A 144,179-nucleotide genomic window follows, 5' to 3' on the forward strand; every position below is an offset into this window, starting at 1 on the left:
GGTGTGCCACTTCCCTGTCCTTTGACAACCTGTTAGGGAAGGGGTTTCTCTTGTGCTGGCCAGTTTGCTGAGAACACAAAGATTACTTCTGTGATTACTGTACTGTTTGTGGCTTTCAATTTGGAAGCCCGTTGTGTACCTAAACAAAGTGAGGATTTCAGTCCTCGGTAGTTTCTTTTTTTCTTTTTCTGTGCTGTCACTAATAATTCCATCTGCCAAGAGTTTTACAGCAATCAACTTGCAAAAACTGGTCCTCTTGCGGCACGTAATTGCCAGTTCACAATACATACTGATTCAGTTATGGTATGCCAAAGTATGGAGAGTTGCATAACTTTTTTTTCTTGGCATGGAATATGAGCAGCTCCATGTGTGACTGCTGAAAAAGAGTTTTCAGAAGCTTGAGGAGGTTAGCAACATTTCACTTCATTTTGAAGTCTGGCACTTCAAATATCATGGGTTCAAGAGGTGAAATTGGAGATGCTTCATTTTAATAACATCCGTACTGTGTGAAACAGGAATATTTCTGTGTTTTCTCATATCTATCATCTATCTGTTTTTCGAATCTATCCCTTACCTAACCCTATTAATGTATCAGATTTTATACTGCCCTTCCTCCAAGGAGCTCAGGGTGGTGTACATTTTTTTGTCTCCACAACAACCTTGTGAAGTAGGTGAGAGAGATAGTGACTAGCTCAAGGTCACCCAGGATGCCTCATGACTGAGCAGGGATTTGAACATGGATCTTCCAGTTCTAAGTTCAATACCGCAAGCATTATACTGCATCTTGCTTGGTGAAGCAATTCCCTGGTCACTTGCTTGGCGTCTGGAAAACAGTGGGGATTGCATTGTACAGTATGGGCTATGTAGCCCCAATGATGTAGCTGGGGAATTACTCAGGCACAAGTCCCCTTACTCTGACTTGTGCTCTCTCCACCTTCAAACCTGCGCTGAATACAGTGCAAACTGGCTGGCCTGCCGGCTTATTTCAGTGCAGGTTAGAATTGGGATGCCCGACTGTTCAGTTTTACTTTCAGTCACATTGATTTCACTGAGACTTACTTCCAAGCAGGTGTGCATTATATCATAGCCCAAATGACACTTTTAACAGTCTTTTAAGATCAGATTCCTTATGAATATAAATGTACACTACTCACCTTGCAAAATTACACTTAACCTCGTCTTTAGACCAAAGTGTGAAGCTGGGACAGTAAAATGTAGCTGGTTTTCTTCATACCATTTGCTGTTACTAAATGCAGCAGCATATGAATAATGAACATGTTTACTAAAATATCCGGGGTTTTAATCTGACTATTTAAAGTATGTTATGTCATAAATACGTCAAATGGCTCATCCATTTGTGAGTACGGTTACAAAATAGCATTATGGGCTTGCGGATAAATATTAACATTTTGACCTTGCATTGTACTCTGTGTCATTGATTGGAAGATGAAGACTACTCTGTCTCACACTTCAAGCCACACCATACATTATAACGCCATTTAAGTTTTTAAAAATAAACTTTTAACTTCAATACTTTGAGTTGGGAGAATTTAATAGATAATTCATATAACCAAGTTATATTTCTATGATTATGCTGAAATATGGGAATTTCTCCTGAGATATTGATAGTCAGTTTCAGAAATCTCCTACTAGCATGTCTTTAGATCAGGGGTGCTCAATAGGTGGATCGTGATCTACTGGTAGATCGCGAGGCAAAATGAGTAGATCGCGGAATGCCAACCTCCCCCTTCAGGTGCCTCTGGGAGGAAACGCCGGGAGTAAGGCCCATTGTACTCAATGGGGCTTACTCCCAGGTAAGTGTGGCTAGGATTGCAGCCTCACAGCCTAATCCTAGGCATGTCTACTCAGGAGTAAGTCCTGTTATACTCAGTGGGGCTCAAGGTACACCAACATACATTGTACACATAAATGTTATATGTTATGATGGCGCGAACATTGTAAAAAAAAACTCTGGTAGATCTCCGGGCCTTGCTGGGTTTCAGAGTAGCTCTCGAGCCAAAAAAGTGTGAGCACCCCTGCTTTAGATTTTTAGTAGGGCTTCCTGAAGCCTAAGGAAGTATCTGTGGTTGTTACCTGTTTTGAAGTACAGTACTTGTACTCTTCCCCCCTCCCCAAAAATAAAAGCCTTGTGTTGCAGCATCTTGAAAATTAGCATTTTAAATACAGTAGCCCCCATGTATCTACAGACTTGGCTTCCACGGTTTCAGTTATCCATGGTTCTTCCCCCCTCCCCTCTAAGTAACCCAGGGTCCAATCCTATCCAGTTTTACAGTGCCAGTGTAGCTGTGCCAAAGGGGCATGCACTGCATCCTGTGGTAGGGAGGCAGTCATAGAGGCCTCCTTAAGGTATGGGTGCACTTGTTCCTTTACCTTGGGGCTGCACTGTGGCTGCACCAGTGCTGGAATTGGATAGGATTGGGCCCCCAGTTGCTGAGATGGACATTGTGACCGGATAGATTCTGGCAGCCAGCAAGAAAGGAGAGGGGCTGCCCGTGTCACTTGTCTGATGGTCCTTCCTTGTTGTAAAATATATAGATACAATGAAGAAAGAACCATTAGGCAAGTGATGTGGGCAGTCCTTCTCCCTTCTTCCTGGCTGCCAGGATCTATCTGTATAAGGTTCGCTGCTATCCAGAATTTCGGGTATCCACATTTCGGGTATTTACGGAGGCAGCAGGAACCTATTCCCAACAGTAACAGGGACAGGCTATAGTTCATCCAGCATGTTGTAGGCATCCCCAGATCACTTCACCTATGACCAAATCAAATCTAAAGTGATAACACAGGCTAATACACATTTTGCTCCCTTAAACGTTACACCAATTCCTGGGTATATTTGGGGTGCTGATTCCCAAAATGGCATCTGTTTTACCCTCTCACGTCTAGTTTTGGAGATACGGCATAGCCTCTTTAGTGAATGGTTCAAGCAGCTTCCTCATGAGGAAGCCTACACCATGGCTTCCTTATGAGGAAGCTGCTTGAACCATTCACTAATGAGGCTATACTATATCGCCAAAACTAGACGTGATAGGGCAAAGTGGATGCCATTTTGGGAATCAGCACCCCAAATTCATATCCAACCACCTTAAAGTTTCAGAAAAACCTTTCTGACCCTCAGTTTTGTAGGCCTGTGTAATTAGTGCTTAGCTCCTTCTTGTGAAACACTCAATTTTTCTAGCTCTGTTTTCTAAAATTGCCCCCAGTGCTTCCTGTCCTGCTTGGTAGCTGTTTCTGGGTGACAGCTTGTCCCTCTTATGCTATAATCCCATCTCATGAAACACTTGGATAGAGTAGAGAGCTTTCTTGTCAATGCTGGATATTCTTGGGTGTGTCCATCACTGATGTGGGAATTCTCCAAACTTTTCACATGATAAACGATACAACTGGGAAATAGGTGGTGATTGAAATAGCATATAGGTCTGGGAAGTGGGAGAGGATAGGACAGAAAGAGCTTAAAGTGCATGTTCTCATTTTTTTTTTAAAGGAAATTGGTAAGGGCAAGAACTTGGCTATTTGGAGTGGCTGAAAAGGAGACAGATGTGCAGGCTGATAATTGTGAGCTGGCAAGTATTTTTCTTTACTATAGTGACATCCAGTGGCCAGTTAACTTACCTAGGAACTAACCTTTTACGAATTCACAGCTCTGTTGTGTCTGTGCTTTGAAGACATTTAATGGATAATTTCCACTGACTAGGTTCAATAAGTACTTGATGCATGATAAGACTAGTAGTTAGTGCATTCTTTGTGTTCTGAAACTAGGCAGATTAAAGAGATGGACATGTTTGGAGTACTATTAAATACAGTGTCCTGCCTGACCCAGGATCTTTTACAGCAGCAGTTCCCAAACTAGTTGGTCATGACCCACCAACCAGGGAAGCACTTGTCCCTTCCCCTTTAAGGGGCAGGTAGGGTGGGAAGTCAGCAGCCTGATTCCCAGGGTCATGCTACTGCGGAAGAGGAGGGGCTTTTTAAAACTTACCTGAGGGAGTGCAGCCTCCTTGAGGGGTGTGTGGGGAGTCCTGCAGAGGCTTCTCCCCAAGCCTCTAGAACAATATAAAAAAACCTATCAAAAATTACTTCTGGTTCCAGGAAGTGGTTTTTGATTGTTTTTTTAAACTGTTTTGGATGCTTGGATGCTGCACCCCCTAGAGGCCAGCACTCCTTCAGGTAAGTTGAAACCCCCTCTCCCAGGCAGCTGTACAATCCTGGGGATCACATTGTTGCCATAGCCCTTCCCCTTGTAGGAGTTTGGGAAGCACTGTTCTCCACAGATTAAAATACTTTCCAGACTATAATGAGACAAAAACACAAAGCAGAACATGTCATTCCAGGTGATTGTAGCCCATATGCTAAGTCCTTTTAGAAAGAAAGAACTGGAAGAGATTGTAAGATTCTATGGGAGACATCCAGGGGATTTTCCCCTTCTGAATTTTTCTCCAGCACAAAAACTCTTTACTCTGGCAAAAGGGCCCATTCCTAACCTAGGCTTTGCAACATCATAAAGGCAAGTACAATAGCATGTGCCATTGCAAAGGAGGCATATAATGGAAAACTGAGAATTAGATTTCCTCAAGTTTACGTAAAACAGGGGTGGTCAACCTTTCAACTTTAGGGCTCCTGAACTTTTAACACTTGTGTAGAAAAAGGAATTTCAGCAGGTGCTGCTTGTCACCTGAAATTCCCTCCTCTACACAAGTGTTAAAAGTTCAGGAGCCCTAAAGTTTGAAAGGTTGGCCACCCCTGTCCTAGAAGTACAGTTATTGACTAAAATCTCTAAGAAGGTTTGAGAGAAAATGGATTTAAAAAATTGCATATTTTGATCACTTAGAAATTATTCATTACACAATGAATGATTCATAATAATATAAAAACGAAGCTGAAATTAGATCAGTTTTGTTACCCACTTTTCACCAGTTAAGAAACCAAATTGGATTTTAAATACCACAAATGAATTTGTAGCGGGGGGGGGGGGGGAGAAAACCACCTTTACTACATTTAGACTTTACTTCCATAAAATATAAATTACAGGTAATGTATTCATCTCTTAGATTAATAAACCATTTATCTAAAATCTAATATCTTGAAGTAGCTGAAGTAATTCAGAGGCATCCGTGAAGAACTGATCCCCTGAGTCAGAGGACTCTGTTGCTATAGCGTTTCAAAAACTCAAGTTGTTTTTCTTGAAACAAATGAGACTTTTATGAGATCAAGGACTTGTATGCAGTTCTAGGATTACATTAGATCATTGCTGTGCTAAAGTGGGTTTAGTTGGCATTTGTCTGGAAAACAGCATGTTGCCAATGTCCTTGGAGGATAACGGAGGCCAATTTATACCCGAGGTGGAAATCTTTCAGTACTTTGACAACTGAAGATTTGGGTGAACAACTTTTGTGGACATGGTATACAGCTGTTCTTCTATAAAGAGAAGAACATAAATGAATGCAGACACAAATCTACCATTTAATACTTTGTGATGTGCCGGTTGATCCACCTGTCCATATATTCTCAGAGTCCCTGTTTCCTGCTGCCATTGCCAATTCTGTTTGCCACAAAACGTGCACATATCCAGGCACGACTTGGTAGTAGAATGTTGACTTTGCATGCAGAAGGATCCAGGTTCAGTCTCTAGTCTGGCCACCCAAAGGTAAATAGCATCCCTGAGAAGAACATCTGTCTGGAGCACTTAGATAGAGCTGCTTTAAGAGCTGACAGTATTAGGCTGGGTGACTGGTAATATGACTTCAAATAGGGCAGCTACTTATTCACAGCCAGCCCAAGACATCCTGACACCTGAATCATTTTGAAATGAAATTAAGGAAGTGAAATGCAATTTTAAAAGAATTCAAGGAATAAATATGAAATCTCTTCAAGTCTTTTAATGCATGTATTCATAAATTGTGGCCGTGAAGTGTTACAGATCACTGTCCTTTTAATGCACTGGATTGGCTATTTCGAGACAGAATTTTAAAATATTTTTCATTTTATACTGCTGTGTGGTACTGAAATACTGTTAATCTCCAGACTGATTTGCCTGTCACTTTGGCATTCATACACATTTAAGCTAGTTTTAATTTTCTTGCAGTTGGAAGAAGTCGTAAAGAACTTCTTTACATGTGTTGTAAAGAAGTTATTCATTCAAGAATGCAACTTAACACTGTGTGGGTTCAGTCCTATCCTTCTCCCCCCCGCCCCCAATGCAGCCACACCAAAAAGGTGTGTTCTGTATCCAGCAGGAGAGGAGGCAGAGTGGGAGGATTTAAAAGGGTTTAAATTCCCTTTCCCCCCTGTAAGTTTCCAGTCCCACAATGGTCCTCTTTGGACCCTAGTGATTTCACTGGCGCAAGTCTGATGAGAGAAAGGGAATAGGGAGGCTGCAGATTAAGGAAGATAGGATCTGGTGCTTGCCATTGCCACCAGGTTCATCCCCTCATGTTCCCTGTTCTACTGGCGCAAGCTTTACAGCTGCCTTACAGTAGCCAGCACTGGTGAAACACTGTTCTGCTAGCATTGCAGCCCAATACCTTCTTAGCATTATTGCCTACCCAGCTGCTCCCATAAAATAAATAACTCTGAATCCCAAGCAAAGAAAATAGAAATTCTGGACCATTTTTCATAGTTCTTAAGAGTATGCCCCAAATGTTGCATTTGTTAGTGACAACATTACTATGAAGAAACTGGATGAAACTGTTTGCAAGGAATTGTTATAAGTTAGAGAAGTTCGTACATTTTTCTTCAAGGAGATGTAGTGAGTGAATGTTCTGCTTGACTGAGAGTTAATGACACATCTTGGAGGTAGCCATATCTTGGAGATTTTCTTCAGTGCCAGGGTGGTTGTGTTTTACTATTGAAGACACGACTTTGCTATCCCTTTGAACCAGTGATATCGTGACCTTAATTACACCGGCCTACAAAATTGAGGGTCAGAAAAGTTTTTCCCAAACCTTATGGTGGTTTGATATGAATTTGGGGTGCTGATTCCAAAAATGGCATCCGTTTTGCCCTATCACGTCTAGTTTTGGAGATACAGTATAGCCTCATTAGTGAATGGTTCAAGCAGCTTTCTCATGAGGAAGCCATGGTGTAGGTGTTATTCAGATCTTCTGCTTATTTAGACTTGAGTAAAATAATAATAATTCAAGAATTAAACAATTTTCAAATCTCTTTATTCTTATTTTGGCCTGTAGTTCCTTGTATAAAGATGCCCCTGCACTTCCAGTGTTTCATCAGGTGGTATTTGTTTTGATTTGTTTTACTGCTATTTTTAGTTGTTTTTTTAAAAAATGTGATATATATTTTACCGTGTTTTATTGTCTGAAACAATTGATGAAGACTTGTTCTTTAAGTACAGCCAACAAATATTCAGTTTTAAAATAATGAAAACACATTTCCTAGAATGTTAAAAGATGTTTTTAGACTGGGACTGAAAACCAATAAATACTGGTTTTTGTGAGGGAAAACTGACTTTTTTTCACTGATAAAGAAACATAGAATGTAAAATTTGTAAGGCAAAACCTTTAGAGGAGAAGGAAGTGAAAGTGTGTGTCTTTGCGTTGCTGCTACTTACTGTAAGTGGGACAAACTGTCTTGGCATGGTGATGGCTTTGGAAGTGAGCGGTCCCTGGATGCTTTCATGATACAGGAAGTTTGCCACTTGCAGAAAAGAAACAACAATGCTTGGATGACTGTCCTGGTGCTCTGAAATTGGCTTGACAAGTGGAACTTGGAAGCAAACCATAACCAGTCCTTTGCTGGGCATTTTTTTTCCTCTCCTGAGCACAGCATAGAGCACATCTTCTAACATTTTCCTCCAGCAAACTCATTCTGGTTTACGCATTCCTTCATTTAGGCTGCAATCCTAACCTCACTTTCCTGGGAATAAGTCCCACTGAACACTATAGGACTTTCTTCTGAGTAGACCTGCTTAGGATTGTGCCCTTATTCTGGTTGAATATATGAGTTTACAGGAAATGCTGTTTGCTTTTATGGATGGTGGGGTAGAGAAAGAAGTAGAACTGGCATCACCCTCCTATTTACTTTGCATTTATTACTTTTAATCGTCGGTTTCATAGGTTGGTATTGAAGTATCACTATGAAGTCCTTGTTAGAAAGTTGTTGTTGGCATCCTTCAGTCTTGGAAGACTATGGTATCGCGCTCTGAATAGTGTTCTGGAACAGAGTGTCCTCTCCAGTGCGTGAAGCCTGGGTAAGGTAGATATGGAGGATAGACTGTTTCCCATGCTGCAAATCCCCCCTCTCCACATCGCTGAAATGGTCCAATGGAAAGGCAGAGGCCAATACGGTTGGTTCCAGCAGCGTTGCAGGAGTTGCCAGAACGTGACTGTGTTCGGCCATGAACTGCCTCAGGGACTCTGGCTCCGGATTTCGCCTCGAGGTTGACTTCTGAAGCCTTTTCCATAACTGGATGTAGCCACAAGGCAGTGGAGGTTTGGGATCAGAGTTTTCCTTCTCTCAGATGAGCTGCCTTCCCAGGCTGAGGAGTCCCATCTACCCGGTGGCTGTTTAGTCGCCTCTTACGACAAGTACAGCCAAACCGAGGGCCTATTCTTATCCCCAGCCCCCAGGGGATATTAGAAAGTACAGGACAGTTAAAGTGCTCCTTTAGCAAAAATAACTGTGTGGAAGTATCTTAGATGGAGCAGTTATTATAATGTGGTCCTCCTGATGGAAAAGGTTTAATAAATTTGGATTTATCATGAGGCCTGGTAGCTTGATGAGGGTATCTTGTCATAATAAGTCTGTTGTCAGTGAATAGGTGCTTCATATTCAGAGATTATCTAAGTCATTGATCAGGACCTATGGCTGAGTCAGGATAATATGAGCTGATTTAAGAAATGGTATTAAAAACACTTGCAGCAAATGGAGATAAAGTACTCAGGGGGTTCATATTAAAAATAACTTCATATGAAGGTATCCATGGCAGTATTATTTTGCATCAAATAATGAGATCAGTTGAGTTCAGAATGTTTCTCTGAAGAGGAGGTTCCACACATTTTCTGAGTTTTCTCTGTAATTGTGAGAGCTAGAATCCATCCCAAATGTTTCTAATCTAAATTACAGGTCGATCCTCTGCATCCCTGAGGTTCCATTCCTGGAATCCCCGTGGATGCCAAAAACCACAGGTAAGGAACTCCACAGTCCCACCTGTGTTTTCTGAGTTGCAGGGAGGCTGCACATAACCTTCCCGCTCCTCAGAATGCCTGCCAGAGCCTTCTGATAGGCACTTTAGGTTTTTGCGAAAAGCGGAAGTGTCTGCTAGAAAGCTCCGGCAGGCATACCAAGTCACAAGGAGGCCTCCCTGTAACTCAGAAGACCCCTTGGATGCAACCCCTGGTTGTGTCTGGGAGGTGCTCTGTTTGTCCTCCAGACACAGGTTCAGAATCCACAGTGGGTCAAATCTGTGGTTTCGGAATCCATGGATAAAGAGGACCCACTGTACTCTATGAATAACAGAAGTTCTGTCCAAACACCTTCTCTTTAGACTCCCCACCATGGCATTTCATGATCTGAGAGATGCTAAAAGATCTGCACTGAGGACCTTACTGTTTACAATACAGTATCAGCCTCTAAACATGCAAACCTATACACACTATTCTGGGATAATATCCTATTAAACATAATGGGACTTGGCTCTGAAAAGACATGCATTGCACCATAAGATTCCCATACATACATACATACATACATACATACATACATACATACATACATACATACATATGTTCATTTATTTTATTACAATATTTATATACCACCTTCCAAGCAACCAATTCTGCTTAGCTTTTTCAAGCAAGGTGACAGCTCATCCTCCAGACCACACCTCCTGCCTTGAATTATCAGAATGTCACCAAAGTTTTGAGTAAAGCAAACAGATTAGATGTTGGTTAGAGGGATCCAACATTGTGGCACTATAAGCACTCCCTTCTTGAAGTCTAGCTGGTGTGACAAAGGTGTACAACATCAGTTAAAAAAATTATATGAGCATCATCTTTTCAAGTAGATGATCTTACGTTCTCTGACGATTGTGTGTGTATATAACTGAGCTATTGCCACAAGTTCAGTAGTATTGGCTCCTGAACAGGTGCTGGAAAATAAGCCATTAAATTTAAAGGATAAAAGCTGCAATAGAAACTGTGCTAATGTATAATTTAACATCTATTTTAAATTAATGCTTCTGCCACTATGGAAATCATAAAAGTCCATTTAATTTTTCCTATTAATGAAGGTACTGGATTTAACGCTCTTAGGACCAAATGTAAATGTATTAGTGTCATTTCCTTTTTGAAGTAATAATTTCAATTTATGAAAGATTTTCTTGACTCATTAGGTATCAATGATAGTGTATGAGAGTAAAATAGGTTGCTTTTTTTAAACTGCAGGTTGATAAACAGATAAGTAAGTTTCTGATGAATAAAATATGGTGTTTTGCAGTTACATTTGTCTACATAATAAAAATTAAGTGAATTATATTTGTAAGTAGAAAGTAGCAGTGCCGGGGATTGTTGGCCGGATGTTGGCATGTGGCCCCTCACTGTTTTTGGCAGCGGCCCAGCCATGCTGAGTGCTTTGTTGCTTTTTATGACAGCCATAAAGCACACTGTGCCACCAGAATGCGAGTTCCAGCAGCACAGCGACCCAGTCGGATTGGCCATGAATACTCAACTGTATTTAATTTAGGCTAGATTGAAACCCACTGATTCTAATTAAAGAAACGTTATGATGATGACTTGTAGACGTGGTTGGAGCCCCAGGTTTGAACATGCAAAGCATGTGTTTCAGACAGTATGCTAATGACAGCAAGAAAAAACAAGTTGACAGTATTATCATCAACACTTTCTGTCCTACTAGCAGTAGTACAAATATATGCCAGAGCAGATATTATCTCCATTCTTAGCTAGTTCTAAACCTAAAGTGTTACAGAACTGCTTGTACTGCTATCAATGAACTTCATCCTTCAGGGTTAATTGGCCAGTTAGTATAAAGTCTCATATTTATTTACAAGGGCATACTCTTCATATATGTCGTGTTATAAAGCAGTGGTTCTCAAAGTCTTTAGCAATGGGACCCACTTCTTAGAATGACAGTCCCCACCCACCAGAAGTGGTATCTAACTTGGAAGTGAGTTATCATCAGTTTAGGCTTCCAACCTAAGCTGCAGTCAGCTAAAGGTCCCATTATATTGAACACTCATGCTGTTATTTTGCATGTTTGCATTCAAATATTCCAGCTTCGACGTCAAAGCAGAACACAGGCTTGGATTCTTCTCCAACCATGCAGCCCTCCCCCCTTTCCAGCATCCCATCTTCCCACCTATTCAGGGCAAAGCGTCATGCCTCTCTCCCACCAGGAACTTGCCCTGCCCAGCAGTTCTGTATCCTGTATTTTCAGCTCTGTATCTTCTGTGGCAGCTGAGCTAGGTGCTGTGCAACCCACCTGAAATTGACTCGCGACCCGCCAAATAGGTCCCAACCTACAGTTTGAGAAATGCTGTAATAAAGTAAACACAACTTAATAATCAGAAACTTCCTTAAATATGTGTCTTGAATCTAATCAAGATAGAAATTGATGCTGCAACGTTTACCAACTGTAAAGCTTTGAAGGGCATGTTCCACTTTGTTAAAGTATAATTCATTTCTCAGTTAAATTAATAGAAAACCTCCCACTGTTTTTAATTGATTAAATAGTTTCCAGTGTATGTATGTAAAATTAAAATCCTATCCCCCACCAGTCCATAGCATACAGTGCAATGTCTAGGACACAAGTAGCTTCCTATGGGAAGGTGACTACTAGATGGCTCGGGAGAGGTAAGTGAAATTTTTCCTTACTAACATCCCCGTAGGCCACTTGGCTGTCAATTTGTCTCCTCAAGCCTATGACAGCTATTTTGCTGGTGCGTGTCCAAGGAGACCCAGCATGCATTTTGGAGCAGAGAAAGGGGGCTAGAATCTTGGCATGTGGTGGTGCCACTGAGATCCTTCTCCTCCCATCCCTGAACTGCCCTTTGCTGGGTTAGGGAATTTACACATTGAAAGTTCTGCTGCTGTAAGCCCTGGATAGGATTGGGCTGTTAGCTCACTTCTTTTCCCCTTAGAACTATAGAAGGTGATTTATGTAGTTGGGTTGAATTTAAGATCTATCCATGCCTGCCACATGGGGCAATAAGATAAATAGAAATCTGTTCTTGAAAATTAAAGAGTTATTTTTAGGCTCACATGGACAGCTATGCCATTTTTATTACTGATAGCTCTCATAAGGGAATGACGCATGGCTGTGGAAGCTATTAAATGTATCCCTAAATTTTTTAGAGACAATTATAAGGCCCATAGATTTGAGATGAACAAGAGTTCTTACTCCTATGAAATTAAAAATTGAAGCATGTTACATATTGTATCTATATTGCTACATAGTTCAACCCAAAGTGTGCACATTTAGAGGAGGAATGCATTTTCATTAACTCCTGGTAAAAAGAAAATTCTGTGTGCCAAGTATGTTGTGCATGGTATTTATTAGAAGGGTACAGACATAATGTCAGGTGTCTCCAAAACCTGGATGGTTTCCCTGGACCTCAGAATGCCTTAAAAGGCTTAAAAACATCACTTCCAGTTTCCCAAGGGATACCAGAAGTAGCATTTTTTCCCCCTGCTTTAAGGGCCATTCTGAAGCCTGCGAGTGGCCTCTGCGGGCTTCAGAAAGTCCTCCATAGGCGACCAGAGCACAGCTCATTTAATTATCTGCATTTTTTGTACTGGTGGGGTGGGGTGGGGTGAGGGGAGTCCAAAGAAAAATCCTTCACGAATGCTGAGGCTCCACCTGTATACTCATAATGTACTTATCCACAGGCATTAATTAATTCCAGTTTAGCCCTCTGCCTACACTCATGATATATTTCTTATGTGTTAATAAAACGATAATTTAAAAAACTACAGTATATATAAACAGAAATCCAGTGCGCTATAGTGGTTAGAGTGTTGAACTAGAACTGGGCAATCCTGGGTTCGAATTTCTGCTCAGCCATGAATCTCACTGGGTGACCTTGGGCCAGTTACTGTCTTTTAGCCTGCCTCCCCTTTAGAGTTTCTGTACCTAAAATAAAATATGAATGGGCAAACAACTCATGTCTGCTGCTCCTTCCTCCTTGGAGGAAGGGCAGAAAGAAAATGCAATAAATATTAAATGTCATACTTTCATTTTAAAAAAATCAGATAAGTCTAATATTACTGTACAAAATAAACATAATACATAACTGTATTATAAATGTATTGGGAAGAATACAGAACACTGTAAGAATGAAATATACTGTATGTGAAATAGTTTTTACTAAATTATGACTTGTTTTCTTCTCCAAAGTGGTGCATTTCTGTGGTCCATTTTTTAAAATTATTCTTTACTCTTTTGCCTTAATGTATATGCTGTAGCAAAATACTCAATTACGTGACGGCTTGCGGCTCCCACTTTTTGAATTAAATAAGAGATTCATTCAGCACACTCAAATTTCAACTAGGTACCCCTGAATATTTATGTTTCTCATGCAGTTGTCTGACTGTTTGGAAAGATGCCGATATATCTCGGCTGACCAGCAAACAATGACTGGGCAACAGAAAAGGACTTGTTAAGCCTTAAAACGAAGGCACAGATAACATTATTTCAAATCAAGTGGAGACCTGGATCGATTTTCCTTTTCTTTTTCTAGCTTGCAGCTGCCTCCTAAACTAATTTGTATTGTTTATTCACACGATGAAAGAGATGTTTTTAAGCATTCTCAACACAAGCAAGTGACTGATGTAAAAAAAGCTTCTCCATTTAAAAGAGAGTTGCTAGGAAACATGCAGTTTGAAGATGAAATCTCCTACTGAGTGTGTCCTCTGTGGTACATTCTTTTTTAAGTGCCATATCATGGCCTTGTTTTGGGATTCTGAAAATAATCAGCCAACTTTATAGAAGCAGGATTCAGAATTGCACCTATGTTACTTCATGGAAGGAGTTGCTCACAAAAGTATTCATGAATCCCATCTAAACCATGTCACCTGTCCACCCATCTCTGGTTGCCCAGAGCAATGTGTGTGGAGTTATCTGGTATTTTCCTTGCAATAACCCTGTTTGGTAGATAGAACAAGTGATGGTGATGCCCATGTTTCATTCATGGTTATAAAAGGAATTTAAGTCAAGACTAAGTAGTCCAAGCCTACATTCTAGCACCTTTCAAGCACTGCCCAATCTTGCTTGGCAATCTCCATGTGCGGGGCTGAGGTGGGAAAAGTCAGGCTTCCCATTGGAGACAGAAGTTTGGGGGAAGAGGCTGCTGACCATTAGTTGCCATTCCAAGGATTTCTCTGTCTGGCTCCAGTGTTTGACTCCACCCACTTTTTCCTTTGTGCAGTCCGAAAGTAGCTGGTTGCCTTATGAAGGCGGCTAGGAATTTTTGCTGTCTGCTTGATTGGTCTTAGCAGGCAACTTTTTGCCAACTCCAGACTGTCTGGGAGACAGCAGTAGGGATTTTGGTGTGAACTCTGAAGTATGCAAAAGTCAGTAGGTGAACAACTAGTGTGCTTCAGAGGCTGCTTAGCTCATTGAAGCTGGCTGTGGTGCCCTCTGGCTTGGATTGCAGAGGTTAACTCATACGCTGCCCAGCTTGGGGAGTTCGTGCAGTCCAGCTATCTCGACCCTTTGTGGTTGGCTTTGAAAAGCTCTAGCCACCTGGTGATGGCCTGTAGCTTGGAGTTGGTGTGGGAACATCTATGCCTAGGAATTAGCAGTCTTTTTTGTCTTCCCACAGTTAGTGAACTACACTTTCATGGGGTAGGAGTTCCAGGTTGCCTAGTTCAGGTTCTTATTCCTGATTGACATTCCGTAAAGTGGCTCAGTTGCATCTATGCAGCATTGGGCAGAAATGGCTTAACCCAAGTCTCTGTCTTGCATGATTATGGGGGTGGGGGGAAGTGTGTGCAGGCCATGTTTTGCATTTACCTTTTCATGAAACAATTGCATTGCTCCTCAACAGCAAGTGTAGTAGTGGGGCATGGTAACACTTTTAATGCAATCTTATATGATTAGCCAAATATGTCACAATCGTGTAAAGAATTTATTCTCGATGCTACTATTCTCAGTTGTTAATATTTCAAATCATTTACATTTCCTAAGGCATGAACCAAGAGTCAGACAACAGATATTCTTGGAAGTCTTTATTAAAATGATAGTAAATAATGGGTGTAGTAAAGGTACAATGGAGTGATTCAAACAAATGGGACAATCTACATTTTTTGTCTATCTTTGAATCCTTCAACATTGTATAGCATCGTGAGGGTTGATAGCTCAGTAGCTGAGCACATGGTCTGCGCATTCAATTCTCAGCATCTCTAGTCAGAAGGATCCCTGGTAACGGAACTGAAAAAGGAGACATCTGTCTGAAATCCCTGGAGAATCATTCTGAGTTGAAAATTCTGGGTTAGATGAACCAGTTGTCTGTTTCTATATGAAGCAGTTTCGTGTGATTATATCATATTTCAGTTCTTTTGAAGAGAAAATAAGGTCAAGTATGGGCATGTCTTGTTTCCGCAACTCACCCACATCCCTGCACATCATCACACACATCCCTGTAGAGCAGGGGTGCTCACACTTTTTTGGCTCGAGAGCTACTTTGAAACCCAGCAAGGCCCGGAGATCTACCAGAGTTTTTTTTTACAATGTTCGCGCCATCATAACATATAACATTTATGTGTACAATGTATGTTGGTGTACCTTGAGCCCCACTGAGTATAACAGGACTTACTCCTGAGTAGACATGCCTAGGATTAGGCTGTGAGGCTGCAATCCTAGCCACACTTACCTGGGAGTAAGCCCCATTGAGTACAATGGGCCTTACTCCCGGTGTTTCCTCCCAGAGGCACCTGAAGGGGGGGTCGGCACTCCGCGATCTACTCATTTTGCCTCGCGATCTACCGGTAGATCGCGATCCACCTATTGAGCACCCCTGCTGTAGAGGTAGGGACTTCCCCGTCATTCGTGAACCATTATTCCATGGGTTAAATCAGGGGTGTCCAAACATTTTGGCAAGAGGGCCGGGGAAAAAAAGAATTAATTTACATTTAAAATTTGAATAAATTTACATAAATGAATTTATTAGAGATGGAACTTATATGAATGATTGAAGATCTTGCAGTACCTCAAGGCCTATAAAAGACTTTGCACAAAGCAAGGCCAGCCTTTCCTTCACTGCCACTGCTGCATCACAGACGTGAAACAACAAGTAGTGGAGGGAGCCCTCGTCCCACAGCTCAGGTGAGAGGTCAAACAGTCGTCCGCATGCTGAGAGCAGTTGCATCGGGCCAGCATGGGCTCCAGCAAGTCTCCAGAGGGCCAGAGGCTCAATGGAGACTGGTGGCTCCCCAAGGGCCTGATTGGGAGCCCCTGGGGTTTGGACACCCCTGGCTTAAATGAATTAACAATGCAATCCCATGCATGTCTACTTAGAAATGCCTCATTGATTATACTAACTCCCATTGATTATACTAAGTGTGTATAGGACAGCAACTATAACTTCACTTCTGTTTCATCTGCCTTCTGATTTCTTCTATTTCCTGAACCTTGCTACCTCTGACAACTTCCCTGATACAGCTCTGTCTCCTACATGTGAAGACTTTGTTTTCAGTTTTGATTCTATCCCTTTTTCATTCCCAGATTCTCTTTCCAGTTCAGTGATAATGCTGTATATATTAAGTGCTTCTTAGGACTAAAGTCTCTTCCTTGCAATGTGAAAAGCACTTGTTGGAGATGCTCTAGAGACTAGACTAGATTTTTATATGAAACAAAGAGGTATGCCAAAAAATATTATAGAATAGCTGTGATATATTTTGAATGTAAATCATAATGGGTAATTATTCTCCAGAAACCACATACTGAACTAATGTATTTCTTAGCACAAAATATTTAGGTATTAAAACATATTGCTTTGCAGATCAGTTCAGTTTCAGAATCATATACTAAGAAATGCAACTGTGTGAATACAGCCTTGCATGGCAAGCTGTTTTTATGTAGTTCTATGTGCACTTGCCATGATTCCCAGCATACTTAGGTTTAGTGGCATGATTAAAATCTCCACAGTTGCTAGAGAGCCATTTCACATCTATGGCTAACTGTTGATATGACACTCAGACGGCTGCATATAGAGCACAAGCCCACTTCAAATTGCATAAAAGTTGCAAATGCTTGAAATCAGATACCGAAGTGCTATAGGTTCAGGGATAGAGTCTAACTTATGAATGAATGAAGGTCTTGCAAGAGCTCAAGGCCTATAAAAGGCCTTGAACAAAGCAAAGCCAGCCTTTCCTTCGCTGCTGCTGCTGCATCACAGACATGAAACAGCAAGCAATGGAGGAAGTCCTCATCCCACAGCTCACGCGAGAGGTCGTACAGTCACCCTCATGCTGAGAGCAGTTGTGTCAGGCCAGTACGGGCTCCAGCAATTCTCCAAAGGGCCAGAGGCTCGTTGGAGACTGGGGGCTGTCCACGGGCTGGATTGGGAGTCTTGAGGGCCACAAGTGGCCCCCGGGCCAGGGTTTGGACACCCCTGCTCTAGAAAGTAACATGTATGTGGTGAAATAGATGCACATATCTTACTCTCATGAAGGGATCTTTAACCGTTGACTCATGGGACACCATCACTGTGGTTTGGCACTTGAAAGGTTAATGGAAGACATGGGAGCCAGAAGTTAATGAAACAAACAAATGCCAGTTTATTGGAAGATAATTTACTGTAATAGGAAAAGTCAGGTAGAGAACACATTGGGAACACAGTGGCAAATAAAATTGACCAGCAAAACTGGTGCTACTCTGCAAGCTGCTAAAAGGGGTGTGTGTGAATTTTTACTTTGAAACTGCTGCTGCTTCTATAACCCAGCACATATGTAATGTATATGCAGTTAGCAGTCAAAAAATGGCTATTCAAGCCTATAGAAAGCCTCAGGAGTTGGAGAAAGGTTCCGGTTCTTCAGCATTGATGAGTTTCAGAATGTCCTTTGCAAGGTCTGTTTGATGACACAGGGAGTTAGCATTTGTTTGCTCATGTCCATTCCAACCCAAATGGGTTTCTCTTGTTCCTTGTGAAGCATAGGCAAAGTAAACTATCAAGAGATGTGGAAAGAGCAGGGGGTGTGTGTGCACACGCAGAGAATGTGAGAATATGGAGACCAGTAGAGAAAATGACATGTCTTCCTTGGCAACCAAAATTTCAAACAGTCTGTTCACTGTTGTCTGAAGGACACGCAAAACGTCAACAAAAACTTTGAAATGAAAATCCCCAATCTGATGGAAGCAATTTAGTTTTAAGTTGCTTTTGATTGTAGTTTCCCACTTTAATAGAATTATTCGAGCTATGAATATTCATGCTTTGGAAAAGAAAGTGGAGGTTTCAAGTCTGAATGAGACATGCCAGCGATATTCATAGCGCTTGAATGTGTGTGATTGCAATGATATGACAGCAAATTGCTCTAATAATAAGAGGCTTGATTGTTTAGGGAGAATTTTTGTGCTGTCTTCAGGGTCCATCAGTTTCAGCAAATGAGTTTGGGTTATTCATGGAGAGGCTATCCATGAAGAGAATACCTGTACGGATGCAGACTGCAGATGTGAGGTGCAATGCGGAAACATTAAGTTGTGGTAGTCAGCCTTATGATGAGGCAAGATGAAATGCTTGCTTTGAGTGGCAACATCCCTGAGGCAGTAAAAGCACTGAGGCTGCATCCCTGAGGCAGCAAAAGCTGCCGCTTTGCCATTTCTCTGCCTTCCTGGCCCTGGCTAGCCGCTCCTCTGCAGGGAATGTAATGCCGTGGTGCTGCTCCACATCCACTACTTGTGGCATCGCGTGTGGCAGCAGCAGTGTTGGAGAGGGGCTGATCAGTCATATGCTGTTTTGCCTTTGTTGGCAATGCAGCAGCTTCTTCCTGCCTCTTTTTCAAGAGGATTCCGCAACAACCCTGCCTGGTTTCCACCGCTCCTGAGGAGCCACAGTTCACAGTTTGGAAACCATTCTCCCAGCCTGTTCCGCTCATCCCATTTCTTTCAAACTCATCAGTGTGTGAGGGAAGGAAGTGGAGTTGGATCTGAAGGTGAGGCGGTGAGAACACCACACCCAGCCTCCCCTTTTCTTGCCCATTTGGCTTCTTTTCTTCTTGTTTTGGTGGTGGAGTGTGGCGTTTGTGTACTGCTTCAGTTATCACTTTGGGTTGGCCCTTACGTGTGCATTTGCGCTTCCCTCTGTCTCCCTTCCTCTGATCAGGGATGTGCTTGTTGAATTAATAGGGTTTCCTATTTAGTCTTGTGGGGGAGGCAGTGTGCTTAGATTACTCATTCTTTTGTGTGTGTGTGTTTTTTTAAACCTAGGGTAACCGAGGGTTCTGCTTTTTCATGCAGTTCAGAAGTACAAACACATTTTTTTTCTAGGACGGTTGGCTATAGAAAAGCACTAGTTTAAGGTCTAACCTAGACATTGTAGTCTAGATAAAAATTGCATGATTCATGTTATTACAGATATGATCCTGGTGAGGGTTTTTGTTAGCTTGTTCTGTCTTCAGGGAAACTCTTAAAGAAGGAAAATTGTTTATTTCCCAGGATTTTAAGAATTCTGTGTAGTTCACATATAATCAGCAATTAAAAATATATATATATCTCGTATAATTCGGTGCATTTGTTTCTTATAATGTGTATGGATATTTTCATTTCGATATCAGCCAATACAAATTTATATAACAACACTGGATGCAAAACGGGCAAAGTTTAATGGAGCATTAAAGAAAATTGCCAAACTTGTTCTTTTTGCTGGAAGTTAAGACTAAGCACTTCCAAACATAGGAAGCAAATGGTTTCTTCAAGGTTATCAACTAATCAAAATCATCCATAAGTGCAACAACAACAAAAATCTGGCAGTTATCTCTGCTATATAATTTGTCTGTCTTAACAAAAGATCTGTGTTAAAGTTTCTGCTTTTTAATTTTTTGGAGATCAGGTATAAGGCTGGGCATGTACCACTTCCAGATAATTTGCTTGAGAAGCATAGTCAGTTCTTTGGCATGTTTAACTGTTATATTACGAGTATATTGCAGCAGCATGGCCTAATATATGGGTTCTGACAGCACCATTTACAGAAGTAAATGGTTTGTGCTGTATATTAGTGTTCATGGTATATAGGCCTAGAGCCAAGTGCTTGGTATTTATACTAAGGTGATGCTTTGAAGAACTATAGGCATTCCCCCATATCCTTGAGGGATCCATTCCATGGACCCCACCCCGTGGATATGGAAATAGTGGATATGGGTGATGCTGTTTAAATACTGTAACAGCCCCTCCACATTCATTCAGTTATCTTCATTTTTGTGTGCTTTGAGCACTGGTGTTTGTTCCTTAAACCAAGCGAAACTCTTTCTAAACCAAAGAGCGACATGCAGGCAACAAGCTTATAAACAGGAGACTACCTGAATGTTAACAGACAGCACTTCCTACATGTTGCTCTTCAGTTTAGCAAGAGTACCACTTTGTTTAAGGAACAAATATCAGTGCTTACAGTGCTGTTACACAAATATGAAGGTAATGGAAGGGGAGAGTGGCGGGGGGCATGGGGATAATTGAATTAGCAGATATGGAATCTGTAGGTACAGTGGCCCACCTGTACTCAGTTCAACACATGACTCTGAAGCTTGCAAAATACCATTTTTGCTTCCATAATTCTTCAGTTTTCGGTTAAGACAAAATAAATGCTGGAGTCGTTTTCAAATCTAGTCCAAGAATACCTTGAGTCTAATAGTAATTGAGAATATTACTGATGACTGTTCTCTCTGTTCATTAGTGGCTGCTTGTTAATGACATGGGCAGCTTTTCCTTCTAATGAAATAAAAGCCTTAGATCCCTCACTTAAAAAAATGTGTTGGTAATGTGTTTTCATGCTTCTGAACTGGAAGGGACAGTGGAATATGAATTAATAATGCTTGTGTTTCTTTAAAAGAAACACACACACACACACACACACACACACACACACACAACTGACTGCTATGGTAGTGGCTTTGTGTAACAAGGGAGCAGTATCACCTTGCAATGAGCCTTAGGCACATAATTTCTTGGGTTGGCCCTGGGTAGCCCTACAGGGCAGTGCATTTCAGGTCCCTTACTTCTTCCTGGACTTCTTAGCTGGGAAACAAATCTTAGGCCTGACCAATATGAATGTATTCCACTGCAAAACAAAATATGGCTCTGACTTTGCACTTTAGCTTGTTTGAAGACATGGCTGCATTAGGGCACCAGTTTCACCAGGATCTGTTACAATTATTTCAGTTTTAACAATGCTGTAATTTGCTTTAATTCTTCTCTTGTTCTCACTTGGGAAAGATTTGTGGAAATAGTATGTACGTATATATTTCTAGACAGTTTAGGACAGTCTGTGTGCGCGTTACACACACACACACACACACACACACACACACACACACACACACACACACACAGTGAAAGCCAGTCCTCGGTTGCCTACACATTATGAGAAGAAGAAAAAGCAAGTGAGGAGGACTTTGCTGATGTTGTTTTACCCTCCACCTTCACTTTAGAGTTCTTGTCTGTGACCTGTTTGATCTCCCCATAAGACTGTAGAAGGCCAGGGTAAGAAAAGGTAGGGAAAGCCATTACTAAGGGCTAGGATCTGAGTGAGAACTTGTATTGCCAAGTCCACCACTGAAGGCTTCCACTGTGTGCAAACCAGAGGACCGGGTGCAAAGCCCAGGACTACAAAATCAGTCTGCTCACTCTGAACGTGATCCACTGGGTCCGGCCCTTCGGTCCTTTTTTCTCTTGGTCCTCGCTTCTGCCAGGTCCTCCTGACTTCAAGAGGACCTTGTGAAACCTTGCTGGTCTGGAAAAGATATTCTGTTGCCTGTCTCTAGACAAGAAGCACTGCCAAATAGGAGAGGTGATACTAGCCATTAGAGTGGTTTAATGGGGAGAGAATGGTACTTATCTTTTATACTTATCTTTTGTGAATCCTGTATCTTTTTGATCTTCTGCCTTACCTATCCCTATACTCCTTTTACCCACCCACTCCAGTTGTGTAATAAATGTTCAAGCTAATTATCAACTGCTCACTGGGTCCGTGCGTCATTTTCTTCCCTGGGAATACTGAGGCTGGGACAAAATGGCTCTGGTTTTGCTTGTTGTTGACAGAATCCCTGTTTTTTTTTGGGGGGGGGGGGCATTTTGTTGACACTGAGGTAGAAGAAGAGCAATGTAATAGCACTACTCAAAGTAAGGAACTTATCCCATTCTGATGAATGTTTTCATTTCATTTCAGTCTTGCTCATGCTACATTAAAACTGTCAATTCAAAACCTTGTTTTTGAAATGTGGTAACATCTGATTTGTAAGAAAATTTAGGAAGGGGGGGCAATCGGGCATCTTGCCCCAGGCCCAGTGCCGGCTCTCAGTGGCCCTGTCCTTAGCATATGATATTGTATCTTCCACCAGAAAGAATAGTTTTTATTTAAAATACTTATATCCCACTTTTCATTCACATGTTAGGTACCCAGGGCAGCTTACAGCTTTAAAGCTTAAGGCAAAATGAAATAAGCAGTCAATTAAAGACATAAAAACTGTATTGGCAACCTTCAGTCTCGAAAGACTATGGTATCGCGCTCTGAAAGGTGGTTCTGGCACAGCGTCTAGTGTGGCTGAAAACAATGTAATAAAAGTAGCATAAACTAGTAAGTTTTAAAATGTATATAAACATGACAGAAGATCTAAGATCAACAGAAGTGACCTAAGAGGGAAAGCCCTGATGAAATAAAAAGATATTTAATCCCCTCTGGAAAACTAACCGCAAAAGGGTGTTGAACTTAGACTTAAGAGAAGGCATGAAAAATATAAGGAATCACAACTTGTCTAGCAAACCACTTCCCCTTAGTTGGCAAAATAGGCAAGTGTTTACAGCTTCTTTTAGCTATTCTCCTGGGACTTTTATTAAAAGTGAAGGAGCAGCGCTTAATTGGAGCCAAGATACATCAAGAAGAAAACCTGGCGTGTTTTTCTGGTGCAAGAGCTTGGCTCTGGAACCTGTTAAGAATATGAATTGAGGCACTATTTCTGTAGTGTAGTGTGGTCCCGTCCCGCCCATTCTGTAACAAGAACCAAACCATTGCATATCTGGAATTAGGATGAAGGGCTTCCTGGTCAAAGGCTGCCATGGATGGTCTTGAGTTCTGTCACCTCTCTCTTTAGAAATTCAATGGAACAAGTTTATCATCTGGAGCAGGCAGCTAACAGCCCAATCCTATCCACACTTTCCTGGGAGTAAGCCCCATTGACTCTAAAACAGAAAACAGAAAAGAAATAAATTATAAGAGGCACAGAGTTTCTGTCATTTTGTGCCTTTCCCCCCCTTTATCTTGTTACATTAATATAATTCAGAGTAAGACATATTGTGCTATGCAATTTTGTCAAGGCCCATGTTGCTCTGTATGACGAAGGAGATAGAAAAAGGACCAGAATGGTGAATGTTCCGTGCGTGGTTGTAACAAGGCAGAGCTAAGAGAATCAAGTATAAAATACCCTGTAGTTAATGACTACCTTTCAGAAGGAAAACCTTTTTCAGTAATAGCAAGCTTCTCGACTCCCTCCCTTTCTCTGAAGTCAGGAGAAAAAAATTCAGAGCTGCAAGGCGTAAAGTCTTTAGATCACTAACGAAATGATAGACACAAAGCATGCACAGCACATCCAAATTCTGTCTTTTGAACGTGTGGCTGTCTTAGATCTGCTTGAACTGCTGTTTGGCAACTGGGTTAGAGTATCCTGTTCAGTCACAGTGTTCAGTTTTATGGAAAGTAACTGGTGTGCTGTCTCATTTAATCAGAGGCACGTCCAAGGACGTTTGTCAAAGCAGTATATCAAAACGCCTCCCTATTTTTTGCCTCAGACTAGGTGAACTGACTTAGACATTCTGCATGCCTAGCTTCTACTCTTTTGAAAAGGCTGAAAGGGAACAACCTTCCTTCTCAATCCCTGTAAAGGTTGGCAATCACAAATGAGTATTTATGATCTGGGAGTTCACTGCCTTAGCACCATAATGAGTTCTCAGTAACATTCTGTTTCTAGGAAAGAATCCTGAAGAAAGTCAGCAGGGAAACCTTTGAAAGCTGAAACTGATTAGATTAATCAAAGGTGGAGATCAACTGGTATCACTTTACATCATAGTCATAAACGTAGTGTTAAGTGCATCTCCTTTAAAATGTAAGAAAATGACTATGTGATGGCGTTTGACATGCATAATTATTATGGGTCACCCATGCTCTGTCATCTCAGTGAGATCAAGTGCCTTACCATGGACTCCCCAAATAAATACAGCCGACAACAGGTATGGAATTAAAATGGGCCACTTTTATTAAAATACCAAACATTGCAACAGGGCAACAAAAGGGGTTAAACAAACCCATCCCAAGTGTGGGGTTCTAGGTGGGGGAAACGGCCCTAGCCATCTACGTCCCCCAGTCTCGTAGGGCATCCACCCAACTCCAGACGTAACTCAATTGTTATTAAGCCCATCTCTCAACGTTGCCTGAAGAGGGTAAGTCAGCAGAACTGCTATGGCTTCAGGTCACCCCTGCAAGGCCCCCAAGTTTGGACAAGGGGCTAGCCAGCCTGCCTCCTTGAGCTGGTCAGGCATCCTGGGAGTGGTTCTGGCTCAGCCCACCTTCTTGCTGACACCGAGCAAGTGTCTTGATTGGACACCGAGAAGGTCTTCTGCCTACCTACCCCGCACTTCTACTGCCACAAGGGGAGGTCAGCCTAGTGCTTGGCCTTCCCTGCACTCAAAAAGGTTCTCAAGCCCTGTTGCAAGTCTGTTAAAAAGAGGCCATAACCCATAGGGTTGCACTCCATCGCCATGGTAAAGAGCAGGCTGCCCAAAACAAATTCCAGGATGTTGGATAGCCGCTCCTCCAAGCTCTGTGATGACCCTGCCCAGGTAAGTATTGACTCTTTTGCGGGCAACGTCTATTCTTCTAATGCTGCACACCCACCTCCAAGCCCTCCTAGGCTTCATATCAGACCACAGGATAGTCATCCCAGGGAACTGACTAACGAGCATTAGTCTGACACCTGAAGTCTGTGGGACAGGTGACTAAGCCCAACCATAGCATCACATAGTCGCCTGACAAAAGCCCTACCAGGGGCGATGACCTTACAGGTGAGATTAAGGTGCCCAACCAGCCTTTGCAATTCTTTTAATGTTAACTTACAGGACCCCAGGGCACTAGTTAACATCCCAGTCAATTTGTCCAATTTATCCCTGGGCAGCTGACTGGTCTGTGCCACTGAGTCTAACTCGATACCTAAAAAGGTGAGCTTATTGACCGGGCCCTCTGTCTTGTCATGCGCCAAAGGGACCCCCAGTTGCCCATACAGCTCTGTAAAATCACCCAGAAGCTGAGCACACCAGTCCATGGAGGCCCCATAAAAAGGGAATCATCGTGATAGTGGGCAGTGGATTGTAGCCCTGTCCTAAAGCGTACACTCCATTCCAAAAATGAACTAAACGCCTCAAAAACTGAACAGGAAATTGAACATCCCATCGGTAGCGCCTGGTCCACGTAATAACCCCCTTCAAAATGAAAACCCAACTGCAAAAATCCTTTTTTGGGGGCTTTTTTTGGGCAGGAGGTCTGGTCTAGAGGGTAGAGCCTCCATTTGCCTGAAGATAACATCCACAGGTCACCAGTTCGAGGCCACCGGCACCATGTCACCTTGAAGCGGCTGACAAGCTGAGCTGAGTTATTCCATCTGCTCTGAGCGTGGGAGGATAGAGGCCAGAATGTTGCGACCAGATCAAGAAAGAAACATCTGAATGTTGTGGTTTCTTGAAAGATAGAACCTTCTTTCAAATCGTAAAAATCCCTACGGGGATTTAATTAGCCTGCCTATGTAAACCACCTTCAAATAAAGTCCAAGGAGAAATCTGAGGACCAAAAAAGGCGGTATAGAAATACCTGTATTATTATTATTATTATTATTATTATTATTATTATTATTATTATTATTATTACCAGTCCCAAAGGACTGAAGATTACTTAAAGGAGGTACAGTAAATGGTCCAACTACTCTGCCTGCCTCCACCTCCTTGGCTATTTTACGCCTCACCACATCCTCCATGCCTCTAACTGACTGGAGGTTATGAGCAAACATGTGGCTGGCCGGCGGCGGCGCAGGAATCCTAAATCCAAACTTAAAACCATCCAACAACAATTGAGCTGCAGGTTGATCATTATAAAATTGCAGCCAGTAGCCTAAGGACAAAATCTTAATTGGCGTTGGGCCCGTTATTAACACCTGACAGGGGTCCGTCACCAGACTTTCTCCCACCCTGGGTGAAGGATCGCATACCCTACCGGGGACCACTGAGTCTGGGGCATTTCGCAACTGGGTGCTTAGTGCCACATATTCCGCAGCCATGGGAATAGGGGCAGCCCTGCCTATTACATTTCCCGGTGGCGTTGAATTCGAAGCATGCACGATGGTTTTGAACCCACTGCGCACCGCCTGGTGCTTTATGCTGCTCAATTCTGTTAAGCGCAATTAAATGCCCACTGTCTGCCCTATCACCAAGCATGGCCCTGGCAGGAAGAACCAACTGCACCCAGAGTTCCCAGTGGGGTACAGTCCAATCGAGAGCTGGGTCATGTGAAGCCCTGATGCGGAAATGATGGTCATAGGCCATCCAAGCTGCCCCAGCATGGTCGCAAAAAGAGCGATGAATAATGTCCAGGTATTTAAAGAGTTTCCCTGCCTTCTTATGGTACAACTGGACAGTGACCCCGGAATATATGCTGAAGCCATTGAGCCAATTAGTCCAATTTTTGTCAATTTTTCTTTGCCTAGCAGTCTCAACATCTCGCAGGGGGTCACCCACTTTGGGGGTAGGCTCTGGCTCAATGTGTAAAAGGCTAAACATGTCTATAAAGTCACCTCGCCATATCTTCTCCTTGACTCCCAAGGCGAGGTGCGAACCCAGAGGGATGGCTATAGTGCCATATGAAATCTTAGGCTTTTCCTTCTCCTCTACCAGGCCCAGAGAATCAACCCCCCAATCCACATCCTGCTGTTCAAAATCGGGCTCACGCACAGCTGGGTACTGCCAATAAGGTGGAGGGGCTCTTCCTGCCTTGGGTCTAGGCTTGGTTTATGGATATGCCCAGCATAATGCCCAAGGGTACTGTGGATAGCTAGGACCATGCCAGAAAGTAGGGGGCCCCCATGGGGACCAGGGTTGCTCTGAGACAGCCCAGCCAAAAGGTCGGATTTGGCCCTCCCGCTCATCCCAAACCGGTTCCAAGTTCAGGTCAAAGTCAAACACTTGCTCGCATTACCCCCTGCTGCCTCTGTTGGCCCACGGTCGTGGTTTCTTAAGTGGGCTGACTGCCTCAACCTCAGGGGAGTTGTTATCCTGTGGGTCACCTTCCTTGGCAGTGACCAGCGCACCAGCTGAGGCAGCAACCTGCTTAGGGGGGAGAGAGGCATGCATCAATGTACCTCTATTTTTTCTAGTGGACCTGCGTGGTCCAGGGGCCAGACCGGCATTCGAGCCCCCATCACCGTGACCCGCTTTCCTGAGTGCTTTTTCTTTTTGCCTGGCTTCGTAACTGGCCATAAAGGCACAAAACTCCACCATCTGGTCCGCCTCGTCTGAGGAAGAAGGGGGGATGGGGGTGGCCGCACTGGGATAGGCCTTTTGGCGGCCTTACTGCCTGACTTCTGCGTCTTTTTGCCCATGTTTCTACCCCCCACGATAGTGTATGAGACAGGGGCCCACCACCCCTATGTTTTTGTTTTAACCAGTAGGATACAGCAGGGGCACGATAACCTTGACGACTGGACCGCTCTGTTGTCACTGCTGTTCAGGATTGCCCTGCTGCCACCTTCCTGTGCCAGCGTAAGAGGAGGGTTGCAGCCGAGCAGGGCACCTGGGCACTTCCTGCCCCAATGGAGATGCCCCCCTCTGAAGATGCCAGAGATCCCCCCCAACACAGCGGGGGGAGAGCAAACAAAAACCACTGCCAATGCATGGGGGGGGTGCAACCAGGCCCTCTAAATGCCCCCTTTTGCCACAAGGGACTCCACTGAGGAGTCAGTAAAAACAATGGGGGGGGGATAGAGAGCAGCAGCTAATAGGCACTGGGGGGGTGGAAATCAGCACCCTCCAAAAGCGCCCAAAACGGCCCCCCCAATCCGGGAGCGCCAGCTACTGGGGGCAGCACAGAGCAAAATGGCACCAGGCTTACTTGCCACGCGGCATTCAAAATGGCCGCCGCACCTTAGCATCCAAGGTGGCTGAGAGGAGGCTCTTTCTGCCGCTAATGCAGCCTTGGCTGCGAGAGGCGTCCCCCGCCTGCTCTCTCCGCGGGATAGCCCCGAGCCTGCGCATGGGGCTGAGGGCAGAGGCGGGGCTCAAAGTGCGCCTCGCACCGCTTGAGCCCCGTCCCAAGGGCAGCCTGCAGCCTTGGCTGCGAAAGGCGCCCGCTGCCTGCTCTCCCCACAGGGCAGCCCCAAGCCTGTGCGCGGGGCTGATGGCAGAGGTGGGGCTGGAAGCGTGCTTCACGCTGCTGGAGCCCCATCCCGAAGGCAGCTTCCCACTCACTCCTGGATAAGCGACCGGTCGCGTCGCTTGTTAGAAGCGGACTGAGCAGCCCCTTGCGCACATGCACCTGGGCTGCTCTCCCGTCCCACCCCTTTCAACCAGCCAGCCAATCAGCTGGCAGCAAACCCCTGCTGCCGGCTGATAGGGGGGAAAGCCTGGCAATCACTGCCAGTGTGCCAGGGAGGTGCGCTAACAGCCCTTCTTTTGCCACAATTTAAATTCACATTACTGTTGTGCAAATGTTTTCCAGTAACCGCTGTGTAAACAGCCTTGTGCTAGGTTACAGTAAACTGTTTTACATGAAAATGTTTTGCTAATTACAGCTCATTAACAGTACATTATTGTTTTGCTAGCTAGAAGAGGAAAGATAAAGATACTAGTAGGACACGTTTAAGGATCAAAAACTGATCAGTGCCTCATGTTTTCATGCATCTTGAAATTCTTGTTGGCCACAGATGTGGCGAAAATGTTACCTTATTTATGAATTGTGAATCTTGTTCTGTTGATAACTTTGTTTGACTGCTGGTTCTCTCAAAGATGGTTAGATACTCTGGTGCTATCTGGAGTTTTCTCATTTACTTCTTTTAGTGAATAATATCATAATAAACTTATAGCCTAATCCTATCCTTCCCTCCATGCTGGTGCAGCCATGTTAAAAACAGGTGCACTGTATCCAGCAGAAGGGCAGATAGGGAGGCTTCAGAGGGGGAAAGGGATTTAAATCTTCTTACACTTCTGTAAGCTTCCTGCTCTGGAATGGGTCTCCTCATACCCACACCAGTGGCTTTGCTGGTACAAATCTGAGGAGAGAAAGGTGGCAGGGAGGCTGCTGCCAGATAAAATCCAGCATGTGCCATTGCCACTGGATCCACACCCTCCTGAAACTTCCCCTGCCCCTAATGCACCCCCTCCCTGCCCCCTCCTTGCCCCCTTTCTACCTCCCTTCCCCACCTCTCTTACCTCCCCCGCTTTGTTACCTTCTCTGGCAGGTGTCCAGTGATCCGGGGATACATTTGGGAAGGCTCTGGGCTTCCCACAAACCTTTGGGCAATGAGCTACTCTGTGCACTGTTGGAGCCAATGCAATGCACATTCTGCTGGTGTCTGGGCCTAGGAGGGTTGGGCTGTGAATTGCATTTGCACGTGAATGTCAGACTGACATATTTGACGTTTCAGTGTACCCACTGTACTTGTTTATGGTGTCTTCACAATTGCCACCAACTTTTGAGTTATGGAAGGATACATTTTGATAAGCTGTCTTTTATTACAATGCAATTTCCTTCAGTTGATTTTGCATTTTCTTTTCTTTTCTGATCAGTTATTTTCCATTATCTGAAATTCAGAGTGTGGTAACGTAGACGTTCTTGTGAATAAACACTGCCGAAGATGAAGCCGCACCCCAGAATCAGTCATTTTGTTGCCGTCTGTTCCGTCTTCTGCCTGGCAGGTAAGATAAGTTTAATCAAATAACAGTCGCTGAAGTGATTCAAAAATGGGAATTGTCATATTAGAAGAAAGTATTTTAATTGCTGGCAATCAAATTTTGGTTCTTTTGGTTTTCTTTTTGGCATTCTTTTGGTTTTCACAACTACTATAGCTAAAGCATTCTTCTGGGTTTGAGGAAGATCTGGATGTTGACACTTTGACCTCCTGATAGTAATGGAGGGGGTTGTAATAGCAGGAGTTGTAGCCATCTAATAGCCTGTTTGGACAATAATGCACAATGGCTATCTAAATGTCCAAGAACTAAACAAAAATGCTTGTCTCCATGCACATCTCTGGAAAGATCCTTCCCTAAATTTTGCACACAGTAGGTTGTATCCTAAAAATGGCATGTTTGTTGTATAAGTTTCGTTTGTGCAAGGAGAGGTTTTGCGAAGTCCCATTCCCCACCCTGTTTTTCCTCCGTAGAATACCCTGGTTTTCCCCCATAGGCTCCTGAGGGTCTCCCACCCCCATCCCCGAGTGCTGTTTTTAACATTTTGGTTATATATGCCAAGTAAGCTTAATTTTAAGAGTTTGTTTAAAGCTTTTAATTTTGAAGAAATGTCCTGTCAAATGATTTGATTTTTTACTTTGAGCAGACTGGCATGAGGTATAAGCACTAGTTATAAGTTATACTTATAAAACTAGTTATAAAACTAGTTATAGTTATTCTTGTAAAACCTAGTTATTAAACCCCTAGTGCAAAGCCAGCAGATGTGTGAAACAAACAGACATAACTGTACTCTCCAGTGTTCTACATATTTCAACGCTCTTAGTGGCAGAGCCATGACCCCTGTTGAGAGAAGATGCATATTTTTTTTAAAGAAATGATTTGGATTTCTTCGAATCCCAGCAAGCTATTTTAGTGATTTCGTCTTTTTCTTTTACATTTTCCGTGTGTGTGTGTAACTTAAGAATGTATTTAAATATAGAATTGTTTATTAATTAGAACACAAATACAACAAAAAGCAAAAAATCTGTCAAATAAACAATTGTTGCACAAACAGCGAGGGGGAGGGATAAAACCTAGTGATCAGTAGCTGCATCTGTGGGCCAGTAATTCAAGACTTGAATTATATTGGACTAATTTGTAACTCACCCAATTAAAATGACATTTTAAGTCTGGACACTAAGGATACATAGACCTGACCTAAATTCATAGCTTGAGCAATGATGTTCACTGTAGAACACTTTAATCTCTATTGACTGTTTTGATTGAAGATCTGCTCTTTGAAACTGGGATAGGATGTCACAGTGAGCGATGATGATGATACTACTGATAAGATTAGGTTGGTACAATTTGAAAAGGGTTGATGAGTCTGAAGATGTGAACTTAAAGGAGTCAATAAGTTAGTGTTTGGGGGTATTTTTTGCACTCTAATGTTAGTGGGTTTTTTTTTCCAATTAATGTTTATAATACAATCCAGCGATTTTACTCGGATCCAGAGAAGCCCATGTACATGCACAAAGCTTCTGTTTGCACATGGGGTGCTGATCTTGCCAAGCTTTCCTACTAGTAACAGTCACTTCAGCGTTACAGAGTTCCTCTGGGCGTTTCTATGGAGAAGACTTTTCCACGAGTTGTGGGAAGGAAAGAAATGACTGAAAAGTCTATGCGTGTTGGGAATTGATGCTGATATTTGTGATTAGAGTATAGGCATCAGATTCTCACTAGTACAACACTATGCACTGTAGTCATCACATCTGTTGGGTTATTAGGTCTTCCAGAACACAGCCACTTTTTTTTTCCATAGGTGATGAAATTTTGGGGACTTGGTCTTTTTGGTTGATAACATTAAGTGAAAAGATCTTGTCCACTTTGAAGAAATTATCTGTCATCTCATTCTTTTCTTCTGCTCTGAACTGCCTACTCAAGTATCTGGCAGATTTAAAGGAGGCAGAAGAAGTTCATCCTTTTCCTTTTAAGATGGTACTTCCTTTAAAACCGTTTACTTTTCTTTCATTGCAAATAGGCCTGGGGTGCTGCAGTGCTGCAAGACTTTCTGGTGAGTGATGTATCAATCAGCAATGTCATCATTGCTTCTGCATAGATTGATGCAGAGGCATGCTCAAAAGGCATAGGAGAGGCATGGTCTATGTACATTCTGTGGCAGCAATCTGAATTCCTGTATGCTAAAAGCATCAAGGCAGAGCTAGTAGCTTCCTGTGTACTGTCAGAATTTTGCAAAGAATTTGGCAGTAATCTGGCATAAGCATTTTGAGAACCCAGCCTTCATGTTTTTATTTTTTAAGGGGTAGTTCCTACAGTTGCAGGGAAATTTCTGAAAACACCTGTGCTCTCCTAGATTATAGAGCCTCTGTACTCTTCATGACCACGTGGTCCTCCCTCATAACCTAGAGAAACTTCTCATCAATCGCTATGTCCATATTCTTGGAGTTATATTGTTCTTTACAAAAGACAAAATTCCAAACTTCATAGCAACTCAAGGTGTGGTCCATCCAAAAGTAAGCCCTTTAATTTCTATTGCTTTCAACCCTCCCATATGAATTAACAGAATAAAGTGCTTAACTTTGGTGGCTTGACCCCTTAAATTTTAGAATAAAGCAAAAGATTGAGAACATAAATGGAAAATATGTAAACTTGCACAAATTGATCTAATTCTATGCTGCACAGGAATCTTCACTTTCGGGTTTTCATATCTATTTTAATACCAAACGTGTTAAGCTGTTTTTAAAAGTCTGTATGTTCAAAATGCGCACCGTGTACGCAGGTTGTTTATGGTTTGTATCATTGCATGATCATATTTATACTATGGCTTCCTGAAATTTTATTTTATTTGCCTCATTGGTTTTTCAGACTTTCTTCTGTTGGCCAGGGATTTATGGTTTTTCTGCAGAATAATACCTGCTCAGGCTTGACATACATGTCCATACATGTTGGGAATTGAAACTGCAAACTACAGTTTGGTACATGAAGCTACAACCTAATAACATGCATGGCGCTAAAGAACTTTGGTCCAGTGACCAAAATTCTTCTGCATGAAGCTTTTTGATCCTGATTTCCATGTACATTGACAAAGCAAAGTCTCAGACCTGTACAGATGAATTTTCTCCACTGATATAATTTTCAACTATGATTTCTGAAGTTGCCTTCCTAAATTTAGTGTTCCAGGAGGCAAATGCAAACCAGGTCACATCCCAACTAAAGTTAAGAATTTCTCAGCGGAAGTTGAGTTACATTGAGTCCCTGAGAATGGGTCACATACTGTACAGAACTGACTGCCAATCTGTACAATAAACTTTAGCTTGTGTGACATTCTCGTTCCATGCTACAAGAGAAATTATAGCTGCTCATACAAAACAAAAAAAGGGGGGAAATAATTCTCTCTCTCTCTCTCTCTCTCTCTCTCTCTCTCTCTCTCTCTCTCTCTCTCTCTCTCTCTCTCTCTCTCTTTCAAATTTGCTTGAAGGGGCTGACGTGCTCCATGGAATGCAGAGAGGTAAGTTGATAAGTTCAACTTTTTGAAATTGTAGAATTTCCCTAAATATTCTACTGCCTCAAAAATGTTCCACTTGAGTTGAAAACAAGGATGAAAATGAAAAGTCTATACAGTTAAGGCCCTGTAACTTGATCAAATATCTCTAAGTATTGTTCTCTACCAAGTGCAGAGGGCCCACATAAAATTGTTAGCTGGACTGGCATCACAGTCAGCCAGTGGGGCACTGGACAAGGATCCATGCCTGTCAGAGGACACAGTGTATCACATTTGGATATTTAGTAGGCAGTGACCACCAATATGATTGTTTCTGTAGTGATGCCCAGCCTATGGAATGTTTTCAGCTGAGATCAGGACCCCTCATTTGCTATTGACATTCCAGAGGGGAGTTAAAACTTTTTTTTTCTGTTTTGACAAGCATTTGACTTTCTGCTTTGGCACTTAGGTATTTGGTTTTGGGTCTATGCTGCTGATTTAACAGTTGTTTTGGAATTTTTAAAAATTGTATTTTAAAGTTTTGTATACTATTTTTAATTGTGTTGTAAGCCGCTTTGAGCTTCCTGTTGTGCTTGGAAAAGCAGGTTAAAAATACCTTTAAATAAATAAATAAATAAATAAATAAATAAAAGTCCAAAGTGAGACAGCAGTGAGGACACTCTTTGGGGGGAGGGGTTTGTGGGAGTGTGTGTGTTTGCACAAATGCTAACAAAAGCCATGGTTCACTTAAACCAGAATCTGAAGCTAGTTTGCAAACCCTCATTAAATTTAATCATTACTGGCATTGGTTTTGATGCAGATATAATACTACATCATGGTTAATACTGATAAGAGAGAAGATGGCGAAATCAGATAGTAGAAAGAAGAGGAGGGAGAAACACAGGTGATAGTGTGCTCCCAAGCTTTTATTCATGGTTTAGAGACAGAAAAGCTCTGTATAGGAGGGGGAATTTTGGCAGGTGCAGCTCAACATGTAAGGGTTTAAAAAGCTGCACCTGCCAAAATTCTTCCTCCTACACAATGGTTAAAGGTATAGGCAGAGTCTCCTCCATTGCATCTGGGCACCCTGCATACGAATGTCCTGGCCGATGATATAAAATGCACATTTTTATGACTTTTCCTTTGGTCAGGCAAGAATGCGACAAAATTTAGGTCACGGAGGGTGAAAATTTATGTGGCTGGTAACTCAAAAACCTGACAAATATTGTCAGTGGGAAGTCTTTCGCTGCTGAATGAGCGTAAATAAACGATTCAATGCACTGGATATACAGAAACAGTCTTCAGCAGTTATCTAGAGAAGCAATAGTTCTTTGTGTCTCTGATGAATCATTGCAAAAAATCCACTTGACTTCACCTTCTCTGACATATGACTTATCAGTCTGCACTTTTTGTAGCAAAAGATGAATAAGGCCGACACAGTCTCAGTTGGGAGTAATAGAACACTTGGCTTCCCAGAAAGCACTCATAAAGATTTCGGACCCTCTCTTACCAATGACATTTAACTTTATTTGTTCTGCAGCAAGCCTATCAGATACATTGCAGAATTTTACAGTTAATTGATGAATGTGTGTGCCTGGTCCAGAAAAAAACTATAACTGGCAGTAGTTTTCCCTTGATGAATAGATAGCCCACCTAAGGAACTGAACATGGTCATAAATCCAAATGTGTGTAATGCGTCCTCTTCCTTGCAGTCAAATTAGATATGACGTCTTGTGGTGTCTTTTTATTTGTTTCACAGCTGCTGCAGAGGCAAAGCTATTTGGCTCAGTGCTGGGGCAGGCCTGGGGGTTGAACTAATCTCCCCAACATACAGCACTTGAGTTACTGATATTAGTATTATTGCTTAGTTAATTGCATCCCACCTGGTGGTGGTTGGTGTTTTCTAAATATCAAGGCCTTTCCAAGAACCTAGGATGTCTAGAAGTATTTCCACAGAATATGTGCAGTTCCAAGCAGAGCTGCTTTTTTCAGTTCGTATGCAGTAATCTCATATAGTGAGGTGTCTTTCCAAGTCTTGGGTGTAGCACCTAAAGCACCCACCACTATCAGTTTTTGCCTTTTTTTGCTAGCAATTTTTTTTGCTATTATCAATAATACAAATAATTTTTTCACCCAAAAAATTCACAAAGTTGTTTATAGAAAAAAATTAAATAACTAAATGGCCCCATGTCCCAAAATGGCTCACAATTTAAATAAATTTGAAAGAAACACCAGCAAATGACCACTAGGAAAGACACTGTGCTGGAGTGAAGAGCGACCTTGTCCAGTTAGTAAGGTTATTACCTATATTCATTATATTAACTATATATGGGAGAACAGGCATAATATAGGCCTTTCTCCTCATCTTCATGGCCAACAGCAGGAAAGGAAATTTAAGTATGACTGAAAAGTTTAACCCTTTAACCCTTCCCTCTGTCTATACCCCCAATTCAAATCTCTCTCTCTCTCTCTCTCTCTCTCTCTCTCTCTCTCTCTCTCTCTCTCCAACGAGAGAACTAGTCCCAGATATTCCATATCATGTTTAGTTTGAGCCTTGGTTTTCAAAAATTATAGGAGATACTTTTTTTTTTTACACATTTCACCTTGATTAGAGTTAATGCAGTCATCATTCACGTTATGAGGTGTGCAAGGGACATTTTACTTCCTGTCTAAGTTGAGAGGTACACCTTGAGAACTGTCCATACATAATAATGGGTTTACCTGTATGTTCTCCATAACTGGCCTTTCCAAGAACCTAGAAGTATTTCTGCAGAATATGTGCAGTTCCAAGTAGAGCTTGGAACGTTCTACTCAGGAACAAAAACATAAACTGGTATCTCAAATGATATGTAGTGTGGAATTTTTTTCCCCAAGGCAACAGCTTCAGAAAGACATGTTGTGGAGGCTGGAATTTATATTTAAGGTTTTCTCTGAAGCACAGAGCATGTGGCAATATTCACAGCTCCTGAGAGTGAATACATTCTTCCCTCTAAAGATAAAAGTGTGTTCCTGTGTATACTCATTATTTATACCCTTGACAAAGAATAACAAATCATGGTGTTTGTTGTGAACTGAACCTCTGAAATTTTAGTCCCTGAGCACCCAAGCAATGGCACATCTTTTGAGAATCAAGTTAGTCCTTTTGACCCTCCGTTTTTAATTACTAGTTTTTGCACAAGCTCTGAGTCATTGAAAGGGGCATTCTAGTCTTTTCCCTCCAATAAGAATATATTGGTATTAGTACTTTATTCTTAAAAATGTCTCAAATGTCTTTATGACATTGAAAGATCATTTCTAATCAGCTGTAAATCCAGGTAGTTGTTACCATGGAAACTGAGAATAGTAGATGTCTTAGAGCAGGGGCATCAGACTCATTTCATACAATGAATAGTCTTCATGATGCTTGCTGAGGGTCAGAAGTGATGTCATTATGCAGGTATTGACCAGCACTTTTTTCACTTAGGAACTCATTAGTTGCAAATAACAGAAGAGAAAATACATAAATCCTAATCCTGCTTTTAGTTTTCCCCTGCTTTATTTATGTTATTTGGCAAACACTGATGTTGCTGGGGGTGAGGACATGGTGGGCTGAGCTATATAAATTAGGCTAACTCTCAGGATAGGGATAAAAATAAAATAGACAAGAAGTAAAAAATAAATTATAAAATAGCTTGTGTAAACAAGCATAAGCAATGTAACGTAGAACAAGTAAAATATAGATTGATGGTATAGCAGCAACAGGCCTTGCATTCTAACCCTTTTCCTTTTTTTTTTATCCCATAGAAAATCCTTCTGTGTGATATAAGCCATCACTGTATAAAGTGATATCAAAAAGATGATATAAGACTAGAATGTAGACGTGAGCTATATTCCTGAATAATATTGCAAATAACTGTTAGAATTTGTCACAGCATTTTTCGGAGGCATGTTCGCAAACCCCAACTGCATTGGATATTGGCTAAGAATAGAATTTCTATTTCTATTTAATTAATTGTTTTCCATCCTAAGACCGCCTTAGTTTTCATTTTCTGCATTTGAATTAGTGCATGTAATATGATCACTTTGCTGGCTCCTGGGAATAAAGACCAGATGAAAACAAAGAGCCACCAGAAAAGAAATTCTTCATCAGGACATCGTTTGTATTCATTCAGTTAAGGTGACCTAATTGAAGTGCTGCTTCATTTCAAACGCAAACACCCTCTTAATTACTGGTGGCCAAGGCATGGTGAGAATCATTTCAATGGTCCTCTGTACATAGGCCAAGAAGCACTCTTTGGTTTACAAAATCCAGTTTAAAAAAAAAAATGTCTGTACTTTACATACTCCGATATCATCTTAAATTAAGGGGAGCAAGCCTTAAGAATGGAGATGAATGGGCTAGGCTGCATACTGTGGAGGGTAGGAGAGAGATCAGGAAACTTGGGAGAGGAAAGGGGAATTATTTCCCCTTCTTCTACAAGCCTCCGTCTTACCAGTGGGTCTCCTTGGACCTGCTCCAGCTGTTTACTTGGCGTAAGTCTGAGGAGAGAAAGGGTCATGTTGGAAGATTGCCTTTTATGATAACTGGAAAGCACGTTCTGACGTCGGAACGCTAGCGGTGGAGCCCATCAATAGGACTGGACTGTCTGGAAAGTCTCAAACCTTTGCAGAGACATGAAAAGTGCTCTAAAAACTTTTGGAAGTGATCAAATCCTTCCCCCTCTCCCCCAGCTGTGCAAACTAATAATGGAAGGGCAGAGTGCTTCTAACAAAGTCATTGCTCAAGGCCAGCAATCTTGTGTTTTGTTGAGGTGGATTGCAGTGCTGCAGCTTGGGAACCCCTGTTGTAGCCTTTTTGCTATAGCATAAAGAAAGGGCTTACAAGAGAATAGAGGGGGAAACCACTTTGAATGAAGAGCACCTTAAGTTTATTGCCTTCCTAGTTATGTATTTAAATGAGTTGACAGTTTGAAGAACATCTCATCCTTGTGTTCTAGTTAAAAGCCAGGCTAGATGACAATGCCTGACTTTCAAACACATTTTCCCTCATTTCTGTGACTGTTGCCTTCATTTCTTTGCTACTTGTTAGTAGCGCCAACAGCTTTAAAAAGGGCTCGTTTGATCCCAGTGGATACTACTTAACAAGTAAGCATACTTCTATTTCAAACTTTGGCCTGGGAAGGGGGCGGGTTTAGCTGCAGCACCATCTGCAGATCATAGCCCCCTCCCTAGGCCTGATCCACCATGGATCCACACGGACTCGCACCAGTGATATTGTTGTGCAAAAGTCTCCTTATCCCAAGAAGGTTTCTGGAGGCAGAAACTCCCCTGTAGTTTGTGCCTCTGCATCGTCACACAGGGAGTCAGTTAGGGTCAGGCTGTTTGATTCTTAGCACAGCTGACTCAAACTAAGCAACATAATTTGCTTGACAGATTTATGTTTTCATCACGGAAAATTTATTTTTCCAGAATAGAAAGTTAGGTTTTTATCTTAAATACAGAGAACATTGGTGAGTAAGGATCAAGCTTTTGCTTTATGTCTTCTTCCCCAGTGATTTGAAAATACTTTTTTAAAAAATGACCTCAAATTGCTATGTGGATGTTTCTGGTTGTTGTTTATGGTTTTTCAGTCTATATTTGAAGCTTGTTGGTTATGATAAGAGGAATTTTCTATGACGTGAACATGAAGGTGCATTAATCTAATCCTCAAGGTCAACCGCAGTTTTTAAAAAATGACAGGTTGATGCCAAAGATCCATAATTCTCTGAGCACAAGAACATAATGCTTTCTTCCCTTCTAAAAATCCTTGGAGTTCTATACTTCAGAGAAACCTACAAAGTAGTGCATTCAATACTGGTTGAATGGATTTTTTAGAAGTATATTTACAGTAAATTTTTACAGATATAAGACTGTAGTGTTGAAGTTGGAGCTTCTACAGATTTTTCTGAATGAAACTAAATTATTGGCTCATACTAATTAGTGTTGTCTCATACCAATACAAATAGAAAGGACCTCAATTTATGTTGAAACAAATGAGATGTATAGAACAAATCTGAGACTGGTACCAAAGTGCTACATTCAGGCTAAGGGATGAAAACGGATTAATGATTTCTGTGAGATCCACTTTACAATATAATCTAGATCAGCCATTTTCAACCACTGTGCTGTGGCACACCAGTGTGCCACAAATGGTCCCCAGGTGTGCCGCGGAAATTTGGGAAAGGTCATTTATTAGTAGAGCCATTGGGGGATGTGAGCCCCCCACCAACAGCGTGGTGTGCCTGGTCAGTGGTTAAAACACTGATGGTGTGCCTTGAACCATTTTATTGCCCTTTTGATGTGCCGCAAGGTGAAAAAGGGTGAAAATCGCTGATCTAGAGACTACATTAATAATTATAGGCTCAGTTCACAGAATTGTCAGGCCAGAAGAGAGCAGAAACACAAGTTCCTCTGCCCAACTCTGATGGCAACACCCTTACATCATGCTGTTCCCATAGAATAGACCGTATACTCCCAATCAAAGTGTGTTAACAATAATAAAGGAGCAAATGGAAAAGAAGCAATAAAGAAGCACAAAGCAAATCCTACAGGAGATAGTTCTTGATATAACCCACCTAGGAAAGCTATAATGTAAAAGGTAATACAGTTGGATTGTATTCTGTGAACCCAGCAACTGTTACCCTACACATGCCTGATCTCGTCTGATCTTGGAAGCCAAGCAGGGTCAGGCCTGGTTAGTACTTGGATGGGAGACCACCTGGGAATACCGGATTCTGTAGGCTTATACCATAGTCTTTCAAGACTGAAGGTTGCCAACAACCATTCTGTGATTCATAGAACAGATTTATGATTTTACTTTTAAGAGTCACTGAAACCAATATCTAGTGTGTACACAATGTGCACTCCCAGGGACAGTGGAAAGTGATCTGACATGCCTCTGCTACATGTTCCACCCAACCCCACTTGGAAGGTGGCAGGCCTGCCTCTTACACCCTACATTTCTCCTTTGCAGTCGCTAGCACTAAGCTAGCAATTTTCAACCTTTTTTCCGCAAGATGCTAAAACTGTCAAGGCACAACAGTTTTTTTGACAAGATGCACTGTACTGCCAGTGTGGAGTTCACATGTCCCAGTGGCCTTACAATTAAATGACCCTTCTCCAAACTCTTGCAGCACACCTGCAGACCATCTGCAGTACTAATGTGCCTGCGGCACACAGGTTGAAAGTCACTGTTTTAAACAACCACAGAAGACTGCTCTCATGCATCTAGGGCAGTGTTTTTCAATCTGTGTGTCACAACCTCCCAAGAGTTGCTAGAGGGGTCATGGAGGCTGAGAGGAAGATTTTCTGTCATCCGGCTTATTCCATTCCACTTCATACTTACAAAGAGGCTGGACAAGCTGGCTTCAGTTGTGCTGATAGGCATGCATTGCACCAACCAATTGTTTCCCACTTCTAGAGGTGAGGAAATGGTCTAACCAGACAAAGGTGTCATCACCTCACTGGTTGGCTCCCTCCTGGGAGAATAGCCTTCAAGAAGCACAGGTACTTTTCCTTCCCAGCCCAGCCCCTGCCCACTCCTGGTTGCTCTTTCTGGCACATATATTGGAAACTACACTGTGTGGATCACCAGTCTCACACTTTTTAAATGTCAGAATTGTGGCAGGACAAAGGTTGAAGACCACTAATCTAGGATAACTGGGCTTCCAGGTGAGAAGGTGTAACTTTGAGACCGGGTCCAGTGTTTGGACAGCAACCATCTGTAGACATTCTTGGGCTAGATGAATCAATTGATCTGATTCTGTATGAGACAGCCTCATATTTTCATATGATCAGATGTCAATTTACTTACAGGGTTATGATGACTAAAGAGACCTTTCAACCTCAGTTTACATTATGTGGCTGAAGCCAGAGGGCATCATATGTCATCACCATCTGGTGGCTGTTTTCTGGTCTGCCCAGGACGCTTTAGCCTTAATGTGTCATCAAGAGAGACAAATGTACAAGTCACAAATGCCTCCAGCTGTGACACCAGTTGGCAGGATTGTTGACAATATCATCAGAGAGCTAGTGGCCTTAAGGGAAACATTAACGAGTCTGCAGTCTGTTTTAATGAGAGGCATATTTGGTTAACAAGATACAATGGTGAATGGGAAACAATACAGTTTAAGCTGTTTGTAGTATGCTCACAGAGTTGACTCACCAAGGGCCCAGTCCTATCCAACTTTCCAGAGCCTATGCAACGCAACATTCTCTTACCTTGAGGAAGCCTACTTGTCTGTTCCCCCTCTGCTAGATGCAGCGCACACCCTCTTGAACAGCTGCATCCACGCTGGAAAGTTGGATAGGGTTGGGCCTCTAAGGGTTAACTGCAAAATGTTTTAGCCTGGTATTTTAAAGGGCCATTTTATATATTTCATTTTCTATTTGTTTTCAGAGGAACTGAAAGGTTATGGGCCAATTTTTGAAGAACAGCCTATCGATACAGTCTACCCAGAAGAATCCCCAGATGGAAGAGTTTCAATGAACTGCAGGGCTAGAGGAATCCCAACTCCTACTTACAAGTAATGTATTTTGAGCTTTTTAATTTATTTCCGTTTGTAGAAGTTGCTGTTCATTTGAACAGGGTGGAAGTGGGCAGAACAAGGCAGTTGATGGGGGCCAGGAAAGGGTGGGAACACTGATAGCAACAAACACTGAATCCCGACCCCCTTCCTGGACCTCATCTGCCTTCCTGGGTCAATGTGGACTTGCACCACCGATATCGCTGGTGGAGATCCAAGTTGACCCATAGTGGCTGCTGAGGCTTATCCTAGGGCAAAAGGACAAATGTTCCCTTACCCTCCAATAGCCAAAGCTCCTCCACAGGATGCAGTGGAAGCTGCATTGGCACCACTGCATCGCTGCGTGGGGAGTTAATATGATTGGGCTACCCATCTAACAGCCCAACCCAGCATAACGGTCCACACGGCAATGCCGCCAGTGCCGTCCGCTGCATCCCATGGAAGATTTTTGGCCTCTGGAGGCTTTGTTGGGGTAAACAAACATTTGTTCCCTTGCCTCAGAATAATCCCCTGCTAACCTGGTGGGTCTACTTGGACGTGCACCAGCAATATTGCTGGCACAAGTCCACTGTGGAACCATGAAGGAGAACCAGGCCCAGAAAGGAGGCTTGGATTCAGCAAAATCTGCTGCCACCAAACTTGTCCCCTTCCCAGTCTTTCTCCCTTCCCCTTCTCTCTGTCCCCATCGCAGTGCTGTTCTGCTGACCCTCTGAATGATCCTACCTGGGATGGTGTGTGTCCAGAGTCTGGTGCCACATGGAGCCAGCTGCTTGCGGTGGCATTGACCAGCCCGCGTGCTCCAACATATCGCCTTTTCCAATAGCCAGGAAAGCGCTTAGCGCCGCTGGAATGTTTGTTCTGGCAGCGCTAATCACTGTTAGGATTAGGACCCCTCTTTTATTACAGAAGTTAATAAGATCTTAAAATAAAAAATGAAGGACTAAAGTGTCTACTACTACTACTGAAGTAGTATGGTTAGCCAACAATTTATTCATATATCCACACATTTCCAGCAAGCATGAGAAAAAAACAAAATACTGTTGCTGTTCTCAAGAGAGTATTTTAAGTTCTTATTTCCTGTATTGGTCAATTTGTATATTTTAATTTTTTTCAGTCATATACAACCTCAGTCAGCACATATGTATGCATGTAAAACCTGTTCTTGTTCAGGTTTTGTAGTCTGATTCTTCTCAGAGAGTGGCTATAAAAACGTACTTCGTATTTTCAGGTATTTGTAGGTCTCTATCGGATACAAGGAAGATTATGTGCACCCCCTGGTGGCTGAAATGATACTTTTCAATTTCTTACAACCTGAGGGGGCGGGGAGAGAGAGAGAGAGAGTGAGATTGTATTACCCATAACCAATACAAAACGCTAGGTCGACTCAAGCATGACCCTCTGAGCCTCTGACTGCTGTAATTTTTTGTTCAGACAATGCCAACTCACAGGTTGAACTTCTCCAATACTAGATTGCACATCTAGGAGATTGGGCTATCCACCCGCTGCAAGATCTGCTACTATGTAGGAGAATGCTTTTGGTGCAGGTTCCACACTAGCTCAGATATAGCAGTAACAGAGAAGTGCTGGTATTTTGATTGTCCAGCAAGGTCCTTAGAGTTTTACTTTTTAGTAAGAATTAAACGTCTTTCTTCCTTAACAGGTGGATACGGAATGACTGGGAGATTGATATTACAGTAACCAAGGGACACTACAGTATGGTAGGAGGTAACCTGGAAATCAGTAGCCCTGAAAAATCAATTGATGGAGGAACTTATGTTTGCATAGCAACCAATACTCATGGAGCTATCAGGAGCCGAGAAGCAACTTTAAATTTTGGATGTAAGCAGGATTTGTTTAGTTAAACAGTACATTAGTTTCTTTTGGTCTCTTAACGTTGTACTTTTGTAGGGTTTAGTTGTCATGTTGACTCAAGGAAATGTTATAATTGTCAGTGAAAAACATGCAGTTGTGGACTGGGAAAAAGGAAAGCTTATCCAGTGATCCCATCATTGCTTCCCATCTTTTTATTTGCATGATTAACCCAAGAGGCACCCCTTTGAGTGATTTTTTTTTAGAAAAGGTAAATGCATGTTCCTTTGTTTGTTCTTTTGAATCTGTACTCAGACATATAATACTCTTTGTAAATCTTCCTATGTACACATATGCAAGTTGAGCACAAAGAAGAAGGTTGGCACCTCCTAACCCTACAGTGCTAGTTTTTAAAGCTATAAAACAGCACCAGTCCTTGCCACCCCCTCCCCCATAAAAGCACACAGCATGTCTTTGAAGTTTCCTGACACCATGGCTTCTTCTCATAAGTAAATGGTCACAATCAAACCTCTGGGTCCTGCCGGCTCCATTCCATTACTCCAAGCTGCTTTCCCTTCTGCTGCACACATATGTGCCCGCTGGCAGAATGCCCATATCAGCCTCCATAAGAACATAAGAACAGCCCCACTGGATCAGGCCATAGGCCCATCTAGTCCAGCTTCCTGTATCTCACAGCGGCCCACCAAATGCCCCAGGGAGCATACCAGACAACAAGAGACCTCATCCTGGTGCCCTCCCTTGCATCTGGCATTCTGACATAACCCATTTCTAAAATCAGGAGGTTGCGCATACACATCATGGCTTGTACCCCATAATGGATTTTTCCTCCAGAAACTTGTCCAATCCCTTTTTAAAGGCGTCTAGGCTAGACGCCAGCACCACATCCTGTGGCAAGGAGTTCCACAGACCGACCATCCTTCTTCTAGTCAAGGCTTCTGCTGGCTGCCCTTCTGCTGGCCCACCCTTCTGCTGGCCCAAGACCTCTAGTGCCTGAAGCAGCATGGTAAGTTACTAACCCCCATCCCTGTGGTGTATAGCTCCCATACAGCTGGCACAGGTCTTCTCCCACACATGCCAATTTCCACCATGGAGACTTCCCCCACAATCATCTCCTTCCTCCCACTCATTCTCATGGTAAACCTCCTTCCTCTTGCTCACTCCCTCACTGTCTTTCCCCTTTCTCCCTTCTGTCCCTGTGATCTTTTCTTTCCTCCAAGATCTTCTCTCACCACCTTTACTTGGTGGTGGCGGCGGCAGCACTGCCCATTTCTCCTCTTCCTTCTCCCACTATTTTTTTCTAAAACCTAGAAAGGAAGTGTGGAGAAATTGGGTGGTGGTAGGCTAGAACACCTCTGCTTTGGAAAATGTGGAGGAATAAGAGGACTTAGCAGCACGAGCACTTCCGGTAAGGGAAGGAGATGGCTGGCCAGCCAATGGGATAGCAATGGAAGATCACTCTACTTCTCCCCCCCTTCTTTCCCCCCATCTTGAGGAGGAAACAGAGAAGCAGTGGCATCAACAAAAATAGGGGACAGGAAGAAGAACCTGGGAAAAGATTGCAAGGAGGGAAAAGGCTGCAAGCAGTTGCTTCAGAAGCATCATTAATCACCCCCCCCCCAATGTGGAATCCACATCAAAGTGGATGCGAGTGATTTCATCAGCATCTTGCAAACTAGTTGCAAAGAAGTACGAAAGGTTTCATCCTGAGAACCTGGATGCAACATCTCAGGATTTGCATCTGGATTTCACCTGGATTTCATCTCAGGTATCATCACCTGGATTTCATCTCAGGTATTGAACACCTGGAACACCTGGTATCTCATCTCAGGTATTGAACACCTGGTTCATCTTTCATCTCAGGTATGAACACTTTCATCTCAGGTATTGAGATGAACACATCTCAGGTATTGAGATGGACACATCTCAGATTAACACTTTCATCTCAGGTATTGAACACCTGGATTTCATCTCAGGTATCATCCTGAGAACCTGGATGCAACATCTCAAAACACTCTGCTGAGGCAGTAGCAGAGAAGGCTTCTTTCCCATTGGTAACCACCATGGAATTGACTGTATAGTGGCCTCTACCCTGTCTGTGGTCAAATTTGTTGTGGGGTCTTCCCCACTATTGTTCTAGTCATCTTCCTTCATGCTTCATTGCCCTAAACTCTCCAGATAACTAGGCTGCTGATGAAAAATAAAAGATGCTTAATTGTGTCACCTGCCTAGGTCATTTCCCCATTTCAAAGATCGACCAGGCCTTCAACAGAACCACCCGCCATGATGGATGGAAAATTCCCCGTGAGTGGTCAGAAATCCAACCAGATTCATCATCTCTGGGGGTGGACCATTCATCTAGGTCCACCAATCCTGCAGTGGCTATAGCTGCAGTAATTCAGAGTCTTAACAGGTAATGATCCATCCATGACTAAGGAACTGTATAATATCCCCTCCCCCCCCAGATCACCATCCTTCTAAGCAGCAAATACCAAGTGGGCCATGCACTGTGTGTGGGGCCAGTTATAATCTGAGACAGCCCCATGGTTTTCATGGCAACCATGAAGCCCTGAACCCATAATAGAGGAGGAGGGGGCCTTGGTGTGGATATCGAAATTCCCCGCAATAATAATTCTAGTGAAACTCAACAGCATGTCCAATGCAACCATTACCAGCTCAAGCAAAGAGATTGTTGGGCAACAGGGTAGATGGTAGACCAACAAAATCCTTGACTCAAAAATAGACAACTGTTGAACAGTATATATGGCACTAGGGATTACCATACAAAGGCTGTATAGGTAGGGTCACATACAGTTTTTTTTTTCCCCTATAGAGCAACGCCCCCCAAACCACAGGATTGTTGCACACTGAAAAGCCCTTCCCTGTACCATGTGGTGCTTACCCTTCCACATGGGCAACCTCATATCTTTGCCTGTAATCTCCCCAGAATCTTACACTGGGCAGCTGTGTCTGTCTGGAAATCCAGGCACAGAGCCTGCTGGGCTGACGGGCAGTGGAAGCAGCTGCCCAGAGCGAGGTTCTGGGGAGATCAGAGTCCAAGAGATGAGGCTGCCGCATGGAACAGGGAAGGGCTTTTTGGTGTGCTGGATCCAGCCCATGGGCTGTAATTTGGAGTGTACTAGAGGGCAAAACCTCTTTAGACATACAAAATCCTAATAGTTACTGTTCAGAGATGCCAAAAGGTTTAAATTACAATCAGGCAGTGAAGAAACAAGCATGAGTCATCTTTGTGCTAAACATAACTCTCTAATCCTAACCCCCACTGCATAGGAAATCCTGCTGAGGGCATTCTGGCATCATAAGGGAACCTTATGCAAATGCGTTCTGCACATTCAGTGTCATTCAGCTTGAGTGAGGATGAAGTGTACATATGATTAAACCTTAATTACTGGGCAGAAAGAATTCCCTTTGTTCTGTAAGCATCATCTTACAAGGATGCTGGCAGTTTAAAAAAAAAAAAGTTGATGCTATGACAAGATGCCCCATACTTTCCTCTTTGTATATCAGGTATTCAGTCCTAAATATTGGGCTCAGCATCCTGAGCATTTAACCTCTTCATCCCATGCCTGAGCCCTACCTCTAGGGGTTTCAAGAAACCAAGTGACATAGTCAGGACCTACTAGGGATGCTTGCTAACATGTCCTTTTTGGTCAACCTTGGGACCCTTGACAAATGAAAAGCAGGGATTGTTCCTTCTCTGGTAGAGGAAGAGGGGCATTCCCAACTCTTTGGAGATGGCCATCCCACTACCAGCAGGCAGGGCCATCAAATCACACGGCGGGCATTCTGACCCCAGACCTGCACTGCCTCTGTCAGGAGAAGGTCATCAGCAAGCTGAGCTCCTTACTTCAGCTTTGGCCTTATTGTTTTTTCTTTTGTTTTTTCATCTTCACCCTCCCTCATCATTGCTGATAGTTAGGGTGAGGGCCTCTTCAAGGGGCAGGAGGGGGTAGTAAGCAAGGTTCCCTGGTGCTAGCCACATTGGCAGCTTTGGGGGTCCTATTCCGCACTACAGCCACCTGCTGTATCACCAGGTTTTTTTTCATTGTTAGGGGCTGTGTCTCCAAGGCTCCAAGGGGCTGTGTCAGAAGGCCCCACCTTCTGACTTTCCTTTGGAGGTGTGGCTTCTGGGGAAAGGTATTCCCACGTTGACTTGGGGTACTTTTTCCATGTTCATGTCCTCCTCCCAGGAACAGCCTAATCAGACCTGCTTACTTTTCTTGGTAGGCCCAGCTCCCCACTGATTAACTCTGCCTTCCTCATCTCTCATCCCCTCCTTCAGGGCTCCCTTGTGGCTTCCAACCATCTTCTCTACTTCTTTTGTCTCCCTACTTCTCACCTCAGCCTGCCCTGCTTCCTCTTCTTTTCCTCGCCACCTCTCTTTCCTCCATTTTCCTTCATCCTCCTTCTCTTTCTTCCTGTCCCTCCTCTATCTCTTTTCTCTGTCCCTCAAGGGCTGGGCATAGCCTTGGCCCCGTTTTGCCAGTTGCTGCAGGTTTACTGTCCCCCCCCAGCAAAAGTGTGCTGCAACTATAATATTTGTCATCATTCTTCCCCCCCCCCGGGTGAGGTCACTCTGTTCAGCCACTGCTGGCTGGCAGGGCCATGTGGACTATGAACAGCAACATCACACAGGCTGTCTTCCAGTTGATCAGCAGTGTCAATTGGGCTGCCTCCCACTTTCTCAGCTTCATCACGTGGTACACCACCCAGCTGGCTGCAGATGTTCCCCCAGTCTCTGCCCACACGCCAGGTCTCCCAGAGACTCATAATCAGGTGTCTGTATATTTTGAAGCTTACATTTCAAAAGTCAGAGAGAGAGATTGGGGGGGGGGTGACTCTAAATCTAAAAGGCTCATTATATAAATGTTCAGCAGTGGCAAGTAAGAAAGTAGTACAACAGCTCTTAAAAATCTGTGCCCCCCTTTCTCATGCATTCACTTACCATTGAGACCTCAGTGCTTCACACTGGTGCCAGCACATCTGCACTTGATATGGGAAGTCCCATTCTTACAGTAGCCACATGGTTGTGATGCTGGCGTACTCCCTGCCAAGTGCTTGTTGGTTGTCTCAGCAAATCAACTCTGATGCAACTCTAAAACCAGGCCCACTCTCCCCTCAGTCACCTTCTGCTTTTGCTGCTTGCCAGTTGCTTAATTGCTTATCCCAATTCCCCTGCTGTTAAGCCATCTTCCTGTGCCTTGACTGCTTTCGTAGCACAAGGGTGAGGACTGCTCCAGGATGTTTCTGCAGAAGAAATAGGAACAGCAAAAGTGCTGACCCCTTATAAGGTAGTTAAAGTGGCGGGCAGCCCAATCCTGAGCTGCCTGGCGCTGCGGGACCCGGCAGCCCCACAAAGGGCTCCCGCTGGATCCAGAGCCTCCCGCGCTACCGCGGGAGGCTCCTCGGGAGAAAGGGACATTCGTCCCCTTCCCCCTGAGTAAGGGAAGCAGTCCTGCAATGGGACTACTCACTTTAGCGGCGACTGTTTGGTCGCTGCTAAAGTGAAGGCACTCGGGTAAGGCGAGCAGCCCTACCCAAGTGCCCTCGATCCTGCGAAGCTCAGCTCCGTGGACCCGCCTTTCCCCCGCCCCTGGGATGTCCCTGACCACGCCTCCCCCCTCCCCGGAACGCCTCCCCCACGCCCCCGGGAACACACCCATTCCCCATTCCCAGCTTGGCACCGTCAAGCTGTGGAACGCGGGCGCCCGCTGGGCGGTGGCTCAGCGCTGGCCAGAGCTGAGCCATCTCTGGTGGGAGCCCGGCGGTAAGCCCTGCAAACATGCCTTATGGCACGTTTGCGACTGTGGTCCGCGCCGCGGAGGCGCGGCGCAGGCCACAGGATTGGGCTCTTACTCTGCAATCCTATCCACACTTACCTGGGAATAAGCCCCATTGACTTTAATAGGATTTACTTCTGAGTAGACATGCATAGGTTTAGGCTTTAAATAATAATGACAGCTTTATCATGGAGAGGACCATCCTCACGAATAGTCTATATTTACATTGTTAAAAACTCTCAAGGAATCAACTGTGTACTTAAGATTCCTTTTCAAAAATCCAGATTTTCATCAGAGCCTTTGGTCACCATGCCTTAGTCCTAATTCCTATTACAGCTAAGTTAATAGCTGTAACTAAAACAATAGTGTTTTCCTTTTTGGCCCTGTGGCCTCTCTCCCATCAAAATCTGAAATTGTAAGCACCTTGAGGCATGGACCTGTCTTTTCAGTCTATGCAAAATGCCATGCACTCTGAATGACACTGTATAAATAGGCCGTAAATACTTTCCCTCCAATATGACCACTTTAGGTCCCCTCCCTGTTATCTATGAAAGGAAAGAGATTTAAAAAGTAATCCTTTCTAAATTGATCCTTTTTAAGATATTGGGATGAAAGAAATTGGGAAAAGGCTATTATAGGGGACCGTTTTAAGTTTGTCATGCTACTGTTTTTGAGGAAAGAAGAGTGTTGTGCTTATATAAGGCAATACGCAATGCGATTCAGTAAAAACAGCAAAGGCAAAATATATAGTAATCTGTGAAACTGTACTTCAGAGATCTTCAGCCTCTGGATTGTGACCCCAAGGGGGTTGGGCAGCTTCATTTGGGGGGATACGGCAACCTTTCAAAGCCTGTGCAAGACAGGGCTTGGTTCCAATCTGAGTTATTGATACAATCCAGCAGAGCTTCTTCTCACTGTCTTGCCCCACAGCTCCTCAGCCCTGCGCATGCTGCTATTTCACAGGATTGTTGTAAAGGCACAGGTGGTAGGGGGAAACATATTGGGTGGAGGATGGGTCGATTGGGTCCTGGGAGGGGCGGAAGGGTCAGTGATGGACACCCAGTCTCATACTGTATTTATTTATTGTGATCATGGCATGAAAAAGGCGGAAGGCCACTGCTCTACTGCTTTATATTTTACAAGTGGTTTTATTTTTATACTGATAACTACATATTGCATTATATAATGTACACACATGTTTTCTTGAATAGATTTATATCCATTTACACACGAAAAAATCTATGAGGTAAAAGTGCCCGAAGGCGTTGGAGCCATGATCCTCTGCGATGCTCCACCTCATTATCCAGGTAATTTAGTCCATATTTTTTCAGTTTTTCTTGGAAGAACAGGAGAGAACCTAATATGATTACAAAAATTTAAAGAACTTTGAATATTGCTATATAAGCCGCGTAAGCTGCTTAAACCCTGTTATAACAGAAGTTTGGATCGACCTCTTTGCTTGACATTTTTTTTCGTTCCTTGGAGAGTGGAGGATTCCCTTCATACTGAAGAGTGACTGTGTCTGGCTACTGTTAATAACTTTCCCTCATAATGTTGGGAGAACTTCTATAATTTGATTCCAGCAAATGTCAAGCATGTTTTTTTTTCTACAGGCGGAAATGGTGCAGGCCGTATTGTCTTCAGGCACAAAACCTAGATCTAGCTCAGGGGTGTCAAACTCCATATAGTGGGCAAAACAGCATTTATGGTGCCAGGTGAGGGCCAGAAGTGACATCATTGAGGAGGAACACTATGCAGATGTTGGCCAGAAAGGAGCACTTTGTTCTCACGTAGAAACTCATTTGCTGCAAATGACAGAACAGAAAGTGTTTGAATCTTATTCATAATTTCAAGATATAAGAGAGCCCAATTATCACGCTAGGAGACCCCAATCATAACAGGAGCTGGAGAAATTGCTTCCAGGAAAGGGGGGGGGCATCCACAAGCCTGATCTAGCTCTTGTGGCAATTCTTTCTTTCTTTCTTTCTTTCTTTCTTTCTTTCTTTCTTTCTTTCTTTCTTTCTTTCTTTCTTTCTTTCTTTCTTTCTTTCTTTCTTTCTTTCTTATATGAACTTTCTATATGAACTCATATCGTCATAGGACATGTGGCAATCCACAGGGCCAAGACAGCTGTCATCTTGAAAGTGGTGGAGCTTCCATTGGGGGGTGGGGTGGGGATGCCCAGGGACATTCTGAAAAGTAATAGAGCTGGAAAGAAGTGGAGACAGGCTAATTGGCACCAGTTAATTCCAGTTGATGGACCCAACCCTGCAGCTGGCTATAGATCAGGGCGGGGAAGGGTGTGTGAAGTAATCCATCAAGAAGTATTTCTTAATATAAAAAAAGTATAAAAGCGAGGATTTGCGGATATTTTATTGTAAGACTTAAAGCTTTTAATTCTGTAATTGTTTGTATTTCCAGTGTTATGTTGTAATGTGGGCACCTTGAATGCAAGGGGAAAGGCAGGGTATAATTATGTAAATAGGTAACAGAAACAGCATGGCTAGTTGTCTTACTGAATTTTCAGCCTCCAGAGTGTCTGGGGGGGGGGGAGGTGGCAAAGTTGTTTTTGCCTCCTCAGTTTGCTCGGACCTTGACATAGGTTCTCCTTGCTAGAAAAGGCATCTGCAAGACTCCATTTTCAGCAGCCAGAGATGTCATGTCGTAGCAATAACACAGGCCTCCAAAATTGAGGGTCAGAAAAGTTTTTCCCAAACTTTATGGTGGTTTGATATGAATTTGGGGTGCCAATTCCAAAAATGGCATCCGTTTTGCCCTATCATGTCTAGTTTTGGAGATATAGTATAGCCTCATTAGTGAATGGTTCAAGCAGCTTCCTCATGAGGAAGCCATGGTATAGGCTTCCTCATGAGGAAGCTGCTTGAACCATTCACTAAAGAGGCTATGTCGTGTCTCCAAAACTAGAGGTGATACGGCAAAACAGATGCCATTTTTGGAATCAGCACCCTAAATATACCCAGGAATTGTTGCAACGTTTAAGGAAGCAAAATATGTGTTGGCCTGTGTAATAATACTTAACATTTGAATAGAGTTTTTTGAGTGTGCAAAGTACCTCACAGATATTGCCTTGATATTCTCCTTAAAAAAACCCTGTCAGGTAAATTTGTATTAATATATTAACCCCTGCTAACTGAGTAAGAGGCACTTTTTCAAGTGGGCGCTCCTCTTTTATTTAGCAGGGAGAGAGTAACTGGTCCTCCTCACCCCAGCAGTTTCTTTTCTAGTGGCTGCCTGCTGGTGTTCTTTTGCATCTTTTTAGGTTGTAAGCCCTATTGGGACAGGGAGTCATTAGTTATTTGATTTTTCTCTGTAAACCACTTTGTGAACTTTTTGTTGAAAAGTGGTATATAAATACTGTTAATAACAACAACAACAACAACAACTCAGTATTTATATGCCACCTTTCTGGTCATCGGATTACTCCTCTGACTTTATTCAAGGTGGTTTACATAGGCAGGCATTTCTAAATCCCTCAAGGGAATTTTTACAATCATAGAAGTTCTCTTTTTCAAGAACCAACAACATTTCAGAATGGATCTTCCTGGTTTGGTCTCACTTCTGGCCTCCAGTTCTCCCACGCAGGCTGACAAGCAGCTCCATCTCTCACATGGAGGGCAGCCAAGACGCTTCTTGCTCACACCAAGAGCAGGTGGAATTACTCAGCTCAGCTTGTCAGCTGCTACAAGGTCTCGCCATTCTCAGCCAGCTGTTCAGGGAGCTGCCGGTGTCCTCGAACTGGCGACCTTCTGATGTTATCTTCGGGCTAACGGAGGCTCTACCCTCTAGACCAGACCTCCTCCTATAACAACAACAACAACAACAACAACAACAACAACAACAATAATAATAATAATATCCTCATATCGCCTCTGAGACGAGACTGCGTGGAAGCAGCTTCCTTGAGACCCTGTAGTAAGAATTGATGGCAGAGGTGAGATTTGAACTAGAGAAGTCCTGATTTATAACTCAGTCTCCTAGGTGCCCTGACTCTTTAGGGCAGCAATTTTCAAGCTTTTTCATCTCATGGCACACAGACAAGGCTCTTAAATTGTCAAGGCACACCATCAGGTTTTTTTTGACAATTGACTGCACTGCAGGTGGAGGTCTTGCATTCCCCAGTGGCCCTACTAATAAATGACCCTCTCCCTAACTTCCATGGCACATCTGCATGAATCAGTGTGGACTTGTGCCAACGATATCTCTGGTGCAGTTCTGAGTTGACCCATTGCAGCTGCTGGGGTTTACTCCAGGGCAAGGGAACTAGTGTCTTCTTACCCCGAGGAGACCTCCAGCAACCAAACCCCCTCCCCCCCAGGATGCAGTGGAGGCTGCCCTGGTGCTGCTGCATTGCCCTGCAGGGGTTTCAGTAGGATTGGGTTGTTATTGTCTTATATGTTTCAAAAGGCATCTCATAGGCCATTACGAGATAAGGGAAGCTGGACTAGATGCAAGACTCTTCATATGTTCTTATGAACCGGTAGGAAATATAAATGATGCATCAGTCTAAAGGTCTACCTTTAGAAAAGATACCAGCTTCTGCCAGCTATTTTTCTCTTGCTTTTGATGGAAGACCATTCAATTTATTTTGATAGGTATAGTGCATCTCTTTCATCTCAAATTAATTGCTATGTGCTAAAGCAGAGGAAAAATATAAATGTAAAAATATAAATGTTCAGTCCTGAAGGCTGTTTTATGTCTACCAGTCAGATAGCAATAATTGGACTATCTTTTCCTTTAAATTTGGTTTCACTAATTACCAATTCAGTGCTCGTCTAAAGGGTCTGAAAGCAAGAAGGAAATTAATTCAAAAACCAAATCTTGTCTGCTAGAGCACTCAGGCAGAGATGTGTGAAATTGTGATTCTCCGTAGGAAATATGTTATTACTAAGCCACTTTTAAAGCTGTTTTAGCAGCTGACAGAAGATTTGTCCCTGGAAACAAAGCAGTGATTGCTTCAGTGTCTCCTTTCTTATTTCTAGGGCTCAACCAAACACCTGTAGTACATATATTTGCCTTGAAATCTCCTTCATTTCTACAAGTTTATTGTACGTCCCTTTAGCTCCAGGTTTCTACTCCATACTCTAAGCCAGGGTGTCAAACATTAGACCTGTGGATTGGATTCAGCTCGAGTTATTCAGCCCCCATGTTAATTAGGCTCTCCCAGCAGCTGCTGAGTTACAAAGTGAAGCAGCACTACTGAATGGGTAGCACTAAGGGAGCCCAATTATCATGCAGTTCATCCTTTCAGCAGCATATCTTCTGCTAAGTGTCAGCACTGAAAGGATGGCCCACATAATAATTGTGCTCTCCCGGCACTGTTCTTTCAGCAGCACCACTTCTGTTGAGGTGTTGGGAGGAAGAGATGGAAGGAGGCTTCAGAAGGTGAGGAATAGAATGGAGGAGGAAGCAGACCAAAAGAGGTGAGAAAGAGAGAAGGAAGAAGCTGCTAGAATGATGCTGCAAAGTGACACCTTGACAGAAGCAGCACTGCTGAAAGGGTAGCCCGTGTGATAATTTGGCTCTCCCGTGTCTTGAAAATGTAATCAAGATCTGCAAATTTTCTTTCCTGACATTTGCAGCAAAGGAATTCCTAAGTGTGGAAAAAGTGCTTATTTCTGGTCATCACCTGACAAACGACATCCGTTGCTGTTTACTGGTATCACTTCTAGCCTTCAGTAGGCTCTGTAAATGCTACTCGGCCTGCTGTATGAAAAACATTTTATACTGCTGCTCTAAGCTGCTTCAAGGTGGCAGAGCCCCTGTCAGTTCTACTGACCTGCCTCTTGAACTTTGGCCAGTGCAGCCTTTCTGTCCCTCATCAAAATCCCTGATCATCATTTCTGTCCCTCACTTAAGATGCTATGAACAAAGGAACCATTGTTCATGCTACATGAAATCTCCCTCTTGTTTGCACTGGGTCCTACAAAACCTAAGGTTTCCATTTAAGAGAGTAAACTAGCCTGTCCTTTTAGACACGATAAGCTACCCCAAAGACCCTTTGAGATCTCATAAGGCATGATATCAATGTATTAAATTAAATAAAACATGGCTAAAATTAAATGTGAACTAGGGAGTCTGGCTATCAGCATTGAAGCTAGCCGGCCAGTGAGGATGCATTCAGAAACCTCTCCTATCAATTCTAACAGGAACAGGATTCTAGCCCAAAATATTGTAACATAGAAGAATGAAATATGGGTTAAATAGGGTGCCTCGAAGGAGTCATGTTCTCCACATCCAGGCCATTGGCTTTCCTTCAGGAACAATATCCTTTTTACTCATTTTTACTAAAACATGTTTTTTTTATCTTCAGATGATCTGAGTTACCGCTGGGTTTTGAATGATTTCCCAGAATTCATTACTTTGGATAAACGACGATTTGTGTCGCAAGCAAACGGCAATCTCTACATTGCAAAAGTAGAAGCATCTGATAAAGGCAACTACTCTTGCTTTGTGACCAGCAATTCCATCACTAAGAGTGTATTCAGCAGTTTCATTCCACTTATTCCTCAACCAGACCGTAAGTGTATCTCCAGAGTATTCTGTATATAAGTTATTTGCCTGGTTGTTTACTTCTTCCTTATTTTGTGTAACATTTTTAGCTCCACAAAATGAAAACTCATTCATCAGCAGGCATGCCTAGAATAGGTTTTTCAAAGGCTTTGCTTCTTGTGACTGGTTTCAACAGTAGTTTCCAGTTCTTGAGCCTCATTCACACCAGAGAGAATCTTCCATCTGTAATAGCTGAAGAATGGCATCATCGAATCTTCAGAACTGTGAAAGTTTTGGGTTCTTTTTCTTTAAACTTGATATTGCTTAAACAGTCAAACAGACCACTGCATGCTGAGGTGAGCTGCTTGGTTGTATCATCCTGCAAGTGATGAAGAGGATCTTACCATATAGCAGATGTAGAATGTGTTGTAAAATGGTTCTCTCTATGGTCTTCATATCCATTTTTTTTAAAGCTTATTGTTTCTTTGCTTCTCTCCTCACATTAGGTTCAAAGACTTATCTTCCAGATCTCAAAGTAAAGTTTCCAGATATCTATGCACTTCTAGGGCAAAATGTAACACTGGAATGCTTTGCACTTGGAAAGTAAGTGCGATTTAATGTAGGTACACACTATGAAGAAAGAACATCAGGTGGTCTCAAAATTCTTATTGATATGTATTTTTTTTCTCCCCCAAGTCCTGTTCCAGAGATTAGATGGACTAAGCGTCTTGAACCCATGCCAACCACTGCAGATATAAGCATGTCTGGTGCAGTTCTCAGGATTTTCAATATTCAGTTTGAAGATGAAGGAACGTATGAATGCGAAGCTGAAAATCATAGAGGAAAAGATAAGCATTCAGCAATGGTTTATGTTGAAGGTTGGTGCACCTTTTTGCACATAATTACATTGTTTGGGGTCATATCCCAAGACCTTTCTGATTCACCTTTTTATTGTCATTTGGGAAGCTTGCATTCCCATTTCAGAATTCATAGACTCAAGTGCAGAGTGCATTACTTAATGCTGCAGCTGCTCAAATCTCTTGCACAGAGTTCTTTGTATTTAAAGCTTGACTATGATAAGAGACCATCGGGAGTCACACAAATAATGATTAGTGAATGGAGGGTAAAATTGAGTTCTGCTTGAGCCAAGTAAGCAGTCATGGAGTTGAAAATATGTGTTAGGCTCAACAGCAGTATTGCCAAGAACACAGGTGTATGTCGCTTAACAATGGAGATACATTCTCCAATCCCCATTGTTATACAGTTAGGTCATTAAGTGAACATTCAGCCCAGTCTAGTGCCTTTGCTGTGTAAACAGACACTCCCTGCCAGACACTAGCTGCCTACACAGGCTACTGGAGATAGATTGCCTCTTCCTTGCATTAAGTGTCTCTTTGTTGTGTAAACTGAGACTCTGCTGCAGGATATGGGAGTCCTGACTGTCTCATTAAGAACCTCTTTGTTGTGCTTTGACCACTGTTGTATATGCAGTCCATTGTTAAGTTGAAGGTCGTTAAGCAATGCATGGCTGTACTCCTTTAAAGGCATTTTATTTTTGTTTCTAATTATTGAATCAGGGTATTTGCTTTGCTATGTCACGGGGTTAGCCATTTCAGTACACTAGACCAGGGGTATCCAGAGTTTTTGGCAGGAGGCCCACATCGTCTCTCTGACACTGTGTTGTGGGCCCGGGGGAAAAAAGAATTAATTTACATTTAAAATTTGAATAAATTTACATAAGTTTACATAAATGAATATATTAAAGATGAACTTATATGAATGAATGAAGGTCTTGCAATAGCTCAAGACCTATAAAAGGTTTTGCAAAAAGCAAGGCTGGCCTTTCCTTTGCTGCCTCTACTGCATCACAGATGTGAAACAGCAAGCAGTGGAGGAAGCCCTCATCCCACAGCTCATGCGAGAGGTCAAACAGTTGCCTTCATGCTGAGACCATTTGCGCCAGGCCAGTGCGGGCTCCAACAAATCTCCGGAAGGCCAGAGGCTCATTGGAGACTGGGGGCTCCCTGAGGGCCGCATTGAGGGGCCTCGAGGGCCACATGTGGCCCCAGGGCCAGGGTTTGGGCACCCCTGCACTAGACTTTGGATCAGTTGACTCTTCATGGGAGTGAAAGGGAGAAGGTTTTGCCCCATCCCTACTGGATCTTATTTTCTAAGTATGCATGAAATACCAAAGTTCTGTTTTCTTTGTCTTTCAGCATCTCCAGAATGGGTGGAGCATATCAATGATACGGAGAGAGATATCGGCAGCGAGTTCCATTGGCCTTGTGTTGCTGCAGGCAAGCCTATTCCAACAATCCGGTGGCTGAAAAATGGATTACCGGTAGGGTCTGTTTATACTAAATGTAATGCAGATGCTTTTTCAATTGTGTACAATAGCAATGGAAGGTACGTGAGTAAATGGAGACAGCTCTTTGATAAACAACAAGGGCATGATAAAACATGTTGCTTAACATACATTCTTTGCAGCTTCCTTATATCTCTTTTTGATCTGAAAAATGTTTTAGCCAATTTTAGTGTTAAAATAGCCCAACTTCTGTGTGTGGTACCATCAGTCTTTTTTTGTCACATCTACAGAAATATCACTTTGTACTTACAGTATTTACGTGAAACTTTGTGTATGTTAGAATTTATTTTAAGATACGGGGAAAACGAGAAAAGTGGCAGTAAAAGACTTTGCAAGAATATTGATAAGTAAAATATCACACTGTTGTTCTTATATTGTATCTAAACGTATCACATATTTCTGGTCAGCAAAGAACATAACATTCATATCATTCAGTTAGGAAACACCAAACATGATTTCTGAATAATTCAAAACAGTCCAACCTTGACATCCATGGAGGGTCAATTCCTGGAGCCCCCACAGATGCTGAAAACCATGGATAATGAAATCTGCAATGGGGCCAGTATTCAGTCCCAGGTAGTGGTCTGAGGCCCAGGGAGGGTACACATGGACTCCCCAGCTTCAGAAGGTTTCTCAAGGCACTCAGAAGGCCTCAGAAGGGCACTTCCCATTTTTGGAAATTGGGAACATTTTCCTGGCCCAAACAAAGCAAACCAAAACAACCAAACAAAGCAAACCAAAACAACCATGAGAAGGATTAAAGTTCTTCCACAGTCCTGACCCACATGTTCCGCTAGTTTGACCCTTACTTGGTACTAAAGTGGGACTCATTTCTGAGCAAGTGCCCAGTGCAGAATTTATAGTGAAACAAAAGTCCCATTGTTAGGGATACTTGGTGCTGGGGCCAGATAGGGGAAATGAGTTTGAACACATTTTCTGATGGAGGTTAATTATTATGAGTGAACAACACACAGGAAAACAAACAAAACAACACTTCTCAGTCAAATCTGTAGGAAACCAGAATACCACTGAAATCCTTTACTGTTGTTTCCACACTACAAATTGATTACTAGAATGAAGCAATCATAGAGAATTATATTTATTCAAATTTTCCAAATATATGGATACATTTTAAGGGGTGACAAATGCAGACAAAGTTGGTGTGCTAGCAAAGGGTCATTTTTGTCCTGCGATTAGATTATGAGTGTCAATTATATTACACGCTTGACCTGATTCAGTGAAGAAGATTGGATCCCTGCACAGATCTACTTGCTGAAATAGATGGAGATGGAACCTCACACCGCATTGTAGGGTCTTGCATTCTTACTGGTATCAGCACACCTGGCATTGCATCTGAGAGGTATTAGTTCTGAGCAGGGCTATTATGGTTTCAAGAGGCAATCATGTCCAGGATGGCAGGTTACTTTAAAGCAGCAGTTCCCAAACTGGTGGGTCATGACCCACCATGGTTACCTGAAATGGGTGCCCCCCTCTGGGCTGCAGTGATCACGGCACCACAGAGACCCAGGGACATTCTAATGTACTTGGGGGGCTCCTGAAGACCCCATGAGAGTCCTGGAGGCTCACAGCCCCCTCTGTGAGCCTTAACGTGATCAGAGCTCATTTCCAGTTTGCACAATTGCAAATTGGAAGTGAGCTCCCAACGCGGAGCCTTGCAAAGGGAGCCTTGCAAAGACTCCCTCATGGAGTCTTCAGGAGCCCCCCAGGTACATTAGAATGTCTCTGGGTCTATGTGCGACACCCCCTGCTGTCACCCAGCCCGTGCCACTCCCTTGGAGGAGTTTGAGAACCTCCGCTTTAAAGGGATATGAATGTTCTTCTCCAAAAACAGAAAGGAATTTATGTGGTCTATACTTTTAACACTGCCTGGTGCCTTTGATATTTTTCTTACTGTGTGTTTTGCTTTTAGTATTGGAAAGGAGAACTGAGATTTTCTAGCCTGAAGTTTGACGATTCTGGCATGTATCAGTGTGTGGCAGAAAACACACATGGAATCATTTACTCAAATGCTGAGCTGAACGTTATAGGTTAGTGAAAGCCTATTTAAACTCATTTCTAGCAAACAGTAGAAAATAGGGCTGCTTGATTTATTTTCACATTTTTATACTTCCTTTCCTCCAAGGAACTCAGGGTCGTGAACTATCAATACGTAGTTCCTCCCCTCCGTTTGTGCTCACAACAGCCCTGGTCAGGTAGGTGAAGCTGAGAGAGAGAGTGACTGGTGCAATGTCACTCAGGAAGCTTCATTGCTGAGTGGGAATTTGAACCTGGCTCTTTCAGGCCTAAGTCCAAATCCAGAACCACTACACCATCCTGGCTAATTAGTTACAACCGGGGTCAGTCCATGGATGTTGCCAACCATGTGGCTCTCATTCCGTATCAGGTTGCAGGGACTGGAGCACAGACTTTGGATGCCTTTATAACCCTGAGGCTACTGCTGTTATCTTTCTCCAGCCTGCTGCAGATGGACCTGCTCTAGTCAGTTTCCTACATGCTTTTATCAGGTGGGATCAGAAGGCAGCGATACAGCTCCCTGCCCCCTTATCTCATTCCTTCCTTGTACAGTCCCTTTAAATAAATCAGAAAGTGTGGGATGCACTGGAAGCAATCCCAACAATATATACTCTTCCTGTTTCATTTTAAGGGATTGTGCACGTGGAAGGAGTGAGGTAAGGAGGTAGGGAAGTGGGTTGCTGCTGTGCACATGCCCTTGAAAAATCTACATGGAATGCAGCAATTTGCTTCTTTATCCCTTTGTGTCACTCCTTCTCTCATGGTCCTTTAAATCGGGGGGGGGGGGTCTCCAAACTTTTTGGCTCCAGGGCCACATCATATATCTTAACATGGTGTCGAGAGCCAGTTGTGGACCCACAGGCCAGGGTTTGGAAACCCCTGCTTTAAATAAAACAGGAAGTGTTAATTATTCTGGGATTGCTCCCAGCTCTGTTCAAGTTTTATTCAAAGTAACCACACAACAGAAGTGGTAGGGAGGTGGATTCTGTGTGTTCTTTTTTTAGTGCTGCTGCTGCCGCCACAACCCTCTGCTTGGAAGTGATGAGATGGGTGATAGTACAAGGCGGTGGCAGCAGATTTTCTGTGCATCAGGTGTCACCTGCCTTCAGACCAGCACTGGTTACAATTCATTTCAATTTGTGTGACTGTGAATTATGGGTATGTTTGTTTATTTTCTAAGTCTGTTTTGGTTCTGATGTGCTAGTATATAATACACTGGTTTCCAATCTGTGGTCTGGGGACCGCAAGTGGTCCGCAAGACCTGAGAAGTGGTCTGCGAGAGCTCAGAAAAAGAAAAAGATTGCCTTTGATAAAGTCCTGCATTAGCTGTGGCTGTGGGTGGTTCGTTTTCTGCCTTCTCTGGTAGTCCTTGGAGGAGCACTCGCTCAGAAGACACTTCCCCACAAATTTCTAAAGAGGGTGGAGTACAGACCAGACGCAGCTGGCGGCTAAAGCAGGAACCCACAAATCTTCTCTATAAATAATAAATCATCCCTAATCATTTCAAATTTAATTGTATTTTTGTGTGCAGATGTATGGGGGGGGGGGTTGCATATGTTCCACAACTTCCAGTTTTTGCTTCAGTGGTCCACAGGCTCCTAAAGGTTGAGAACCACTGCTATAATGGAATGGAAAAAATAAACTATTAAAGATGGTTTGGTGATGAGGGCAGAGAGGCTCCTAAAACTGGTTCTATGTCATTGCCAAAATTAGGTTTTATCCTAAGAAAGTTAGTCAAGATTAAGACCCATTGAAGTTAACGAAGCTTAGGTTAGTCATGGCTAACTTGTCTCATTGATTTCAGTGGTGCTTTGTCATGACTCCCTTTCATTGGCATACAGCCCAGCGTCTTGAATGCAAGTGTACATATTGGATGTTATGGTGTTTTATTGGTTTACGGCCCAATCCTATCCCTTGCTGGTGTGCAGGATGCAGGGACACCAGCGCAGTGGCTACTGTATCCTGTGCATAGCAGGGGACCAGGCCAGCTGGTAGAGGTAAGTAAAGAAAAACCTTACCTCCCTGGCTGCAACCTGATCCCCCACGAGACTCTTTAGATCTATGCTAACTGTTTTGCTGACACAGATTTGAGGAGCCTGCCAGGGGTGTAAGGCCTGGGATGGAGGTTTGGATACAGTAGACTCTGATGCTTTTTCTGATGCAATGGATTTACCTCAATCCTTACCCCTTTTTGGCCTCTCTGCTGGCAGAAATCCACTGGCAGCCAGTTTGCTTGCAGCTGAGGACGGCACCTTGCCTTCCAGCCTTTGCACTGGTAGCAGTGCTCAAGAGAGGCTGCCACAATGGTAGACCTTGCAGTACACCAGCATACCCCAAGGATAGGATTGGGGCGAGCACGTATGTGTGTGTGAGAGAGAGATTTATATCATGTAACTGCTTCTTTGGGGGACCATTGCAAAAAGTGACAAAGAGCCCAGTCCTATGCATGTCTACTCAGAAGTAAGTCCCACTGTAGTCAATGGGGTTGCTCCCACGTAAGTGTGAATAGGATGGCAGCCTTATAAACTCGTAAATAAAGATTTAAATTAAATTTCTAACAATTTCTGTGTATGTTTTTCTTTGTAGTCTTACCTCCAACCTTTGAATTCAGTCCCATGAAAAAGGAGGTCTTGGCTGCTAAAGGAGGCCAGGCTATAATTGAGTGCAAGCCTAGAGCGGCTCCGAGGCCAAAGCTGACATGGAGCCGGGGGACAGAAATTCTTAGAAACTCCACCCGGTCAGTATTTCTGGTGATGGAAATAATTCTGGAAATAATTCTGAAAATAATTCTGTTTCCTTAGACTGTTTTACAGGCATCCATAGAGCTAGTTCATGTTTTCCTTTGCGAACACAGAGAGAATTCTCATCAAAAAAATTAATATACTATATAACGGATGGTATTACATGCATCCTTTTACCCTTGGTGCAGTCAAACAGAAATATATCATGTATAGCAAAATACAGGAGTCTGATTTCTGTCTGAAATGGCTGGCAACCTTCAGTCTCGAAAGACTATGGTATAAGCCTACAGTACCTGGTATTCCCAGGCGGTCTCCCATCCAAGTACTAACCAGGCCTGACCCTGCTTAGCTTCTGAGATCAGACAAGATCGGGCGTGTGCAGGGTAACAGTTGCTACTATTCTTGTCTTTAATGATAGAACTACAACATTCACGAAAGTATTACAGCATTATTGCAACATGCAAAAATTTCATCACTAAATATAAATAAAATGGAACGTAGCATTTTTCCAACTGCACTCTTTCATTCCCTGTGTTTATCATGTTTACCCACACAGCTAGAATTATTCTCATACTAAAGCAATGAAACATTTCTGAATTATGTTTGCTCATATTTTGTGAATTGTCCTAAGCATAATGTCCTCAACAATCTTTTTAATAATATCATTGAATTTGGATTATGTCTTCTATTATGTTATTACGTGTATGGCATGAACTTCCTCATGAGTAAGCTACATATAGTAACCAGCATATAAAGTGTCTATGCCATACCCCCAAAACTGGAGATAATTAGGCAAAACTGATGCCATTTTTTAATTCATGGCCCCCAAAATATCCTAAATTTATTTAAACATAAATGGCAACAAAAAAGTTGTTTTGTTTGTTTGTTTGTTTTTAGCCCTGGGTAATCATACATACATACTTTGATCAGTGCAGATTTAGAACTCATTGTCTATGATGAGTTAACACAATTTAAGCATGATTTAGATGAGATAAGCTAATTGAGTGTTGAACAGACATTGCTTCTTGAGATTTGTTCCCTAACTATTTTTCTTTTGATAGGATACATATTTGGTATGATGGAAGTCTGGAAATTATTAATGCTACGGTGGCTGATGCAGGCAACTATACCTGTTTTGTACAAAATAACAAAGGGAAAGCCAATAGTTCTTCTACTCTTATAATCACAGGTAATTTGCTTACGGTACATAGGTTTATCCACAGTATACACCTGAAACAGAACAGACGATAGCATAATGATGATGTACTCCTGAATGCCATGAAGTCCATTTCATCAGCTCAGCATAGACACTTCTGGATCAATATTTCACAGCATTATTTCAGCGTGTACTGTGTTAGACACGTAGCTGATGTTGCACCAAAAGAAAGCATTTAAGCACTTGTCTCTCACCAATCCCCCATTTTTCCTCTATGTCTGTTCACTGCACAGAATGGGAATTTTAGTAAGCTCGCTACCTAAAAATGTGTAGCCACATCATGATTCTACAGTGGAATGAGCATAACCTTCCATTACACTACTAGATTTATCTGCAGCACTTTCTTCCACAGTGCCTACGCATTGTCCATGTAAACTGTTCCTACATGACATTCGTTCTAGAATTTGTTGTTCTTTCCCTTTCTTGTATTTTTAGAAACATTTGCTTTAACCTATTTCTGCCCAACCCACATTTGATCCCTGTTGCATATATGCAATGTTGGGCAGAAATGGCTTAACTATAATAACTTGTATAGGATTTGACTGTCAGTCATTATGGGGCTGATTTGGATGATATTTTGCCTACAAATTTCTCTTTTTGTGTTTATGCCATGGGTGGACCTGGATTTAACGGCAACAATTTGAAATAGCATTGGATCTGCATGTAGATGAACACTCACTGCGCATGATTAAGCTGGCTGGCAAAGCACTGTCTGAACTGGCCCATTAAAAATCTCCAAATTGCATATTTTAATTTTATTCCGTATTGTAAATTGATTGTAAATGTGTGCATAATGATCCAGGTGTTCCTGCTTGGTCAAAAATCATGCTTCTATCTGGAAAACATGAATGACTTATGATGAAGATTTCGTGTTTTTTTGATACTGAAGGAACAACAGGTACAGAATCGTAGTTACTTCTGCATATTTTCCAGTTTGTTGATTTGTGTGTTATACTTTTTTCCCCACTGCGTAGCTCCTACGAGGATTATTTTAGCGCCAACTAATGTTGACGTCACTGTTGGACAGAATGCTACCTTGCAATGTCATGCATCCCACGACCCCTCTTTAGACCTGACTTTTATTTGGACCCTTAACGGATATCCAATAGATGTTGATAAAGAGAGTGATCATTATGAAAGGAGCATCATGGTAAGAGATGGCACATTTTCATTATATGTACAGGTATAACCTAATTATCCTCAGATTTTTCCCTTGCAGTTTTATCTCAACGCGATGAGATGGGCCCTTTAAATCAAAGGAAAAAAGATGTTTAACAAAAGCCTTGTTAATGGGGGAGAGGGCAGCCAGCTGACAATCCATCAATTGTTCTCTCTCCAGCCACCTAGAACAGCCTCACTCCCAGGCAAGCGATCCCTCCCTTCCCCCTAAGCACATGAAAGAATGCAAGTCATTATCACCTCTTCTATTCTTGCCCTGCGCTGGGCTCCCAGGGAAGGGAGGGGTTGCTGCCTGGAGTGAAGCCTTTCTAAGTGCATGGAGAGAGACTGACTGCCTCTGGGTGCATTACAAAAGGTCAGCAAGACTGTTTTTAAATCGCTGAACAAAAGGACATTTTTTTAAAAATGGATTTGCTTTAGTGAGTTCTGGGAACAGAACCCTTGCGAATAATGAGACTCAACTTGTACTTAGATCTGGGTGGCATGATGACCTTGTCTTAATTCTCTTATGTGTCCGTTCTGATGGAAAAGACAGTTGTACTACCAGCTTGTGTAAATAATTGTGCTTTCAATACTGAAGGAAGTGAACTGCTTCTGAAGCAGAAGCACACATCCTTGATAGCTCATCACCAGAGATCAGGCTTAGAGTTCATAGGCAATATCAAAGAACATACTGATCATATTAATGGCTGCATTCATTTTCTCTGGGGCACTTCCAGTTGAGCAAAGCTTCTAAGTATCCACAGAATGCATTTATTTGTTTATTATCCTGCCTCCCCCCCCCCCCCAGTGTGGGCATCCCAGGTGGCTAACAAGAATAATACTTAAATGTGATATATATAATTAATATTACAAAAATTAGTCAATTAAAAATCAGCTAAATACTAATGTCCTAAATAATTCTAATAACACCGCACACCGTAAAACCATCTGGCATGCATGAAATCCATACCACAGCAGTGCTAAATCCCCCATCTAATTAAAAAGATGTAATTTTACATCTGCAGCATAAAATACAACATAAAAGCTGAAGCAGTGTGCCATAGAGCAGTGGTTCCCAAACTCCTACAGGGGATTTGGGAACCAGGTAAGTTTTGCATGGGTGGGGAGGGTGGCAGCAATAGTGCCACAGGGATCACAGTGCTTCTGCTTCCATGGGGCTTTTTAACCTACCTGGGAGGGAAGCACTGGCCTCCTGCAAGGTTCTGGAGGCTCACCGTACTCTCTGATGTCCACTGCAGCTGTTTATAAAGCCCTTATGTCCAATCTAAAGCTACTTCCAATCTTCTGGAGAAAACAGGAAGTAACTTTAGATTGGAGATAAGGGCTGTTTATAAGGGCAGCCACGGAGGAGATCAGAATGGGCTGTGAGCCTGCAGGAGGCCAGTGCTGCCCCCCCCCCGGTAAGTAAAAAAGCCTCTTGGAAGTGGCAGCACCATGATGTGCTGTGTCTGTCATCAGAGCGCCTGAAAGGGGAGTGTCCTGCTTCCAGTTCCGCTGGTGGGTGGCGCCTCACCATTTTGGGAATCACTGCAGTAAACGCAAATAGGGCCTGGGAAGATGGCAAAAATGGCAGCTATAAAGGCGGTATACACAGTGGAGTGGATGGGTGGAATAGGGCGGTGACAGAGGGGAGAAGGGTGTTTCAGACCCAGGAGAGGGTAGATTTGGTGGCGGTGGTGCATATCAAATCTAGAGGCTCCCTTCCCAGGCCTAATCCATCTTCTTGGGTCAATGCAGGCTATAGAGCTGGCACAAGTCCAAGTTGGTCCGCCAGGCCCACAGAGGCTTACCCCAGGAGAAGGGAACAAATGTTCCCTTTTCTCAAGGAGGCCTCCTGAGGCCGAAACATCCCTGTGGGATTCAGTGGAGCCCACATCAGCATCGCTGCATCACCGTGTGAAGAGCTACAGTGGATTTGGCTGTCCAATGTCCCCAAAATAAAGAACTACTGTACTTGCATGAGTTAGGGTGCAGTCCTAACCTGTGCTGGAGCAGGCATGCCAGGAGGCTTGTGCTGCATCCAACACAGGTTTGTTGGCTGCAGCGGCTCAGCCACGGGCAAGGAGAAGCTCTTTCCCTTGCTGCATGCCCCAATGGGTCTCCTCGGACCTGCACCACCTCTGCAGGTAGTGCAAGTCCGAGGAGAACGGAGCAGCTGGAAGCCGCTCCGTTCACCCCGAGACGGGGGTTGTGATCTGGCATAACTGCCGGGTCCTGGCCCCACCCCCGGCTCCCAGGGCGCCCGCCCACAGGCCCTCTCTCCCCCCACCCAGAAACATCCCCTCCCAACCCTCCCCTCCCACGCCTACCTTTGCCGCTTGTGTTGGCGCGCTTGTGCCGAGACAAGCAGCGGTGCAGGAGCCGTGGCGGAGGCTTCTGACTCTGTCTGCGCTTCAGTGTTTTTGAATGCGCTGGTGTGTTTCCCACCTAAGGCAGCGCAAACGTGCTTTACGGAATGTTTGCGACACCTTCAGGGCTCCTATACCGGCATAAGTGCCAGTTAGGATTGCGCCCTTCCTTGTATATTTTCAAGAATTTGGCATGTTTCTCCTTGAATGAAGGTAAGCGGTATGTTCTTTCGAAAGCTACAGGTGGTGAGATATTGTACACTGCTGTCTCTATTCACAAGTGCTTGAAGTGAGGCAAAGTCAATTAGACCCAAATCCTTATAAACTCTCCCGCACTCTCACAGCTGTGCCAGTGGGGCATATGCTACATCCTACAGTTGGGTGGCAGTCATGGAGGCCTTCTCAAGGTAAGGGAATGTTTGTTCCCTTACATCGGAGCTGCATTGCCCTTACCTTGGTGCTGGAAAGTTGGTTACGGTTATGCCTTACGCGTGCATCATGAAAGACAATGCTGTCCCCCTTCAATTCTCAGAACAAGCTGCACATTATGAGGCCTGCACATTATGTTTAGCTCCTTGCAATGTTAATACAGGGCAGAGGGGCATTTCCAAGACAGACTCGGAGGAACAGTCCCTGGCAGATTCCCCCTTACAAATGCCTGTCTGGACATTTTTTAAACTCTACCTCTCCCTAGTTGATGCCAAGACTGAAGGAAGCCCAAGGCAAGAAACCACCTGGGATTCCATGGGCATTGAAGAGTTAAACTTGCACCCACTACTTCTTTCCTACAAGTGACCCCAGCTCTGTTTTATGGGGCAGCTGTAATTGTTCTAAATTGCAGTTGTAGACCTTGGCCACCAGGTGGCAGCTTTGTGTAACATTTACTCTCTCAGTGGGAGAGAATCTATTTCTGATCCATCAGTTTTTTTTATCTATTGCAGATGGATCTATTTCTGATCCATCTGCAATAATCTCTAATGATTCTGATCCATCAAGGCATCAGAGTAATAAATTGCCATGGAGATGAAAATATTAAATATCCCAGTACTTATCATTATAAATATCTCTTGAAAGTTTTGCATCATTGTTTCTTGATTAAATGATAGATACAGTTCACAGCTGTCACTTTTCTTTGCTAGCTAGAGTGATATTAAGAATTCAGTAAAGATTATGGAATGTTAATGAAACGTAATGAGATAATTACATAAATGTATTTTATTGCTGCCATAACACAATCAGTGATGGGACACAAAACTAATCTGTGTCTAATAGAATTCCTTTTAGAAATATGCCAATCCTTGCATGATATGAATACTATATTGTTTTTGTTTTTAAAGGCAGTTCTGTTAACTGACTTACTTTTAGCTGTCAATAACAGTTGAGATTCTGACTCCCTGCTAATATGTGAGTTTCCAAACAAAGTAGAAAAGAAAATAAGTTTTTTTTTAAACTATGAACAAAATATTTAGGTTTTTTTTGAAACAGAACCAAACCCAAACCATTATTGGGAAGTCTGTTGATCCAAAATCCAAAACATACACACCGTTAAATTGCCAATTCAGGAATAATGATTAATAATGTCAATATGTTACTCACCAGTGTCCAGCATTAATTAAGATCAACCCATAAGACCACCATTAGAGAACTCTTTTTATCCAGGCTGCTAAACACAGCCATCTTCATGATTTGGGAAGCAGCACACATGAGAACAAAGGCCTGAGCCTCTTAAAGTTGTAACTGAGAACAGGAACAAGAGGGCCGAATGTAGTGGTTCCCATACTGTGTGCCGTGGCACCTGAGGGTGCCATGATGAACTCACAAAGGTGCTGCAGGATGTCCCCAGTGGCCTCCATGTCCGTCCGTCCCCCGGGCACTGCCATCTTGAATTGCACAAGATTTCCAAGATGCGATCTAAGATGGTAACGACTGGGAGAACCAGGAAGAAGAGGCCACCACCAAAGAAGGGTGCCATGACCCTGGTAAGTTTGGAAACCAATGGCCTAATGGATGAAGGGAAGAAAGGACAGCATTTTGGTGCACTGCAAAGTCCTACCTTACTCCATCCCAGCAAAAAAAAAATACTGAAGTGTTTATCTAATCTCTGTAGCAGTTGAAGATGAAAAGTTTCTTTTTAGCTTTTCATTGAACAACCAGCATACATGTGGCTGTTTACAAAACTGTGAGTTTCTTTATAGACAGGCTTCATTTGTGGTGGTTAGGACAGCAGATATCTAGTCAGTGCAGAATACAGGAGCCTTTAGGTCTTCAAGCTTTGAGGTAGGCAGCTCCAGGCACTGGCAAAGTTGGCCCTCTGGCACCTGGGGATTATGACACCAGATGTCACCCCCCCACACACCCAAATGCCTGACCAAAGTGATGACATCACCACCAATTACTTCCAAGTTATGTCACTCAAGGGCAGTTGCACACCACTCTGAGCAGCCAACCCCTTTTTAACCCCTTTTTCTCAAAAAGGAGGACAATGTATAGTTGGTGTGGGTCCAAGCAGACCCAGTGGGGCAGCTCAGGATTATCCGCAGGAAAAGGAACCAATGTTCCTTTACCTGGAGGAGACCTTCAGGACCGCCCCCCCCCCAGTAGGATAAAGCACATACTCTGGTTGCATTAGTGGGAAGGGGATTGGGGTAGGATGAGACAGTCTGCCATCTAGTGTCAAGGATTCCGAACATCAAAATAATGTCCATTGCTTTACCCGGTATGGAAAACAGTGTTGTAAAATGACCAATACTGATCAATTGAGGTATGCTGTTATATCATTACTGGCATGCAGCAGAATCGGGGTGGCTGCGGTTACAGCAGAACCTAAATAGAACCTGCAAGATTATTTTGTATCTTACTTGCTATACAGTTTCAACAACATGTGAAATTTCCCTGTGTGGAAGGAAGGAACCAGGAATAGTTCCACTAGCTTGCAAAAAAGAAAAAAAAAACTATGAGTTACATCTATTTTTCTTTTCTCCGTTATGCTTTAGTGACTTGGAATTACTTGTACCATAATCCAGGAAATGATTACTAAGATATCTACTGACCAAGATTTATGAAAAAGAAAAGTGGACTTGTCGTGTATCAGTAGCAAAACTTAAAAATAGCTTCACCTTGTGTCAGTGTGGTAGATTGCTCTTAAAACATGGATGTTTTGTTTTAAATTTGGGAACACATCTCAGTGGTAAATCACATGTATGTTTTGGAACATCTATTAAAGCCGCTATCAGAATTTCCAATCCATGATTTAGTTCTTTTGGATAGCTTGTAACGCAGCCAGGAAGAGGTTTTCAAAGAAAACATTAATTGGGCATACATTTCCATGTTGTGGCTTCAGTGTGCTGCTGACCATGCTCACTATTTGCTTGGTAAGCTTTATTTCTACCTCTGAGAACCCACGCTCCTATAGAAGACTGGAACGCTTTATTCCAGCCATTAGACATTTGAGACCACAGGGACTTCATGTGCAAATTGAAACTATCTATTTAGGAAAGTATTGCATGTCCCCCCCCCCTCCCCAGTGTGCTATTGTGTCATTTCAACAAGCACTTCAGCTATACGTATATGTGAAGCTCATTTATCAAGTCAATGTTTTAGGAAAGACTAAGGACGCAATCTTAACCCCTTATGTTAGTGCTTTCCAGCACTGGCATAGTGGTGCCAATGGGCCGTATGCTGCATCCTGCAGTTGGGTGTCACTCACAGAGGCCTCCTCAAAGTAAGGGAATGTTTGTTCCCTTACCTAGGAGCTGCATTGCCTTTATGTCAGTGCTGGAAAGAAGTGACATAAGGGTTTAGGATTGTGCCCTAAATTGTGTATGGAAGAGTGCATAATACAAGGACTGTTTAGTTATGTTGATTGTCAGCCCAAACCTATGGACTCTGAGACAGCTGAAAAGCAGTTGTAAAGCTCCTACCGTCAGCAGGCTGAGTATTAACAATCCTAACAATTTTGTTAAGATTGGGCTGTAAATGGAGTACATGGACATGGATAACATTGCATGTTTTGCCAGTGAATGAATGAATAAACCTTTATTAGGCATAGATAGAGAAATCATAAAAGCAAACATAATTAGTCCTAATCCCGTTTATCAAAAACAGAGTTAAGATACTAAATTACTAATAAAACATTTACAGTTCAACATAAAATATCAACATTTTGACAACTTACATTAAGAAGGCTTAGAAATCGCCAAAAGTAAAAATTTAGAAACTCCCTCTAGCACATCTGGTGAGCAGTCATTTAGGAGACACTTCAGTTTTGCCTTATCCGAAAACTCATTCATTTGCCGAGAAATGGGGTCATGTAAGTGTGGCGGGATCTAGTGTGTCGAGGACAATAAAAAAGAATGTGTATGATTGATTCAACATTTCCCAAATTACAAGGGCAGAGGCGTTCTTTATATGGTATTTGCCTATATCTGCCTTCTGTGACCTTGTATGGAAACACACTGAATCTTGCCAAGGAGATTGCACGACGTTCAGAAGGATTGATCAGAAGTTTTGCCAGTAGCTTGGTGGTACACATGAAATACCAGTTAAAAGAGAATTACTGACTTAAGTAGTCTGTATCTTATAGATAAAGAACAATGGTGAACTTATCGTCAAAGATGCACAGCTGCGGCATGCTGGAAGATACACTTGTGTTGCTCAATCAATTGTTGATAATGCCACGGCTTCAGCTGATCTTGTAGTGAGAGGTAAGAACGTCCAAATATTATATAAAGAGCATTTCAAAAATCATGTTAGTTAACAAATTCTTGCAAAAAGGCAAATACTGTTGCTCGTCCTATTGGGGCCAGCAACAGTGGAAGGTATGTTCTGCTGCTGGCAACTGCCTTACGCAAGTTGGAAAAGGCACTTTTGCAGTGCGCTGAATAGTGTGCTGCAGGAACACCAGCAGGAGGGCTGGAGCCTTCCTGCATGTGTCACCATATTCTAGAGGAATGTGTGACTTCAGGGCAGGTGGAATGGGGTGGAGGAGGGCAAAAAGAGGTAGCAACGGGAGTGAGAGGGCGGAATGGGGCAGGGAAAGAGTGGATTGGATCTGGGAAGGGGGTACATTCGACAGCAGCATTGGCCACCAAATCCTAGCCCCTTCCCTTGCCCCAGTCGTGCTGCACAAGTCCATGCGGACCTGCACCAGTGAATCTGCTAGCACAGGTCCAAGTAGACCCCTCCACGCTGTAGAGGCTCACCCCTGGATAAGGGAACATCCAATTGTACCTTTACCCAGAATAGACCTCCACAATTGTTTCCCCTGCAGGATGTGACAGGTAGCTATTTTGGTGTTGCTGCATGGGCTGGGGGAAGCATAGGATTGGGGTGTTAGTGCATGTTTTTCCAAGTCAAGACAGTCAATTTGTGAATATGGAAGCCAGAGCTTTTGAATTCATGCCATTCTAGCTGAGCACAATACACATTGCAGTATAGTGAACTGGAGCCATTTTCATTAGGAATGGATGAGATCCACTGTAAAAATCATTGTACAGCTATTTTTTTATTCTGATTCTTACCTTGCTTAAAGAGGATGAAATTCGTTGGCTGTAACTTTATTTTCTTGATATCTCTTTGTTCAGCTCTTGATTCAAAAATATTTTTTCAGGTCCTCCAGGTCCCCCAGGAGGACTCAAAATAGAAGACATCAGAAACACATCTGTTGTTATTACTTGGAGCCGTGGGACAGACAATCACAGTCCTATTTCCAATTACACTATCCAGGCAAGAACCTTTCTTTCTGAATACTGGAAAGATTGCAAAACAGGTAAGGATAATGTTAGAGATATGAACTAATTTTCTCCCAGGGCCACTATTTTCTCATATTTCTATAAAAGCAGCCATTTGGCAACTGAAGAAAAAAGGGCAGAAAAAAACACATATGAGAAAAATTACTATGTTCTCTAAAACTATCACCTAATTCTTAATTAGTTATCACCTGACTGAAGTTATCACCAATCCTAAATTATCACCAATCCTAAAGGCCATGCCTATCCATAGAAATGGATCTTCTCCCCATGTAAGGGCCCTAGCCACATGAGAGCTGGTAAGGTGCCAATTGGCCAGTCATGGGCAATTCAGGGGAGTTTTGGGTGGGTTTTGAGTGGGTATTGGAGAAGGCAGACTATTCAGGGGCTGGGGGAAGTGGATCCCAGTAGCAGCAGCATGTACTGGGATGCTATTCCTGTGTTTCCAGCCCAACATTGCCCCTGTCTATCTTTAGACTTCAGCAAAATGTTTCTGCTTACCTCTCCAAGGCTATCTGGTCACATCAGTGCAACTGCATGGTGGAAGATGCCAGAGGATAGGATTGGGCTCTAACTAAAGTCATCTTAGGCTACAATCCTAAAACGAATTTTCTGGGAGTAAATCTCATTGGTTGAAGTGGGACTTACTTCTTAGTAAACATACATAAGATTGTGTACTTAGTCCATTAATCAATGGGAAATGTTCACTGCATTTATTTTCTGGCCATTATTATTATTATTCATATCATGTCATGACTACTACTGAAAATAATTTTATCATATATATGGGGTCAAAAATTTATGGGCCCTGGGTGTCAGTGTCAAATGACTTTGCTATGCCTCTGGTGTTACTGAGAGCTATATTGTCACATTTATCCCTGTCCACTCCCACCACAATCTCCAGGGAACATCTCTTGTTTTGGAATGAATTGAAGAAGATTAAAAAAAATTCTATAGAGCAGACAATCTACAAAGATGGTAGATTTGTGACTGTTGTTAATCTTGTGGAAAATATGACCATGCAAACCTTAAACTTTATGATATGATGACCTTTTACAAAAGTAAATTTTTTATTTTCATTTAGATCCTCCACTTGTTGAAGGAAATGTGGAATCAGCTAAGGTGATTGATTTAATCCCATGGATGGAATATGAATTTCGGATAATGGCTAATAATATTTTAGGGATGGGAGACCCTAGTATACCGTCACCGAAAATTCGAACAGAGGGATCTCGTACGTACACAGTCATGCCACATCTCATTTTATTATTGTTTTGAAGTCCAAAATCGTATTGGTGAAATATTTCATACATGACTGTACTGAATTATATTTGCTGCAGAACATGAAAGATGAACATCCTGCTTGCACCTGAGGTTCCCAATCCAGTGACACCGGTATTTGTACATATCCATCACTGGTTCAGAGAGTGCAGACCTATCTTCCTGGGATGCGGATGACACTCCAGATGCAGTGGGTTGCTGGTAAAAGCACTATTCCCTTGCTGTGGAGTGCATTTCAGAAGCGGTTCCAGCTTCCACAATCTACCCTTGAGTTTTGGCTCTGCATTTTAACTAAAAACTGCATGGAGTGGAACTGAATGGCTTTGCCCATTCCTCCATGGAGCCATAAGTGATAGGCTGTAATCCTGCCTTACTCACTGGGAACAAACACCTCTAAATAAGAAAACATGCCAAAAGGTATTTTGGACTACATGTCTGAATCTCCCCACCCATGAGGCGATAAGGGAGGTGACTGTTCATGTCCTGGTCTCCACTCTGGTTCATCTTTCTGTTTTGCATAATCATATTGGGGGAGACAGTTTAGCTGAATTGCCTCTCATGCAATTTAATGTGGCTTTAAACAGTACTGAACTGCTAATGGCATGTGAGAGTGGTTAGGACCAGCTACCCTCACATGACTGTGTGGCTGCAAGGTAGCACATTAGCAGGGGCAACAGGTATGCACGCTTATGTCCCACATTATGTGATGGTCAAACCAATTGGATGTATTTTCCAAAGCAGCCCAAGGTGCATTTGTCTTGAACTATGAAATGTTGTGCTGGCTTTCTAAAGCCCTATCAAAGACATAACCTTATTCAACGTTAACACATGCTCTGGTTTGTCTAATTGCAACATGTCAGTTCTCAGTACGCTGTTGTGCTTATTGTTGCAAAATGGAAGCAGCAAACATTCACAGGAAGTGAGGCAGAGGGCTGGAAAGTAGGCAGTGCTAAGCCCATTGAACTATAAATGATACACATTGCCTTCTTTTCAGCCCTCTACCTCACTTCCTGTGAATGTTTGCTGCTTCCATTTTGCAGTTAGCAAAGAGCTAGCAAGACCCAGGAAGAAGCCAAAGGAAATCTGCAGTCACAATCATAATCACGAATTTGTGCGTTTGGGGGAATTTTGAACCATGGATAATTGAAACTGCAGATACTGGATCCACAGATACGGGGATGGGGAGAGACCTGTATAAATGGAGGAACTCTTCTAGATTTCTGTCACTTGTCTCATGCAACACCCTTCCATGAAGTCAGGAACCACTTTTCTGTGAATCAAAGAGGCATTCGGCCAGTGCAAAGGCCATTTGGAATCCAAGCATTGGTTTGTAACCCAAGCAGCTTTTGTTGTGGATTAGTTACTCTCCACTTTTAACATTTTATGTATTTTGAACCAGCAACTGAAGAGATACTTTATATTGTAGGCACTGACCCTGTAGGATGTTCATTTTTAAATATTCATTTATATTGGAAGCATTTTTCTGCTTCAATGCTCAGACGGTAGAACCTTTGCTTGCAATCATTTAGCCCCATGTAGATGTTCAGAATGTTTCTGCAATGAGGGATTGGGATCCAGTGCTCCATCTGTAGTTTCCATGTTGGATTTCACATTTGCATCGTGGCCTGTGTGCAGAGAGGCCCAAACCACACCACCTCAGTTATGTGTTGTACAGACCATGCACCTTGGACCTTTGTGCATTTGGCTCTATGTGCACAGTCCTCCATGCAAAATTCAGCACCTGAATGGGAAGCAGCGTTGGGGCAGTCAGTCAGTAGGCACGGGGCATTGAGGCATGATCCCAATATTCTAGACTTCAGCAGAGAGCTTTGTAAAGCACTGTATAAGTTTTGTTGTTTTGCTCAATTCAAGAAATTCTGGACACTATACAGTTAAAATCACAGTTGAGACTCTAAAATTTTAATCTCCTTTCTCCAGCATCCTTAGAAGCTCTGCTGCTGTTATTGATGCAGCAAGATGTTAACTGTGATGTGTTGCTGTTATTTTTATAAGGTATTCAAAGATGTCAAATTTAGGTACATGTGTATGCCTTGGAGCAGAACAGAGTTAATCCTAGAGAATAAACCCTGTAAGTGAGAGCATAAGTCCTCCTACCATGCAATTACCAGAGCATAAAATAAAGTGACTAATGTGTACTCAAGTTTAGAATGGTTCACTGCAGCCAAGCCTAGCTACAAAAACTGGGCATGTTTCCTGTTGTAGCAGCTTAGGCTTTTCATTTGGCAAGCCTACAACTTTCTTGGCTATCGCAGGCAATCATAATTGTGTGGGCCATATGGACTTGTTGGCATTCTTAAAAAAAAGGGGGGGAGGTGAAATAATGTTTTGTTTATTACATGAAAAGAGAGAAAACATTTGTCTTTCTGTATTATTTTAGCTCCTAATGTGGCTCCCTCTGAAGTTAGCGGAGGGGGTGGAAGCAATCGGGAACTGACCATTACATGGGTGGTAGGTATTACGATGAAACCAAAGTTATTGTGCGCCCTGTTAGAAATGATCTGATTCTGTTTACTTCTGAACCACATTAAGACTTTGGGTCACCAAACTCCCCCACGTGGATGCAGTGCTGCCGGAGCAAGCCAAGCTTCATCCTTTGGGGAAAGTTGCAATGCTGGGGGTCCCCTCAGAGTAAGGGGACATTTGTCCCCTTGCCCCAGGGTAAGCCCCAACTGCTGCAATGGGGCAACTTGAACCTGCACCTCCTAAATAGCTGGCACAAGTCCATGTTGCCTTGTTTTGGGATATTAGTCCGAGGAAGGTATAGGATATGGCATGCATCACTGCCGCTGACTCTGCCCTCTTCCTGGGTTGAATCCACCTGCCCCCTTCCCCTATTATCACCTTTCCCGTGTCCCATTAACCCCCCCCTCCCCACCCTCTCCAGCTCCTGCACTTCTTGGAGAGCCCTTACCTGCTTCAGCACACACTCCATCTGGAGCTGGTGGGACACCACAGGCCTTCCTGCTGGCACCAGTAACTTCTGTGTTGTTGCAACTTGCATTCATCCCATGCTGGCGAAGCACTCGCTCCACCAGCACAGAGGTACAATAGGATTGTTCCACTAATATTGCATGCGTGCAGTGTAAATATGTGTGTGAATTTATAAGCGTAGATTTTTTGTTTTCCAAGTAGGTACTCTTCTCTGGAAACTTAATTGAAGATGACACATGAGACACATTAAAATTAACAATGATGCCAAATGACTTACTTGCCTTGTTTTGTATATATATTTCTCCAGTTCATACAGCTTGGCTGAATTACAAAAGAGAGCACCAGAAATGGTCATGAAAGTGAATGAGCCAGAAACACACATTTGTACACACAAAAACAATTTTTACAAACAGTTATCTGAAGGAGTCACTTTTGTGCTTTTTTTGTAGCATTTTATTTTGATATCTTCCTGAAGAGCCTTTAAAATTTTACATGTTTTAAAACAGTTCACTTTTTTTGTGTTTATGAATACTTCTGTTTCCTGTTTTTTTGTTCAATATATAATTATTTTACTGCTCCTTTTTTAAATATTGCATGTAGATGCTTCCTTATTAATAAGATTAATATGATTTCTTTGTTAAATGACAAGTGAAAGCCTACGTAACACTAACAACTCAATCCTATGCACAGTGGCTTCCTGGAGGCTTTATGGCACCCAGAGCCGGGTGACGTGTGAACGTCACACCCTCATCACCCCTGTGCCTGCGTCTGACACCCTTCCCCACTTCCAGAACAGCTCCAAACAGTCCCAGGAAGGTCTAGGTGAGGGCAGGCAGGTGGGCCCAATTTCATGGCACTTGCTACCTTAAGTGGCATGCAGCCCCCCCCCCCCCGTGGAGAGCCCAGGAAACAACCTGGAGCACCACGGAGAAGGGCACCCCCACCCCATGCACCACTGCTGTCTTGGACACCTGTCCCCCCAACTGTCTGCTTCGTATGCCACTGCATGTGTACTCAAAAGTAAGCCCCAGTGTATTCAGTGGGGCTTACTCCCAAGAAAGTGTTTGTAGGATTGCAACCAAAATGCCAAAAACAGAAACATACAAATTATTTTTACATTCGGAAATCCTTTTTCAAGAATTGTGACTACTCTGAAGTAGTCAAGAAATGCTAACTACTTTGAAAAGATTTTTATTTCATCTCTTTTACCTTTTGGAAAAAAGTAGTCTATGAAAAATACGTACAGTATCTGATTTTTTTCAGCATTGCAGTGCCTTAAAAATATTGACTGTTGGCTTCCAAAAGCATGAAAAAAAACTGCAGCGGCACATCTTGTGCTGCATGTAAAGACTCACATGTGTAGCCTGGTACTGAAAGATCTGGAGAGTTTCCAAACGTGACTGAATTTTTAAAATAATAACCTGGGGGATGGTGACTAATACAAGCTCAGAGAGTACCAAAACAAGATTGCATTGTTCTTCCCTGTGAACGCAGATAGATTTACAGCGCAATCCCATGTACGCTTATTCAGAAGTAAATCTCACCAGGTTCAACAGGGCTTGCTCTGAGGTCAGTATATGTAGAATTGCAGCCTTATATGTAAATTACAACAGGGATGTGTGGTGGGTGGGGAGGCAGGTGAGGCAGGTGAGGCAGAGCCTTTCCACCAGAGTCCTTCGAAAAGCGCTACCATCACATGAGGTGTGCAAGCACTTGCAACCCAGACACAGGGGTGCGTGGGTTGTGACTGCTTACATGACTGACATGGCAGCGGTGCTTTTTGAAGGATTCTGGTGGGGAGGCCTGGCCTGGCCTGGCCTGCCCACCCACTGCAGGTCCCTGAATTACAGGGCAATCCTATCCTCCCTACCCCTCACTGCCCCATAGTACAGTAGAGACATAGCTTGCACTGCATGCTATGGAGGGGTGGTGACCAGAAGGCAAACTGGAGTTATGTAAAAAACCTTCTCTCCACGTATGCCTTCTGGGCCACCCATGGATCTCTAAGGAGTCCAAGGAGAGCCAGAGGATGTACTGAGGTGGGACTATGGGGATAGGATCTGAAGTGTATGACTGCTGTTGGATCCAACCCCTTCCTCCCTGAAACAACCCGATCGTCTCTTTTCCTGTTCCTTGGTCTACCCTACCACCAACTTTCCAACACCAGCAGAGCGTGCAGCCAAGTCTGGCATGTACACAGAGCTGCTGCCTGTTTCTCCTATCAGCTCTGTCACATGTGACAGTAGCCCAACAGATCTCTCTGTCTTTGTGGATCTCAGGATCCGCACAAGATCAACCCATTCCCACTGACAACTCACTACACCAGTGGAACCTTTCAAAGCCATGCCATGTGCACCACACCTCTCTCTGTTTGCAGCAGTAGCCCAGCAGGATGCAGTAGTGGCCCAGCTCTTGTGTCACTATAAGTCATCCTGCACTAGTTCCAGGAGCACAGAGAGCCCGTAGAAATTGGGCTGTAGTTGCTTAAAGTTTCAATTTTTCTAATCATTTGGTCAATCATCATCATCATCACTGCTTTCTCTAATCCAATGTCTATGACTACAGAAGTGAAAAAGGGCATGGGCTATTCATATTTAAATTGGAGGGAATGCTGATAATGATTATTGACCAAAATGAGGTTATGGGTTCTGAATACTCAGGAGACTCCTGTGGTATACAAAAGCAAATTAGTTTGTAAATAAAAAATGCCAAACAACCCAGTAAGGGTCAGTGTTCTTTAGTTATAGGAACCTACAGGATATAGATGTTGTTTGGAGCAAAAATAATTGGGAGAGGGGTACTGGACTACTTCAGACCCCAACAATTCCCAGTGTCCTTGAGCTAGTCATTAAAAAGTTCCCTCCCAGCACTGTACAGAGAGATTTCATGGAGAAAGAAATAAAAATGATGCCATCTTCCTTCCCCATTCTCATTCTCATATATAAGCAATAAAGCTTTTAGGTTTGGGACTCACAACCAAGTCAGAATTCTTTTAGCAATATAAATATCATAGCAGGGGAAGGTGTCAGGTGGGTGGATAAGAAAAAGAGAGGTCCTTTTTCCTTTTTTCCCCTTCTAGAATTCCCTCTCTGACAGCCCAATCATGAGCTATGCTGGCAGAGCGGGGCCGCAAGTCCTCAGCTGTAACCAGCTCTCATTAGGAAGAGGCTGGAGATCTCCTTGGGGTAAGGGGATATTTTTTCCCCTTACCCTGAGTAACACCCCAGCCTGCCCAATGGGGCTATTCAGATTTGCACCAGCTGTTTTGCTGCAATACAAGGACATCTGCAAGAGGGATCTGAAGGCCTTAGGAGTGGACCTCAACAGGTGGGAAACCCTGGCCTCTGAGCGGCCCACTTGGAGGCAGGCTGTGCAGCATGGCCTTTCCCAGTTTGAAGAGACACTTGGCCAACAGTCTGAGGCAAAGAGGCAAAGAAGGAAGGCCCATAGCCAGGGAGATAGACCAGGGACAGACTGCACTTGCTCCTGGTGTGGAAGGGATTGTCACTCCCGAATTGGCCTTTTCAGCCACACTAGACGCTGTTCCAGAACCACCTTTCAGAGCGCGATACCAGAGTCTTTCGAGACTGAAGGTTGCCAACAGCTTTGCTGGCACAAGTCCAAGCAGCCCCATGTAAGGCATTCAGGCTCAGGAGGGAAGATAGAATATGGCTGAGGCCTGCTCTTCTGATCCTGCTCCCCTTCTGGGCCCGCCCTGCCCCTGTTCGGCCCCCTACCCAGAAATGCCCCCTCTTCACCTCTGATCCACCTTCCTGTCGCCTCTTCTCTGCCCACCATGATTCTTACCTCTGCTTGCAGCTGTCCTTCTGGATGCAGCATCAACTGGGTAGTGCAGGCATCCCTGTTAGTACTGGCTACTCACACAGTGCCACAAAGGTGCTTTACAGCACATTTGCAACACCTAGCACCAGCCCAGAGACTGCTGTACCTGTGTACAACCACAATAGGATTGTGCTGTAAGATTCCTAAAAGGCTGATTGGAACTCTGAATATCAGTGACCAGTAGTACACTTAGGGCCTAATCTTATCCAGCTTTCCAGCACTGATGCAGCCATAGCAATGGGGTATGTGCTGCATGCTGTGGTAGGGGGGCAGTCACAGAAGCCTCCTTGCGGTAAGAGAACATTTGTTCCCTTACTTAGGGCCTGCCTTGGCACTGGAAAGTTGGATAGGATCGGGCCCTTAAAATTTTGTGTTGTGTCCCCATTTGTAAAGAAATTCATTCTCAACCTTTTGTTGTCTTAGCCTTTGCCAAGAGAATATCACTTTGGAAATAACTTTGGATATGTAGTAGCTTTCAAGCCCTTCGATCAATATGATTGGAAAAGAGTTACAGTTCCGCAAGCTGAAGCTGGTCGGTATGTCCATAAAGATGAATCAATGCCCCCAACCTCACAATACCAAGTAAAAGTGAGAGCATTTAATAACAAAGGAGAAGGACCATTTAGTCTCACGGCTATCATCTACTCAGCAGAAGATGGTGAGTAGAAATTGTGTGATGCATTGAAAGTATGCAATAGAAGTCAATCTGTTGTAAAATAATCTTGATCACATCAGTGGTCCACCCTCATGAGCAGCGTAACATGGAAAACATGAACTCTTGTAAGATTACATTTCCATGACAAGAAAAACCAGGAGTTCGAATAAACCACTTGTTTTAATGCATTAACCACCAACATTATCATAAGAACTGCCTTAGAACTGAAGTTTGTGAATCTTTAAACCATAGTTCCTCCGGGTAAAACATGGTACAGATGAGCTAAAGTCACATTTGTAGTGATTCAAGATGTAGTAAAACAAGCTTAAAGCAACCAGACTAAGGGTGCAATCCTAACCAATTTTCCAGCACTGAGGTAAGGGCAATGCAATTCCAAGGTAAGGGAACTAACATTGCCATACCTTGGGGAGGCCTCCGTGACTGCCCCCCAACTGCAGGAAGCAGCACAAGCCCAACTGGCACAGCTATGCCAGTGCTGGAAAGTTGGTTAGGATTGCGCCCTAATGCACATTACAGTAATTGTAGTCACCATCTGAAAAGTTATTTGCGCAGTGACTAATCCTACTGAAGGCTTCTGGTGGCAGATCTCACAGCCTGCTGCCTTAAGTCCCAGTGTGGCATCACAAAAAGGGCACTGCTGTTGTGTTCTGCAGGACTGCTGGTGCAAATGGCCACAGGTCCCCACACGCATGCCAACAGCTCACCCCAATTGTGCCAGAGAATGTCAGGGGGCGGCAGGAGCTGTTCAGGAGAGAAATGAGGTAAGGAACTTAGTGGGCAAGAAGTGGTTTGAGGGCAGAAGGGGGTGGATGTCAGTGACAGTTGCGCACACAAGAAAACTATCCCCCCCTTTCCCTGCCCGACAACCCTGAGGCTCTTTGGACTTATGCCAGCTAAATAACTGGCCTAGGTCCCATTGGTGTCCAGGTGGCTTACAGGGAAGTAAATAAAAAGCACTTTTATATACCTCTCCTCAGTGGCATAGCTGGAGGGGGGCGAGAGCACTCAGGCTGGCAGCAAGGCAGGCAAGCGGCCCCTCCCTTTTGGAGCCATTCCCGGCGGGGGGGAGCAAAACGGAGCCGCCCTCCTCCAGCTATGCCACCGCCTCTCCTGGGTTGTTTGATTGCCCCATTACCATAGGGGCACCACATGCTCCATTGGCACTGGTACATCTCATAGACTGGCAGGAGATCAGAGTGGGGCATTTATTAGCAGTTATGAAAAACAAATGTTAAAAATAACAATCCTTATCCACACGAGTTGATTTTTCTCATCAGACACAACTGATTTTCTCTGAAGAATGACTTTTTTGATGCATATTTGACTAGATGCCCAGTTAGAAGATTAAGTGTATGAAAGATTTCCTAATCTGAGGCAGCAGCACCCCATCTGTTGCAACTTGTTACTAAAAATCCTCAAAAGAGCATTGATCTTTGCTTGAAAAATTCAATCTTTTCGCACAAGACAACATAAATAAATTTAAAATAAAAGAACTGCGACATTGTACATTTGGGGCAATACATTCAAAACTGTGAATGTATCTGCAGAATACTCGCAGAACCCTATACTGTAATCACTGCACAAGAAGATGTCTGGAAACAAATTCAAAATTTTTGTGTGTCCACAACCAGCAATAAACAACCAACAAAATTCATTGCTTTTAAACACTAACTGCCTCGGCACTGTTAGTTCCACTTCCTTTTTACTGCTACCTACTAAAAATTCCATGGTGTCTTAGGGCACAATCCTAACCAAATTTCCAGCATCGTGGTAAGGACAATGAAGCCCCAAGGTAAGGGAACAAGCATTCCCTTTCCTTGAGGAGGCCTCCATGACTGTCACCCAACTGCAGGATGCAGCACACACCCCGTTGGCACAGGCTGAAAAGTTAATTTGGATTTGGGCCTTAGGTAGCTTACTATGTCAGCCCTTGGTACCCATGGGTGTTCCATTCCCGGAACCTCCACGGATGCCAAAACGTGCGGATAACTGAATCCGTGGGTCTGGCCCCTCACCTGCCCTCTGGACACAACCTTCCAGTTTCATCCAGAGGTGTTCTGAGGCCCAGAGGGGTTGCATGCTGCCTCCCAGGCTTCAGAAAACTTATCGGACACTACCGGATGGTGCTTCTGGTCACATCCGGGAGATCAGGAGAAGCCCTCCACCATGGATTTGGAGCCCACTATGAGTCAAATTCGCGGGTTCTGAACCTGCGAGTAAAAGGGGCCCATCTGTATATTGATATAGAGTGTTTGTAAACTTTTGAATGTACACTTTCTTCCCCATTGCCATTCATGAGTATGTGGTGTCCACTGTCAGTAAGCAGGGCTGTGGAGTCAGTACAAAAAATCTCTGACTCCAACAAAAATGACTTCCAACTCTGACTCCATGACTACTACTCCACAGCCCTATCAGTAACAAACTCATTGTATTGGAGAAACACCATCACTGCAAATAATTTGGGTTGAATCAGCATTATTATTATTACCCAGGCATACACACATTTTACTGTCATAAAATTAAACCTATTCTTGGGCATATATGGGATGCTGAATCCCAAAATTGGATCTGTTTTGCCCGATTGGCTCTAGTTTTAGTGGTACGGCATAGCCAGCTTATATGCTGATTCAAGCAGCCTCTTCATGAGGAAGTCATAGCTTCCTCCCAAGGAAGCTGCCTGAATCAGCCTATAAAATGGCTCTGCTGTACTTTCAAAACAGGCAAAACTGATGCCATTTTTGGATTCAGCACCCCAAAAATAACCTAAATTCATTCAAACAACCTTGACAACTAAAAAAAAAAAATTGGTTTTGGGTAGACCTGTGTTGTTGTTCTTGTTATTGCTGCTATTATTATTATGGCATAAGTTTATACCTACACAAGGTTTTATCACAGCTGAAGTAACCTTCAAAGCCAGAATGTGTTGGTTCTGTTGCTGAAGCTCTGCAGAAGATTTAATGATTTATACCAAATGTATATCTGAGTGTGGGCCTGATCCTCTCCAGCACCGATGCAGCTGTTTCAAAAGGACATGCACTATATCCTGTGGCGGGGGGAGGGAATTCACAGACGCCTCCTCAAGGTAAGGGGAAGTTACCTTACCTTGGAGCTGCATTGCCGGTGCATTGGCACTGGAACATTGGATAGGATTGGACCCTATATATATCTTTGATGTTTCCAAAGTTGCTCTGAAACACAGGGAGAGGGAGACACACACACACACAAAACTATTCCACATGGGAGGGGCTTTTCCAGTCACTTCCATGATAGGTTCTGATCAAACACATGCATATAGTTCCAGTGCCACACAGAGCCTTAGATAGATCCCATATTCTAAATTCAGAAATCACTAGAGGGAATATTTACATACAGCTCCTACACTTGATTAATGCCCTGCTTTTAATAACACTGACTGACCTACATTACAGCCTTTGGGAACAGTGTATTAATGTAGATTTCATCCACAATCTTTTGAATCAGTAGGAGTTTTATGCAACAAGGCAGCAGCATATTGAAGAACTTCAAATCGTAACGTTACTAAGCAGTGTTATCTCAGTCATAGTATTTGAAGTAACTTGTATTATTCATGCTCATTTCCCCAGCGCCTACTGAAAGACCTAGAAATGTGAATGTGAAAGTCCTGTCATCCACTGAAGCCACTGTTTCTTGGCAGCATATTTTCAATCCAGCTGTTACTGGCTATCAGGTGAGCAAAAAATGCCTTCTCATTCATTAGAGGGCGGCAAGTGGGTAGTGCTACCTGGGCAATACTACAAGGTACAATAGCAGTCCTATACTTAGAAACTGGTAAGGCAGCAATAAAACAGCAAAACAGAAGCCAAATGCAGCAGCAGAAAATGACATACAAGCATCAGAAATATATAAAAGTATATTTAGAACATGGAGCATAAAAATCTCCCAGAGTTGGCATCCTTCAGTCTCGGAAGACTATGGTGTCATGCTCTGAATGGTGGTTCTGGAACAGAGTGTCCTCTCCAGTGCGCGAAGCCTGGGTAAAGTAGGTATGGAAGATAGGCTGTTACCCATGAAGCAAATCCCCCCTCTCCACATCACTGAAATGGTCCAATGGAGAGGTAGAGGCCAATACGGTTGGTTCCAGCGGCGTCGCAGGAGTTGCCAGAACGTGACTGTGTTCAGCCATGAACTGCCTCAGGGACTCCGGCTCCGGATTTTGCCTCGAGGTTGACTCCTGAAGCCTTTTCCATAACTGGATGTAGCCACAAGGCAGTGGAGGTTTGGGATCAGAGTTTTCCTTCTCTCAGATGAGCTGCCTTCCCAGGCTATCGAGTCCCATCTACCCGGTGGCTGTTTAGTTGCCTCTTACGACAAGTACAGCCAAACCGAGGGCCTATTCTTATCCCCAGCCCCCAGGGGATATAAAAAAAGCTAGTAGCACAGAAAAATAAAAGCAACCACAAAGCAAGAATAGATGTTTATAAAAACAATAACAGACAGCCATCAAAGATGGCCATAAAAGCAGACATAAACATTAAAAATGAACTCATACAATTGACAAAAATCCTCACCATCACTATCCAACCGCCAACCAAAATGATTTTATCTTCCGTGCTTCAAGGAAGGTGGCAGTTTGTAACTCACAAGGGAAGGTGTTCCATAACTGTGGCGCCACAGTTGAGAAGGCCCTACTCCTTACCACCACTTCCTTTTGGGGTGGCATACACAAGAGAGCCATCTCTGATGATCTTGGGAAGCAGGCTGAAATGTTTGGGGGAAGGAAGTTCCTCAAGTAACTAAACTATAAAGGGCTTTGAAGGGAAAAACCAGCCTTTGGCCCAGTTGAATTTGTCCCAGAAACAAACGAGCAATTAGTATAGTCACAGGAGCAGTGGTCCAACAGAATTAGTGCCCAATCCTGAACTCTGCGCGCCGGCTTACCGCCAACATGCAGTAAGGCACATTTGCAAGGCCTAGTGCCAGCCCAGCACCAGAGCTAACCCAGTGCCAGTCAGTGCTGGGCTAGAGCCGGTGGAAAGCTGTTGCTCCGTCACTCAGCAGTCACCCAAACCACTGGGTGGCAAAGAGCTAGATGGAGTGTGGGGGAAGGCAGGGAGTAGGCATTCAGGGACAGGGGGAGGTGGGAGAAGGGTGGGGTGGAGGCGTTCCAGGGAAAGGGAGTGTTCTGGGAGGAGGGCAGGACCAGTGGAGCTCAGCTCCATGGGATCCTGAGCTCTGTGTCAGGCCATGCAACCCAACATGGAACTCTTTGATTCTGTGGCAGCTCCACAGCTGCCGTAGAATTGAGTAGCCCCATTGCGGGGCTACATTCTTTACTCAACAGAAAGGGACAAATGTCCCCTTCTCCCGAGGCAGTGGTGGCTGCCTGGGGCATGTTGGATGCTGCGGTAGCTATTTTTGGCATTGCGGCAGCCCCGCTCTCCAGGCAGCTGAGGATTGGGCTGCCCAACTACTGACTGTGTAACCACATGGCTGACTGCGTTCTGCACTAACTGAAATTTCCAAACCGTCTTCAAAGGTAGTCCCATGAAGAATGTGTTACAATAATTCAAATGAGAGGTCACTAAGGTGTGGACTACTTTGGTCAGGCCCAACTAACTCAGGTATGGCCACAGCTGGCGCACCTGCCAAAGCTGGGGAGAAGCCCCTCCCCACCTGGCCACGGCCACCACCTGTCAATCCAGAAGCAGCTGTGAATCCAGGAGGACTCCAAAGCTGCACAGCTGCTCCTGCAGAGGGAGCGCGACCCCCTTCAGAACAGATCAATAACCTGGCACCTGCCTTGTGGATTTCCAGACTGAGAGAACATTTGTTTTGTCTGGATTTAATTTCAACTTGTTAGTCCAATTCAGTTACCAACTACCTCCAGGCTGTGCTCCAAAACTTCAACAGCCCACCCCCAGTATTTTTTATTATTATTATTATTATTATTATTATTATTATTATTATTATTATTATTATTATTATTATTATTAATTTATATCCTGTCTATTTGCCCCATGGGCACACAAGGCAGCCTACAACAATTAAAAATACAAAATTAACAATTAAAAACAATAATAAAAACAGTTTTCAAATAATTAAAAAAACTAAAACAAACCCCGTGGATTCTAATATAAAAAGAGAAAGAAAAGCCAGCCAGCCTGTCAACAGTTAAAAGCTTTTTGAAATATAAAGGTCTTCAGTCCACGCCGAAATATTAGCAACGAGGGAGCAGTTCTCAATTCTAAGGGGAGGATATTCCAAAGTTCAGGGGCCACCACCAAGAAGGCCCTCTTCCTGGCCGCCGCCCCTCTCACATCTCTTGGGGCGGCACAGTCAAAAGGGCCCCCCCAGATGACCTCAGAGTACAGGCAGGATTGTAAGGAAGGAGGCGGTCCCTCAAATACCCCGGACCCGAGCCGTAAAGGGCTTTACGGAACAGAACCGGTAGCCAGTGTAGCCGCCAAAGCAACAGCTCGACAGAGTCAAACCAACGTGCCCCAGCAACCACACGAGCAGCTGCATTCTGTACTAGTTGTAATTTCCAGACCATCTTCAAAGGCAGCCCCACGTAGAGCGCATTGCAATAATCTAATCTAGATGTCACTAGGGCATGGGTTACTGTGGCCAGGTCCGTGCAGCTCAGGTACGGTCCCAGCTGGCGAATCAGCTGAAGCTGAGCAAAGGCTCCCCTCGCCACCGCCGCCACCTGGGCCTCCAGGTGCAGCTGTGGATCCAGGAGAACCCCCAAGCTGTGGACCTGCTCCTTCAGAGGGAGTGCAACCCCATTCAGAGCAGGACAATAGTCCAATACCCGAGCTGTGGATTTCCGAATCAAAAGCACCTCTATCTTAACCGGATTTAATTTCAGCTTGTTCGCCCACATCCAGCCCCTAACCGCCTACAGATAGCGATCCAGGACCCCAACTGCCTCCTCAGAATCGGGGAAAGGAGAGATAAAGCTGGGTGTCATCAGCATATTGATGGCACCCCACTCCAAACCTCCGGATGACCTCTCCCAGCGGCTTCATGTAGATGTTAAAGAGCATGGGGGATAAGATGGAACCTTGCAGCACCCCAAACCTAAGAGGTCGGGGTGCCAAACAAGCGTCCCCCAGCACCACCTTCTGGGATCTGTCAGCCAGGAAGGAGCGGAACCACTTCAAAACAGTGCCTCCAAGCCCCAACCCGGCCAGCCGACCCAGAAGGACACCATGGTGGATGGTGTCGAAAGAGAGGTCCAGCAGGACTAACAGGGACACACTCCCCCGTCCATTCCCTGGCGAAGGTCATCCACCAAGGCAACCAAGGCGGTCTCCGTCCCAAACCCTGGCCGAATTTAGTGGATAGAATTGGGTTTTGACATACTGATGGCACCCCACTCCAAATCTTATTTATTTTATTTATTTACCATATTTCTATCCTGCCTTTCAGTCTCCCAAAACGGGAACCAAAGCAACTTAGAAAACCTCTTTAAACATTATTAAAGAGTTGCTTGTAGTATATCACCAACATTCTCTTATGTTTACAGATCCGTTATTGGTCCATTCATGAAAAAGAAATAGCTGCAAATAAGATACAAGCAAGCAGTCAGAATATTTCAGCAAGGTTGGAAAACCTTAAGCCCGACACACAATACCGTGTCGATGTGGCAGCTTTCAACACTGCAGGCATTGGACCTCCCAGTTCTTCTTTGGTTTTCATTACAGAAAAAGCACGTAAGTGAAAAAGTTTAGGTGTTGCTTTCTTGTATGATTCTGCTGTGCATCACTCCATCGAATAAACTCCATCAAATATCTTTTTATTATTCTAAGGCTGTATTTATTAGAGTTGGGCAAGACAACCCCAGTTTTCATCAAAGTGCTTTGGATATAGGCAGGGTTATTTATTCCCCAGTCCAAAACTAGTTTGGCTTATTTCTCAAGCAAATACAAAATTCTCCAGTCAGCAGTAGTAGCACTCCTGCCACTGGAATAGAAAGTTTCTCTCTCTCTCTCTCTCTCTCTCTCTCTCTCTCTCTCTCTCTCTCTCTCTCTCTCTCTCTCTCTCTCATTTTTTGCTCATCTGATAGCCAGTAATAACTGGATTGAAAACATACTGCCAAGAAACAGTGGCTTCAGTGGATGACAGGACTCACTTTCACATTTCTAGGTCTTTCAGTAGGTGCATCAGAATAAAAAAGTGTATACCTGTGTTGTGCTTTGCTTTCAGGAATCAATAAATAGGCAACAGCTTAGCCATTTCATGTGTTTCACCTACCATCTCTCAGCCTAACACTTTCACTCAATTCAGACAATTCTCTTTCAAACTATGAGCTGTTAAGAAGACTCCTGTTAAGATCACTTCATTGATGAAATACAGCATACCTTGCCAGTGACAATTTTGTATTTTTAACAATATTGTGGACTCCATGTATATCCTGCTCTCTCCAATTAAGCTTAAAATTGATGGCTGAGATTAATATAGTAAATCGCTAACAATAAGCATAGCTTCAGAAGGAATATGCAACGGTCACAAAAATGCTGTCTGTGTGCAAGTGCACATATCTGTGTAATGGTACAGTGTTATAGTAATGATGAATTTTTTTTCCTATTTTTTTCAGCTCCTAGACAGCGGCCAAACATTGTCAGTTCTGTAAGGTCAGGCTCCAAGTACATCATCACCTGGGATCACGTCAGGTCACAGTCCAACGAATCCACTGTGAAAGGATATAAAGTGAGATCTGTGTTAAAATACTTTTGACCTCAATATGATGCCTCGTTTGATTTGCCTCTTACTAAATTCTGTGTATTGGAAATTATTGGAAAATGATGCAAGGAAAAGGATTAGCTCTTTCCTTCTGCCAGTGCCCAAATCTAAATTCAAGTATGCATTCAGCATTTTTTCAAAATGCAGGAACTCCTTGAGTTATCATGTCTAGTTCGCCTATCAAAGGCATTTGTAAGTAGTTAGAGATTGTTAAAGTTGGAAATAAGTTTAATTACATTAATGTTTTCATTAGGGGAAAAAAGGTACTTAATTTTGCTGTTGTTGAATTAAGTTGCTTATTTCATTTCTTCAACAATTTTCCTTAATGCTTTCCTAGAATAAGGGCCCAATCCTATCCAATTTTCCAGTGCTGGTGTAGCTATACCAATGGGGCATGCAGTGCATCCTGTGGTGGGGTGGCAGTTATAGAGGCCTCCTCAAGGTATGGGAACGTTTGTTCCTTCACCTTAGGGATGCATTGCAGTTGCGCCGGTGCTGGAAATTTGGATAGGATTGGGTCCTAAAATGTTTATTTCCTGTGAAGTGACATTTTGTTACTTGAAATGGAATGTGGAATGCCCTTTGTAAATGTTTGGTTATGTCTTCCAAAGGTGCTGTATAGACCAGATGGTCAATTTAATGGTACACTGTACAAGACTGGTAAACACTATATAGAAGTTCCTGCCCCTGTTAAAGGCCAGTATGTTGTTGAAGTTCGAGTACACAGTGAAGGGGGAGATGGAGAAGTAGCTCAAGTAAAAATTCCAGGTAGGTACTTTTAAATTTAAAATTCAACTATTTCCTAAAGGTATGATGTATGTACGTTTTGCCCTTACACTCCCTAATAACATGCAAGGCAAACTATTTTGAGTAATACTGGGCCACATTTATTGATATTCCAATCAGGCATCTCAACAAAGTGAGGTAGTTCCTGCCTCGAACTCTGCCCCCTTTTAGTGTGGGCTTCTAACCTAGATTATCTAGGTAATAAATATTACTAGTAATAATTATTACTAATAATTCATTAGATAATAAAAAAGATTATCTAGGTAATCTAGATAAACAATTGCCTCTTCCATTATGAGCATTCCCACCCTGATTCCAAGCTGTGAGATGTCAGTTGACAACCTGAGGTTGTCGACACCAACCCAAACAGGTTGGGAAAGCTGAACTGCACCCCCTCCCCCAGGCCAAAAAGCATTTGAGGTCGACTTTCCACCCCCCATCCGAGGGATTACCAGCCAGCATCCCTGAGCTCAGCATCCCTAAACCTGACAGCACCTAAGGATTGGTGCCGGTTCTCCTGACCCTGATTATCTCAGAGTAACACCAAAATCCCTACTTCTATTCCATGGCCCTCATCATACCTGCCAGATGTGACTACCTTGGCTAACGGGAAACCAAATCCAAAGATAGCAGGTTGGGGGGGGCAAAATCAAAACCGTGAACTAAGGCCAATCAGGTGTGTAGCAAAACATTCCTTCCCAGCTCTAACGGGCAACCAGCTAATCTCAGACTGCCCCTTGGGAGGGTGAGTGGATGCGAGGACATAAGACACACTGATGGTTAAGCTTCACCGTCACACTCAAAGAACCCAATCAGATGCAGAGAACATTCCCCCTTCCTCATCCGGCCAGTTCCTATCATCTCCTCACCCCTTTCTTCTCCTTGGCCCTGCACCAGCTGAAGAGCTGGTGCTCTTCTGAGGATGCCCATTGGCAAAAGAGACGCTTACAGAACCCTTCAGTTACAGCATGCGACTTTTTGGCATAGCTTTTTTTTCCCCTCTCGGCGAGGGGAGAGGGGAGATAGGATTGGGGTCTTAATATTTGTAGCTTTCTTTTGTTACCTGGATCAGACCTGTAGCCCATTGAAGTAAGAAAGTCCAAACAGCCTGTAGTTGCAGTGATCCTCAAATACACAATAAAGGGGGAAATTATGTGGTTAGGTTTACAGTATCCTGTAGTGTTGCTGCGATGATTCTCTGTTTGTTTTGAACTATCTCTGAGTGTTTTGAAATGTCTCATAGGTTCCACAGTGCCTCTGTTTCTGCCAAAAGTTGAATTTATTTAAGGGCTTTAGTCATGTTGGCAGCTCCGGATGGTTCTAATTTTGGCAGGCATCAGATATCAGAAACTGTCAAGTACTAAATACTGTACTAAATTTCAGAACTGTCATGCCACGGTATTTAGTATGGCATGACAGCTCTGAAATTCTGTCAAGTATCAATTATTAAATATAATTAGATGTAAAATGCAAGTATCAAATATTCAGTGAATGTTTGGCTAGTGTTCAGAGACAGAAGAGGACTTTGAGGAGAAATTTTGAGAGCAAACTTGTGTACCTGTAGCCTCTGTCAAAATATAATGTAATTTATTTACGTTATCTTTACAAAGACATAATATATTTAATTTCCCAGGAGCTGCTGCTGGAATATCACCTAGTTGTCTTGGTTTATTGTTGTCTGTCATTGGTATCCTTGCCTATTTGGAATTCTGAATGTAGCTGGACTTACCATGTCCTCAATGTAGTGCAAAGGACCTTCCAATCTGAGAAGATTTCAATTCTTTTTCGATTCTTGGGGCGCCATCCTAAGCCAAATACTGTACACTTTCAAGCAAATGACCTTCCTGACTACAGACTTAAAAGAAGAAAAAGAAAAACAAAAAAACTGAGGCATCCAGGAACTCCTTCATCAAGGAACTCAACTTTTGACAGATTGAGGAATGATTTTTTAACCAGTTCCAATAATGCCTTATAAAAACACTTGTGCTGGTCTGCGACATTTGCATGATTCAGTCCAATGGGGCAAGTTACAGTGTTAAAAACCCAATAACATAGGCTGTACAGTGAAAGTGAAATCACCACACATAGGTGCTTTAACTTTATTAACAAATCGTGAAAAACATAATAGAGATTGAAACGTTGATTGTATGTGGTATATGTAGGAGTAACTACGTCTGTCCGTACTATCCTATCTGTTTTGTGTACTGCATATTTTTGAATTGCCCCTGTCACTTATGAAATTTTCAGGTTTTTAGAGATACAGTCAAAGCAAAAGCATTGCACTAATTTCTAACAGCTTTTCCTCTTTAAGTGACTAGATATGGATGGAAAGCACTGGAAGTCAGGTTCAGTAGGAATGGATCTTATTTTGAGTGGATTTGGAATTGTTAATGCTGAATATTAACAGTCAAGGGTTTTCCAGCACCTTTGTTTCAATACTTCCTTTAATTTAACATATAGTTTTAGAATGATTATGGTCAAGCCAAGTGTGATTTTTCTTGGCCACAGAGAGATTTATTTTGCTATACAGGTGATATAGCTATATAAGCAAATTTACGTCTTAATATTTCATTGTATCCAGATATTATCATCATAATTTAATTCCACTGCTGTTAATTACAGGATTTCAATTCCTACATTACAAGCAGCCAGATTGGTTTTTGCTTGCCAGTGGAGTGGCACAAAGAAAATTAAAAAGAAGAAAAATCCATTACAGAATAATACTAAAACGGATAGAGTATTGAACTGTTCTTTAAAGCTTGAATCAGTTACAATAACAATAAATGGGATATGAATTAAAAAGACTAAGTAGCACATTTATCCCAAGATTTATTTTTTTGTGACACATGTATTTGCCTTACTTTCGTGAAGGCCAACCGTCAGGAGAATGATTTGCATTTTCCAATAAATTAATATTGTTCTACTTCTAGAGCTGTAAATAAGAGTTTTAAAATTCTAAAATGATATTCCCCTATTTAATGTTCCCTGTGGATAGAAGGGTGTTATTAAAATGTAGGCAGATAGAACTAGCCTGCCTATTTTATGTATTAGATATGTTTTCAAAACTGGAATTCCCATAGGAGATACAGAATGTCTTTGTTCTGACTGTGTCTATGCTATATTTAAAGATGTTGAAAAGAAATTTGTATTTCCTCTAGAATTCATGGTGTGCTGAGAATTTGGTGTGAATATTGAAAAAAAAAGCAGCACCAGTGATCTTGAATCAGCTGGCTCAAGTGATAGTGCAATGTCTGATGCTTCAAGAATGATAGCTCTGAATCATATTTTATTAGCACAACCTAGCTAGCTGCTTAGAGATAGATTTTGACTGTTTAGGACGGAACTTGTAGATATCCATGATACTACTATCTACATGAAGCAAGAATAGACCTGTTAATACTTTGTACCCCTGCTTTAATTTGTATAATTTTTGTACTGTATATTTACATTTTAAAAGTCTACACTCTTCATTGAAAAATATCAATAGTACTGTTTTGGTTTAATTTTGACTCTTTGTTACAAGTTAAAACTAGAAAAAATATTGTAATTTCCCTATAGAGGAATGTCAAAAGCTACACAAGCACTATTGAGTGTCATAAATCTATGTAATTCTTTTGAAAGAAACTAAGATGTCCTGCATAAGAGGAACTAATAACTTGGAAGCCTTGTGTGAAATGTTTTATTTTGGTTTGGGTTTTATGCAGTGTGTCTCATTATATATATATATATATATATATATATATATATATATATATATATATATATATATATATATATATATAACCTACGACCACAACTAAAAATTTTGCCAAAATGCATGATTGCCTTTTAATTTTCTAATACATCATATAAGGAATAAAACCAGATTGTTTTTGCATGAAGAGGATTTGAGAAGGACAAAGCACACTTTTATAGTTTAATCTGCAAGACAGATGGCATCGTTTCATGACGCATATTAATTTGCTTATCCCAGATTTACATTGTTTCACACAACTGTACACGTGTGACTGGGATGTTCAGTTCCCAGCAGTTGTCAACACAACTAACTACACTGTATCATCTGCTTTACAATGCAAGGTTCTTAATTAAAGTTTATATAGATAGACACGTTGGTTGTTTCTTTGTATTCCAGGCAATATTGATATTTAGCATTATTTGATACTGGTGATTTTTTGGATTTTTTTAAGTTCCTTTTTATCATTTTCTTTCCTATTGAGTAGACCAGGACCATGCTTTGTCCATTTTATGGTTGAAAAATAAATTATAATTAAATAAATGTGTTAATGGTACTCCGGATCTAACAACTGTTGTTTGACTTTGCCAAGGGTTTAAAAGTTTTTGAAGATTTATTTGTGGGAAAATACTCTCACCTATAGAAAGAATTGTTCTTTTGAATCTTTCCTCATCTAGGACACCCTCTCTTGATTCCCTATCCTGCTCAACCATGCTTGGAAACATCACCACTTTAAATTTGGCTTAGCAAACGCTGTTTTTTAAAATTATATTAATGAGATACAACTTGAGTTTGAAGTGAATCTCTTGCATGCAACTTGGAAATCTGGAAACTGCAACATTTCTACAGCATAGTTCTCTACATGTCTACTCAAAAATAAACCCAGTGACTTCAGTGGAATTTACTCCCAGGAAAGTGTGTATTAGATTGCAGCCATAATTGTTTTGAGTAGATTTGTGAAAAGACAGACAGTGAGGTACAATGATTTGCAGAGTGACCACAGATATTCAAGTTATAGTTCCTATCTTGTTTTTAATGGGGTTTCACTTGGGCTAAGTTGAAAGCACTTGCTGCTTTCCTGATCATTTTTGGCAGCATCAGAAGGCACCCCTTCCCTTTTTGAGTGATTTCTTTTAAGAAATGTTCTCTTCTGGAAGCATTGCTATTACTTGATTTGGCTTTGTTTGTCCTCAGTGAAGTCATCATATGATCAGATCCGATTGACTATGTATTACCCTGGTGTCCTGCTAACTACATGATCCCCGCTTGGCTGGATCACCCATGATGCATGATGCACTCATGATGCACTGATGCATTCCTTTTCAATTTTTTTTTTTGCCCTTAGTGATGTCATCACATTGCCAAATCTAATTTTCTATGTAGCATGTCATGTTTACTACATGGCTGCTATTACATTACCACAAGGAAGAAGATGACATAATAATTACAAACACAGGGCTCTGAGTTACCCTGCACATGCCTGATCTCGTCTGATCTCGGAAGCGAAGCAGGGTCAGGCCTGGTTAGTACTTGGATGGGAGACCGCCTGGGAATACTGGGTGCTGTAGGCTTAGTCTTTCGAGACTGAAGGTTGCCAACCAGGGCTCTGAGTGGCACTGAAGAAGGAAAAAAATGAAGTAGCACCGGAGAAGGCAACAAACCGAATGTTTAAAAAGTGAACATTCTCGCATTACATATTTGGGGAAGATGGAATTGCAATAGTCTATCATGATTCCATCTCTCTGTCCATGTGCACAGCAATTTTTGGGTTTTGTGGGTCCACACCTGATACTAAATGGACAAGAGGAGAGATTCTGTTGGTGTACTGACCATCCAGCTGCCCAATAGTCTACCTGCCTGGACAGGCCAGGGCAGTCACAGGTGTGGTGTTAGAGTCCTCCAGACTTTTGGCAGTTGGCAGTTGGCAGTTTACGACATCCGTGCTGAGACTCTCAGCGCAGGAGTGGACTACGACTTCACGGCTACCCATGGACCTGTCTTAATATCTGTCTACACTTTTGGTGGGACACGCATAGGGCTTTTTGTTTACTGCTGGGCAAGTGGATTATGATTTGGTGGTGAAGGAGATAAACATCAGTCCTTTGCCATGGACTAACTTGGGTTTTTCATGGCACCTCACTCTGTAGAGACGAAGGTTCTTTTCAAAAAAGTCTTCTGTGGAGGCAACATTTTGGATGGCTCTGGTGTATTTTTCTGCAATTAAGGCCAGTGTGATACTGCTGAGGCCCTGGCTGACTTCTGGAATAAGGAAATGACCAAAATTATGGACGCAATTGTTCTTGAGCACCCTCTGTCTAATTGTAGAGCTGTGCTGTCACCGTAGTTTTCTGGGAAGCTGCTAGCAATGCAACATGTAGCTATGTATCTTGAGTGATGACGGAGGAAGACTTGCAACAAACTGCATTCATACCTGAGCCAGTCAGACCTGGCTATTTTAACCATGTGATGGGTTGCATTAAGATAGAATTATTGTGATGTACTCTATGTGGGGCTTCCTTTGAAGACCATACAGAAAGTTCAGCCAAGCATTCTGCATTCAGAATGCAGCTGCAAGAGCACTGATTAAGGCAGGTGGTTTGATTTGGACATGTCATTGAGCAATCCACTTTACCTGCTGCCAGTTCATCTCCAGGTGCAATTTGGGGTGCTGGTTATTACCTTTACAATTCTGCATGGCTTAAAGTAAGACCATCTCCCTCTGTATGAAGTGACCCATCCTTTAGCCATGGGGACCATAACTAACTTGAGAGGTCAACTGCAGAGGCCTTTCTGGAGGTTTTGCCATTATTAGAGATTCAGCTGGCAACAAGGCAGGGGAGGAACCATCTGTGGAAATCCTGACCCACAAGGATTCGATTGACTCCCTCTCTGCATGCACTTTGACGGCATCTGAAAACTTTTCATGTTTTGCCCTTAGAGATGTTTGATCACTCCTGTCTTAGGGGTGGCTCTCTTGCCAGGCCACAGTTGTTGTTTTACTTTGTTGTATTTTAATTCAGTGGTTGTTTGTAATGATTTATTGTAAGCTTCCTTAAATGCCTCCATTTGGATAGGAAAAGGCAGGATAATTTAGGGTGCAATCCTAACCCCCTATGTCAGTGCTTTCCAGCCAATGGAACGTGTGCTGCATCCTGCAGTTGGGTGTCACTCACGGAGGCCTCCTCAAAGTAAGGGAATGTTTGTTCCCTTACCTCAGAGATGCATTACCCCTAAGTCGGTGCTGGAAATTAGGGGTTAGGATTGCGCCCTCAGATCAATAATTGCAATATTTCTAGTTTTCACATGCAGCTGTTTACTGGTTTCAGTTCTAGCACGTATCTTCCAAGTAGCTTCTGTTCTCCCTTCTTTTTGCAAGAAACTACCATCCAAATATAAACATGCATGTGTGAACTAACCCTCACTTAACCTCTTTGTTGAGTCTATGTTTGAAGTGTATGAAGTGAAAAATTTTGTAAGGGAGAGCTGGAAGCTCGTCTGATCTTGGAAGCTAAGCAAGGTCAGGCCTGGTTAGTACTTGGATGGGAGACCACCTGGGAATACTGGGTGCTGTAGGCTTATACCATAGTCTTTCGAAACTGAAGGTTGCCAACCAACCAGAGCTGGAAGACAGAGATTAGTCTCAAGGCTTCCAGAAAGTTCCTGTTTATGTTCTGTGTGCAGTGGGTGCAGTATCCTTTGCACAGCTAACTGCACAGAAAACCACTCAAAGAACAGCAGATCTAGGTAAGCAACTCTGCTTTCTTTCAGATCCAAAAACTGCTTGCAGAATGTTCCAGAGACCTGGCCAGCTATGTAAGCCAAGCCATGCCTATGTTGCCCACTGCCACTACTGTATGGAAAATACTGTATGTAAAACAAAAACTCTTGTGGGATGCTGAGACCGGGCAAAGGCGATCCTGGTGCGATTGGTGGTAGGGGTTGGGATTTAACTAATAAAATATTGTGGCGAGCATTTGCGTAACCTGCCTTCTTTAGCAAAAGCGTAAATCCTCCTTCCAATTAAAAACCTTGCAGATACGACACAAAGTAATTGTTACAAGGGCTGTGACATGCTATTAAATTCACATTGGCAAAGGCAAGTTCTACCAAAACCCAGATTCTGCCATTTCTGACTTCAAAGTTGAAGCTAATTTATTTGATGCAACCTCTGGCTCATCTCCAAGCCCAGCTGAAGATGGAATGATGCATGTGTAGAAAAGGAATCCATTGTCTAAACCCTGTGAAATGTTTGCATCATGTTTGTAAATCAGGAAAGCTTTTGAGTGAATGTAACAAAATGTGTAGATCAGCAAAAGAAGGTTCCGTTGTTTTTTTTAAATCTACCTCCTGTAAACTTTATGCACTAGGCTACCTGAAACAAAAGGAAGCTGACTTCTTAAACCATGAAGGTGTGATTTCCTTTGTTATTTTGAACATGCAACCCAATGGGTAACCTGTGAGCTCTTAAATGCTTCATTCCAAGATTTGTTGTTCTATAAACTGTCAAAGTGTCATCAGTTTATAATCTCTGGTGCAAAGGAAACAATGGAAGATAAGCCTTATTTTCAGCTGATTACCCAAGATCCCTCTGCCCAGGAATAAGGGTGAGATCAGCACAATGCACCCTTACCTGGAGGCAGTCAGAGTATCAGATAGTATACATACCTAGACACCTTCTATTTTTATGACTATTATCCCTTCTTTCTGTAAAAAGCACATTCTGTACAATAAAATCCCAAAACAATACAATTCTAGTGACAGATGTGCTTGCTAGAACCTTCTGACTTGGAAGGTAAAGCTGGAAGCTTGGAAGGTAAAGCTTGGAAGGTAAAGGTAAAGGCCATGGAAGGTAAAGCTGACTTGGAATCCAGTTGTTTCCGAATAATAATTTTTACTGAATTAATGTTAGTTTAAGTTTCAGTGTGGATGGGTTCAAAAGCAGAATTCCATTGGTATTTGTGCAGTGACCTTTTCTGTTCCCTACAGCAACTGTTACCCTGCACATGCCCAATCTCATCTGATCTCATAAGCTAAGCAGGGTCAGGCCTGGTTAGTACTTGGATGGGAGACCACCTGGGAATACCGGGTGCTGTAGGCTTATACCATAGTCTTTTGAGACTGAAGGTTGCCAACCAACCTTCCACTCTTCTCAAACTGGTGGCCATTCGCTCAGAGGCCATTCTACCTGGTTACCATTACGAGCACCAAGTTACCTTGCTGGTAACCTTCACCATTATAAGCCATTTACTATACAGGGCCACTCAGAAGAAAGTCCAGCCATGTTCAGTGGGAGTTACTCCCAAGAAAATATGAATAGGATTGTAACCTTAGGATGGACTGAGTCTTCCCTCTGTGCAGTGCTACTTGTGGAGCTTGGGATGATGCGGATGAAACTGCTACGAGAAACTAGGTTTCAGAAGGAGACAACTTGCAACTGACTCATTATTTTAATGTTTTGGGCAGGCTAGATCAGGGCTCTCCAAACCCTGGTCGAAGGGCTGGATCTGGGGTTTGGAAAAAGCCCTCTGCCCCCCCACAAGCGGTGCTTAGGGTTATGCATCCCTATGCCCAGATCAACTTGGAAGAAATACAGTGTCTCAGCAGAATGGTAAGTGCAACTCGGCACAGTAATATTCTCCAAGGTTTCCAGTTTGGAGAGCTCTGGGCTAGATCATCAACAGCAGCGCAGTCCCACAAATATCACAGTCCACCATTAGGATAGATTCTTCCTAATAACCCAACAAACAGCAAATACCAACACAAGACAGGGGCAGAGTTGTCTGCCACAGTGGCTTAGCTAGGGCATCTGACACCTAGGGGCATATAAATTCTTGCACTCCCCAAACACCCACCCAGGCCTTAGAAGGCCTCCTAGAGGTCTTAAAAAGACATTTCCAGTTTTCGTGGGAGGCTTCTGGTTTCTCAGGAGGCATTCTGAGGCTTGAAGAGGCTGTCCAGGGTCTCTTGACAGTCCCTCAAGCATGGTACCCGGGGCTCTGCACTCCACAGACCCCCTTAGCTATGCTAATGGACTTCAATTTGGTTATCTTCCTAGCCTCAAAAGTTCTAGGTGCAGCACAGTCCACACAGTGACTGTTAAACTAATTTAATTTTTGTTTTGTTTTTCCTTTGTATTGTGACAATGTTTTTCAATATTTTCCGCGGGTTACTAGCAGGAGCAGTTCTTCCTGTGAATGATACTTTGGTTCCCTGTAAAAAGTAGATTATAGGTAAATCCGTTTTCACACTTCCTAGTAAATTAATTCCTTGGATGACTGTGTGCAGGTTTTAATAAATCAGTGCCGAGGTGTTGGATTAACTGACAAACAATCAACCTTTGTAGTAATTTGAGTAGGAAGGAAGCCACAATTTTTATCCATTTTCTTTTTCATTTTTTCTTTTTAAGGGATCAGAGGGGATAAATTGAAATTGAGCCTGCCTGGAGGGAATCTTAACAGAAATTTATGATCTGTTACTCTCACTATAATCAACTGCTTTTTAAAACCAGTAACAGAATAACTGGAGGCCACCGGAGTGCTTCCGTCCTCAGTAAAAACCCCAAATTTAAACTAGTGTGATTGTTGCTTACTCTGTGACATTGTAGCTACAGGAGTACACAAGCTATTGCTGAGGTCCTGTAATTTGTCTACCTGCAAAGCTCAGTTTATCTGTTGTCAATTTGAGGAATCAGTAGCATAGCTGGGGGGTGGCACCAAGGCCGGGCAACACGATGACATCACCTGCATCATTGTATCATCTCCCTGTGCCTGTGCTGTCACCCCCTTCCTCCTCGCAGACATGGCCCAGGCCATGGAAATTGCCCATTTGGTCATTGAATGGGAGGGCTGATTTCGCACCTCTGGTAAGAACATAGGAACAACCCTGCTGAATCAGGCTATAGGCCCATCTAGTCCAGCTTCCTGTATCTCACAGCGGCCCACCAAATGCCCCAGGGAAGTACACCAGACAACAAGAGACCTGCAAGGCTTTCTGTGAATTGTAGTTAAGAACATAAGAACAGCCCCACTGGATCAGGCCATAGGACCATCTAGTCCAGCTTCCTGTATCTCACAGTGGCCCACCAAATGCCCCAGGGAGCACACAAGACAACAAGAGACCTGCCTCTTGGTGCTCTCCCTTGCATCTGGCATTCTGACGTAGCCCATTTCTAAAATCAGGAGGTTGCACATACACATCATGGCTTGTAGCCCGTGATGGACTTTTCCTCCAGAAATCTGTCCACTAAGATGTGCGGCCCATGGCCCGGGAAGTTCCATGGTCTGTTGCATTGCATTGCGGTTGTACTGCCAACCAGCTTGGCCAGCACACATCCTGTAATGCCCCTGATGGTTCATCACGGCTCTCCTGGAGGCCGTGATGCACAGTTTGGGAACCACTGTCCTACGACAACTCCTAAGTCATTTTAGGATAACTGTTCAGCTACATTTGATGTTATGTAGATATGATGATATGATGTGTCACGCCAGGTATGCCCCAACCTATCTCCCCAATTTGCCTCTTCTCTATGAGTCATGGTGTTGATTGTCTTCCAGTTTGGGTAGGGAAGAAATCCTTATGCACTGTGATTCACCATGGAATTTGCAATCAATGCTATTTTGGTGGTTGTGGCAGGAACTTGCCTGGATCAAGTCTCTTCATATAGACTCTGCCAAGGTGCAGTGGCTCTACACCTATTTTGAACCTAAGTACTGTGTAAGAGAGAAAGAAGAAGGTGCTGGATTGTACAGGTGAGACCCAGAAGTTTAAAGCGGTGCAGTGATGTGAGTATGTGTCATAGCAATTCTGAGACAGAACAAAACCAGCAAACACGTACGTATAACTAGAAGACCATCATGTCTTTCTGGTACACTCTCATTCATGTTTACGATTGCCAGGTTGCCTGAAGCACAGGACGGGTTGCTTGTTAATTGCAACTACACCTTCCTATATCTGACAGGATAAATAAACCTATTTGGGACCATAATAAAGGGGAATTAAAAGATGTCTTGTTCAAGTGTTGTGTTAGTCACCATTCCAGATGAAGATGTAATGGATACAGCTGGAAGGGGTCCAGCTCGCTGGCAAGCCAATTTTCCTACGAAAATATGCCTTTACATGCAACACAAGGCCCTGTGATGTCTAGTACTTCTCAAGCTTCTCAACAGCGTATCGGTATTATTCATTACACTTTTAAGAAATATTGTAAACTAATTAACAGATTAAATATGGGCAAAAGTTAGAAAATTAGAAAATAATGAACCTGTTAGTAAAGTAATTTACTTTACTTGAGAGTGATGAGAGACCTGGGAATTCCCTTGATGTGAAATGCAAGATTTACTTTGAGCCAACACGTTGATATGAGAAGGCTCGTCTCTGAAATGATGCTTTTTGATAAGTCCCATGTCTAAGATGTTGCTTGAAAACAGGCTCAGAATGGCATGTTAAATGGCTTGGGGAGTAGACGTAATTGTATGATGCCCTGGAATACTTCAGAAGGCCTATCGGGGCAGGGGGGAGTGAATGGGGCTTGATTATTGGAACACACTCGACTCTATTTCATTTTTAGCTGGCCAAATAGCTGGAACGAAAAGCAATGGATTTTGACAAGCCATAAAACAACCAATTAGAATCATTGACATGGATATTGTAAAAAATATTTCAGCTTGGCCCTGTCATTTCCTTGCAGCCTATTTTGGATTGCCACACATTATGCCACACATTGTTGGCAACCTTCAGTCTCGAAAGACTCTGGTATCGCGCTCTGAATGGTGGTTCTGGAACAGCGTCTAGTGTGGGTGAAAAGGCCGATTCGGGAGTGACAAGTGCAGTCTGGGAGCAAGTGCAGTCTGTCCCTGGTCTGTCTCCCTGGCTATGGGCCTTCCTTCTTTGCCTCTTTGCCTCAGACTGTTGGCCAAGTGTCTCTTCAAACTGGTAAAGGCCATGCTGCACAGCCTGCCTCCAAGCGGGCCGCTCAGAGGCCAGGGTTTCCCACCTGTTGAGGTCCACTCCTAAGGCCTTCAGATCCCTCTTGCAGATGTCCTTGTATCACAGATGTGGTCTACCTGTAGGGCGCTTTCCTTGCACGAGTTCTCCATAGAGGAGATCCTTTGGTATCCGGCCATCATCCATTCTCACAACATGACCGAGCCAACGCAGGCGTCTCTGCGTTGTCTGTGTGGCGTCTGCCACACATTATGCCACACATTATGACAGTGGACATGAGAGCCAGGATGGTGCAGAGGTTTAGGAGTCAGACCTAGAAGATTCAGGTTCCTACCTCACATAGTTGTTGTGAGGACAAAAGGAAGGGAGGAACCATGTACCTCCTAAACTCCTTTTGTATCTTGACCTCCTGAGCTCCTTGGAGGAAGCGCAGTACCTGTGAAATAAAAATTAAAATACCAATGAATCGTACAGTACTCCATTGGCAGCCATGTGAGTGCCGTCTCAAGAGACCACAGAACCCAGCCTCACCACCACCACCCAGCGTGCCCACCTAAAGGCTAAGGAAATGTACATGCCTTTCATTACCAATATGTATGGGCACACTCTGTCCTCTACGCAGTATATTGACGGGTTCCTTCCCGCTGCCTCTGAACATCTGGGGGGAATCTTGTCATACTTTCTCATGGCAATTACAACAGGAAGAAGTATCGTTCTCCTTCAAAAACTGCACAAAGGGCCAGTGGATGCTGTTTGGCTAACTGAGGACCCAATCCTGAACTCAGCCAGTGCCGAGTCCTAGCGCCAGCACTGGATACTGTAAACATGCTATAAAGCATGTTTATGGCACCCGGTGAGTAAGGAGCGCAGGTGCAGGGCCTGGATCAGTCAGGCACCAGGGAAGCAGCAGCAGGCCTCTGTTCTAAGGAAGCCATAAAAAAGCAGGGACCAGTTCTCTAATGCACCAGGGGAGGTGTGTAGCTGATCTCTCCCTAGCTCTGAGTGGGGGAAGAAAAGGTGAGTTAAAAAAAAAAATGGGGTGGGTGAGAGTGTTTCAAGGAAGACAAGATCCCCTGAGACTGAGAGAGTGGAGGTGAGCAGAGTATTCATATGTCTGTGCCTCCCCAGGTCTGAACCTCACTGCACATTAATGGCATGTGTGTGTTTTGCAACGGTACCCAGATAGCAGAGTCGGATGCAAGTGAAGGAGCTGTACTGATGGGTAGATGGACTTGGCTAGACAGACTTGACATCCTGCTACTGCCTACCAACTCGCAAATTAAAGGAAAGTGCTAACCAAGCTGAATTGAGTTTTTCATCCTGGTGCTTTTCAGTAGCCTAAGAGAATCTGGCTGGACAATCTGAAATCCTGCACGTGTTCGTCACTGCAAAATGTGACACTGCTGAGGCTTTCGTCAGTCACCTTTCACGTTCACGGATGTAGCAGCATGTTGCTTAAGCTGGTCTTATTTTATTAGGCTGCTTCCATTGATTTATGACCAAATAATAATAATAATACAGGTATTTATATACCGCCTTTCTTGGTCTTTATTCAAGACTTTATTCAAGGCGGTTTACATAGGCAGGCTTATTTAAATCCCCGTAGGGATTTTTACAAATTGAAAGAAGGTTCTATCTGTCAAGAAACCACAACATTCAGATGTTTCTTTCGGATCTGGTTTCACATTCTGGCCTCCATCCTCCCAGGCTCAGAGCAGACGGAATAGCTCAGCTTCAGCTTGTCAGCTGCTTCAAGGTCGCACGGTGCCGGTGGCCTCGAACTGGCGACCTTGTGGATGTGATCTTCAGACAAATGGAGGCTCTACCCTCTAGACCAGACCTCCTGCCTGAGGTGAATTCACCAAAGGTGAATAATATGATCTACGGGATGTTAATTGGACTGGATTGAATCCAGCTGCATCAAAAGGCTGCTTTCCCTGTTCTTTGCACATAAACTTTGATTTTGGAGCAGAAGTGTTATATTTACGTTTGTGACCGCCCACAGTTGTTACCGTTCTGTCATTGTTGATATGCTGACACACCTCAATTTCTCTCCCCCTTAATTTCTCTGGCACAAAATAAAGAAAATGTGGGTTGCTAGAACTTGGCTTGGCTTTATACATTGTAAGAGTAGCTGCTCTGGTCTGACTTAAACCAAAATGCTTGCCTGAGGAAACAGAAGAAGTGTGACAGCTTTTGGAAAGGTTGAGCTGAGGTCCTGTGCCCATCAGAGGACTCTCCTGATCAGACCAACTCAGGTGACAGTGGTAACATTCAGTGCTCCATTATGAGGCATCATGGCCGTCCTGGTGCAGGGTTGTGCGTCAGGGTTACTAAAAAACTGGTAGTGGTACTGCGGCTGTAATATTATTGTGTTGTAAGGTTGCACATCACCAGAGCCATAATGAACTGCCCCAGAGCCTGGGGCAGAGACATCTCAATGTCATATGATGTTGCAATATCAGTTCTGTGTTCTCCCCAGAGAAGGGACACTCTTTGTGGTTGCTTCATGCTCCCTCCACAGGAGAGGGAATGGGGCTCACAAACCTGCCCATGGCTCCTCTGTAACTAAGGCAGAGCCTGAGAGCAGTCATGATGGAGTGCCTGGGGCAGGTGGCCCTCAGGATCCACCCTAGTTACAGCTCTGCTCGCCACCACCACCCATTTAGAGAGCACTGCTTTACAATATCTGTGCCAGTTGTGAGGAAATGTAAAATTAACACCAGTTGCATGCACCAATCTTAATGTGGCTATGAGAAACAGCCCAGTCCTAACCAACTTAACATGCCATGATGGAATGGGGCTGAAATGGCCTCCTCTGTATCCAGCATGGAAAGAGAGGCTTCTGGAAGTCTCCCGGATGGAAGGGAACACCTTCCTCCAGGGTAAGTAGCTGCTATGGGGCTACTCAGGCTTGCACCAGCAAAATCACTGGTGCAAGTTTGAACAGCACCGTGTTAGGAGGTCAAGCCTGGGAAGGGGAATAGGATATGGTGCTGTTGCTGTTTCTGACCCCTCCCCGGGCCCAATTCACCACCTCCCTTTCCTCCTCAGCATGTTACACCCCCTACCTGCCTCTGTTCCACCCTTCCCCTGCTCCCCATAGAGAACCTGCCTGCTCCGGTGGGTACTGATCTCCGACTGGTGCTAACAGTCTGGTGCATACTGGTGCCACGATCCTCTGCACTAGGTAGGTTTAGGCCATTAATTAACCCAAAACTCTTGCCAAAAGTCAATCACAAATTCAGGCCATCTACAAAAAGTTTGTATTGACACATTTAAAGCAATGGAAACTTTGGGAAATCAAGCAGGCAAAACACACCGACTTGCTTCCGTGAATCACCTCTTTTGGCCTCAGATACAAATAAAGTAATCCAAAATGCCTCTAACTCCAAGCCAAAAAAATATTGTCATAAACCTCCCTCTTGATCATACCGCCAGACTTCTCAAAAAGAGAATGTATAACTATGCAACAATTATGGAATAACTGGAAGCTTGCCAATGCTTTAAGCTACTCTGGAAGCCGATTGCTAATTGCTATGTATCATTTCTATAGGGGTGGGGGGAGGAAGGAGAGAAGGCAGGGGGAAAAGAAGGGAAGGCCCCACACAGTAATGAAAGGGAATGAAAAACTACATACACAGAGTCAATTTATTTGGCCCAGCTTGTTTTGATAAGTGTTCATGAGATGCACTATTAAAATATGCTCGCCATTAGAAAAGGGACACTGCTCTCTATCATTCGATGGCAACAAAACGTGTCTCTTCTAAAGGCTTTGTATAACTGAACTACAGGCACTGGGCACTTTTGTACCAGTTTACTCAGCATCAGCTATGACTGAATTAGAGGGAGAGAAAGAGAACAGAAATTGCACTTAGTCCACTGGACTTAGTCCACTTAGTCCACTCAGTGTGCATTGAAATTCTTTAGGGTCTCACGGCACACTCACAGGGGCTTTGTGGGATGTCACTAATTGCCGTTCCTACCTGTTTGTCCAGACCTGAGACCTGTTCCCCCAAATCTCTCAAGATCGAAGATGGTACTAGCTAGTTGAACTGGGAAGAAGAGGCTGGGGGACATCATGACCCAGTTAAGTTTGGAAACCACTGGTCTACTGGGTAGACTGGGGTCTGATGCCCTTCTATGAAGCAAAGTTGGGCAGCATGACTTCCGGAGCCTGGGAAAAAAGGAAAAATGCAACCAGAGAGGTGACCCCTGATAGGCAGGGAAAGTAGCACTTCCAGAGTGGAGGGCAAGAGAAACAAAAAGAGGATCTCCAAGCAGGAACAAAAAGAGTAAGAGTCTCTACTGGAGGGAGAATGCACCACAAAGGACAGTGTGGATGCCTTCAGCGGGGAAGACAATGCTCAAAATTCTATACTAGAAACTTTAAGACAACCTTTTAAAAAAGTTTGCTCATAACTTACTTTTCCAGACAAAGCTCCCATCTTTTGGATAGCTGCACATTCGCTTTGCTTGACTACCTGTGCTATTGGCTTTGCACAATATGTGAAGGTAAATCTGTACGTGTTTTTACAAGAACTGCAATCTGGGACATAGAGGATGTTGCCTTAACCTATTAATTAATCTGGCAAACAGAACGAGCTGTTCCTATTTGGGCCTGGGGCAGACTGCTTGTCCAGAACAGGGATGGCTTTCAGGAAACACTGGAAGCGGGAAGGGATTATGCTAGTAGGCAAAAATCCTTGTCCTTCCCTCCACCCCCACACTTAAATGGTCCACTAGGAAGTGTTTGTGGCCTGAAGATTAAAGGGGATCAAAATCCCAGGTTCAAGTCCCAACTGTGCTTTGGGAAACATCCAGAGCGACTGAAGAATCATTCTGAAGGAATGTGGCTGTCTGCGAGCATGGGTGGGCGGAGAATCACCTCTTCTTCCAGAAGAATAGCTTCCAATTCACCCTGTGCCAAGGCCATCCTATAGGTACATAGGACGCACACCTAAGGGAGCCGCAGGCCGTTTGGGACTTCCATGTGCATAGATAAGGGAAGGTCATACATACAAGCAGCTGTTTGCATGGATAAGGCCTCCAAAACAATACATTTGCTGGTTCTGCCAGAGTAATAATAATAAAAATAATTAGACGTGTATGCTAATATTGGTATTTTGTATTTGTATTTTGAATGTACAAAGCATTTATCACATATCATTTTGATGCAATCTTAAAAACCACCTGGCCAGAAGAAGACACCTTTTAAAATGGTGTCCTCTTATTTTGAGCAGGGGGAAGGCAACCATCCCTTCTGCAAGGGATTTGCTGTTGCTGGTGTCTCTACTTATCTCTTTTTAGATTATGAGCTCTTTGGAGAACAGGGAGCCACTGATTGATTTGTTTTGTTGTGTAAACTGCTTTGTGAACTACTTTCTGTTGCATATTGCTAATATTACTACTAATAATTAGCATAATCATTAATACTAATAATTATTATTATCCCCATATTGCAGGTGGAAAGCAAAGCCTAAGAGAGAGTGGCTTGCCTGAGACCACCTCCTCAGTTAACGTGAGACTATTGATACATGGTTAATAAATGGATCTTTTAGAGAAAACCGATTAATGCACGAGCCAAATTACTGAAAAACCCTAGAAAAGTCTATTTGCACATCTTCATCAAAGAGTTAAGCAGGTGAACCTGATGACTGCTAGTCTGTTCTACTAGTTAATCAACTAACAGCCTGTTAGTTAATCAACTAACAGTTAACCAAATGGCCTGCACTGTATCCAGAACAGGTTAGGAGGTGCCTGTGGCACAACTTGGAGTAAGGGGATAATTATCTCCTTACCCGGTGTTGCGTGCCACACACTCCTATGGGGTTACTTGGATCTGCGCCAGCAAAATAGCTGTTGCGAATCCAAGCAGCCCAGTGTAACACCAGGCTGTCTGGGAGGGGAGTTAGGATCCAGCCTATGTTGCTGAGGTAGGTCCCACCCCCCCTTCCAGGCCCAGTCTGCCCACTGGTCCGCCCTCCTTGTGCCACCCTCTTCAACCCCTCCCCTGTGCCGGCCACCCTCGGCTGGCGCAAACTTACCCTTTACCAGTCCAGTTCCAGTGCAGGGAGGTCGGCAAACATTCTCACAACCTCGATCGCAGGGAGGCACAAATGTGCTTTCCGGCAGGTTTGTGACGCTCATGGGCCAGCACAAGGGACTTGTGCCAGCCAAACAACTGGTAAGGATTGCACCCTCACAACACAATCCGATGCATCCACAAACCTCAAAAGTAAGTCCCGTTGTGTTCAATGGGGCTTACTCCCAGGAAACACTGTATCGAATTGAAGCATAAGCTCCTGTTTAATCCTCCTGTTTAAACAGGACCTCCTGTTTAATCAGGAGGTCCTGTGTTCAACTCTTGCCTCTCCCATGAACTCAGGTTCATTACCTTAAGGAAAGACATAATAATTCATAATCCCACCACCTGATATATAGGGATTAAAAATACCTATTTTACAGTGTTGCTTTAAGGATTCTAATATGAAGAGCATTAGACACTTGAAAGTAGTATTCTATATATTTTTATTGCAGCTTTGTCAATGTAGAAAATATAATGATGATACAGATGTATTTCAGATTTAGTTACTATCTTGAATTAATCTCTGAATGAACGCATTCGTGCACATCACCCTAGAATCATCCTCATTCTTAAATTGGAATCCGTGCAGCCTTCTGCTTTGTGGGTTTTAATGGAGCCTATTTTATGGCCCTACTTAACAGGAACATAAATTAATTTTAGTTTGGGCCACATAATTGCAACGTATTTTGCCATCATCCTATCCTACATCAAGATGACTCATGTGAATTAGACCTTCTTGAGCAAAGTAGTTAGCGGTTTTGAAAATAAATATAACCAAACTTTTTTTTTCCTATTACCTTGGTAAGTGGCATCTAAAACAGGCTCAGTCAGAGTTCACTGGAAAGAGGTTATTATAAAACCCTGTATTTTCAGCCCTAGTTTGCGGGGGTGGTGGTGGTGGGGGAGATCATTAGATGATACAAAAAAGAATTAAATGCTTGACGGCCCAATCATCTTCAGGGACTGTGCTGGAGAAACATGTCTTCAGTTGGTGCATGCTGTCACTAAAGTGCCATAGAGCACTTTGCAACAGCGCAAGGCCCAGGCGTGGCAGCAGGAAGGCCAAAGCCTTGGACATTAGCCAAAGTTTTGGGCATTTCCTTGACTCACTGGACTCAATGAGAAACTATTTTTTGCCTCTATTGTTACGCAAGCAGATTAGCTAAATAACCAACAGCCCAATCCTAAACTGTAGAATATTGCCTCTTGGCAAATAGCTATTTATTTTCATCTTTTAATCATTGTCATCACAGATCTAAATAGAATTATATTCACTCACATCCCATTAAAATCACAATGCTTTTCCACAGAGGCAATCCAGGCATTTGATAGCCAATGATCGAACCGCAGTTAAACAAGCAGTTCACATACATCATCATCATCATAATAACTCAGTATTTATATACCGCCTTTCTGGTCATCGGATTACTCCTCTGACTTTATTCAAGGTGGTTTACATAGGCAGGCATTTCTAAATCCCTCAAGGGGATTTTTACAATCATAGAGGTTCTCTCTTTCAAGAACCAACAACATTTCAGAATGGATCTTCTTGGTTTGGTCTCACTTCTGGCCTCCAGTTCTCCCATGCAGGCTGACAAGCAGCTCCATCTCTCACATGGAGGGCAGCCAAGATGCTTCTTGCCCACACCAAGAGTAGGTGGAATCACTCAGCTCGGCTTGTCAGCTGCTTCAAGTTCTCGCCATTCTCAGCCGTTCAGGGAGCTTCAGGTGCCCTCGAACTGGCGACCTTCTGATGTTATCTTCTGGCTACCCTCTAGACCAGACCTCCCCAATGTGCTTCTCTTTGATTCTTGTGGCTTTCCACCACCATCACCACTTAGGTTCCCAGACCCACTAGCTTGTTATCTTTTCCCAGTAGCAGCAATTCCCTCACCTTGTCACCTGCTTGGACCATGCCAACATCTCTGAAATGACATTGCACACACCCAGGACAAGAACCCCCAACTTCAAAATCTGAGGACAACAGCTTGTAGTGGGAACGTGAAAGATCCCTCGAGGAGATAGGGTGTGGTGTCAACAGCGGCCCCTTGCTCTGATGGGTCTGAGAAGCATGGAATTAAGACCAGGGCCTTAGATTGCAGTGAGTGTGCTGCACAGTTGCAGCCACTTGGAGGCCACAAGGCCCTCAGGGATAAAAGCAGTACCTGAGAGAGTTTTGTGGGCAGCAGGAGGAGGAAAGGTTGGAGGAAGGAGAGCGGACTGGCTGATGGACTGCTGACTAGTGGACTGACTAACGGACTGAGGGACTAACAGATTGGCTGACAGACTACTGGACCTGCTGACTGACAGATGGACGGACAGGTGAATGGACTACTGAGGATTGCTGGAATGGGGACGGCTGAAGACTGCTGGGTGTTAGAGAGCTGAGGGGACGCTGTTAAACCCAGAGGAGCTGTTGTTTTGAGAACCAGGAGGAAGGACCTTGCAGCCCCACAGGCAAGCTACCTCCTGGTTACTTTATCGTTGATGCTGATAGTCAATAGTAGTTTTGTACACCTCTAAAGCCAGCCGGGTTTGAGCCAGGCCAGGGGAACTAATTAGGTTAAAGCGGTCATAAGTTATCTAGGTACAGCTTGGAATGGGAATTTAGCAAAACACTGCTTATACAGGTATGAGATTCAGTATTAATGCAGTTGCACTCATTCCTTTATATGATTCATCCAGTGTCAGTCTTGCGGTAATAACAATTTATTTTTGCTGGCACCGTTATAAAGGAATATGTGTTTTTTAATTACAATTGTTAATTATAATTTTGTTCTAACTTTCAGTCCCGTAAAAACTTTGGTATTTCCTAGCAGTCTGGATATACTCTCTGCTCTCTTTGTCACTTCCTCTATAACCAAATATTGCTGGCTCAAAGTCAAAATGAGAGGGCCCGTCAGTTGGCCAGATTTGCAGCCCAGTTCTGTTCCTCCCTACTCAGAACTAAATCCAACAGGATTCAATGGCTTACTTCCTGGTAAGTCTGCAAAGGATTGTAGCAGTCATGGAATAAATTATACAATGTAATTTTATGCAGAAGTCAGTCCCTCCAGTGGTGTCACTGGGGGGTGCAGGCCACACCAGATGACGCATGTGGGGGTGTGACACATTGGCCAAAATTTTTTAAATCTTGGTATTTTTGAATACTATCATGTTATATATGGAAACAGATCAGGGAGGTGACAAGGAGGGACAGGGTTGTAATCATGGGGAACTTCAATTATCCTCATATTGACTGGGTCAATTTGTGTTCTGGTCACGATAAGGAAACCGGATTTCTTGACGTGCTAAATGACTGTGGCTTAGATCAGCTAGTCATGGAGCCCACCAGAGGACAGGTGACTCTGGATTAATTTTGTGCAGTACTCAGGACCTGGTTAGAGATGTCAATGTTACTGAGCCTTTGGAGAACAGTGATCATGCTGTGATCCGTTTCGACATGCACGTCAGGGGAAGAATACCGGGCAAATCTCTCACAAAAACCCTTGATTTCCAACGAGCAGACTTCCCTCAAGTGAGGAGGCTGCTTAGAAGGAGGTTTAAAGGGAAGGTAGAAAGAGTTCAATCTCTCCAGAGTGCATGGAGGTTGCTCAAATCAACAGTAATAGAGGCCCAGCAGAAGCGTATACCACAAAGGAAGAAGGGCTTGACTAAGTCCAGGAGGGTGCCCACATGGCTAACCAGCCAAGTTAGAGAGGCCATAAAGGGCAAGGAAGCTTCCTTCCATCAATGGAAGTCTTGCCCTAATGAGGAGAATAAAAAGGAACAAAACTGTGGCAAAAGAAATGTAAGAAGGTGATACGGGAGGCCAAGAGAGACTATGAGGAACACATGGCCACCAGCATTAAGGGGAATAATAAAAGCTTCTTCAAATATGTTAGAAGCAGGAAACCCGCCAGAGAAGCGGTTGGCCCTCTGGATGGTGAGGGAGGGAAAAGGGAAATAAAAAGAGACAGAGACGGCAGAGAAATTGAATGAGTTCTTTGCATCTGTTTTCATGGCAGAAGACCTCAGGCAGATACCGCTGCCCGAACGGCTGCTCCTGACCAAGGAATTAAGTCAGATAGAGGTTAAAAGAGAAGATGTTTCAGACCTCATTGATAAATTAAAGATCAATAAGTCACTGGGCCCTGATTGCATCCAACCTAGAGTTATTAAGGAATTGAAGAATGAAGTTGCTGATCTCTTGCCTAAAATATGCAACTTGTCCCTCAAAACAGCCATGGTGCCAGAGGATTGGAAGATAGCAAATGTCATGCCAATCTTTAAAAAAGGAAAGTGGGGGACCCAGGAAACTATAGGCTGGTCAGCCTAAGATCTATACCGGGTAAGATGGTGGAATACCTCATCAAAGACAGAATTTCAGAACACATAGACGAACAAGCCTTGCTGAGGGAGAATCAGCATGGCTTCTGTAAGGGTAAGTCTTGCCTCGCAAACCTTTTAGAATTCTTTGGAAAGGTCAACAGGCATGTGGATGCAGAAGAACCCACAGACATTATATATCTGGACTTTCAGAAGGCGTTCGACATGGTCCCTCACCAAAGGCTACTGAAAAAACTCCACAGGGAATTAGAGGGCAGGTCCCTTCCTGGACTGAGACCTGGTTGAAGACCAGGAAACAGAGAGTGGGTGTCAATGGGCAATTTTCACAATGGAGAGAGGTGAAAAGCGGTGTGCCCCAAGGATCTGTCCTGGGACCGGTGTTCTTCAATCTCTTCATAAATGACCTGGAGACAGGGTTGAGCAGTGAGGTGGCAAAGTTTGCAGACAACACCAAACTTTTCCAAGTGGTGAAGACCAGAAGTGATTGTGAGGAGCTCCAGAAGGATCTCTCCAAACTGGCAGAATGGGCAGCAAAATGGCAGATGCGTTTCAATGTAAGTAAGTGTAAAGTCATGCACATTGGGGCAAAAAATCAAAACTTCACATATAGGCTAATGGGCTCTGAGCTGTCTGTGACAGATCAGGAGAGAGATCTTGTGGGAGGTGGACAAGTCGATGAAAGTGTCAACCCAATGTGTGGCGGCAGTAAAGAAGGCCAATACTATGCTTGGTATAATTAGAAAAGGTATTGAGAACAAAATGGCTAATATTATAATGCCGTTGTACAAATCTATGGTAAGGCCACATCTGGACTATTGTGTCCAGTTCTGGTCACCACATCTCAAAAAGAATATAGTGGAAATGGAAAAGGTGCAAAAGAGAGCAACTAAGATGATTACTGGGCTGGGGCACCTTCCTTATGAGGAAAGGCTACGGCATTTCCTAGAAAAGAGATGCCTGAGGGGCCTAGAAAAGAGACACCTGAGGGGGGGCATGATTGAGACATACAAAATTATGCATGGGAAGGATAAAGTGGATAGAGAGATGCTCTTTACACTCTCACATAACACCAGAACCAGGGGACATCCACTAAAATTGAGTGTTGGGAGCGTTAGGACAGACAAAAGAAAATATTTCTTTACTCAGCGTGTGGTCGGTCTGTGGAACTCCTTGCCACAAGATGTGGTGATGGTATCTGGCCTGGATGCCTTTAAAAGGGGATTGGACAAGTTTCTAGAGGATAAATCCATTACAGGTTACAAGCCATGATGTGTATGTGCAACCTCCTGATTTTAGAAATGGGTTATGTCAGAATGCCAATGCAAGGGAGGGCACCAGGATGCAGGTCTCTTGTTATCTGGTGTGCTCCCTGGGGCATTTGGTGGGGCCGCTGTGAGATACAGGAAACAGGACTAGATGGGCCTATGGCCTGATCCAGTAGTGTTGTTCTTATGTTCTTATATCATTTGATCTGTAATTTCATTAAGACTGCAATGAAACAAACCAAGTTGAAATATCTCTATTCTCTCAAAAGGTATAGCCAAAGCAATGGTGGGTGGGGGATAGTACATCACCATGCCCACTGCCTGGGGTGTTACCCTGTCTACTGCATGGGAGGAAGTCCATCATGGGAGTGGCATGCTGGCCTCATGCACCGGGAGAAGCCAACCCTGGTGACGCCACTGAGTCCTGCTCAGAAAAGTGGGGCATACGCTCAAGAGAACATGCATAGGCTTGCAGCCATAGCCACAATGAACTTTCACTAGATTAGGGTCCAAAGTTTAATTTATTTCAGTCTTGTAATAATAACTCTTCATTTGTGGTGCCTAGTTCATTGAGGTCTTTTGGAGTCTTCAATTACTTTTGGAGATTTTTGAACTTAGATAGCTTTCCAAAGTGGTTTCTTGAGGAAATGAAAGTCAGTACAACATTTCGTGGCAGCAACTGTTACCCTGCGCACGCCCAATTTCATCTGATCTCGGAAGCTAAGCAGAGTCAGGCCTGGTTAGTACTTGGGTGGGAGACCACCTGGGAATACCGGGGGCTGTAGGCTTATACCATAGTCTTTCAACCTAAAGACCACGAGTGTTCTGTAAACAAGAAAGGAGACTGTGATTTCCATGATGAAGTTTGATTCAGATTGTTACTGTGGCTTGTTCTGAAGAGACCTGGGGTTACACTCTGAGGCTGCAGTCCTATACAGTGGGCCCTCCTTATCTGTGAGTATCCACAGATTTGAGTATCCACAGATGCTGAACCCATGGCTGGAGGGATTCGGAACACCTCCTGGACATGACCAGAAAGCAGTTTCAGTTTGTGCTGGCAACTTCTGATTGTAACCCAAGGCATTCTGAGGCTCAAGGAGGCAGCACACAGCCTCCACGTACCTCAGGAGGCCTTCCGGACACAGCTGGAAAGAAAATCACGTGCCCGTTCTATAGTATTGCCTCCCCCCAATACATCACATTGTATTTGGCTATTTCTGGCCAAGCAACAAACGCATCACTAAGGGGGCACGCCAATACTTATGTATTTTTCCTAGTAGAATCTGAATAGGCTATCCCACACATAAGGCCTATAGCCCAGTTCAATCAAAATCCCTACATGGTGATGCAGCGGAGCTGGAGGGCCTCCGTTGCATCCCATGGGAGAGTTTTGGCTGCTGGAGTTCTTTCCTGGGTAAGGGGACATTTGTCCCCTTGCCCTGGGGCAAACCCCAGCAGCCACTATGGGTCAAATTGGATCAGTGCTAATGATATTGATGGTGCAAATCTGCGTTGACCCATTCTGGTGGATCAGATCGAGGAAGGAGTGTTGGATTCAGCAGGTGCTACTGCTGAACCTGGCCACCTCCCGGACCTCGTCCACCCATTCCCCACCCCACCTCCTCCTATTCTGCTAACACTGCCCCATTCCACCATTTCCTGCTGTCCCCCCACCTTGTTCCAGTCCCTGCACTAGGCTTACCTGCTCCAGTGGCCTTCTGACATCTGCTGGCATGTGCAGAAAGCCTTCCTGCTGGTGTGCCACAAACATGCACTGCCACAAAGCTCTTTAGGTCTCATTTGTGGCAGGCTGCAGCAGAGGAACATATGCTTAGGTAGGATTCGGCCATGAGATAACGGGGAGGCAGTCCCCGTGTTGCAAGGTGTTATCACCCGCTCAACTTTATTCACATGGGTTGAATTCCACAGCGTCACTCATCCTTCCATGAGAATCCCGTAAAAGTGGACAAGGAATTCTTTTGAGTTTATTGGGATATGGACTCTGCTCAAAGCTGTCTCAAAAGGTTTCAAAATCCTGTGTTTCAAAATGCTCTGAATTCTTTGTAGTGCATAAGGGTACACATCACATCTGTCACTGTTGCTATCAGAGGCAATGAGCTCCAGGCATGAATTGATAGTCTATGCAGATGTTTACCCTGATGTTGGTTTATTTTTTATCTATGTACTTTATCTCTTCTTTCAGGGTGTGCCTTTGTGCAGACATAAGCAACTTTTTGCCAGGCAAGCTTTTTTGAAGATTGGTATTGTTGTGGAGAAAATTCTTGGAATATGCTTTCTTAGCTGTTCCAATTCAAATGTCTTTTTTTTTTTTTAGCACACCCACGATCTCCTCCAAAGTTTAGATCCCTTCCAAAATATTGTCTACAGTGGTTCTCAAACTTTTTAGTACCAGGACCGACATTTTAGAGCAACAAATCTGTAGGAACACACCAGAAGTGATGTCATTAACCTGGAAGTGATGTCACAGCTGGAAATGACACCATCAATTTGTGACTGGCAACCTTCAGTCTCGAAAGACTATGGTATAAGCCTACAGCACCTGGTGTTCCCAGGTGGTCTCCCATCCAAATACTAACCAGGCCTGACCCTGCTTAGCTTCTGAGATCAGACAAGATCAGGCATCTGCAGGGTAACAGTTCAAATGTAAGCCATGATCAGCAAAGTTTCCATTGGAATTCAAACATTCCAACTTGGAAGTCAAAGCAGAACACAGGCGTTCCATCTACACAGCCCTCCCCCTTCCAGTGCCCCATCCTCCCATGTATTCAGGGCAAAGCACCATGCCTCTCTCCCACCCAGAGCCCGCCCTGCCCAGCAGCTCTGTACCATATATTTTTAACTCTGTATTTTCAATAGTGGCAGAGTCAGATGCTATGCGACCCACCTGAAATTGACTCGTGACCCACCTAGTGGGTGCCGACCCACAGTTTGAGAAAAGCTGCTGTATAACAGGGGTGCTCAATAGGTGGATCGCTATCTACCGGTAGATCGCGAGGCAAAATGAGTAGATCGCGGAGCCCTGTCTCTCCAAACTGTTAATATGTCAGTTTCGTCTAGTGACTAGACGAAACTGACATATTTAGCTGACACTAAACTGACACTGAAACTGACACTTTAGCTGCTCTTCAGGCATGCAGCAACAAAACTGTCGAAACTGACTAGACTCCAGCAGGGGCTCCATACATTAAAGGGGGTGTCTGTCAGACGCTTCCTTCCCCCCTGGTAGATCTCCGGGCCTTGCTGGGTTTCAAAGTAGCTCTCGAGCCAAAAAAGTGTGAGCACCCCTGCTCTATAAGAAATAATAGAATTTCTTCAGTGTGCAAAATGACAAACTTTCAGACCATATTTTTTATTATGCAAGAATCTCTATCACAGGATCAGCTTTTTTAAAGCAGAATTTCCTGTGAATTCCTATTCCACACTCAATTGACAATGAGAGTTAGCACTGAACAACATGCACTCGCTTCACCTTTAAATAATATTTTGTAATTTTCATATTTCAATTAAGATTTCTATTTACTTCCTTTTACACTAATAGGTCTGGGGTGTGACACATAGTCTAAGGGTGCAGACTGCGTATTTGTATCTGGCTCTTTTCAGAGTTTGACAGCTGCATTCAGTTTGCGTAACAGTTTCAAGATTATTCTCTGTTTCTGTGGTTCTCTAATGAGATTCTCAGAAGAGTGTCTAGGGAATAATAAGTAGGCTTCTCTTAACCATGCAAAACCAGAATAATTCTTTCTATTTTGTGACGAGTAACCACAAGCTGCTCTAACCTTGTTATCTAAATCTGTGGCTGGGTTACTCAGCTGAGCAGGGCAGGAACCAAGGAAGCTTCCTTTCTATTTCCTTTTCCTGCACTAAAGAGAACAATATAGACACTAATAGAAAAAAGAAGGGAAGATAAAAGCTGAGATACAGTGGCTTGTGGATTTGAATATCTGTGAATACTGAGCCTGTGGCTGGAGACACATCCAGGCACATCCAGGAGGTCTTCTGAAGCTCAAGGAGGATGTGAGCAATCTCCCAGCACTTCAGCAAGCTTCCAGGACACTTCTAAAAGACACTTCTGGTTTGTCAGCATGGATCCCCTGTGGATTTCATTCTCCATGGAATTCAGAAGGGCCTACTGTATAATTTCACAAATCTTATATACAGAATTTGGAACTGAATTTCCAAAACTTATAAGATATTTGTTTCCACTCTAATGCATGTGCATTGCATTTCCTGACATTGCACCAACAACCATGCACATCCATGGGTGGGCTTCTACACTGATAGTGTTGTTATACTGTATACATGGCAGTACATTGGCATAGCTCAAGGAGAAAGATTGGACCTTAAAAGTGCAATCTTATGCATGTCTACTCAGAACTAAATCCCATTGAGTTCAATGGGACTTACACCCAGATAAGTATGCTTTGAATTGCAACCCTAATATTTAATTGCCTTCCTTCTTGTTTTGGTCTTTTTTTAAATTTGTTTTTCCTTTTGCTCCTCCTCCCTCAGTTTCCCTCACTGTTAAAGCTAAGACTGTAAGGTCTTTAAGAAAGAAATCTGTCTTTGTTTTGGTTTTTAGCTTATCTTATTTATCAGCAACGGCGATAAATAAATACAGTTTTCACACGTCCTTCAGGCAGATAAAAGCTCTGCTTTGCTTGACACAGAAGAGAAGAAAAATGTTGTCATTACAGAAAAAACTGTTGACAGTGAAGATTTAACATGGAAAATTCCCTTAATATTGGCAGAGCTGGCTTTCCTGAACATCGGGAAATGACTAAAGAATTGTTGTCTGCAGCTGTCATTATTATTATTTAATTTCAGTATGGCCCAATACTTTAATATCTACTAAGTTTCATGGTGCTTCTCAACAACAAAAAGACTTCTTTTCAGAATGAGAACTAGAGGCCAAGGTAATGCCAAGTGGCTCAGTTACAATTTGTGTATAAGGAAATTAAAATGATCTGCAAACATTAGTTCTTGTAATTAAGCCTTACAACAACCTTGGGAGAGTTAGAACAGACAAAAGAAAATATTTCTTTACTCAGCGTGTGGTTGGTCTCTGGAACTCCTTGCCACAGGATGTGGTGATGGCATCTGGCCTGGACGCTTTTAAAAGGGGATTGGACAAGTTTCTGGAGGAAAAATCCATTACGGGTTACAAGCCATGATGTGCATGTACAACCTCCTGATTTTAGAAATGGGCTACGTCAGAATGCCAGATGCAAGGGAGGGCACCAGGATGAGGTCTCTTGTTATCTGGTGTGCTTCCTGGGGCATTTGGTGGGCCGCTGTGAGACAGGAAGCTGGACTAGATGGGCCTATGACCTGATCCAGTGGGGCTGTTCTTATGTTCTTAACCTTGAGATAAACATTGTCACACTCATTACCAAAGTACATAAACAAATAGGCTTCTTTAAGTCACCCTGCAAAGTTCAGTGACTCTCAACCTGTTCAGCTATAGAGGCTGCTGAAAAGCAACCAAAAAGTGCTGGATGTCAGCACAAGCTTCCAGCAGGTGGCAGGAAGGCCGGAACCTTTTTGCGCAAACCAGCAGACCTTGGAAGACCAGCTGCAACAGGTGAGCCCAGCGCATTGGGTGGAGGAGGGCAGGGAGGGGTGGAAAAGGGTGGGGGAAGGCAGAACAGGAAGGAGATGGGGCAGGGAATAGACAGATCAAGCCCAGGAAAGGGGTTGGTTCAACAGCAGTGGTGGCACATGCTGAATCCAAACCCCCTTCTCAGGCCTGATTCACTTGCATAGATCAACCGGGACTTGCACCAGCTATAGAGCTGGGGCAGATCTGAGTTGACCCAGCATCTGAGTTGCTGGGGCTTTCCCTGGGGCAAGGGGGGGAAATTTCCCCTTACTCTAAGGAGACCTCTAGCAGCTAAAACACCCTTGCAGGATACAGCAGAGGCTGCATTGCTACCACCACATCGCTGTGCAGGACATTAGGCAGGCCTGGGCGGTCTGTTTAGTGTTGCCAATGGCCTTGCACAGGGGTGTCCAAACTTGGCAGGAGGGCCACATCATTTCTCTGACACTATTTTGGGGGCCGGGAAAAAAAGAATTAATTTACATTTCAAATTTGAATAAATTTACATAAATGAATATATTAGAGATGGAACTTATATGAATGAATGAAGACGGTCTTGCAGTAACTCAGGGCTTATAAAAGGCCTTGCACAAAGCAAGGCCAGCCTTTGCTTTGCTGCCACTGCTGCATCACAGACATGAAACAGCAAGCAGTGGAGGGAGCCCTCATCCCGCAACTCACACGAAAGGTCAAACAGTTGCCCTCATGCTGAGAGCAGTTGCATAGGGCCAGTGCGGGCTCCAGCAAGTCTTCGGAGGGCCAGAGGCTCATTGGAGACTGGGGGCTCCCTGTGGGCCAGATTAGGGGTCCCTGGGGGCCGCAAGTGGCCCCCAGGCTGGGGTTTGAGCACCCGTGGCCTTGCTCATCAATATAGTGTCTCCTATCTTGGTTCTTTTGCTCACAGTCAACCAAGATTTTGCCCTGGAATTGGTGAGGCAAGACTCCCTCTAATCCGAGTCAGCTAATAATGGCCATTGATAGCAACAGAAAGCTATCACACGTGTGTGTGTGTGTGTGTGTGTGTGTGTGTGTGTGTGTGTGTGTTTTGTTAAACTGAAGGTACAATCCATGGAATTCTGCTGCCGTATAGTCCCTGTTTCAGTGAGTGCAGATTGTGTGGACTCTTGGAAATTCCACAGTTGTTTTTCCACATGTATGGTTTACAACTGGCAATTGTCCTTTCCAAGAATTGTTTTCTTTGGAAAAGGTTGAATAATACTCCAATAACTGCTATAATAACTTGCCTGCACAGTTGCATAGCTAAGCATTCTGGGTTGTGCTTTCACCCCGCAGCAAATCCACAAATGTCTACATACAATATTTAATCCATCTCAGGATTCACTTTTCAACACAGCAGGTCAGACCGATGACCTATCTCCATGCTTTTGGGACCTGACTCCAGCACTTAGTGGAAGATATCTGTTAGAAACTTGGGGGTTTCAAACTTCAGTAGCCGCACCTTCCATAGCGCTGCTTTTGTGGACCTTCTGTCGAGCCAGACACATTTTGAACACACCATATATGTTCCAAACACAGCAGCCATAGCAAAATAATGTGTATGGGAAAGTTTGAACTTATAGCCCAATCCTATCTTGTGCTGGAACAGGCAGGTCAGCTGGCCTGTACTGTCTCCAGGACAGGGTTGGAGGTGACTGGTGTACACCTCAGAATAAGGCAGTGGTTCTCAAACTGGGGCATCGTGACACCCCAGCCAGAGAGCCCTGGCCAGGATCTAGGAGAGGTGGGTAAAGGGGGTAATTTGAACCTGGGCCCAAGGTCAAAAAGAGGGCCCAGGAGCCAAAGGAGGGGGCCCAGAAATTTCCTGGGATCTTACATTTACGGGCAGGAGGTCTGGTCTAGAGGGTAGAGCCTCCGTTAGACCAGCCACCTACTAGTCTCCTTCCTGCTAGTGCTGGGGTTCAGTAGTAGGTATTAGTGGTGCTTGAGCCAGGGGAGAGGCTAATAAGCCGGTCCTAGGAGAGGAGGGTTAAGGGGGTAATTTTTACCAAAGGAGAGGGCCCAGAAATTTCCTGGAATCTTACATTTTTCAATCTCACCCAGATTCACTGCCCATGTGGGATGCTGGGGGCATCACCATGGGCACATGGGCAGTGACTACTGTCACAAGACAGACACACCAGGTCCAGGAATGCAGGCATTCCCTAACAGTGTCACATCTGGGAGGAAACATCTGTTACGGTAGCTCTTTGGCTTGTGGATCTGCTTGCCATGTACAGGAGCTGCGGGACTGCAGCTGTTGCAGAAGTCGGTTTTGGTGTACACATGACACTTTCCATTCTCGCGTGAGCCTCATACAATTGTACTAATCTCCTGCAATGGTCTTCTATATTTGAAAGATTTTAGAGAGAATTAGGAGTGTGTTTGGTTTTCTGTATTACTGTAGCTAGCTCCCAACGCCGGGCAGGCAGGCAGACCTGAATTCTGCATTGGGAAGACTGGTAGACCTGGGCTCCAGAGGCTATTCCAGTTGTTGCCACTTTCCCCCTGCCTGTTTTGCCCCCGTTCTGCCCACCCCATTCTGCCTCCACTCTGTTTCGTCCACTTCCCCTTTGGGAAGGGGCCCAAAGGAAACTTTGTACCCACTGATAAAATTCCTCTCAGAGGCCCTGCTAATAAGTGGGCGTATGTTCTCTAAACTGAGGCTAGAACAGGCATTTGGCAAAACAGATATGTGGGCTCCCTGCACCCCCAGGAGGCTGCTGCAGGCTCCGGGAAGTGGCAGCTAGCCTCTGTGCCCCTCCAAAGCGGCACAATCCAGTGGGCTGTGTTGCTTTCTTTCCCCGTCCCCACACACACTTACTGCAGCTCAAACTCTCCCTCAGTTTGAGAACCACTGGAGCAAGGGGATTTAATATCCCAGCCACCTCAATGGTGAGTCCAAGCAGCCTGGTGTAGTGCCGGGCTGCTTGGGAGCGGGGGTTAGGATCCCGCCTATGTGCTGGAGGCTGGTCCCATCCCCCTTCCGAATCTGCCCCACCCACTGGCCTGCCCATGGCCCACTCTCCCCGCCCTCAAACACCCATTCCACCACCCCAACCCCCCATGCTGGTTGCCCTCAGCCAGTGCAACCTCTGGCAGAGGCTGGATGCAGCCTTCATGAGCCAGTGTACATCCAGGCACCAGCTTCGCCAACTCCTGAGTCGTCAGAGATGTGCCTTATGGCATGACTGTGACACACCCAGGCTGGCGCAAGGGACTTGTGCTGGCCCACCCTCGAGTCTGGATTGTGCTCCTAGTGTCTTAAGTGGTTTGATAACCATTGAAGCAACAGTACAGTAAATTTCAAGCCGTTTTTAACCTGTGAAAAATGAATTTTACATAAATAGGTCAGATGTAGTTGTGTCCAGGATTGCTTACACACTAGCCCTTTTCTCTGGAATTGTGATGCTTTGTTCACTCATGCTTTCCAGTGTCAATACTTCACTGTTCTCTCCTTGTGATGCCTCGGCATGGAAGATTCCATGCAGAGAGACGGTAATAGCCATGGGCGCTCCACTTGCTGTCCCAGTGTGGGGGGCTCTCCAGGTGCGGGGCCCAATTTGATCAAATTGCTCTAAGGCCAACTTGGGGGGGGGGTGTTCTGGAACATTTGTTGAGCATTTAGTGGATCTGGATCATTCTGATTGCCTTGTGTTCCCCTTCACCTGGCCTTCAATTAGAGCTGAGATACAGTTGCCTGCTCGCAAGTAAACATGCACTTGTGGCTCAGTTTAGCTTTCCATAGCGCTCAATACATTTTATTTGTCAGCTTGTGGGGGAGGGGGCATTTCCCTCTTGAGTGTTTTTGGGGGCCTGTGTTCATTGGATCAGGACCATTTGGTTGCATTGTGCTCCCCTTGGCTTGCCCTTCAAAGTGGACTGAGGCACGGCTGCCTACTCACGCGTAAACATGTACACATAGCTCAGTTGCACTTTCCATAGGGCTCAATACATTTTCGTCCTCAGTTAACAGCTTGTCAGTTTCACAGCCCACTCACAATCAGATGGGTTGTGACCCTCAGTTTGGAAAACATTGGACAAATACGATATGAGGGCTTGATGTGCTTGGAAGTTATGCATTCTGGTCTGATTACTGCCTCCTTCTGGATATGTGGGTCTTTTGTAATGTGCTGAGTGAAAGCGTTTTGGACATGCTCAGCAACACACTGCTTATCGGTCAGCCTGCAGCTATAGGGTGAATACATTCAGCAAGGAGACATCATGAGACATATGGCATGGACCTTCATTCTCTGATGTTGTGGTCCCACAACATGCTGTGGTGAGTGCTGGAGTATAGGGTTCAGGCTTGCAGTAGATCAGTATTTATCATCTTATTAATGATATTTCCAGCCAAGCAGGCTCCGAAAGGTTTAGTTTCATCCAGAACGAAACAGACGCTGTAGATAAAGGGCTTAAGAGACTTATTAAGGAATGAGTTTATTAAAGATGTTTAATCCCAGATGCTCATGTGGTGCAACTTGTGTGGTTCACTCAGCACTGGAGATGGGCCATGGATGAATCAGATTAAAAGTGTTGCTCCACTGGAGCACTAAAGTACTATATGTGGAGGCATCTCATTTGAACAACGCCAAAAGCACTTGAGGTTGTCTTCTTTTATGATTCAAAACTACCTTAGTTTCAGAAAACTCAAAACTTTAACAAAAAAAACACAAAGAGATGGTCAAGAGTTCCAATCACGCTTTCCATGATTCATGATTCTATTATTTATTTAATTTTCCTATCCATGCACCCTTTCTATTCTATCAAATCTTAAATAAAAACAAAAATGATCATCTGGCTGAGACAAGGAGCATTTGTTATACTCTTTGGGACTCTGAAATTTTTGGACTGTCTTTAAAAATTTGAGCTGGGTGACCACCAAGAAGTATAGTCATTTCTAAACAAGAAGTACCAAGACTCCAACCACCCTCAGTACCTTGAAATACGTTGAGCGAGCATGTTTTGGCTCTCTGATACTCAAGTAAAAGTGGTCTCGACATCACATGTTCACCTGTGCTAAACATATAGTAGGAGTGGCCAAACTTGCTTAACCTAAGAAGTACATATGATAAACTTAAAACAAATGTTTGAAAGCCACAATATTTAAGGAGCATTCACATTCTTATATTTATTCACCATGAACACCGTGGTTCATGATTCACCATGAACACTAAATGTACGTTTACCATGAACACCATGGTTCATGATTCACCATGAACACTAAATGTACGTTTTAATCCAGCAGACTCTCGGTTTATACCTGATAAATAATTATAAAACTTGAAAGTTTGTTATTTACCTTTTATATTGTGATGCCAAAAGGAGCTCAGCCCACCAGGGCCAGATTAAGGGTAATCTTAATTACCCAGTGCGGCCTGCACTGGGTAATGTCCCGCACTGCTAGTCAAAATTTTTTAAATCTTGGTATTTTTGAATAATACCATCATGTTATATATAATTTGATGTGTAATTTAATGCAGTATGCAAGGCAACAAACCGTGTTGAAATATCTTTATTCTGTAAAACATTATAGCCAAAAAACCAGTGGGGATGGGGTAATGTTGCAGCACCACATCCAGTACCCAGGGCATTGCCCCATCTACTGCATGGGAGGAAGTCCATCATGGGGGGGTGACACACTGGTTTCCCGCACCGGGTGATGCAACCCCTAGTGATGCCACTGAGTTCTCCTGACTTGTAAACAGGATTGTCAGATTGTGAGATGCCAATTTCACCAGTGACAGCTTGCAGGCATTTAATGCAGGGCCTTCAAAAATGTGGGGTCCGTGGTATATGCTACCTTTGCTACTTGGTAAATCCAGAACTACAGCCAATGTATGTCCATGAGCTGCACATTATAAGTCAAAGAGCTGCGTGGGGCTTGTGAGCCACAATGGAGTCACCCCTGGTTGGTCCTAGTGATCTTTCCCTAAAGAATTAAGGCAGCTAAATTGAGGATATGGAACAAAAGAAAAAAATGACAAATGCTTCATTTGTTTCTAGTTCCAGTTTCACCACGTAGCCTTAAATAACCTGGTGTGTTCAAATGACATGACTGTTGAATAAGTGTGTACAAATGTGGGGTTTATAAAGAAACCCTGCCCCATTAATGAAGGGTGTGTGCTCCGCTGGGGTAGGGCAGCAGAGGAAAGCAGTAGGCGACATGAAGGGGGAACCTGTGCCTGTCCTACCAAGGGACCGGCCCTTCCCTTCCTCTTCTCATCAGGATGTGCTCGTATATAGGCTTCCAACCTGAACTTTCAGCAAATTTTTTTCCGGTCCCTTGACTGTGACTGAAAAACAGTGGAAATTACAGATTAGCAAAGGAAAAATAATCCAGCCAGACATCTCAAATGGGCAAGAGAAAGAAGCCCTGGAATCCAATAAATCACCCCAACCCAAAACTTGATGTATAGACAAACCTTAATTTGAAAAAATGATGGAATTTGAATTAATTGTGCTAAGAAGTTATGACTTGTGACTTAGAAGCTTGCACTTTCAAAGAGGCAAGAGTGGGTGCACTTATTCAGTACTGATGGTAAAGCATTCTGCACATGCTCACTGGTCTCACAGCCTTCAGGCATAGAATAAAACAACCCCAGCTAATGCACGTCAAATTAATTGCAAACCCAATTCATCCAAGTCCCCTCCATTTCCATGGGAGAGTTTGAAGCAAATGCATGAAATCTAGCGCTGGATGCTGGCTGGCTGGCTGATGCTCTTTTCATTATACAAAAGGCTGCATAGTGCAGTCCTATGTATAGACATACATTCAGGTTGTGGGATTTACTTCCGAGTAACGTCCAGTGAGGTTCCAGGTAAGTGCATAGGACTGCAATTTTACAAAAACGGACATTTTCTAATACATGAAACCTGATCAAAATTATACACTGAAACTCTTGCTTTGAAACTGATTCAGAAACAGTCTTTGAAGCAGCACAAGAAATTTCCCACTGTGCTGGGAGAAAAACATGAAGCATTCATTAGCCAATTCAACACACTCTGGAGTCACCCAGTGCAATTTTTATATTCATTTGTTAAGATGATAAACATTGCCTTACTAGATCACAAGTTCATTTAGACCTGCAGTAGCCAATTAGCTGCCTCTGAGAAATTCATAAGCAGGGAGTGAAGAATAATGGTGTATTTCTGTTTGTGCTCAGCACTTGTTATTCAGGGGTATAGTGCATCTGTACATGGAGGATCCACTTATCTTTTAAGGCCATTAATAGACCTTTCCATTCATTTGTTTTGCCCTTTAAAAAGCAATGTAAACTAGTGGCCATTGTCACATCTTAAAGAAACTAATTCTATATAATATGAACTAGGCCAGTGGTTCTCAAACTTTTTAGCACCAGGACCCACTTTTTAGAAAGACAGTCTTTGGAACCCACTCAAAGTGATATCATTAACTTGGAAGTGATGTCAAGGTTGGAAGTGACATCATCAATTTAGGCTTCAGACCTAAGCCACGACTCGTGACCCAGACCGACCCACCGTTTGGGAAAAGCTGAGCTAAGCTTAAGTTTTAGGATTAAATTCCTAAAGGATGCTGTGTGGTGCTACTCATTCCAAACAAAGAAGGCTGCTGGTGGTTTGTTTTTATTCTTTTATTCTAATTTATTCTTGCTTCTGTTATCCAGAAGCCTCTGTTAGTTGAGGTTTGCAATAGAGTTTGCAATGACTTGCATCCTGCAGAGTTCAAGAGGACTGGAGGAGTGGCGTAGCTAGAGGGGGTGCAAAGCACTAAGTTTTGCAGGTGCCTGAATGTGCAGTGCAAGCGCCCCCTCCCCTTTGAAGCCATTCTGGGTGGTGGGAACAAAATGGAGGCATTGCCTCTGCAGTAAGACTCCCTGCAAAACTTAGTGCTTTGCACCCCCCTCTAGCTACACCACTAGCTATACACACTTTTCTGAGAGCAAGCCATATTGAACACAATAAGACTTCTGAGTAGACATGCCATTCACAGGCTGGCAGGGCTTATTTTGAGTTACTGTTATGATAATCCAGAATAATACTGTAGCTATGAGTGTTATCACAGATGCCAGGACTTGTGAATTTTTTATCTTGGAGGTTTCCTCTGTGTAATTGACTATAATAATATTATTTTAAAGCACTGCTAAAAAGTGTTACATCAGAGTGGTGGAAGTCAGAGTGCTCTAGAGATATATCTCCCCCCCCCCCCCCACACACACACCTAATGCTTAAGAGGCCAATCCTATGTGTGTCTGCTCAGGAGTAAGTCCCATTAAGTTCAATGGGACTTCCTCCCAGGGAAGTATGGATAGGATTGTAGCCTTCATCCTTGGAAGTGAAAGCCACTGAAATCCATGATAATTACTTGTAACAAAACATGTTTTATGTGTGGGGGGTGGGTGGGAGAGAAGTCCTAGTTTTGGAAGTTTGATCGTGGGCTCTTTTCTTTCCTGAGTCCCTTCTGTGCCCCCTAGTGGTGCAGCAGAATATCAGCTGTGTTTTCAAGAGATGTAAAACCAGCAATCTAGTTTACAGCTGAGGGCAAGAAAAGAAAAGGGGGGGCATCAGTGGTGTAGCTAGAGGGGGCAAAGCACTCAGTTTTGCAGGCGCCTGAATGTGCCGTGCAAGCAGTCCTTCCCCCCTCCCCTCTGGAGCCATTCTGGGTGGTGGGAGCAAAACAGAGGCGTACACAGGAATGGCTCCAAAGGGGAGGGGCTGCTCGCATGCCACGGTGAGGCTCCCTGCCAAACTGAGTGCTTTGCCCCCCCTCTAGCTATGCCACCTCTTTTTTTGTTGTTGTTGCCCTCTACTGCAAATTAGATCTCTTGAAAGCTTAGCTGATGATCTGCGGGTTGAGACAGTCCTTTCTTCGTCCCGTTCCCCCATGCGATTAAAGGGCGGATGAGCTGAGCTGAGCTGACAGTGCAGGAGCATTTCTGCGGGCGCGCCTCTTCGAGGCAATACGGCCAGGCTCTGCCAACTTCAGCCCCAGCCAACTCCGACGGGCGGCGATCTTCTCCCCCCTGCCGCAGCTCCTCTTCGCCTCGCCTCTGCCAGTGGCAGCTGCAGGCTGGAGGAGGAGGCGGGCGACCAGCAGAGCAGGCAGAGGTGCGACGGCCACCGCAGCAACCTCAGTGCCCGCAGCAGGGGCGCTTCTCCCCCTCCCCATGAGGGGTCTCGGGGTGGATGGGTCTGCCCAGCCGGGGGAGCCCCAGTGCTGCCAGCTGCGAGTGCCAGGCAAGCCTCTCTCCACCCGCTGGGGGCACCTCTCCTGTGCCAACTGCCTGCAGCCCCTCTCCTCCCAGGTGCAGGGCGAGTGCGACTCCCGGGCGAGTGCGCCCCTTTCCAGCTGCCACCGCCGGGCAGGGCAGCAGCGCCCACCGCAGCAGGCGGGCTGGGGCGAGGACGGCAGAGGCGGCTCCAGCCTGCTGCGCCTCCTGAGGCAGGAGCTCCAGAGGCGCTCCCTGGAGTGGCGCAGGAGGGAGGCGGCGCTGCTTGGCCACCTGGCGGCGCTGCAGAGCCAGGTGCGCCTGGACGCTCTCAGGTACCAGCAGCAGCGCAGCCAGGACGTCCAACCCGGCGGAGGGAGCTTGGTGGGCAGCAGCCAGGTGAGTAGGGGCAGACGCCCACCTCTCTGGGCCCTGCTAGCAAGAGGGCGCTCTCTCCCTGGCTCCTGGTGAGGCATTCGGTGAGTTCCCCTGGCTTAGCTTGACAGAGGGCTGGCACCTTCCTGACCCACCTGCTGGGCAAGTGTCCCCCTGGCAGCATCTCTAGAAGGATGCTGAACCAGGTGGGGGTGTGGTCTGCCCCACAGGAGCTGGCATCCTCACCCTGCAGCTCTTGGAGATGGAGCCTCCCTGGGGAAGCATCAGTAGATCCAGTGGCATAGCTAGAAGGGGGCAAAGCACTAAGTTTTGCAGGGAGCCTCACCGCAGCGTGCAAGCGGCCCCTTCCCTTTGGAGCCATTACTGAAGAGCTCCCCCCTGGAATGGCTTCAAAGGGGAAGGGCCCCTTGCATGCTGCGGCGAGGCTCCCTGCTAACCTTAGTGCTTCGGACCCCCCTCTAGCTACGCCACTGAGTAGACTTTTCCCTTTGGTTGGTGCTTCATGTGTAAGGTAGGAGGGATCTGGGTTGGGCTTACCTTTCCCCTCCCCCCAAGTTCAGTAGAACTCATGAGTTGATTTGCAGCGATCATGCTGGTAGAAAGTGCGCTTTGTGGTGGCATTTCTGCGGTCCATGGTTTTGGAAGCTCAGAATCTGTGTGTGCGCGCGGGGAAGAGAAGTGTGCATCACGACCCAGTGGTCCCAATGCAGGGTTCAGGCTGCAATCTGTAACACACTTCCTAAAGAGTAAGCCCCAGCAAGTCAATTTATTTCTGATGGCTCTATTAATCCTGAACTAGAGCTCACCAGGGCTTAGCCCTAGCATTTTGTCCCAGAGCTCAGATCTGGAACACCTGGAGTGCTAATAAACAGTATCACTTTCTGAGCATGTGCGTTTGTTTGTTTGTTCGTTCAACTTTTATTTGGCATAAATGAACATGTACGTATTGCGGCCTCTTCTCCCTGGGTGCCAAGGATGCGCTTCACAGCATGTTTGCAACACCCAGTGCTGGAGCCCAGTGCCAGCACTAGGGGAGGATAGGATTGTGCCCAAAGTCACACTTGTTCAGTGGGACTTACTTACAAGGAGGCAAGCATTTGTTGCAGCTCACATTGTAAGAGATACAGTTGTTAGCTGTACAATTCACGCCCCTGTCAAGCTTGATGCTGTTGATTTTGGATCCTTGATTTTGAGTTTACTAAGCAAGCTCTTCTGATGATATCTCTTAACAAATGGTTTTGTTTTATATAGTATTACTTTAACCCATTTCTGCCCAGCCCACAGGTATACAAATTTGATCCCTGTTGCATATACGCAACGTTGGGCAGAAATGGCTTAAGACCTGAGAAAATAAAATTATTATCTTCAATTGGGGTGGGTGGGTTAATGAAGAGTTTTTGGATGTCTGCTTGCTGAGATTTAGGCTGCAGTCCAAAACACACTTTCCTGGGAGTAAGCCCCACTGAATATAATGGGACTTCTGAGTAGACAGGCATAGGGTTGGGCTGTCAGTGAAACAGGCTCTACTCAAGAGTGTTTTATGCATTATTATTTACTTTTTGGGAAGCCACAATCACTCCCCCCAAAAAAAATAATAATCGCATAGTTTATCCTGTTCATATCAACCAATCCACCCCAGCATATCATTATTGCCAGTGGCTGTTCGCTGGTGTCTCCCTTGCACCATTTTAGATTTTGAGCCCCTTTGGGACAGGGAATCTCCTTTATCTTTATTATGCTATGTCAGCAGCATTGTGAACTTTGTTGTTGTTGAAAAGTGTTACATATGTATTTTGAATAGTTTGATAATAAACTGGGTCCCAGGGCATGGTCTCATGATGCAGCCATCTTGCTGAATCTAAGTAGGTCTGGGTCTGGCCAGTGCTTGATTGGGAGCAATGGCGTCACTAGGGGGGTGCAGGCCAAACCAGGTGACGTGCACAAGAGGGGTGACACCACTATTGGTCAAAATTTTTAAAATCTTGGTATTTTCAAATAATACCATCATGTCATATATCATTTGATGTGTAAATCCATGCATAATGCAATAAAACAAACCGCGTAGAAATACCTCTATGCCAGGGGTGTCCAAAGTTTTTGGCAGGAGGGCCACATCGTCTCTCTGACATTGTGTTGGGGGCCAGGGAAAAAAAGAATTAATTTACATCTAAAATTTGAATAAATTTACATAAGTTTACATAAATGTATATATTAAAGATGAACTTATATGAATGAATGAAGGTCTTGCAATAGCTCAAGGCCTATAAAAGGCCTTTCACAAAGCAAGGCTGGCCTTTCCTTTGCTGCCGCTACTGCATCACAGATGTGAAACAACAAGCAGTGGAGGGAGCCCTCATCCCACAGCTCACGTGAGAGGTAAAACAGTTGCCCTCATGCTGAGTGCAGTTGCGTCGAGCCAGTGTGGGCTCAAACAAATCTCTGGAGGGCCAGAGACTCATTGGAGACTGGGAACGCCCTGAGGGCCGCATTGAGAGGCCTCAGGGGCCGCAAGTGGCCCCAGGGCCGGGGTTTGGGCACCCCTGCTCTATGCTATCAAAAGTTATAACAAAAAAACCAGTGGGGGGGGGCGGGGCGATGGTGCATCACTACATGGGAGGAGGTCCATCATAGGGGTGACAAGCTGGCCTCCCACATTGGGTGTTACAAACCCAAGTGACACCATTGATTGGGAGACATCCTTGTCCCCCCAACTGCTTGGGGTTAGATTGCTGGTAGCTGATGTGTCATTTAAAACTTTTTGATGCATACAGTGGCCATATTATTTTAATTATGCCACCCTGAACTCCTACCTGAAAGAAAGGTAAGCTGAGAATGTAATAAATAAATTTGTCATCATGCCACGCTTAACTCAGCAGAAGCAGTCAAATCAGTGCCGTAGCTAGAGGGAATGCAAAGCCCTGAGTTTTGCAGGAAGCCTAAGGGCAGTGGGCAAGCAGCCCCTTCCCCTCCCCTTTGGAACCATTCCTGGCAGTGGGAACAATTCCAGTTTGCTCCCCCCACCTGGCTTCCTGCAAAACTTCCTGCAAAAGGCTTCCTGCACAACTTAGTGCTTTGCACCCCCTCTAGCTACACCACTGAGTCAAATAACTCTTTTGTGTCAGGAATGCTTTTTCTGTGTCTATTCAGAGTCCCTGTATTGGACAACGCTTTGGTCTGTCTAAGGGCTATGTCTCTTTGCTCAGCAGATTAGACACTATGTTTTCTGTCTCCCTGCTGTCGCCAAACATTCTTGATAGTGGTTTCCAGGGATATAGAGAAAATCACATAGGAGCGGTCGATCTGTTACATCTGAACAGTGGTGTCCTGGTAAATTCTGAAATTCAGGAGATCTTTATGATATACCCATAAGCACACCCCCCATAGTCAAGCCACAGATCCCGTAATGTCAGAATTTAGGATTTAACCAAAAGCCCTGATTAGGGGGAAGCCTGAACTATCTGAAAGTTAAATCCCTTCTTCTTTATCCCTTGCTTGACAGAGCCCATCCCATGCCAAACTACTTGAGGTTGGATTACTGGTGGCTGACGTGTCATTTAAAACGTTTCGATGCATACAGTGGGCGCATTATTTCAAGCACAATGCATGCCCTGAAGTGTTTCAAATGTGGTTCATTATTTCTCCTGGCTGCTTTTATTTCTGGTTCCGTGCTGTTCTCCTCCCTCTCGCCATTGTACTAAACGTGTTTTTTCTATAGAACTTGCTCCCTACCCCGAGCCTGGTTCTGAAATGTCCACAACTATCTGAAACTCTGGAGAGCTTCTGCCAACCAGCATGAACAATGCTAAGGGTCCAATCCTATGGGCCAGTTGTGTTGGCGGAGCAGTTGGTCCATCAGCACATGCTTTCAGAAATGTGCCGTAAAGCATGCTGCCACAGCACAGTCTCTCCAGCCCATTGGTATATCTTATCCCCCACCCAAGGCCTGATCCACTGACGTGGACCAAAGCAAACTTGATATAGTGCTGGTGTGGGCCCGAGTTGACCCGTTGAGCATGATATGATGACATGTCTCATGATCTGTCTTTCCACCAGAGACCAGAAGTGGTGCTTTCAGTGGTTTAATGGGCAGAGATGTACCTTGTTTTATATGTTGGTGTATCTTACTGTTGTTGAATCTTGTAAATACAGTACTGTTTTGTGTCTTTGTCCTTAGGGAGGAAAGTCTCAGCTGTTAACCATCATGCTACACAGAGAAAAAGATGCTCTGGGATTTAACATAGTCGGAGGTCAACCTAACCAGGTAATCAGCAAAATTAATTTTAAAGGATGTGTTTATTTTCCATAAACTGCAGAGTTGGAAAAATAATGATGTACCCGATTTCAATATGCAATGTGTCATTTACAGCCCAATCATACGCATGTCTACTGAGAAGTAAGTCCCATTATAGTCAACTGGGCTTTCTCTTGGCTAAGTGCGCATAGGATTATATCCAGACAGCCACAAATCTAATGGACTGCCCTGCAGGGAGACCTATTATTTTGCCAGCACTGGCTGCCGTAAGACACCCACAAAGTGCGCTCTGGCAGCTTGCATTGCCAGAGCACTGACGAGAAAGTTAGAGCATTCCCACATGCATTGTCCCAGCGTTGGCTACCCGCCAGAGCAGGTAAATCAGCATGAGAGGTGGAAGGGGGAGGGCAGAATGTGGGCAGGGAGGAGAGAAGAATGGGATGTGGAGGCTGTGGGAGGGGGTGTATCCAATGGTGATGGCGCATGACGGTTCCTATCCTCCATTTCCATAGTCTCTTCACCCCCTTTTTTCTCCTTGGACTTAATGCTAGCTAAAGAGCTGGCACAGGTACAAGGTCTGAGGAGACCCATTGCAGGGCGGGAGATTTATGGAGGGGAAAGGAGTTAAATCTCTTCTCCTTTCCAGAGCCACCTTCTCCCCCCTCTGCTAGAGACAGTGTGTGCCTCTTTGGTGTGGGGAGGGATGGATTGGGCCATTATTAATACACATAAAAAGAAATTTTCCTTGTAATAATGTGACTATTAATGAGGTGCGTCTTCCTACCTAGAAAAATCCGTTGGAATCTGCAGAAGGAATTTACGTGTCCAGAATCCTGGAAATGGGGCCTGCTGACAAAGTAGATGGTATGCAGATCAATGACAAGATTATAGAGGTAAGAGTAAGGAGAGTGAACTACATGTAATAACGGCATCAGAACACGAATATGAGGAATTAAAATTGTGTTACCGTTTCCCTGACTATTGCATTTCTCATGAGGTAATTTAAGACGTTGAATATTTGATTGGTACTCCATTCTGGCTCAGTACATAGTTGGAACTGTGTGGCTGAACCTTGCAGCTGCACCTGGTACACGAAGTATGAAGCAATCTACTGAGCATAAGGTGTCTTGTGTTTTTCTCCCACTAAGGATGGCTAAGTTACGATTTGTGCTTTAATCCATCAATTCTGATTTATCAGAATTGTATCTTGTGGCTTTACTTTAAATCAGGGGTGTCCAAAGTTTTTGACAGGAAGGCCACATCATCTCTCTGACACTGTGTCGGGGCTGGGGGAAAAAAGAATTTGTTTACATTTAAAATTTGAATAAATTTACATACGTTTACATAGATGAATATATTAAAGATGAACTTATATGAATGAATGAAGGTTGTGAAATAGCTCAAGGCCTATAAAAGGCCTTGCACAAAGCAAGGCTGGACTTTCCTTTGCTGCCGCTACTGCATCCCAGATGTGAAACAGCAAGCAGTGGAGGGAGCCCTCATCCCACAGCTCACATGAGAGGTCAAACAGTCGCCCTCACGCTGAGAGCAGTTGCACTGGGCCAGTGCGGGCTCCAACAAATCTCCAGAGGGCCAGAGGCTCATTGGAGACTGGCGGCTCCCTAAGGGCCGCATTGAGAGGCCTTGAGGGCCGCAAGTGGCCCCAGGGCCGGGGTTTGGGCACCCTTGCTTTAAATGATCTATTAGGATGTAAAAGCATAGGAGTTTCACCAACCAGAAGTCTTTTAGGTTTAGAAATGCACAAAGTTCTGTGAGCTTATAGGTTTCTGGGATAAGTGGCTGTGAAAAAGCTTATGATGATGCATGGAGCATGTTGCCATATGCTTGCCACAGTATGGCACCTGGCCGAGGTGCCTTTAAAAGGGGATTGGGCAGTTTTATGGAGGAAAAGTCTGTCACTGGTTACAAGCCATGATGGGTATTTGCAGCCTACTGGTTCTAGAATGCCAGATGCAAGGGAATACAGGTGCCTTGTGTGCTCACAGAGGTATTTGGTGGACCACATGAGATACAGGAAGATGGACTAGCTAGGCCTGTGGCCTGATCCAGCAGGGTTCTTCTCATGTTCGTGTTGCTTAGAAGTTTTTAGAAAAGTTTCTGGAACCTTCCAAGCCTTGCAAAACAAGTGCTGCTGTGTCTCTGGCAGTTCTCAGTATTTTCACAGAGTACACTGAATGAAACCGTCCTTCATCCTATTGTGTAAGGTTGTTCCTCATTGTGGGCTGACAGCCCTACAATTAGAGGAGAGGCAGCTGGCACGTATTGTAAGAAAGCAGTGTTTTATCCTCTTAACTATTGAATTGTATTTGCTGGTACAATCCAGAATTTGTGAAACATCCAGGAACTTTGTTCTCTTCTGCCTCTTTTTCTTCATCAGTTAATTATATTTGTGAGGAATATCTAGTTTCCTCTGAACTCAGATTTCATGACTTCACAGCTTTTGATGACTTGCTTTGTTTGTATGTGGAGAGTATGAAATTCTGTATAAAAGAACCGTTTTTCACTCTTTATTACAATTTCACAATAACCTGCTAGAGAGAAATTCATCTCTTGGAGTTTAGGGTTAAGACTCTGAAAATAAAATACAATTAATGAGATAATTATAGTCTAATATCAATGATACCACCCTATGTTATTTCTAAAGACAGTTTAGAAATTGCTATTGTCCCTGAATCTGTTAATGTTATCTAAATCAATGAGATGCCATTTTAATCATTAAAAATTTCCTTGTACGTTTAAAGTGTAGCTTTCACTTTCAGAAATTAGATTATATCCAGAGAGTATAATCAGAATACTTTACTGAAAGACTGGCTGTTGCTCCTGTGGAACTCCTTGCCACAGGATACAGTGATGGCACTTGGCATAGATGTGTTTAAAAGGGGATTGGACTGATTTATGGAGGAAAAGTTCAGGTTACAAGCCATGATAACTATATGCAACCTCTGGGTTTTAGAAGTAGCCTTTTTCAGAATGCCAGATGCAAGAGAATGGCAACAGGATGTCTGTGTGTTCCCCGAGGTATCTGATGAGATGCAGGAAGCTGGACTAGATGGACTCTTGGTTTGATGCAGCAAGGCTCTTCTTATATTCTTACTCTTGTATTGCCAGAATAATACCACTACCAGATTTCTTGTTTAATATCTCCTTCTGTAAAGGCGCAGCATGCTGGTTGCAGAAAGGGAGGGTAATGGAACAATGAGGGGAAGAGAAAAAGACAGTTGGAGTCACTTGGAGAGTGAGTTTCTGAAGAGAAAGAGAGATATGAATGGAGACAAGGCATTGAGGAAGAGATCCCAAAGAGAGAGACTAGATGGCTGAAGACATCCAATTTTGAAGAACTCGAAACTTTAAAAAGTTTGAGTTCTTTACGTTGTGTTCATTATATTTTAAATTAATTAAGCAGCTTGACTTGTTTTTAAAAATAATTGGAACTTGGAAATAATTGGAGAAATATTGGAACTTTGTTTAAAGACTCTGGGCCCAATCCTAAGGAGTGTGCGCAGGCTCACTGCCGGCATGCACTGTTGCAAACATGCCGTTTGCGGGCTCTAGCGCTGGTGGAGCGCTAGAGCTAGTCTAGCGCTGGCCGGAGCTGGGCTAGCGCTGGGGGAGGTGGAGGGATGTTGGGGAGGAGGTGTGCTGGGAGAGGGAGTGGAGCAGGAGGGAGGCAGGACTGGTAGAGCTTTGCTCCACTGGATCTAGAGCCTCCATGTAGGGCCTTCAGGTGGTTGTAGAATTGAGTAGCCCTATTACAGGGCTACTTGGTTTACCCCAGGGGTAGGGAACGGAAGTGATGGGAGAAAAAGAGGAAAAGTTGGGGCCAGGTCAGCCTGACTTTTCCTAAGCTTATGGGAATAGCGAGCAGAGAAGAAGAAGCATTTCACCTTCCCAGCCAGCTAACTTGTATTTGACTGAGAACTTTGAAGATCACTTTAAGACTACAGCAAGTTGTCGATAGGTTCTTGGAAACTGCAACTTTTGAGCAAAATGACTTCTAGGGAAACCAATTTTACCATAGGCTCATTGAGATACGTAAACAAGAATTATGTTCCTACAGCTTATTTCTAGTCACAAAAAAACATCACCGATGTAATGTCGTTGCAAATGGAAAAATTAAGCAAATCTTTAAAATTGGTGATGAAAAAGACACATAATTATTCATAGAGGAGTCCCACTCCTTATCCCCCCTCCTTTTTTCTTCGTATTGGAGGTAATTAAAAAAAAATGCTTTGTTGAATGTATATTAAGAGAGATTTTGTGATGCTGAGATGATAGTTCATTCACTGTAATGAAAAGTTCTCCCTCACATTTGCATTCATTTATATAACAGTATTAACAGAGGAGAGTGCCCACGTACACTGTTCCACAATTGTTGATGCTGTAATTATAAAATACGCCCTACTTAAGGTATTCTGAATGCAGGACTAATGCTTTGAAATGGGCATGATTATAGCTGCATTTCAATTCTTTTTGTTGTTTGGGGTGGAGAATGAGCAATGCCTGTTGAACAATCTGCAACTCATAATGTGATGATCCACTTTGGCTCCCTTTGTCCTTTCTGGACTGGAAGAAGCAATGTGTGTGTGTGTGTGTGTGTGTGTGTGTGAGAGAGAGAGAGAGAGAACCATTCTGAAAAATCGTTTATGACGTTGAAGTTTTCAATGTTTTGATGGTTTATTTTTTAAAGAATTGGTTATGAATTCCAAGAATCATAATTCTGCATCTCTGTCCATTGCTTTTGGTAGGAGAAATGACCAGTGCTCAGCTGGACCTAGAGGGTGCTTTTAGAGAACCTTCACCTCCTTGCAAAAAGCATCTTCCTTTGGGTGATATTTTTTACCCCCTTTCAAAAGGTTGTGAAAGTGTTTCAAAGGGCAGGATATTATTAATTATTATTATTATTATTAACAGTATTTATATACTGCTTTTCAACTAAAAGTTCACAAAGCGGTTTACAGAGAAAAATCAAATAACTAAATGGCTCCCTGTCCCAAAAGGGCTCACAATCTAAAAAGATGCCAAGGAATACCAGCAGGCAGCCACTAGAACAGACAGTGCTGGGGTGAGGTGGGCCAGTTACTCTCCCCCTGCTAAAAAAAAAAAAAAGGAGCACCCACTTGAAAAAGTGCCTCTTACCCAATTAGCAGGGGTAAAGAGATGAGGAATGTGTTTGCATGGATGATATCACTGAACCAACACTCTTTAGCCTCTAGTTACAGGGGCTAAAAGTTGTACCTAGTTACAGCTCAGTCCTAAGCTGCCCATAGAAGCAGGGGCACCAAAATGGCTACTGTTGCATCCTATGGGTGCCGCAGCACCTGCCAGAGTCTCCTCGAGGGAAGGGGACATTCATCCCCTATCTCCGGGTAAGGGCACAGTTCCCTCAATGGGTCTCCTTCAGTCTACACTGGCTATTTTCAGCCTGACATAGAGCATTGGATCCAGCGGTTGTATAAACTTGTATAATCTTCTGCAGCAGTGTTTCTCAAACTGTGGGTCAGGACCCACTAGGTGGGTCGTGAGCCAATTTCAGGTGGGTCCACATTCATTTCATTTCAACATAGGGATTTTTTCCCCAGTTAGAGTGGAACACAAATAATATATATAATTATTATATAGCATAATATATATATTATGTGTGTTCCACTCTAATTATAATATTTTAATATATTAGACTTGATGCTACCATGGTATGTGACTGCATTTGGGGAAATTTTATGGATCCGGACTTTTAACTGGCTGCTATGTATATACTTTTAACAACGATAGTAAATGGGACTTACTCCTGGGTATGTGTTGGAAGAATTGCAGCCTAGGGTTGTTAACAATTTTCCTGCTTGATGATGTCACTTCTGGTCATGACATCACTTCTGATTGGTGCTGGTAGATTCTCATTCTTAAAAATGGGTCCTGGTGTTGAAGTTTGAGAAACACAGTTCTGCAGACTTCTGTAATGAATCAGTTGTAATAAGAGAAGATAACTGCAAAAGATATTTGTGGAACTTAAACCAGAAACCATCTTTGTTCTCTCAGGATACTGGTTATTCACCCTGGTTTGAAAGGCATCCTGGCAAACACCGTGTCAGTCCTGCAGGGAATGGAAACTACAGTTCTGTGGGCAATATGAAGAACTGATGTTCATCTTGGCTAGAAGTCAAGAGCATTTTCACACTTTGTTCACTGGAACTTCATGTGTGAAATTAATGAGTTTAGTTCTTGTCATATGCTTGTCTTTTGGAAATTTAATTGCTTGGCTTTTGCTTTGTTTTGCACTCCATAGGCTGATGTCTGGAGACAGCATTGTAAGTGTGAAATTTATTGAGGTATTACAGTGCTAATTTATTTGCTCCCTGCATAGTGAAGGCAATAAGATTACAAGAAATGAAAAGGACCGTATTGAACAGGGTTGAGTAAAAAGTCTTTGATTGTTCTGAAGTAAACCTTTTAGCAGCATTTTGCACTAGTTTCTCTGTTAACTCCTCTCTGGCTTTTGATTCATTTAAAAGAAAAATCTGCAAAATAGTTCATTTGATGTGGTTTCGTTGGTACTAAGGTATTGGCACCCTGGACAATTCTATTCCAGTTAAATGTGTCAAATCATTGGCATCCCTGGATATGCTTTTTCAGGGTGTTTTTTTTTTTTTTGCATCCTGGTTATTTGTGTTCCACTATAGCTGGGCAAGAGGGACATCTTGTACATCTGCAAGAGGGATCTGAAGGCCTTAGGGATGGACCTCAACAAGTGGGAAACCCTGGCCTCTGAGCGGTCCGCTTGGAGGCAGGCTGTGCAGCATGGCCTTTCCCAGTTTGAAGAGACACTTAGCCAACAGTCTGAGGCAAAGAGGCAAAGAAGGAAGGCCCATAGCCAGGAAGACAGACCAGGGACAGACTGCACTTGCTCCCTGTGTGGAAGGGATTGTCACTCCCGGATTGGCCTTTTCAGCCACACTAGACGCTGTTCCAGAACCACCTTTCAGAGCGCGATACCATAGTCTTTTGAGACTGAAGGTTGCCAATACCAATAGCTGGGCAACAAACCGTATGTTGTATATGCTAGGCCACAGCTAAGCCTCTTATCCCAGCCCTAATCCTATCTTTGCATTTAAAAAATAAAAAAGTACATCCAACATAATTATGCACAAATTGGGATACAAATGTCCATGGGATCTAGTTGTCTAGGATGCAATGGTCCTGTTACTGGTATTGTTATTTATGCTGTTCAGTTGTTTATATATATATAAAGGCATCAAGGCCAGATGCTATATCATATCCTGTGGCAAGGAGTTCCACAGATTAATTACACGCTGGTTAAAGAAATATTTTCTTTTGTCTGTTGCCGCTCAATTTTAGTGGATGTCCCCTGGTTCTTGTGTTGTGTGAGAGGGAAAATTGCATCCATCTATACACTCTATCCATCCCATGCATAATTTTCTACGTCTCAGTCATTGCCCTTCTCAGGTACGTTCTTTCTCACCAAGAGCCCCAGATGCTATAGCCTTTCCTCATAAGAGAGTTGGCCCAGTCCGATATTCATTTTAGTTGCTCTCTTCTGCACCTTTTCCGTATACGGTTTGGCTGCTTTTGTTTCTTCACTTATATTTCTGGATCAATAAATAGAGTTACGTGAAGCATTTTTGCCTCTCACCTTCCTACATGCAGCGTTTCCTGAAGTTAATGGAATTAAATGAAAAGAGGTGCCCGTAAAACAGGATCTTTGTTTATGCATACTGTGGAATGCTAATAAAGGGATCTTGTGTGGTTATTAAGCCTTGAGTGTCATGAAGTGCTCGATTTTTCACATGCTGTGCAGAAGCTATGGGGTATAAATAATGTCTACTGTTTCGTCATTCTGAAAGTTTGTGGCTTAATCCTCTCAGCTCTTTCTAGCCTATAGTTTACATGACAAACTTAAGAGATAAAGGCTGAAAACCCTGCTCAGTATATACATCATTGTGTCTGGTTTTTGTTGGTGCTCTTATTGGTCTTTGTGTTGGATGGTGTCTTTGATTTAACCACATTTCATCCTTGAAATGGATAGAGACTTTCTGCCTTAGAAAACAGAGGCTGTATGGTAAATTTAACTTGATCATAATTTCCAGATATTGGGGGAATGGCAATGGGCAAAATGAGAAGCACTTTCGTTCCTGTCCCTTGTTTT

General features: G+C 43.7%; 1 protein-coding gene and 3 pseudogenes across 1 annotated transcript; 2 read left to right on the forward strand and 2 right to left on the reverse strand.

Annotated features, from left to right (window-relative positions):
* The first annotated feature begins 24,945 nt into the window (after positions 1 to 24,945).
* On the forward strand, positions 24,946 to 93,902 carry CNTN1 (contactin 1). Its single transcript, XM_066633682.1, has 22 exons — positions 24,946 to 25,026; positions 41,990 to 42,153; positions 43,814 to 43,992; positions 50,993 to 51,088; positions 56,113 to 56,319; positions 56,798 to 56,894; positions 56,988 to 57,169; positions 58,508 to 58,632; positions 60,587 to 60,704; positions 63,277 to 63,427; positions 64,493 to 64,620; positions 65,622 to 65,797; positions 72,760 to 72,880; positions 73,786 to 73,944; positions 75,009 to 75,158; positions 77,604 to 77,674; positions 82,424 to 82,658; positions 86,279 to 86,382; positions 90,187 to 90,373; positions 91,258 to 91,370; positions 92,015 to 92,171; positions 93,823 to 93,902. The coding sequence occupies exons 1-22, from the start codon at positions 24,946 to 24,948 to the stop codon at positions 93,900 to 93,902; spliced, it is 3,081 nt and encodes a 1,026-aa protein (XP_066489779.1).
* On the reverse strand, positions 63,713 to 63,826 carry LOC136657732 (5S ribosomal RNA; annotated as a pseudogene).
* Positions 93,903 to 100,900: 6,998 nt separating the features above from the next.
* On the forward strand, positions 100,901 to 101,020 carry LOC136658012 (5S ribosomal RNA; annotated as a pseudogene).
* An 18,075-nt stretch (positions 101,021 to 119,095) lies between these two features.
* On the reverse strand, positions 119,096 to 119,217 carry LOC136657908 (5S ribosomal RNA; annotated as a pseudogene).
* Between the last annotated feature and the right edge of the window lie 24,962 nt (positions 119,218 to 144,179).

This window comes from Tiliqua scincoides, chromosome 7, assembly GCF_035046505.1.
Source record: "Tiliqua scincoides isolate rTilSci1 chromosome 7, rTilSci1.hap2, whole genome shotgun sequence".
Taxonomy (NCBI): domain Eukaryota; kingdom Metazoa; phylum Chordata; class Lepidosauria; order Squamata; family Scincidae; genus Tiliqua; species Tiliqua scincoides.

Excerpts from the sequence above, each read along its gene's own strand:
- CNTN1 (XM_066633682.1), top strand. The coding sequence starts at position 24,946 with ATGGTAAAGAGCAGGCTGCCCAAAACAAATTCCAGGATGTTGGATAGC. Across the intron at positions 72,881-73,785 it reads AGCTGATCTTGTAGTGAGAG|GTCCTCCAGGTCCCCCAGGA; the intron begins GTAAGAACGTCC and ends ATATTTTTTCAG. Across the intron at positions 75,159-77,603 it reads AATTCGAACAGAGGGATCTC|CTCCTAATGTGGCTCCCTCT; the intron begins GTACGTACACAG and ends GTATTATTTTAG.